General features: G+C 52.0%; 4 protein-coding genes, 1 long non-coding RNA gene and 1 pseudogene across 21 annotated transcripts; 2 read left to right on the top strand and 4 right to left on the bottom strand.

The window, feature by feature from the left end:
• Positions 1–5,925: 5,925 nt before the first annotated feature.
• Positions 5,926–57,236, bottom strand: ALPK1 (alpha kinase 1). 10 transcript variants are annotated; one of them, XM_036233374.1, is made up of 17 exons: positions 56,809–57,236; positions 55,277–55,407; positions 51,336–51,437; positions 34,765–34,938; positions 33,229–33,383; positions 24,918–25,116; positions 23,654–23,713; positions 21,848–21,934; positions 21,508–21,584; positions 20,620–20,715; positions 20,057–20,161; positions 18,333–19,489; positions 17,638–18,191; positions 15,838–15,991; positions 13,135–13,297; positions 11,810–11,996; positions 5,926–11,407 (listed from the first exon to the last, which is right to left on the bottom strand). In XM_036233374.1, the coding sequence occupies exons 1-17, from the start codon at positions 56,835–56,837 to the stop codon at positions 11,076–11,078; spliced, it is 3,762 nt and encodes a 1,253-aa protein (XP_036089267.1). In that variant the 5' UTR covers positions 56,838–57,236; the 3' UTR covers positions 5,926–11,075. The 10 variants fall into 10 exon arrangements, 7 of the variants coding, with proteins under 7 accessions (XP_036089267.1, XP_036089266.1, XP_036089268.1 ...); XM_036233373.1 differs by having other exon boundaries at positions 17,638–19,489; XM_036233375.1 differs by lacking the exon at positions 34,765–34,938 and having other exon boundaries at positions 17,638–19,489.
• A 72-nt stretch (positions 57,237–57,308) lies between these two features.
• Positions 57,309–62,878, top strand: TIFA (TRAF interacting protein with forkhead associated domain). Of its 3 annotated transcripts, none has more exons than XM_036233380.1 (2): positions 57,309–57,861; positions 59,799–62,878. In XM_036233380.1, exon 2 carries the CDS (start codon positions 59,818–59,820, stop codon positions 60,385–60,387), a length of 570 nt encoding a protein of 189 aa, XP_036089273.1. In that variant the 5' UTR covers positions 57,309–57,861; positions 59,799–59,817; the 3' UTR covers positions 60,388–62,878. The 3 variants fall into 3 exon arrangements, with proteins under 3 accessions (XP_036089273.1, XP_016000340.2, XP_016000339.2); XM_016144854.2 differs by having other exon boundaries at positions 57,738–57,865; XM_016144853.2 differs by lacking the exon at positions 57,309–57,861 and adding an exon at positions 57,939–58,338.
• A 1,705-nt stretch (positions 62,879–64,583) lies between these two features.
• On the bottom strand, positions 64,584–85,962 carry AP1AR (adaptor related protein complex 1 associated regulatory protein). Of its 6 annotated transcripts, none has more exons than XM_016144855.2 (10): positions 85,585–85,960; positions 77,576–77,624; positions 76,119–76,145; positions 75,376–75,401; positions 73,364–73,460; positions 72,308–72,406; positions 70,152–70,210; positions 69,432–69,505; positions 68,563–68,691; positions 64,584–66,472 (listed from the first exon to the last, which is right to left on the bottom strand). In XM_016144855.2, exons 1-10 carry the CDS (start codon positions 85,665–85,667, stop codon positions 66,180–66,182), a joined length of 936 nt encoding a protein of 311 aa, XP_016000341.1. In that variant the 5' UTR covers positions 85,668–85,960; the 3' UTR covers positions 64,584–66,179. The 6 variants fall into 6 exon arrangements, with proteins under 6 accessions (XP_016000341.1, XP_016000342.1, XP_016000343.1 ...); XM_016144856.2 differs by having other exon boundaries at positions 70,152–70,207; positions 85,585–85,959; XM_016144857.2 differs by having other exon boundaries at positions 64,584–66,445; positions 85,585–85,954.
• Positions 71,769–71,887, top strand: LOC118612571 (annotated as a pseudogene).
• A 5,628-nt stretch (positions 85,963–91,590) lies between the features above and the next one.
• On the bottom strand, positions 91,591–94,540 carry LOC118612400. The gene is made up of 2 exons (XR_004954809.1): positions 94,128–94,540; positions 91,591–93,991 (listed from the first exon to the last, which is right to left on the bottom strand). It is a non-coding gene; the product is annotated as an uncharacterized LOC118612400 (long non-coding RNA).
• Positions 94,541–98,441: 3,901 nt separating this feature from the next.
• On the bottom strand, positions 98,442–114,944 carry FAM241A (family with sequence similarity 241 member A). Its single transcript, XM_016144801.2, has 2 exons — positions 114,636–114,944; positions 98,442–101,035 (listed from the first exon to the last, which is right to left on the bottom strand). The coding sequence occupies exons 1-2, from the start codon at positions 114,792–114,794 to the stop codon at positions 100,790–100,792; spliced, it is 405 nt and encodes a 134-aa protein (XP_016000287.2). The 5' UTR covers positions 114,795–114,944; the 3' UTR covers positions 98,442–100,789.
• Between the last annotated feature and the right edge of the window lie 1,574 nt (positions 114,945–116,518).

The following is a 116,518-nucleotide window of genomic DNA, read 5'->3' as shown; positions in this document are numbered from 1 at the left end:
GAGCCCTGCAAGCTCATCACTGGAAGCTGATTTAGTATTAGCCATTCTAACGAGCTAGCTGGTTTGAAAAGCGAACTCCTGGAGAAAAAAAAATTCAATGAGCTGAAAGAATAGCTCAGCTTTCCAATCTTTGTGAAAATAATTACGTAGTCAAAACTCCTTCAGAGAGAAAGCAAAAACGGTTTCCTAATCTCCAAGATACTAACTGGAGACCTTGCACCTTCAGCTCCAAAGCAGAAATAAATGCCCTTTGACGGCCTTTGGCTAAAGATGACCAAGTGAAGGCTGGTCACATTTTAGGTTTAAGCTCCTGGGGCGGGGCGCGGGGGGAGGGGGGCGCGCGCGCGGGTGTCCATGACGACACAAGCTAAAGATAAATCACGGCAGGCAGCCGGGAAGAGTAGGTTGTTCACAGGCTCCCCGCCCTGTAACTTCATATCCGCTTCTGCTGTGGGGTAACGCCCTCCACTCCTGTGCGAGGCAACCTGCCGCGACACCTCTGTGAGCCGCCCTCTCTGTCCACGTGGAAAATTTTTAGTGTTTGATGTCTCAATAACTCCCTTTTTATCCGAGGAGGAGCCCGCCCAGCGTGCGCCGGTCCGCGGCTGGCGGTGAGGACGCTGGGAAGCCCCTCCTGACGTGCGGAGTGCGGCGCTCGGCCCGAGCGACGTTCCTCTCCTGTCCACACGCGTGTCGCTCGTGGCTACACAGCCAGGCGACAAGCGAGGCCGTCGCAGCAGCAGAGTTTTTAAAGGCACGGTTTTAATGCCAAACAGCTGTTCTCTCGGCGCCGCGGACGCTGGCGAGGACCCAGCGAACGCCTCCGGGAGGCGTTCAGGGCGCAGGTGCGGCGGCCGCCCTCAGGTGCAGCCACTCTCCGCGAACGCGCGGACGGGCCTGGCGAGGCGGGATGCCCGCAGCTTCTCCGGCACCGGGCCCAGCGGAGCTGGCAGGTAGGTCCCCGCGGGTCCCCTGGCGCAGCGGCGCGTCACACTCGGCGGGGTGCTCGCGCCGTCTGCGACCTGCGCTCGGGTGCATTTCGCGCTGAGCTGGCGCAGCCGTTTCTGCGGTGTTGGGGTGATGTTTCTGCGTCACGGCGCGCGGCTCCCCGCCGCCGCGAGGCTTGTGCGGCCCTGTCGCTGTCACTTCCCCTGTTACCGTCCCCAAGTCCCGCCGCTTCCCTTCGGGGCGTTTCCGACGAGGCCGCGGGGGCAGCCCCAGCGTCGTCCCGCTGACTTCCCGTCACCGGACCCGCAGTGGACCCACCTGTGGCGCCAGCGGAACGAGGCCAGGCGGGCTGCGCGGGCCGGGGCGTTGTCACCACGCGCGCGGGTCCGCGACAGAAGCGGTTAGACGCACAGGGCGCGCGCGGCGGAGGCGCCCACCTGGCGAGGTCGCCGTGTGTCAGATGACCCCGCCACGTCACTCCACAAAGCGGGCGTTTGCGCGCTCGGCGGGGTCCTGCCGCCGCCTTTCCTTCCGCGGTCCCACTGAACGTGCGGCGAGCGCCCCAAAGGGAGGCGACGCGAGGGCTCGGCCCGCCCCTGCCCGAGGTCGCGCGCCGGGGCCGTGGCGGAGCGGCGGTCCCCAGGTGTCCGCAGCCCCTGGTGCCCGGCCGGCAGCTCAGTGCCACGCTCGGTTTGCTCGTCGCAGGGCGACACTGGGTTTTCTTCATGTCGCGTTTCTCACAGACGCAGAAGGACTTGGGGTCCAGGGCCCTGCGGCAGGAGCACCGCGTCCGCTTCGCTAGGGCCGGACGCGGGCGGGGCGCGGGGGCGCGGGACCCGCGTGTCCGGTGGGCCCTGCGCGCTGGGCGGAGCATTCGGAACCGGGCCGGACGCGGGGGGGGGGGGGCGGGGTCGGCAGCTTCAACGCCGGTAGCCGCGCGCGTCTCGCCCGCCACCCTCTCCTGGTCTCTCCAGCTCTGGTGCCTGGGGCCCGGGCATCACACAGGGAGCAAAGGATGTGCACCTCGGAAGCTGAGACGTCCGCAGCCGTGACCTTGAGCACGTGCCAGCGCCGTCTTGTCCTGGCTGGGCCTCGCCCACGCAGGCGGCCATATTCCTGCGTGTTCAGGGGACACAGTCACACTGTTGCTGGCCGGGCACCCGCGCCGCCCTTATTCAAGGCCTGTGACTTCACTTCATGCCACCCGGCAGAACCTGCTGCTGCTGGGGACAGTCCTAGTCTCCCAGTGTGGGACGCTCCGGCCCTGCTGGGCCCTCCAGCTGGGGGCACGGCAGGTCTCCCCTGCCTCCTGGCCGGACCCAGCTGGGCTTCTGCATGACCATGCAAAGGGCAGTGCCCTCATGAGTCACCTAAACTCACGGTGGACGTTTCCTGAGGGAGGAAAAACTTGTGACTTAAAAGGCACTAAGATTTCATGATTGTCATGGCAGCGTGACATCTCGTGCTAATTCACGTGGCTGCGTGCTTCTTTGAGGACGATATAAACGCCTGGTAGCAGGGAAAAGGCATATAACTAACCAAAGCTTAGTTGTTCGCCCCCGAAAAGTTTGAAGACTCTGTTATAAAAGCCACTTTTATGTTTATTTTTGGCTGTGCTGTAAAGCTTTAATGCCTTGAAGTCCACAGCCATCCTAAAAACGACTTTAAAAAATCATCATAATCATTTTTACATTTACTGTTCAGTAAAGTATATTCACATTGTCAAGCGTTAGGTCTCTGGACTGTTTCCACACGGAACCTCTACACCCTTCTAGCACCTTCCATACCCCCCCCCCACCTCGCCTTCACCCCACTCCCTGCCCCCCACCCCCCAACCACTGTTCTGCTTTTTCCGTGAATTCTGCCTTACAGAGACCTGAACTGAGAAATGGTTTTATTTTCCGTAACGTCCTTGTCCCCATTTTCCTCTCATCTTAATAAACTTTACCTGTTTCTCTACACCGCGAACATAGCAGTAAGCGTGGACGAGTGTCTGATGCACCCCACAGCGCATCTGCGACATGGGGGACCTTAGGATGGGGGCCTGGGGGGGGCGGTCACCAGCACACTGTGTTCTTGCGAGACCCCCGCCGCCGGCCACCTCTGCCCTGTTCCATCCAGAACGTGGTCGGGGGCCCTGGGGGCTGGTTGGTCAGAAGGGTAGATGGATTCTTGGCACCCCCTGGATGACGTCACATGGTCTTGTCATGTCCGAGCTCTAGGGGACAGTGCGGTTAAAGTGTGCAGGCGACTGAGGCGCCGTGGTCCCCGCCATGGGCGGCCAGGGTCCAGGCGAGGGGCTGAGCTCGCGCTGCGAGGCCACGCTGGTGCCGAGCGGCCTTGCGACCGTGAGTGCCAGGCGCAGGCGAGGCTAGATATTACCTTCCAGAGCTGATTTTCAAAGTTTTTTATAAAATATGATCGTTTGCTTCAGAAACAGTTGGACAAACCCTGCCAGGCTTATGCATGCTTTCAGGAAGGCTGACTTTTAAAAGAGCTGTGTTGATTTTCAAAAATAGAGGGAAAACTACATTCTAAGTTGCCTTTTTAACTATGCCTTTAAAAATGGACACCGAGGGCTGGGGCAGGCCAGGACGGTCCCGCCAGCTGCCCTGGACGCTGAGGGCTCTGCCCGCCACGCCCTGGAATCCACGCCCGGCCTGTGCCCGACAGAAGAGCTAACCATTTGAGGTGGGGAAGAAGAGCAAACTTTTAAAAAAGATTTGTAGGACCTCTGCGGAAACGCTCTACGCCGTGCCCGGGCAGAGGGCGGCTTTTCCTTTCACTGGGTCTTGGGTCCCTCCATCTGCCTCCTTCCCCGCCAGCGACACAGGTGTCTCTGAGCGGGCGTCACCAGTCTGTACACAACACACGAGTAATTGAAAGTCGTTCTTCTGGGGGAAACAGATTAAGCCTCAGCCCCCCCCCCCACCCGTGAATAGCTCTGCTCTCGCCTTTTTAATAACGGAGAGTTGGACTGGACCGTTGCCGATGGCATATTTACCTTCATGAGCTAAGAAAAAGAAGAAGAAAGAAAAGAAAAAAGTTAATTACTGCTCGGAGCAAGTTAGCCTGGCTGTCCTGAGCTGTCTTTTATTAGTCGTCCCTTCATTAACTTCCCTCCCTGGATTTGCAGCTAATAGCTGCCTGCTCCCGGCCCCTCAAAGCCGCATCTGTGCCATCGAGCAGAAAAGCAGGAGCCTGGCCAAGGGGCCGGGGCCGGGGAGGGAGCCGCTCTTTACAAATCAACGCTTATTAACAGGACGGTCTGGTTTGCTGGGGCTGGGGGTGCGGGGAGCGGGCGTGGGGGCCCAGCCCGCGGGGCTTGCAGCAGGAGCGAGTGTCCGAACCAGCATCGGCTCAGAGCAGCACCTCTGTGCAGAGGCCCCCGAACCCCGCGAAGTGCACCCAGAGCTCCCACCTTGAAGGGAGCAGCCTCGGCTCTCCCCAGGCGCCGTGGGGACTCCGAGAGGCACGTCACGGGGACCTGCTTCCTTCAGCAGCTTACAGCTTGTCGTTAGACATCAGTTTCCTCAGAGACTTTTCACTCTCGTCCAGGCATGAACCGGGGGAGAGATGCCGCGCGCGCTCGGGGCCGCAGGGCCACCTTTGCTTCCCCCACGCTCCTCGGACGAGCGCGCCTCTTGCTGGCTTGCTCTGCTCACACTGCCCCTCCTGAGACGGCGGTCGGCGGTCCCAGCTTTGCTCCGCGTGGCTGGGAAGGGGCAAAGCGCCCGTCGTGTCTCGATAAACGAAGAACCAGGTTGCAGAACACTGTACATGCAATCGCCCGACTCCGATGAGAGCGTCGACATGTTCCGTCTGCATCCACACGCTCTGTGAGCCCGGGCACACGCCGAGTCGTGGTGGTGGCCGGTGGCACCCGGGATCAGCGGCCGGGGGTGGGGGGCTCTTCCGTTTGCTCCGCAGGAAGCACATCGAGCATGGCTGAGGTAACGCCTCTGGGGTCCCCTTGCGGTGGCGCCTGCCAGGTGGCGGGTGACACCCTCCTTTAAGCCAAGCCCCGTTTCACTTTCACAATAAACGAAGGTGGCGGCCTCAGGACAGCAAGGGCCTTGGAGACCAGCCGCGGAGGGACCTCGCCGCCGCTCAGTCCTGCCCTCTGCCTTCGGTCGAGTCCAGCCAGTCTCAGCCCCTTCCTTGAGGAATCGCCCCAAGTAGATCGAGACCGTCCGTGGGGTTTGTCCTTCACGTCGCCTCAGGGCCCCTGCTCGGGCAGGCGGGGCTGGCGGGGACAGCTGGCCAGGCGCCTCCGGGTCCCAGGGCCGGTGGCCTCTCTCCCTGGTAGCTGTGTTCAGCAGGGACCCGGCTCGATCGTTAGACAGATTCCTCAGAGGAACTTGCAGGCACTGCCTTCCACTTGTTGCTGTTGTGAATTTTTTTTCTTGCTGAGAAAGATGCACAGTGAGTGGGACTTGCCTGAGAATGGCTGCAATGTACCATTTCTTCTTTTCATGAAAAGGGGAAAAGCCACTAAGTACAGATCCAGCATTAGGAGGACTCTAGGCCTGTGAAGGGCGGTTGGACAGAAGGTCCGCCAGGAGAAGGGGGCACTCCTCGGAAACACCGGGTGCGCACAGACGCCCTGGGCAGCCAGGGTCTGAGAACAGAGCCGGCGCGTGTGCCGGAACGAAGCTCTAACAATGGCACTTTGCGGAGACAACAGGTAGGGGGAGGAGGAGGGAATCCTTGCAAGTTGACAAAAACTTCTATTTCTCAAAAACGTCAGTGGCTGCCGGAGACCGGCTTGCCTGCGCCGGCCGATGGCTCACGTTCGATCGCCAGATGTGCTCGGAGAAAGAGCAAGCGCTCGTGGCGGAACGCAGGGTCTGGCTCTGCGCAGCTCCGCGTGGGTCCTTCCCCTCCGGGAACTCTCCCCGGGCGGAGGGTAAGTGACCAGCGAGCTGACGCCTGACGCCGGCGTCGCCCGGTCCCACCCTCGTGGACCGGCCTCCGCCGGCTGCAGGCCTGCCTCCCGGGCCTCCTCGCCTCTCCTTCCAGCTCCTTCGGGACAATATCATTCGCTGCCTTTCAGCCCTGGGGTGTGGTAAAGAATGGTCCCATCTCTGAGGGGAGGAATTGGAGGCGGCAGCCCGCAGGGCGAGGGGGTCACTGCCGAGCATCGTGTCGGCCGAACCCTGCACACCTGCCAGCGTCAGACTGTTCTGACTTAGGAAACAGCGAGTTGGTTTAAACAGCGTCACGAGGTGACGCGGCGATGATCGAGTGTCAGCAATGACTGCGTGAAGGAGCCTGCGACCACCACTGTCACTCTGCGCTTCCCGGGCCCCACGCTGGTCAGACGCCGCCTCTGCCTGAGACCACGGCTGTTCCCTGTGTCTCAGCGGCCACACCCCTCAGCTCACGGGCGGGGTGTCCGAGCACAGACCAGCAAATTCGGCCTTCTCTAGCACTCAGGTTTAAAACACGTCATGATTTATCGGAAGCACATTACGTAACAATGCGCGCCACATCGTAAACAATCAGACTGCCACCACCTTTGGCCGCTTAGCGGCAGAGTCCTCCGGGACGTTCGCGCCTCGTCACTGGACCCTGAGAGCAGGTGGCGGCCCTTTCTCCAGAGTTCTCTGGTTTGCACATACAAAAAACAACGACACAAGTCGACCTTCGTAGAATACTAGGAACATGAGGGTTTCTTTTTTTTTTTTTACCAATTTTAACTTGTGTGCCACCGATAGTTTATTTTCTTAAATAAGCACGAAAGTAAAAAATCATGGAAAATAAGAGGTGACTGAGTCTCCCTACGCTTTGAAGCTCTCAAGCTTTTTTACCTTCTTTTTCCTCAGACCAAAAACAACAACAAAAAAAACAAGTAATAAACAAACACAAAGAACCCCGTCCCCCAGGAGCCAATCCATTTTCCACACTCATCATCACTCAGATGAGTCCTTTGTAAAACAAAGACCTGGGGGCGCTTTCTCCCTGTCTGCAGCCTACAAATAGATGACCCTGCGGACCTAATCAAGAGGCTTTTCACCTGCCACTGTCTATTCGTGGCTTGCAGACAGCCAAGGGACACTTCTGTGTGAAGGCAGGACTCCGAACACGTATCACGCCCAGCGTTACGCCACAGCGGGTCAGTCACAAAACTACACTCTGCTTGCTCTGGCGATTTCTAATGGTTTAATTCCTTCATTCCACGAGGCCTGATTAACAGCCACGGGCTGGGCTGGGCCCGGGGACTGGCAGGGTGAGCTCGGCCTCCGCTGTCACGTGCCTGCCATCTAACGGGGGCAGCGGACACGTGAACAAGGAGCTGGCGTGCAGGCGCGGTCCCGCCGCGGAGGTTTGCGCGGCGATTGCGCGTGTGCGTGCGTGTGTGTGCGCGCGGCGATTGTGCGTGTGCCTGGAGGGCACGGCGGGCTCACAGGGGGCGACGCGGGAGCCGAGTGCTGAGGGACACGAGGAGCCCCCAGGCGAGGCTGGGAGGGCGTGCGGCAGCCCGCAGGGCGAGGGGGTCACTGCCGAGCATCGTGTCGGCCGAACCCTACACACCTGCCAGCGTCAGACTGCTCTGACTTAGGAAACAGCGAGTTGGTTTAAACAGCGTCGCGAGGTGACGCGGCGATGATCGAGTGTCAGCAATGACTGCGTGAAGGAGCCTGCGACCACCGCTGTCACTCTGCGCTTCCCGGGCCCCACGCTGGTCAGACGCCGCCTCTGCCTGAGAGCACGGCTGTTCCCTGTGTCTGCAGAGACTCCGGCTTCCGGGCAGGTGCGTCGTCTGGGCCACGGGAGTTAGTGACAGTGGGGACGGGAAGACAATTCTCACGGCTCTGCCCTGGGGGACGAGCGTGGGTCATAACGGCAGTAGAGCGGGGACCACGAGGGATCATCTGAGCGGGGAAGACCCCTCCGCCCCCGGAGCCTCTAAAAACGTGCACAGCAGGGAGGTCGCGGCCCAGAAAACAGCGCTCTGAGCTGGGGCCCTCGAAGCCAGACGGCGCCCTGGCTCTGGCGTGGCTCTCCCGGTGGCCTCGCGACGCGCTCGGGGCCCCAGCACGGGGTCCCACCTGTTCCCCGAGCGGCCTGCTGGGGAACCGCCCCCCCCCCCGGCGTGTCTTTTTCTTTGTGTCGGTTTCTCCCGTCCCCCATGCCGAGATGGTGACGCGGGTGGCTGCTAGTTCACGCGGTGGACGCGGAACTCCAGGTAACGTTTCTAGCTGAGAGGCAGCCGTTCACCATCTGGATGTGTGATGTGTTTTCTCAAAAAAAAAAGAGTGTATTTCCTGAAAGGTCACGCTTTTGAACTTAGGCTTCGGTGCCTGTGGCTCTGCCTCCACCTGTCTGCACAGGAAGCGTGTGCTTTTGTTAGGGCCGAAAGAAGATCTCTCTAGGCTTCCTCTGCGGGGCCAGAGGGAAGCCAGCGGGCGGGGCGGCAAGCATCCTTAGCCCCGGGGCACAGCCCTCCGCAGACCGGCGGCTCGGCAGGCTCTCCTCACGCTCACACGGGCCCGCAGCCCGGAACCGCAAACCGCTTCCTCAAAACGGTATTCTCTCGACAGCGGGACTAATTTTTAAAAGTCACGAGACATTAGCTTGCTTCGAGCACCTTTTCAGGTGGCCTTCCGGGGTCCGAGGTCCTCCGGGGGCGGGGGCATCCTGCACGCTGTCACGGAGCCTTCCGCTGACACAACCCAGAACCCAGGTGGGCCAGCACTCAGTCCGCATTTAACGGTCGAAGTGATTGGCGACAAGGGCAGCTGCCCCGGTGACGCCCTGGGCAACTCGCAGCTACCTGGTCTCCTGATCAGCTGCTGCTAGGCGGCCACCAACCAACGAGAAGCCGCCAGTCTCCCCGGCTGTCCTCGCTGGCCCCTCGCCACAGAGAGTCCAACGTGACAGGAGCTGGGCCTGGCCGTGCAGTTTCGGAGACACGGAGTTTGATTCGCTTCGATTAGTGACTGTGTCGTCTCTAAGTGCTGGGGGATAATTTTCGCTGTTGTGTGTGTCCTTGCTCAGCTGGGACAGGGCAGAGGGCGCACTGCGCGGGCAGGGGCAGGGGAGCAGGAGGGGACGCGCCGTCCCGCTTGGCCGAGGCTGGGGGTCACGCTGGGGGCTCTCCCTGACATCTGGCTCGGTCCCAGGCCGTCTCCTTCGGGCTTGTCCGAGGCCCCTCCAGAACCCTGACATTTTAAATCGCCTCTGTCAGTACAGTTTATGGCTTTGAGTCTGTGCGTAAGGAGGGGTCCAGAGGCTCCCCGGCTCCTCCACATTTGACCTTTACCATAGCCAGTGCAGGGTCCCGCTGCCCTGAGCTGGTGCGGGCCAGGCAGCGGGCCAGGCGGCGGGCCAGGCGGCGGTTCCTCAGATGGTCTGGCCCTGCTGCTTACAATGCCCCTGAGGCTGGGGAAGGGGCAGCTGGCCAGAGGCTCTGGCCCATCCACCATCCTCTCTGATGCAGGTGGCTCAGTGACTGCCACCCAGCCCAGCGGACGCTGCCCATGACCCAGGTGCTCGGCTCGGACAGAACGTCCCCCATTGCGAACACACCAGGAACTCAGCACTCGAAAGCCAGTTGCTGTGGGTCCTTCCGTCATTTGGAAAAGACCATGTCAAATGTCTAAAAAAAGTGTTTCAACAGCCCTTTTTGGTGATTTGTGTAGGAAAAGAAGCAAAGTCATCAGGTGCGAGTCCTGAGCAGAGAAAACTGCGTGCCGTAGTCCGGCGCTGTCACTGCCTCTCACAGGACATCGCAGGACCTGCAGCCGGTCGGAGAGGAGCAGGGCCCGACACTCAGCCCGCAGTGGCAAAGTGGGGCATTCTTCGGTTCCCAGTCCCTGTGGCTAGCAAAACGCTCTGTGCTTAGGGAAGAAGTTGGCGTGACAAAGGCGTCCGAAATGTCAATGGGGGCCGAGCCGCCGACGGGAGCAGACCCAAGGGCAGCCACGGAACGCGCCTCCGTGGCCGGCATCACTCCGTGTGGAAGGGCTCAGTGGCGGAGCACGCGTTAAACTCTGAAATTACGTCAAGTCTAAAAACAGTTTTAGAGATAGGCTTTTCTCATATTAATTTTAATCCGTGCGCTTATCTGATATAAGATTAAACACGATGCCATTTATCTTTTTCTTCCTTTTGAAAATCACTTTTAAAAACAAGTGTAGCACAGTCACAGATTCGGTTATCCGAAACACGCTGTTTCCCGTAACGGGATGACGGCGAGCCCCGGCTGGCCCCCGGGCACCCCGTCCTGCACGAGGCCCTTCGCCCGTGGCCCCCCGGGGGAGCAGCTGCGGCCCTCGGGGCCGGGCGCCAGGCGGCTCGCGTACCCCGCGCGGCCCGAGCCGCTCCCCTCCGTGCCCTCCGCCTTCTGCAGGGGCCTGCTCTGCGAAGTGGCATTCTTTCTCTGTTTTCCTGTTAAATTCTCCGTTTTACCCCCGTCTAGTTGAGCCCCGCTTTTCAGCTCCCGGGACGCTCCCTCTGGCCGCGCGAGGGGGCTTTTGTCCGCCGGGAACGAGATAACAGACTTAATCTTCCCGGCGACACGTGAGCTGCCATGTATCATTTTAATCTGCAAAGCAGCGGGGCTGAGAGGTGTCACATGCCGATTTTGCTTTTGTCTGGGAGAGTGACTGCCGGCTCATGATGGATTGCTTGTTCTCCCCGAACAACAGTCAAGATGGTGACTGCCCCGGGGTGACGGCCCAGAGGGCCGCGGGAATGGGGCAAATCTGACTGCGGTTCAAGTTCACCTGACAAAGCCGAGCCTTCGGGAGAGGATTATTCGCAGGGCATTGTCGGGCATTGTCGCTCTGAGGGCGGTTTCCCAACACCGGCAGCTGCCGCGCCCCGCGCCGGAGGCCGAGGCACCAGCACAAAGGGGTCTGGCCTTGCTGGGTCCCTCTCGCCTCCTGCGCTGCACACCTAGCTTCCGTGGCAGAGGGCATCTGTGCGTCCGCCACAGAGGGCAAACGCCGCCTTCGGAGCTACGGCAGTGCGGGCGGCAGTGAGCGACCCAAGCCCGGCATTTCTGGTGCGCGAAGGGACAAAACTAAGTTTTTAAGTTGGACTCGACTCCCGAAACTTAGCTTTTTAAATGTTGTCATTTCACAACTCTACGTGCAAAAGATCGAAATAAACACCAATTATTTAGTTAAATCTAGAAAACTGAGCCCCAGCTGCGCCCGAGGGACCAGGCTGTGCCGGGCTCCGTGCCCGGAGGGGGAGGGCCCAGCGTGGGCGTCACGCGGCCCTGAGCTGTCATGTGGCCCTCCAGTCAGCCTGTGGCTTAGCTCCTCGCTCGAAGGTCTCGTCAAAGACAGACGACGGCATATTTCATTGCATTCCACATGCTGGTCATTAAAGAAGTAAAAAATCCCCCTTCTTCCAAAATTGGTGGTGGCATCTTTCCGATCGACAGAGTGAATCTGGGGATCTGTCAGGTAGAAGAGCCCGTTTCCGTCACCTGTCACCCAACCTGAGAGAGACACAAAGGCGTCTGAGAAGCAAGTCCCTGCGAACACCCGGGAGTGTGCAGGAACATGCAGACCGTCAGGGACACAGACACCCGGCGCCCCCCGCAGGGACAAGGGTACCCGGGCGCCCCCCGCGGGGACAAGGACACCCGGGTGCCCCCCGCGGGCTCAATGACAGACACCCGGGCGCCGTGGCTTATTTTTGCCAGGTTTCTGCTGAGGTGGTTGCTGGTGCATGGTCCAGCGATAGCGTTTGAGAAGAACTGAACACTGGATGGTTACGTTTGTGACAGGTGACACAAACTGGCCAGTTTTCAAGGGTTCAGAGCAGCAAGATGCTCTCTGTGCAATCCCGGGGTCACAGCCCTGAGAGGCGCCCGTTCACGGACCCCAGCCTCACACACCTTGTATATCTACCACGACTTCTCTGTGCCCGGAGAACTCGTACGAAAAGTGGCCGAAAGCCAAGCCGTACTCCGTGGCTCTGTATTCTGTTTTCGCCACTCTCGTGTTATTTGATAATTTGACAAATTCTCCTAGTATGTAAGGCTCCACGCTGATACACCCCTTTATTGTCCTGTCCTCTAAGATCTGAAAAATAGAAATGGGGCGCAGCGTAGCATGAGGGAAGGCTTGGGCTTCGGGCCAGCCGGTCTGCCTCCGGACCTCGGCTTTGCCAAGTAGGAGCTGCCAGTTTTCTAGATGTTAGTTTTTTTATTTGCAAAGCAAGTAGAACGGCTACTTAGAGGATTGTTAAAAGGATTGTGTGAGGAAATGAATGTAAAGTGCTTAATGTTGTATGGCATTATGATAGAAACTGAGCTTTTTATCATTCTTTTAGCAAAACCTCACATCAAACAGAGGCCATGACGTGACCCTCCCTCAGGTGGGTGGGCCAGGCGTGTGGGCGGAGCATCCGTCAAGCCCGTGGGCTGGAACCTCAGCCCTGGCATTTCTGTGTCTGATCTGCCTTGTAGAGTTCTCTCAAAGGGTTCAAGCTCATGTCAGTTAAGTACCTGGCATAATGCTTGACATAATGAAAGTGCAAAATAGATGATAAAAGTTGATATTCTAAGGAAAAAAATGTGGCTCTAAAAATGTCTCTGGCCAAAGGTAAAAAAAAAAAAATAAAGTTAAGTGTGAATGAGCTAAAGATCTCTGAGGAAGCAGGATATTCTGGATCCAGAGAAAAGTTGGTGGGATGGACGCCTTCAAACGTCTAACGGGGTGTCATGACAGGGCCGGTCGCAGAGGCCCCAGCAAACAGCCACAATTCAAAGGGAGAAGAAATCAGAGGAAGACAGATCCAGGCCAAATCTAAGAACTCGCTGCCGGTTAGGATTGTCTGAAAGTAAAAGCGTAGCCACTGTCTCTCACTGCAGGAGTCTCGGCTGCGGCTTGGCAATGGGTCTCAGGGTCTCGAGGTACGTGCAGTGGGGACGTCGCCCTGAGGGGACGAGTCGTCGTAGGTGCAGTCTTTAGGGTCCCCCCCCCCAGGACGGAGCACACTGACGTGCTGGCCTGACTCCGGCCTCCGGGCGGCCGCGTGGGGCTTGGCGCCTGCCATGCTCCTCGTGTGTCTGTCTAAGTAGGCGAAGGGGACGGAGTAGACGAGGCAGACGGAGACGGTGGCCGGGCGGCTGCCGGTTGGCGGGATGGGGGTGTAGGCTGGCAGCGGAAGCGGCCTCACGCGAGTCGCAGGCGTGTGTCCCCACAACCGAGCGCTTACCAGTAACACCGCGGAGGGCACGTAGAAGATCTGCGTCGGGATCTTCTGTTCGTAAAGCCTCTTGTTAAACTCCGCCACGTAGTGCTGGGCGGTCATCTGCCGCTCCACATCCGCGAAGTGCGGCCAGAGCGCCTTCTGCTCCCGGTACCCCTTCCCCACGTACCTGCGAGAGGGGAGAGGGCTCAGCAGACTCGGCAGGGCAAGGGGCAGCTCACCGGGGACGCACCCTGCTCCGCCGTGGATGCTCGGTGTCAGTCACCTCAGCTTAGCACTGACTCAGGTGGCTTTCTAAGCACCACCTGCACCTGGGCCAGAGCTCACGCCAGTGACCGGGAGGGCTGACTTTGCGTCTTCTTGCCCGGATGGCAGGGCCCCCAGGGATCCGGTCAGACAGTCCCCTGGGAGCTTCATGGACGTGTTCTCGGACGTGTTTAGCATTGGAATGGATAGACTGATAGAGCGCCTTGCCCTCCAATGTGGGTGGGCCTCGTCTGATCAGTGGAAGGACGAAATAGGCCCAAATGTCTGGCCCTCTGGCCTGACTTCCTGGCAGCTGGGGCCACAGTCACACCTGCCTCCGGCCTTGAACCGAGGCCCTGGCTCTTCCCGGGCCCCTGGCTCGCCAGCTGCCGACCTTGAGACTTGTCAGCCTGCATTACCCGCGAGCCAGTAGTCATTGCTGAGGATCTGCTTAGCCTATGCATACATCCATCCCGCTGGCTCTGTTTCTCGGGAGGACCCGGGCCAGCACGCTGACCCAGAAGACGCTGGCGGGAGGAGCCCCCCGGGGCCGGGCGTCCGGGCACCCGCGGCGCGGCCTCGTGCGGGCGCCTCCGGCTCATGTGGCCGCCGCCCTGCAGACACCCGCGCCAGGCCCGGCGCCCAGGGGCAGCGCGAGGCCCGCCGTGCCCGGCGAAGGCCGGTGCGCAGTGGGAGACGGAGGACACAGCACGGCCAACGGCCAAGCGCGGAGCAGAAACCGGCTCTGCGCCTCACCGGAGCCGCCGTGGGCCAGCGAGTCCCACGTGTCCAAAGCGGCCTCGAAAGAGCAACGGGATCGGCAGCGCTGCGGACCGAGGCGTCGCTCCAGGATGAGGACGAGCTGGATGCGGCCCCGGCCCCCGGCCCCGCGGCGCCCCCTCCCTGCCTCACACACACCTCCTCCAGGCTGGCGCCCAGGCCAGAACTCCGCGCGCGGCGCGGGCGCGTTTCCAGAACCTTCTGCCCGCTCTCCAGCCCGGGCTGCCGGGTTGTCAGTCCGGGACCAGAGCCTGGTCCTCGCACGTATTACACCACTTTTTTGGGGTCATTGCTGTCAGTAAAGGTTTGTTGGCGATAAATTCTCTTTTTAATTGGACTGCTTTTTAGATTGTTACTTTGTCCTGGGCATTGTGAAGTTTGACTACTGTGCCCCCAAGGGTGGCTTGGTGATTGTCTGCTTCCCCCCCCCCACTCCTCCTCCTCCCTCCTCCCCCTCCCTCTCCCTCCTCCCTCTCTCCCTCTCTTCCTTCCTGCTTCTTTCCTCCTTCTCTTTCTGTCCTACTTGCCAGATGCTCCTTGACTTACGAGGGGCTTTTGTCCCAATAAACCCATCATGACTAGGAAATGCACTTGCTACACTAACCTCCCGTCAGAGCTGGGCCTGGCTGGTTTCTACCGATGGTGCTTCACGTGGGAGGGCTCCAGACTTGTTCCCTTCCACGTGTAACTCTTGTCACTAGCTGCTTTGTCGTCCACCCCAGCGCACGCCTCCCGTGGGGCTATCCTAGGACCTGTTCTCACGACGGACCTGGGTTTGCTTTATCTCTGGCCTCAGAGGGTTTCCCTGCCTTTTCTGTAGGCTCGTTCATTTACGGCAAAGGGTGGCTCCTGTCATTTAAGTAGACGTTTTGCCGGCATTTTTGGCAAGCACGTTTAATGCTCTCTGTCCTGCCACGCAGCCAGGAACTCCATTTCTTATCTGTATGGCTGGGATAATGACCTTTCCTTAAAGGGCTGGACACTAGGTTTGCCGTGCAGAGTGGCTGGCCTGGTTTTGGTCAACATGTGGTAAGTGCTACTGACCAGCCAATGAGGAGGAGGAAGGGGCAGAAATCTGAAAACGTACATTCTGGCCAACCTTCTTGAGCCTTTTCAAAACCTCATGGAGGATCCGGTCGTCCCCCAGTATCTGCAGGGACGTATTCCAGGGCCCCAGTGGCACGGGTGGCACTGAACCCTGTGTTCACGGCGACTTCCTACACGTGCACCTACAGCGATTTATAAATTAGGCACTCTGAGAGATTAGCCGCAGTACCTAATGATAAAATAGGTCAATTATAACAACACGCCGTAATAAAAGGCACGCGGATGTGGCATTATCAAGTAAATAAGGGTGACTTGGATGCAGATACCTCGACAATCAGTCCGATAACTGAGTCGGCTACTGAGTGACCGACAGGTGGGCGGCACCTGCAGGGCGGACACGCCGGACACATGATCCGTGTCCTGGGCAGGATGGTGCGGGACAGTGTGAGATTTCATCATGCGGCTCAGAGTGCCGTGCACTTTAAAGCTTAGGAATTGCTTGTTTCTAGAATTTTCAGACTCCAGTTGACCAAGGGTAACTGAAACCGCAGAAGGAAAACTGGATGAGAGGAGAGGCCCTCCTGGGAGGGGGAGCCGGCCCATTTCGCAGGCCGGTGCTGACGCGTCTGAGCGCACCTCCCCAGGATCTCTTCCTGATGGAGATGGTGAACCCAGAAAACATTTCTTTGTCCGCCCGTCTTCTTCACTTCCAGGTGGTCCCCCAAATACACAGCAGTTTCCTGGGCCGTCCACAGTTCGGATTTCTTAGAATATTTCAACAAAAGAGCATCTGGAAAAAAGAGATGAAAATGAATCTTATTTTCAAAAGGATATCACAATACATGACTGAAGTTGACACAGGTCCTAAGCCAGCTTTTCTGAAATCTTCAACTTCTTTGAACATCCCTGAGATTTGAGCCTCTTCTAATAAAAAGTAAGTGCAATACAATGAGAAAGTAAAGCTTGACAAAATCCAACCTGCTTTCATGACGAAGACTCTCCACGACAGGGGCGTGGAGGAGGTGTACCTTGACGGTGACTGCGCGCAACAGGCCCACAGCCAACACGCTCGGCGGTGAAAGGCTGCAAGGGTCCCCCTCAGGGTGGGGACAAGACAAAGACACCCACTCTCACCGCGTCTACGCAACGCGGCACTGGGAGTCAGCGGTCAGGGAGGCAAAGCAAAGAGCGGGCATCGGAATTGCAAAGGAAGAAGTAAAATTGTCTCTATCTGCAGAAGACATTGTTTTATAGACAAGAAACCAGACAGGCTCAACCCAAAAACTGTTAGATCTAATAAACGAATTCAGCAGAGTTGTAGAATACAAAATGATATACAAAAATCAATAGCATTTCTATACACGAACATCTTTTGATAAAGAAATAAGGAAATCAATTTCATTTACCATAGCATCAAAAACAATGAAATACTTTGAAATAAGTTTAAGGAGGTGAACGATTTCTACTCTGAAACTAAGACATTGATGAAGGAAATCCGTGAAGACACAGATAAATGGAAAGGCATCTTGTGTTCATGGATTGGAAGAATTAATATTGTTAAAATCTCAATACTACCAAAGCTATCCACAGATTCAGTGCAATCCCTACCAAAATTTTTCAATTCTTAAAATTTACATGGAACCCTAAAAGATCCCTAGCAGCCAAAAAAAATTCTAAGAACAAAGCAGGAAGCATCACGCTTCCTGTTTCCAGCCATGTTACAAAGCTACAGTCATCAAAACAGCATGGTACTGGCACAAACACTGACAAATAGACCAATGGAACAGAACTGAGAGCCCAGAAACAAACCCAAGCATATACGGTCAACTAACATTTGACAAGGGAACCAAGAATATTCAATGGAGAAAAGACGGTCTCTTCAATAAATGGTGTTGGGGGCATTAGATATTTACATGCAAAAGAATGAAACTGGACCTATATGACAACAATTAAACTGGATTAAAGACTTCGGTGTAAAATGAGACTATTAAACTCCAGGAGGTATCTAATTAGGTCAGACTCCGCTCCCCAGCAGGAGGTGTCTGTTTAGGTCAAATCCCGGGCCTAGAAATCAAAGGAATTGGTCGTTCATGAGCATTAAGGAAGAAGCCGAGTGGATGTGGCTTCAGAGCTGGTTCCGAGCCTGACTGCGGGCAGCTTCCGAGTCGTCTGAGAGTCGTGTCTCCCTTGCTGCCTGTGTCTCGGCAAGTCCCCAATACAGGCGGCGGCCTGAGTGACCCCTCTTCTTTGCAACCCTTAGGGTCCATGACACAAAGAGTAACGGAGGCCCCGGAGCCCACACTTCTCCATTTGCTCACGGAGCACGGCAGGGCTCCGCGTCCTCCGGGAGCCTCAGGGACCTACACAGCACGAAGGGCCGGCGGCCGTGTGGGGCCGTCGCCCGAGGCTGCACCTGCCGCAGGCCCTGCTACTTACCGTAAGCCTGGTGGAGGCGGTGGGGCTTAAAAACGCCCGTGTTCTCCAGTCTCTGGGACAGCCAATCGTGTGTCACGCCTGCCAGAAGTTTCTCAACGTCCTCCGGCTGCAGGATGCGAGCCTCGAGGACGTCCTGCCGCGTCGCCCCTGGCAACGAGACAAAAGAACTCCCACTGGAGTTCAGAGAGGACCACGGGTCCTCGCCCTCGGAAGAACCGCGGGAAACCGCGGGAGGCCGCCGCCCGCAGCCGAGCCTGCCTCCAGCTCCATCCGCTTCCTCGGTGGTAGCACAGTCCTCGCAGGGGACAGCGGGGCGAACGCCGCCGCTTCCGGAGGAACTGGGGGTCGCACGACCGCGCCGCGGGCTAAGAGCACACGGCCGGGGGCGGCCACAGGTGCCGGCGGGCTGTGCGGCCGTGTCCAGGGGCAGCTGGTCCTCCGTGGAGGCGTCAGGGTCAATGTCCAGCTCTTGGATGGAGCCGCCGCCTTGTCCCGAGTCAGGTTCCCGAACAGGCCACAGGCACGTGGAAGAGCCGCGTGCCGCCACGGGGCCTCTGCGCAGGGAGCCGCCCGTGACTCCCCCGGGCGCGCCCTCCGCGCCGGCCGCTGTCCGCCCTGGGCGCACCCCGGAGGCGCCGTCCCTGGATGTCGGGCCGGGGCCTCCTTCGCGTCCCGCCCGCTCCTCGTCCCCACACCTGTCTTTGGCGTCAAAGCTCATCTCTGGAAACGCATCAATGATTTCAAAAGTCTCTTCATCTTGGAACGAGGGGCGTGCGGTCGTGTTCTCGGGGTGACCCGAAGTAGGGGCGCGAGGAGCCTCACCAAGTGAGGGCGCGGCGTGGGCAGGGGCGTCTGTGGGCTCCGTGTCCCCGGCCCCCTGCAGCGCGCCTCCCAGAGGCCCTGACCCCGAGGCCAAGCCCGTGCCACGACGGGGGTCGCGGGTGGAGGGCACACACTCGGGGGGCGGCCCCTCCACCTCCTCCCAGCTGGAGGAGGAGCTCGGAGCTGACAGCTTGCTCCAGGAGCCGCAGCTCTGGCTGTCACTCAGGGACTCACGCAGAGCGGCCTCCTGCCCCCTGCTGTGGCCTGCGGACTCAGTCTCCGCGTCCTCGTCCAGGGCGCCTTGAAAAGCGTCAGGAAGGGTCCAGTTGCTGCACCCGGTGTTCGCGGGGGTCCCCTGGCCGCCCTCGGGCGCGCGGGAGGGGGGTGCGCCCCGGCCTTTCGGGGCCGGCGGCCTGTGGTCAGCGCTCCCGGGACCCGCGCTTTCCGTCTCGGTTTTCAGCGCGGTGACGCAGACGGCCGGGGTTGCGTCCTGGGCACACTGGCCTCCGCAAGCGCCCGCGAACGCTGCGCACAGCGCCGCATGGCGCTGTGACGCCGCTTCGAGCACCTTCTGGAAAGCCGCGGGCGCGAGCGAGACGGGTGTGCGCGGCGCGCCCTCCGCCCCCGCCAGCGCGCAGGCCGCGTCGTCTGGGTCTGCGAGGCTCCGCACCTGGAGGAGGCCCTTCACCTGGTCCACCACGGACATGACCTCGCGGGAGAGGGCCTCTCTGTCGCCACCTGCGGCACAGGCGCCGAGCGCGTGCAGCGGGCCCAGCGCCGCGAGGCACAGGCGGCCGGCGGCGCGCACGGGCCGCGAGTCCCCGCACAGCCGGCGGCGCGCCGCGCGCAGCCCCAGCGCGGCCCGCAGCAGCCCGTGCAGCGCCTGCCTCCCGCGCGCCGGCGCGTGCGGCCTCTGCGCGCGGAGCCCCAGCTCGAAGGCCCGCGCGGCCGCGCGCAGGCTCGCAGCCCTGCTTCCCGGGGGACAGTCCTCAGAGTCGCCGTAGGACAGCAGGCACGTGCCGCGGATGTTCTGCGGGAGACACCGCACGCACAGTCAGGCGCGGGTCGGAAACCGCAGCCCCCACCGGAACCGCGGTAGAGAAGTTCCCGCCGTGTGACAACGAGCCTGCGCCAGACATTCACGCGCTCAAACGACTCGGGAACCGGGGTCCTCCCCGTGGACCCGGGGAGGGGCTGGCCAGAAGGGCCGGGGAGCCAGCCGTGACCGCCCTCCGCCGTGACCTGGACACTGGTCAGAGGGCACATCGGTCGCTGCCGCTTTAGCGGACACAGTGCGCGTGACAGAAGTTCCTCTGCCACAGGCAAGCGCACACCCCCCCGCCCCCCAAATAACAGGACGCCAGCAGCGGCCCCCAAGCCCCTGCGCACAGTACGGTTGCCTGGGCAGCATTTGAAAATTCCAGGAACCGGTCCGGGGACCAAGGGTAGAATGTGTCCTTTGAGGAGGCTCCTCGGGGTGCCCCACGGCGCGGGAACCGCGGCTGCAGAGCGGAGGACGTCGCCGCCTGCGGCCAGGCCGGCTCCGCGCGCGTGGCGAGTGCCGCGCGTCCCTCCCGCAGCCCCCCGCGCCGCTTACCATGGCCGTGAGCACGAAGAGGGGCGTGTAGGGACTGAAGGCTGCCGCCAGCTCGCAGGCCTCCGCGGCGGAGAGCAGATGGTGCCCCCACTGCTTCAGCAGGCCCTGCGGGAGAGTGGGGCCGGGCGGAGCAGACGCTTGTTCCTCCAGCAGCCAGGGACGCCGGGAGACCCTGGGCTCTCCCCCTCAGACCCCGCCGCACGTCCGGCCACCTCTGAGCAGCGCCGAGAGAGAGCGGGCCAGGCCGCGCAGCCCGCTGCCCCTGCGGCACCTCCGCCCCCCCCTACCCTGCACCCCCGCGCCCTCCACCCCACCCCCTATTCTTCGAAAGGAAGTAATTGGGGTGCACGGAACCTATCGCTCTGATGCTGCCCTTCCTCCCTTAGCCCTCGTCTGCTGAGGGCCCTCCCTGTGCTGGGCGCGGCACCGGTACAGCAAACGGGACACGCAGGAGCTGTCCCCACAGCTGCTGACACCGCTCGGGAGAGGACGCCCCGGGCAGCGAGGACGAGGCCGGCAGCCGCGCGGCCACTCTGCCCCGAGGTTCGGCAGGTGATGATTACCAAGTCCGTCTGCACGTTGCTTTTAAACTTCTCATAATCTTTCTTGCTCATGGAGATAAAGATGTCTGCCAGGATCCCGAGGGACATGGAGATGCCCTGGGCGTGAACACGAGAGACAGGCTGGATTCTCGGCCGGTCATCACCTCACCTCGCGTCTGACAGGCCACAACCAGCCCCCCCACAAAGCCCCGCTCTCATCACTGTCACGGCGACACTAGGGTCACCCCAGTAAATTGGATGCCACACGGCTCGAGAGACCATTGCCTCCCGAGGACACCGGCCTGGTGGAGACACACCGTCCCGTAGTGGCCTTGGTGGGAGTCCCCGCATTCCACCGCGGTCGTCCCGGCTTGCAGGCGGCGGTGCAGACACAGCCGGGGCTTCGGCCGCGGGGAGAGCCCATGCGGCCCCGGGGAGAGCCCACGCGGCCCCGGGGAGAGCCCACGCAGCCCCGGGGAGAGCCCACGCGGCCCCGGGATGGGAGCACCCAGCAGGACCACTGCCGCCGCCGCTCACTTTCCCAGGCACAAATTGGAGTCTGCTCACTTACCTCAAGGGAAAGGATCTTACAGGGGAGCAACCTGGCGCCCCGGCTTTGCCGTGGAATCACGCGAAGGCTACGCATGCAACCGAACAGGCGCTGGCTCGGCACAAGCGAGGATGCAGGTAGAAACTCAGAAACGAGGGCAGAAACCCGAAGCGCGCCAGGACCGCAGCCGTGAGCAGGCGGGGCAGGCGCGGGGGAGCCGTCGGATGTTCCCAGCCCTGTGCCCACGCGGGAGCAACGGAAGTAGCACCGGCAAAGCTGCCGAGCGGCAAACGGCATTGTGCCATGGGGACGGCCACCGAGACAAACGCGGGAAGGAAGGGAGGCGGCGCGACACCGACCTTTCTGTCCGGCTGAGGGAGCGTCAGATAGCCCACGACGGAGGCCCACACCAGCTCCGCGGCCTCGCTCCACAACCCTGGGAGAGAAGGGCGGGAGCGGTCGGCTTCGCTGCCAGAGGCAACCCCGGGAAGCCTGCGGTCAGCAGCCGCAATACACAGGGCTAAGTTTCTTTTACGAAACTCAACCAGAAAATGTCTGTTGGGACCTAAGTGTCATTCCCGTTTCAGTGTGCGCACAAACGGAAGTGGGCTTCACAGATTTAGCCGGATTCGGCCCGCAGGGCTGGGCGAGGACTCGCAGGCCACCTCCGGGGCTCGGGGGCAGGTGTGAGGGGCGCACCGAGCTTCTGCAGGATCTGCCCTCTGATCTGGACGCAGACTGACTGCACAAGGACCTTGTCACTCTCCCTTCTGTACGGCCAGGTCCCTGCGGCGAGAGATGGACGAGAAGCACTTTGGTCCTGAGCTGTCGCAGGAGCAGCTGCTGGACTAAAATGATGCTCACAGCTGCCTCTGAGAGCGCACGCCTCGCAGACACCGCCACACTCGTGAGGCCCAAGCCTCTGAGAGCGCACGCCTCACAGACACCGCCACACTCAGTGAGGCCCAAGCCTCTGAGAGTGCACGCCTCACAGACACCGCCACACTCGTGAGGCCCAAGCCCCTGAGAGCGCACGCCTCACAGACACCGCCACACTCGTGAGGCCCAAGCCCCTGGGAAGGGCCTGCCCGCTCCCTGCCCCGGCCCCCCGCGCCCCTTCTGCCAGTGGCCCGACCCCACGTGGCTTCTGCCCTGGAGGCCACCACCCTCCCCCTCACCCAAGTCTCAGCCTCGGCACCTCTGCCCGAGGCCTCCCAGGTTGGCGAGCCCATGGCATCCACGCCTCTGCCACCCGGCTGCCTCAAGAGGGTGGGAACCGGCCCGCCCCCACCCAGCCGGTCTCGGTGTCAGGACCTATGCGCACAACGCACCAGGGTCGGCAAGGCCCCTGCCCTGTGCTCACGGCCACGCCTTCTGCAGAGACCCCATGGGGGGGGGGTGGGCAAGAGTGTGGCGGAGGCAGTGCCAGAATCTGCCAGTGGTGGAGTCACTCACCGCCACACCCCCCGTCACTGTACGTGACCCTCTGTGTGCATGTTTGTGTGTGCACGTGTTTGTATGCATGCACGCATGCCTGTGCATGTTTGTGTGTGTGCATGTGTGTGTTCTGTGTGCATGTTTGTGTATGCATGTTTGTGTGCACGTGTTTGTATGTACGCACGCATGCCTGTGCATGTTTGTGTGTGTGCATGTGTGTGTTTTGTGTGCATGTTTGTGTGTGTGCATGTGTGTTCTGTGTGCATGTTTGTGTGTGTGCACGTGTTTATGTGTGCCTGTATGAGTGCGTATATGTTTTGTGTGTGTGCATGTATGTGCATGTGTGTGCATGCTTGTGTATGCATGTGTGCATGCGTGAGTAGGGTGTAGGAAACAGGAAGTGTGTGTGCTGTGTGTCCGTGAGGGTGGCCACAAACGAGGGTGTGTGGTCAGTGTTTGTATCCCACACAGCCTCCCGCCCCCGGCGACGTCCACAGGTGCCAAGGTGCATGGGCCCTCACCCAGCACCCTGAGCCCGAAGGTCTACTGGTAATGGAAGCCGAAATTTGGGAAACTTGGGTGTTCGAGTTAAATACCCGGAAATTCAGACAAGCTATCTGGAGGCTTCGGTCACTTACGACCTAACCGTTAGGAGCTGCTTCCTTTCACGTATGATTAAATGTCAAAAATCCTCTTTCGTTACAGTTCTTATGGAGCCAAACATATTTCCAAGCTGTTTGAACCCACGCGGCCTTGCGCTCACCCTCCCGAGTGCCTGGCTGCCCCGCCCGGCTCTCGGGGAGGCTGCTCCCGGGGCCTGTGACCTGCTCTCACATTGCGCGTTAATGACACTCCCCACGGGACGCAGTGGGTACAGGAAGGCTCGGCCGTTGCGTTTTGTTTCTAATCAGAGAAAATGGAGACATAAGGTCAGCAGCTTGGCCAAAGCCACGCCATCCGCCGGTGGCAGGCCTGTCCCCGTCCTGGGGACGTCCGGTGCCCGGTGGTTCTGGGTCACTGGCCGGCCATGGTGGGCCGGCGCTCCGGCAGGGTGGGGAGCTGGCTCACCTGTCGCTCCGCTGTTGCTGATCAGACGGCTCAGGATGTACTCGGCCTTCAGAAGTTTCCCTGAAAAGAAGCCGGCGAAGGCCACGCGCTCAGCTCTGGGCCCGAGCTCTGGGCAGCGGCGCCTGCTCCGCGGGCACCGCGGCCCCTCGTGGGGACGTTTAGGTAAGATCAACAGCTGCATCGTGTGTGACAGGGAGAGGAAGGGGCGGAGACACGGCCCGCGGGGCGAAGGCGGACCTCGGGGGCGACTGCAGTCCACGGGTGTTCAGGGCCCGCGGAGGCTCCTCCTGAGCCTCTTGCTCACGTTGGCTCCAACCGCTCGGGGGGCGGGGCTTCCGGCCTGCTTGTCCGTCAGGGGGGCGCAGTCGCCCGCCCCCTGCCCCTCCCCCGGGAGCCTCTAAGCCCCCCGCGGCCTGGGGGGGGGCGGGGCGCGCCCCGGCACCTCTTCGCTGGCATCCGCCCCTCACTCCTACGCCGTCCGCCTTGGTGACAGTGGCCTTGCTGTCACCTGCCGGGCCAGTCCCCCCTGAAGGCCTCTGTGCCTCGGGGCGCGCGGCTCACCCTGCACGGCCCCCCACGCCTTCAGAAGGACCACTGGTTGTGCGGTCGAGCATTATGAAGTGTCCCACATCCGGGACGTTTGACAGGAGACACTTTCCCACGTGTGACTCTGTCCCCACGGTTACGCAGGACAGGACACGGCGCAGCCGCCAGACCTCGAGGGGACGCGGCGGCTTCGGAAACGCCCGCTGCGGCCGGCGCGTCCAGTGCGGTCAGTGCTGCCCCTTTTCAAAGGAACGAGGTGAAGCTGTTCGAACCTCTCAAAGGGCCGGGTTAGCAAGACGACGACGACGGCCGAGACGGCCGGCCGCGCCGCGGCTCTGCCTGGGAAGGCGGCTTGCCGCCCCTCGGCCCCTCCGCCCTCCCTCCCGGGGCCGGGAGGCCGCGTCCTCGGTGAGCAGACGCGCGGTTCTGGGGCGGCCTCCCCGGTGCCGCTCCGGCCACCACGCCCTAGTTAGCCGCCAGCCTCCCTTCTCGTTTCATTCAAAGCGACAGGCACCGAGGACCGTTTAAGGCCCAGGCGGGCGCAGCCCAGTGTCGTGAGGGCGGCAGAGCCCGGGGTCACTGCAGGGGTCTGCCAGCTCTGTCGCTGGCACGGCCAGGCGGCCCCGCAGAAGGGGACGGGGCAGCCGAGGGACGGGGTTGGGGGGAGTCTGCTGGTGCCGGAAGGCCCCGGCCCCCACCGCCACGGGAGGGCGCCTACCTGCGTTGACGGCCACTCGGGCCTGGCGGATGACCACCTGCGGGGCCATCGGCACGTCCGGCCACAGCCTGTGCAGCCGCTTGGCCACCTGCAGGAGCTGGGCCGACAAGTCGAGCGCGTACAGGAGCCGGTCGCTCAGGAACACGATGGCGGCGGCGGTGGCGCGGTCCCCGGCCAGGATGGAGGCCTTCAGGGTCACCTGGAGGACAGCGCGCGCCTCCGTGAGCCCGGCAGAGGGGCCGGGGCCGGGGAGAAGGCGAGGCCCGCTCAGCCTGGGCCAAAGCCTGTCTTCCCTTCCTTTCCCCACCGTTTGGGAATGAAGCAGACACGCCCTTCCTGTCCTTAAACTCCGAGGACGCAGAGCGAGCGTGGACAGCGCCCCTCGGTGTCCGGGCTCCTGACCTTGCTGCCGCCTGCTGCCCCTTGCGCCCTTGCTGGGGGACCCCTCGCTGGCGACTTGGGCAGAGGAGGGCGGGCATGCCGGCCGGGCGGCCCGTCTGCCTCCCGTGACAGAGTCTGATGGACCCGGGCTCCTTGCTGCCCGGTGCGTCGTGTGTCTCACCTACGAAGCCGCCGCGGGAGGCGCTCTGACCGCTCGGGCGGGCCGCCAAGATCGGGCTGACGGGGCGGACCCCTGAGCTAGCACAAGGTCACGCCTTCCAGAATTAAAGGTAGCACTTAACCTCTTGTCCGGCTGAGGCTTGTTAAGTGACACTCGGTCCCCTCCAGAACTGAGGACGGAGACCGTTATTGGCTGGATCCTCGCAGCGCTCTGTGCAGTCCTGGCCTGACACCCGCACCGCGTGCCGGAGCAGGTGACGGGGCCGCCTCCTCTTCCAGGCTGCGCCACGGTCCCTCGCGTGGAGGAACCGCGGTCCCCTTGCGCGGACGCGTGGGCTGCTTCCACGCGGCTGCTGTGAGCGCACGTGAGTGTCAGTCCTGGACGAGCACTCGGCAGGGCTGCGCGCCACGGGGCGGTTCTCCTGCTGATCCTCTGAGGACCCGCCGTGCTGTTCTCCACAGAAGCCGCGCCGCTGCACACCCCGGCGGCCGTGGGGAGCCCCGAGTGCTCTGCACCCTCGGCCACGCCCGAGGGGCTTCCCTGTGGCCTGCCAGAGCCGGAAACGCTGTCGTCACAGGGTGCGGGGCGCAGTGCTGCGGGGCCGCCCACGGGAGACGGCTGAGGCCCACTCTGAAAGCTCGGAAGCGCCTTGCGAAGGGCTACAGAGCTTCCTGACCCGCCGGGGCAAGCTGCCCGGGCCCTCGGGCTGTCCGTGCCCCCGCCGGGGACTCGGGCTGGTGTCGCTGTGCGGTGCCATCTCAGGAGTGGGGGAAACGGGGTGACCGCTCGGCACGCGGCCCGGCCCACGGGGAGGACGGTGGGGGAATGGGAAGAGCCGGCCCACGCCCCCTCTCCGGGGCGCCAGAGTGGAGCGCGGGCACAGCCCCTGAACTACGCTGCCATCGCCGGGGAGAAGGGGAAGGACGCGGTGCGGCCTGCGCCGTTGCTGAGGCTCCGTCTGCCCTGTAAACGCGCCGCGCCTCCCTCCCCGGCTCCGGAGCGAGGGTGCGGGACACGGGCAGGATGGGGGGGGCTCCGTGGCAGCAGCGCAGGCGCCGTGGCGGGAGGCGGCGTCCCCCGTGTGCTGCGCGGCTCTCGGCTGCTCCCAGGCCCGGCCCCGGCCCCTGGGAGCCGCCACGCAGACACCTCCGCGCCCCGAGGCCCGCGTGGAGCCCCCGCATCTGGGCGAGGCCAGCGCCTGCTCCCCCGCCCCTCCCCCTCCCTCCTAACGTCAGCACAAAAGCCTGAGAGGGTGACCCGCCAGACAAAGGCCCTTTGAGTCCCTTGGAAAGTAGGCTGGGAGGAGGGTGGAAGGGCTCCAAGTGGCCCTATTATTCCCACTCGCACTAATTAGACATTTTTCTGTCAGCCATTGAGCGCGGCCGAGAGGCCAAACTCACTGAACTCATTTCCAAAGTGTTTACAGAAGTTTGCATCTGTTTGTGTGTCTTCAGGAGGAAAATAGCACTTCAATGGCACTGTGGGGCTCTGGAGGGGGCGCCCGTCCCGGGGCTCGCAGCTGCACGGCGCCTCCGCCCCGTCCAGCCCGGCCTGCGTCTCCGCCCGGCCCGGGGCGCCCGGCGCAGGGCAGCCCGCGCCGGGTACGCCTGTCCCCTCCCGTGCCGGGGACGCGGCACAGCGGCTCAGGGGGCTGCGCCCCGTTCCCACAGCCTCCGCAGCTGCCCAGTGGGGGGCGTGGCGTTCCTGGGAGCTGAGCCGAGCCCTCCACGGCCAGCGAATGTCCAGGCGGAGGGGCTCGGACTCCAGGACGGGGGTGATGGCGGTGACGACGCGAGGGGCGTCCCCACGGGGAGGACGTGCTGGCTATGCCGCCAGAGTCCCACGGACGAGCACCGACCCCCGAAGGGGCCGAGAACGAGCCCCGACGCCGGCCGTGGACTCGCGGGGATGGGGTGGGGGGCGGGGGGCGGCGCTCAGGGCTCTGCCCGGCCCGGTGTTGGCCCGCGACCCACCGGCCATCACAGAGGATTCAAAACGTGACCGTTTGAGACAGGGTCACTTTAGTGTTGAACCGACACTGAGTTACCGGAGATGAAAGGCAAACGGGAGCCCTCCGCCTCACCTCCCCTCGCGGCAGGCTCAGGGCGCTGGGCCGCGCGGCCCCAGGTAGCTCCCCGCGGGGGGTGCAGGACCTGAGGGACGGGCCGCGGTGGCCGCGCACCCAGGGACGGCGGGAATCGCACCCCGCGGGAAACGCTGCCGGCCCGCGAGGCCTCGGGCACAGCAGCCGGGGGCGCGTGCGCTGTTCCCGGGCCCCTCGCGTGGGCGCCGAGTCTGGGCCCCGCGCCAGCTCCAAGCCTGACGTGCTCACAGCCGTGACATGGCTGCTGCCCTGCACGGAGGGCACTCGGGGACTCGGAGCAGAAGCCACCTGGTCCTGCGGTCGGCGGGAGCCCGGCAAAGGGAAGTCGCTGCTGCCCAGCAAACCGGGGGGCTGATGGGGGGGTGTTGGCAGGACGAGCAGAAACGGGGGGGGGCTGCCGCGCGGGCTCGGGGGGCCGCCGGGGGGGGGGGGGCTGCCGCACGGGCTCGGGGGGCCGCCGGGGGGGGGAGTGGGGGGGGGCTGCCGCGCGGCCCTCCTGTCATCGCCCCGACGCCTTCACAGACGCACACGTGCCAGCCTCGGCACCGCTTCAAATTCACATCGTGACTTATTGTTATACGAGGCAGAAGTGAAAATAACAATGGATCAGTTTTTTTCAAGCAGTAAAATACCAAATAATTGAAGAGCGAAGCAGGCTAACTTGTTTTGCAAGTTAGCTTGCCCAAAAAATATAGACTCTTGTCATTGGGCATAAAGTTCGTAGTTTTACAAAAATACGTATTATTGATGCCAACATCATGGTTTGTGTTTTTACAAAAATACGTATTATTGATGCCAACGTCATGGTTTGTGTTTTTACAAAAATACGTATTATTGATGCCAATGTCATGCGCAGTAAAAAGGAAATCTTAGAGAAGCCTGAGAAATTGGGGTTCCTATTTCTTCTTTTGCACTGTGAAAAGGCCCACAAAACCACAGCGAAACTGTTTCCTAGAGGGTCTCCCCACAGGAAACAAAAACGGCATGAAAAGCAGGAGCCGGCTGGCGGCAGTCGGCAGTCGCTGGGATGCGGGGGGCCGAGGGCGGGGCCAGCCGAGGCGGAGCCCGTGAGCGCGGCCCTGAGCGGGGCTCGTGCCTGCGGCCCGGCCCGTGGACAGGGGAGCCGCAGCGCGACTTAGGGAGAAGAGCGTTCACTGCGCATCTGCTAGATGCTAGATGCCTCGGCAGACGCTGCGGATACGGCAGGGCATCTGGAGCGGTAAAGCGTGGGCCTGTTTGACAGGCTGCCTGCCGGTGTCGGCAGCCGACTCTGAGAACACATCGCCCCCCACCCCCCCCACCCCGTCTGCCGTCCTGCTAGCAAAATGCGGATGGCGGCTCGATTACTCTACTTGATCCTAGCGTCCGACTGTCCTGCCGCGTAGCTGTGACTATAGTGTTCCGTTGGGCTTACATCGTAACGGCAGCTGCCATGAGTCAAGCACCAGGCACCACCCTAAGCTTCCACGTCACCCACTCGACGATCCTCTGGTAACCTACGAAGTCGGGATGTGGTCCCTCGACAGAGGCAGGATAACGGAGCCAGCTGTTTAGGCGAGCTGTCCAGGACGACGCGGCCGACGCGGGACAGACGGACTCAGACCCAGGCAGAGCGGCCCCCGCGTCGGCTCCTGAACCTGCACCCACACTGTCTGAACTTGGTCAAGGTCGTCACTGTCACCAAAACCATGTACCAGAATAGCTGCCAACACACAGGACCAAAGGAACCGTGGGGACCCCGTTGTCCCCAGGGCCTTTCACGTATCCGCACAGCGATCCTGGTCACGGAGGATTAAGAGCTTAATGGTGCCTGCTGCGATTTCAACAGCCATGCACACTTAGCGGAGCCCTTGGGACTCCCTGGTCACTGCGATTCTCGTACCCCTGGAACCACATCCGCACAAGCAGAATGACGCCTAATCGACAGGGTTAGCCCTGCCGTGACAGTCTCGTAGAAAGCCCAGACAGGTAGACTGCAAAGTGCCAACTTAAGAAATGGGCTCACGTCCCAGCACGGCTGCGATGCGCTGTGATACCCCCGTGTCGCTCCGGGGGCCGCGTGGCTCCTGCCCCGGGGCTGCCCCGGGTCCACCCGTCCCGCCTGGCACTGAGGGGTGGCCCTGCTCCTTCCCTGGCCCCGGACAGGGCCCATCGCGGGCCGCACAGAGGCTCACAACCACGTGGGCCTGGCACCTGGCACTTCTAACCGGCTGCCGTTGGCTAAGGCGGGTCACGTGACCCAGCCTGTGGGGACTGGAAGAAGCTGTCACCGGCCGCGTGTCAGGCGGCCAGCGAAGGCCCCGACGCAGGCCTCTGACAGGCAGCAGGCCGAGGACACGGGCCGGGCCCGCCACTCCCCCTGTGCGGCTCTCTGCGTTACACATCGACACCCAGGAGAGCTCTGCTGAGCAGAGGCGTGAAGGCGCCGTTTGCATTCACTTTGCCTTTTGCATCCTGATGGAAAAGACCTAAGGGATCGAAACCTGAGAGCACACAGCCGACGGCGGAAACCTCGTCTGAGAAAATCCGCTGCTGCAGGATCACAATCCGGGGACACCGGCCGCGGCTCTCGTCCCCTGTCCTCAGCGTGACATCTGCAGCCTGCGGAAACGGCTTCTTCCGGAGTCCGAGGACGTCTCCTGGGCCAGGAGGACGCTCCCGAACCGCCGAGCGTCCCGCACTAGCTGGCCTTCGCTGCCCGTACTGCTCTCGCTGAGAATCGTAGCGGGCGTTTCTGAAACACGCGCCTGCAATCCCGGCATGACCAGCTCTGCATTTATGTTTGTGTTTTGATTCTTGACCCTTTAAGCAGCTCAGAAATGAAAACATCGGCGTGTTAAAGGCACCAAGGTTATCTGGAGAGACATATTAGAACAAGTTACTCTAAAGCCAGATTTATCAAACTATTCGTCCACAACGCTTTTTCACCCATGATAGCATAAGAAAGCAACTAAATATTTATATTTATTTATTTATTGGTCTCTCTTTAAATAACTACAAGGAAACACATTTTCCAAAAACGTGTGGAGAAAGGCTGCGTGGAGACCCACGTTTACGGTCGTGAGTTGAAAAGACAATGTCAAAGGCCCTCCCCTCCCCCCGGTCCCTCTGCGGCCAGCGACAGCAGCTGCCCTGAGTGTCCCTGTGGAGGACACAGAAACGGGCTGGGGCGTGGGGACCCCCGGTCGGCAGGGAGACCGCACCACGGGGCCTGGCACACAGCTCCCCCCGGCCTTGCGCTCAGCGCCCCCAGCCGCAGACAGCCGGCCCAGGCTCACCCTTTGTCTGTCTCCCTCTCTGAAGCTTTATTTTCATATTTTCTTTTAATTGCGTAGAAATTGTTCTTTCTAGAGAAGTGAGAGTTGCTGAACACAAAAGGGGGTGCCCGCACGGAGCCGGCCGGGGGCCCCCGGAGCCCGGGCAGCGAGGGGCTTTCCCGCGCGGGGCCTGAAATGCAGCCAACAGAAGCTAAATGCCTCCGACACTTTTGAAAAACCCATCAAAGCTTCTGCTGAATGATATTTATAAGAGCTTCACTGTTCTCTTTCAAAACCTGAAATGCCCTCCTCCGACACTTGAAGAGAACGCCCGGGCTTTTCATCTCTCCCTCTCAGAAGTAAACATTGTTCCGAGAGAAAGGACCCGAAGGAGAGCTGGCTTTCCCTTGAAATTTTATTTTTAAATAAGAGAAGGAGAAAATCCTTTTTCTGACTAATACTAATAATACAGGTCAAAGTGTCAGGCGATATACAATTAAACAGAAAACAAAAGAGGTTCCCCCCTTCCCCACGGCACAATGGCCCTGGAATATAAATCACCGCCGAGGACGAAACCCGCACTTCAAAGCCCGGGGGGCATTTCGGTGGCCGAGGAGCGGCGGCGAGGCTGGTAACCCCGGCCCGGAGGACGCCGCTGAATGGTCCGGGACTAGCGTGAGGTAGGGTGTGGGGTCCCTACGGCCTACAGCCCCACGATACGCTTTGTCCCACAGGGCAGCTGCAGCTATCAACAGATGTTTCGGCAACAAACACTCGGAGACGGCCGCCTACCTGGGGAGCGGGCACGGCACCGCACACGCGGCCTGCGCACCGCGGCCGCACCACCCTGCCGGGTCCCGGCTCCTCGGGGCCGGTCCACAGGCGTTTTTCCTGGGAGGGACGCTCCCGAGCCCGCGAGCTGGTGCAGACAGCGCGGGAGGCCGGCCGTGAATCCCGCGTGGCCACACAGCGATGGGGCCGTGAATCCCGCGTGGCCACACAGCGATGGGGCCGTGAATCCCGCGTGGCCACACAGCGATGGGGCCGTGAATCCCGCGTGGCCACACAGCGATGGGGCCGTGAATCCCGCGTGGCCACACAGCGATGGGGCCGTGAATCCCGCGTGGCCACACAGCGATGGGGCCGTGAATCCCGCGTGCCCACACAGCGATGGGGCCGTGAATCCCGCGTTCCCACACAGCGATGGGGCTCAGGGGCCAAGCTCCAAGCACATCGTTTTCCTCCAGCAGGTTCAGCCTGAGCGAGTGACATCGTACGTGGCCCCGAATTGCACCACCTCGGGCGCCATGAAAAATACTAGTTTATGCCTTGCCTTTTTCTTCAGTGTTCTACGCTTAACTTTAATCTATCATTTGTGGAATTAACTTAAAGACACGCTGTTTCCACTCTCAATGTAATGCTAATTTTAAATGTGGAGGGAAAACACTTTTATGGGAAGGATTCCTTTAAGAAAAAAAGTGAGGAAAACTTAGATTTATTAAAAAAAAACTGTAAAAAGAGACAAGGTAAGCGAGAGGACTCGGCAGTCTGAAACTATTTTTCAGGTGAAAACCGAATCTCACAACAATTGGTCCTTTCGGCTGGGCCATCCCGTGTCGGGCGGGTCTGGCTCTGACGCCGGCATGGGGCCCGCCGAGCGTGGAGTCCGCTCCGGTTACTGTGACACGCTCAGGTGCTAGAAGCAGAGCGCTCGCGGGGAGCTCGAGTTCTCAGTGTTTACCAGACAGACCCAGCGCCGTGCGGGGGCCTCGCTCGCAGGAAGGCGCCGGAGGCTCCGGGCTGTGGCTGCTGAGTCACGCCCGCTGGCCGGGTGGAGGGACCAGCTCCCAGCTGCCACCAGTGACCCTGAGACCTGGGCACAAGCGCTGTGACTTGGTTTCCCCAGTTGTGACCCCCGTGCACGGAAGGGCAGGAAACTGAACGGGACCCTCAGTCAGCCCAACAACCGTGAGCGCCACCTTCCACCAGCCCGCAAGCACGGCAAGGCCCAGTGAGCAGACGGGGACCCAGCTGCAGGTCACGCCGGTGAAACGGTGGCGAACTTTTTCTGAGAAAAGCTTTTAGAAAACAGCGTGTCAAAACACAAATGCTGTGCGACACGCCGAGGCCCGCCGACCAGGCGTGAGCGTCCCCGGCTCGACCCGGCCACCCTCGGCCTCCCCTCCTCACTGTCCTTGGTGCGGCCTTCACCACAGCTCCTCTGGCCTGCCACGCTCGTCTGAAAGCCAGACCCCGCATCAGTCACTGTGGCAGAGGCGACGGGAAGGGGCGTCTCATGCTTCAGGGAAATTTAATCTGTCAGACACTTGAGGCTGAGTGCCTGGCGGGGTCAGAGGGACGGCGGGGGGCGCGGGGGGCTCTTCCTACCAGAAGCTGCTGCAGCCGGGCGCCCACCAGGTCCTGCAGGTTCGTCTTGTCCTCTGGGCCCACGTCTTGTTTGTATTGCCACTTCTCAGGCACAAAAGGCCACTTCATTTCCTTTGCCTCCTGGACGAGGGTCCTCAGCTCGCTGGGGATGAGAGCTGAAAAGGTCAGAGTTCAGGTAAGGAAATTGCAGACAAAGAAAAGGCTGTCGAGTTGCCAACGACATGATGAAGCACCTTGGTGGCAAAAAAAGCTTTCCCGGGCCACCGGCGGGTCCGCGTGGGGGGCGGGGCCGGCTCCGGCTCCGGGGAGAAACCCAGAAGCTGCCCGGGCGGCCCTGGCCAGCTCCGCCCTAAGCCGAGCAGGGCAGTCGGGCAGGAAGGTGTGGCATCCGAGAGCAGGGGGCCCGGATGGCTGGAGTCCACCTCTGCACCCCCGTTCTCCTCCGGCTAGTGCATCCGCCTGGGAAAGAAAGGAAACGCACAGACCCCCGTGCGACACGGCTGGGCTCAGGACGTTTTATCTTGAAAGGGGCACAAACGACAGCTTATAAAAATTAAACTTCCGCAGACACCTGACAGTGCCCCTGTGGAAACGCTGGCGGCCACGGGGGGGGGGGGCGACCCGCGCGCACCGCCAGGGGACAGCGCACGTGGCGCGCGGGAGCCTTCGCTTTGCAGGGCATGCCTCCCCACCCCCCCTCCCCGTGACCAACCGTGACATTAAACGCACAGGAAACACGGAAAGGCGGGGAGCGCGCGCTGCCGCCACAGCGAGGTCTGGACCCGAGGGCGCCTCTCGGCGGCCGCTGACGAGGGGACAAGCGTGGCCGGACCCGTCGGGGCCCCGCGGCCGAAACTTCCCATGGACTCATCTAAACCGAGGCACGAGGGGGACGTGGGGGGACGCGGGGGGGACGTGGGCGCAAAGCCGAGCGCCCCAGCGCCGCGGCCGGTCCGAGCGCGTCCGTCCCGCTCGCGCGTGCGGCTGGCCGAGCCGCGGGGACGCCCCAGAGCGGGCGGACGGACGGACGGACGGACGCGGCGACGCGCTCACGGACACCACCGACGGCTGCGGGCGCGGGCGCGGCGCGAGGCGCAGTGCGAAAGGCCGCGGGCGCCTCGGGCCCTTGGTTCGTCCGGAACTGAACTGCCCCTCGCGGCTCCTGCTCTCTGGAGCCTAAAATCGGAACTGACAGCGATTCGCAGCGACGAGCGGGCTCCCTCCCCGGGCCCAGCAGCCCACCGGCCCCTCGGTGGTCATCTGCCGGGAGCAGCCACACGGGGCCGGGCCGAGGCGGCGCGGCCCGGCGGGGGCAGCGGGCGGGCGGCGGGGTGCGGACTGCGCCCCTGGGGTCCCCGCGCCTTCCCTGCGCTCCTGGGGTCCCCGCGCCTCCCCTGCGCCCCTGGGGTCCCCGCGCCTCCCCTGCGCCCCTGGGCGTCCCTGCGCCTCCCCTGCGCCCCTGGGGTCCCCGCGCCTCCCCTGCACCCTTGGGGTCCCCGCGCCTCCCCTGCGCCCCTGGGCGTCCCTGCGCCTCACCTGCGCAGCACGTGTCCGCGTCCGCGCGCCCCTCGGGGCCCGGCGCCTGCGCGGACAGCTGCTCCAGCGCCCGCTGGCAGTCCTGCAGGAGCGCCGCGACAGCGCTGTGGTCGTTCATGGTGACGCCCTTGCCCGCGATGAGTCCCGTGTCCCGGGTCCTCGGTGCTCGGCTACCTGGGTGAAGACATCGATCCTCAGGGAAAGAGGCCCTGGGAGCCGAGCACCTGGTGAGCAGAGAAGGGGAGAGATGATTAACCCAAGCCTTGTCGATTATCCGTGAGACCCTCGCAGAGAGGGCGAATACGGCAAGCGCGCGGAACCGCACGACGGCGCCGGGACGTCGTCAGGGGCTGTGTAGAGCGACCCGGGCCCCATCTCCGCCCGCAGCTCCTCGGGGCATGGGGGAGCACAGGCCGCGGGGGTCGGGGGCCGGTGCAAAACGCGGTCACCCACAGCGAAGTCGCTGGCGCGACATCGGGCGGGGACCGTCTCCCCCTGAGCACATGTCACGTCAGCGCCACACCTCGTGCCCCCTGGAGGCTGCAGGGAGCGTCCGGCCTCCATGCCCCGCCCCCGCAGAGAGCACAGGCGCCCGAGCTCGGCCTCCTGAGTCTGCCCCTGAGGCCTGGGGCATCGTGTAAGTCCAACGGAGACAGGCAGTGACGGGTGCCACATTTAAAGCTCTTCACCACCAAGTATGCTGCCAAAGAAAATATAAAGAGGTGCTATCTCAGAAAACCCAGTTTCCTAGATTTATCGCACGGGTGGGTGGACCTACTTCTATGGCAATTTGACCGCAGTGGAGTTCAGAGGGTTCTTATGTAAACACGAGTATATCCCAGTGTGCTATTACAGTCAAGTAAGCTCACGGACAAAATAACCTACTGACCGCACAAAATGCCTGACAAATGTGAAAAGTTATTTGATTAACACATCTTTTTGTCTGTCCTCTCTTTATTAAAGAAATCGTTCTCTGTCCGAGTTTGCGGGACTGAGCGGCTGCCGGGTCCAGACACCTTGCGGGGCACCTAGCGCCTCGTTACCAAAGCCAGAGACACAGTGCGACAACTGCGCCGGCCGGGCCCTGTGTCTAGGCTCGTCCAGCAACCACGTGACCCCGAGAGCATCAAAGCAGGGCCTTATCATGTCGGTGTTGGGGTAACCCGTGCTCTGCTGCCCCATAACCTCAGGTTAAGAAGTCGGTTTTCAGATCTAAACGAGAAAGCACGCATTTTTTTCCCGACCTTTTTTGTTAATCTATGACTTAACAGGAACAGAAAATGAAGGATGAACTAGCTGAACAATCTAAATTTTGCATTTTTCATTCTGACTCAGATGGTATACGTCATATGCTCTGTGTTTGAAAACACATGCGCGACGCACACACGCTTTGCACGGAACTGGCAAAGCAAAGTTGTAGGGTGCTGCAGGCCCATGCCATGGAGACGGTCACGTCCGTGCTGGTGAGGGGCGCCGCCGAGCTCCTGAACGCGATATTCTCGTTATGGAAAGAGCATCACGGGAGCGAGGCGAGAGGACCTGGGTGCCAGGGGCATTTGAGGACCTGGGTGCCGGGGGCATTTAGCGCAAGTGCGAATTGAGTCTCTTTTCCCTCGGGGTGCTCGCGCCTGGGTGGATTGTTGGACTGAATGGTTTTCAATGTCCTTTTAAGCTCAAGTGTTTCTGAGTCAGTGGTCATGGGCTGACCACTCCACATCTCAAGTAGGGTGTGAACGAGGGGGCTCAGGGCACACATACAGCACAAAGTAAGATAGTGGGAATAAATTTAAAGATCATATTTCCAATAATTGTAAATGAACTAAGTGCCACAGGAAAAAGACAAAATAGACTAGATTTTTAAAAGAACTTCATGGATTTAATTAAAGCAGAAGAACACAGAAAAGTTAAAAGTAGTAAAATAGGAAAAAATGTACTAGAGAAATGCTAACTGAAAGAAAGCTGCTGTAGCTATGCTAACATCAGGTAAAACAGACTTTAAGGCAAAAAGCGTTAGCAGAGATATAATCGACAACATCGCAGTAACTACGTATAGTGCCCGGGGGGAGGATCACTTTGTAAATTATGCATCTGTCTAATCGCTATGCTGTACACTTGAAACTAATAAAAATAGTTTCGAATGTCAACTCTAATTGAAAAATTTTAAATAATAGTACTAATTGCACATCTGACTTTTTGGTATTAAAAGCATACTTAAAAAAACCCCACTCACTTCACAATGACACGTGGTTCATTCAGTTCACCAAAAAGGCGCAGACTTCCACCCTGCGTGCATCTCCTCTGTAACTTCGGTTTGTGTGAAACGAGGGGTGCAGCGCAGGGTTTGGGGGCAGGTTGGTGGCTCGCAAGAGTGAGGAAGGGGAACCGAGCTAGAGACAGACTTGGGGGCGCAGACGCCCCTCTTGTGCCCAGGAGGAAGCGTGGGCTCTGGAAATAATCGCGGACACAGGCCGCTTGAACCATCAGTTCAGCAAACACTCGATTGCCGTGACGCCCAACTTCTCTTTCCTTCCCACTCACAAAGAAAACGGAGGGGCGTGCTGTGATATTTTTTAAAGGATTTTAGAAAATTCTGAGTGAAAATACAGTTCTCTGCTGTGGCAAGACTCCCCCGCCCGGCAGGCAACGCCTGTTGAACAGTGGGCTGGGCGGGTGGGGGCCAAGGTGTTCCGGGGCCCCTGCCTGGCGCCCCAGCCTCTGCCGCCGGGTCTGTTTGTCAGGCTTGGCTGCACAGGAGCGGCCCGGTCACGGCTGGGCTACCTGCGGGCCTCAGGAAGGGGCAGGGAGGGGGAGGCCCCATCGGTGCGGCCGGGCGCGGGCTTCCGTCACCCACCCCGGCAGCGGCGACACCTGACCCGCTGTGAGCCGGGCCCCGCGGCTGCAGGAGCGGCACCGCGGGTCAGGCTGGGTCAAGCCTGCCATCTGGTCCCGCTCGAGGCTCCCAATGCCATTTCCGGATGGTTTTCCTTGTACGCCTTGCCCTGAGTGACAGCCCTCGCGCGCACGGACGCGCACGTCCGGAGCCGCCGGGCGCAGGGGGAGCGCGAGGGCCACGGCACCGACCTTGAAGGGCCGTCGTCTGAAAGGCAGGCAGCCCCTGTCACCCGAGGGCGGCGAGGACGGGGACCCGCGAGGACGTGGCAAGGCAGCGGCTTCCGACTCGTCCTCGCCAGGCTCTCTGCTCGGGGGGGAGAGGCCACGGGTCTGCGCAGGGAGCAGCGCCCTTGACCTGGCCTTGACCTGTGGCCGTGACCCGCGCACGGGCCTGCGCCCTGGGAGCAAGCGGCTGAGGGGCTCTGAGGTCACAGGAGGAGGGAAGGGGCAGCGAAACCAAAGGGCACTTTACGGTGGGGTCAGCGGGGCCGGCGCGCCCCGCGGTCGCTGCTGGCTGGAGAGCCCCGGCCCAGTCCTTCCTTCTGCCTCCTCGTCGGTGGCGAAGGGACAGCGTAGGGACGAACCTCAGTCCTGCGCGCGTCGGTCAATGCGGGTAAAACACGAAGAACATTGCCTGCCACGTAGCGCTTCGCGGACGTCAGACCATGTCATCAGAAAAGTTCTCAAAAAATAAAGTTTCCGTTTTTAGGGCCACCCAATTCTTTCCTAGTTCATCCTATTTGGATTGGGCTTCCTCGCCGGTTTCACTAGCGTGCAAGGCTTTGGGAAGGGACGCTGCTCGGCCCTGCCGCCTTGACATCCTCGACTTTCGCCACCTAATGGCGGGACGGTCCCTGAATAACCCTCCAGACCCACTTGCGATTAATGAGTAGAACTTCTGTCGGAGAACTGGAACACTGGCCAGTTAGGCGTTTTCAAGAGGAAAGATGTGGCTTTTATCTGCCTTAAGAAGCAAAACCTCAGAGCCCGCGCACTCGGTGGACTAGGCGTGGGCGCCCTGCGGCGCGCAGTGGCCCCGGGGACGCGCCCGCAGGTCGGGCCCCCGCCCCGGCCTCGTGCAGCAGCATCAGCAGAGCGCGCTCAGGGGGCACAGAAGTCCACCGCAGCAGGTGCCGCATCGCCGGGGCTGAGGTCGCGGAGGTTAAGCAAGCCGCCAAGGCCACGCTTCGCAAGGGGATGCTCAGACGTCCCGGAAGACTCAATCCGTGGGTGTTTTTAGAACCGTTCACCTTCCAGCTGACTGACACGACCCTATTTCAAACTGTGCCGGCGCCTGTAGTGATGGGGCCGCTGGGAGCACCGTAGGTCCCTGGGAGCACCGTAGGTCCCCTGGGAGCACCGTAGGTCCCCTGGGAGCACTGTAGGTCCCTGGGAGCACTGTAGGTCCCTGGGAGCACTGTAGGTCCCCTGGGAGCACCGTAGGTCCCCTGGACCTGCAGTAACGTAGCCTGCGCACACACACACGCCGCCCACGCGCCCCCCCACTCCGCCTGGGAATCAGGCTCTCCGGCCTGGGCCAGAGAAAGCTAATCAAATTCCTTCATTCCCTCTAAACGTCCTGGGAGGAGACGGCCGCAGCCAGGGAGCCACTCCGCTGGGCGCCGCTCCGGCTTCCGGTCTGGGGAGCCCCTGGCTGACAGCTGCGTCTGCGGCGAGGGCGGCGGCCGCAGGCTGGCGGTCACCCCGCCGAGCCAGGGGAGCCCCGGCCCCTCGCACCATCGAAGACAGCGGCGCCCTTCGCTAGGCTTCCTCCCTTTCTCTTTGACCTCTTATGCAGGAAGGGACTTCAGTTTAAAGATTAGATGTTTTCCTCCTTTTTCTAAAGCCGGGCACACCAACTGCCACCGCCGTGTGAACACCCGGAGGAACCCGGGGCGCAGAGCCGCGGGGAAGGCGGGCGGCCCCGTCAGCACGCGGCCGCGTGAGAGGCCCTCTCAGCGCCCCTGGCTCGCGCGTGCGAATCGCAGGGGTTCATCGGCATAAGTCCCGGCTGCGACCTCCGAGGTAAACTGGATTTGCATTGCTTTCTGACAAGAATTAAATGAAGGCCTGTGGGTATATGAACAGCCTTCGAGGCGGCAACAGATGGGCGTGAATGTGCTTCTAGCAAAACCATCAGTGACATCTGTGTCCTCCAAATTCTGGTGGTCTCGGCCAATTAACGGGAAGAAAGAGCAGGGCTGGGCGGCTGGCGCACGGCCCGGCCAAACCCAGGCAGAAGCGCTTGTGTTCGGGGCCGGATCAGCCTGGCCTGCAGCCCCGGGGCTGGTGCGGCCTCCTCGTCCCTCGACAGGGAACGTGGCTCGCAGCCTGCTCCCCACGGCGAGCAGAGGGGATGTGGCCGAGCAGAGGCTCCTCGGCCGTGCTCAGGGCGACCTCTGTGAGAAGGGTGTTTACGTCTCTGCAAGGAGGCCCATGGGGCTGGGGTGGCCAGTGTACACCGTGCGTTCGCCTGTCACAAAGACTGTGAACTCTAAGACAGAACAGAGCCTTCTCCCCAAAATGGGCCTCCGCAAAGCCCACTTTCCTCCTCCCAAGTGGTATCGCAAGGGAGTTGAAGTCGAGGTTTCCTGGTTAAAACACGTCAGGAGAAACGATGCCGGAGACCTTTAATGAAGGGACGGGTCCCCTGAGGAGACGGCACGATGGACCGTGAACCCTACTGCCGCAGCCTCTCAGACTCGGCAGCCGGTGGCCGGTCCCCTGGGCAGGCAGGAGGGCTGCCGGGCGGCGCGGCCGGAGGCGTCCCTGCCCTCCCTCAGGCGCTCTCCCGTCCCGCGGGCTCTCACAACCCTCCTTGGATGGTGCAGAGCAAGCGGCCAGGACCGACCATGGAGCTGGAGGATGGGAGGGGAGGCGACAAGGCACGTTTGCTTGCTCAGCACCAAGGGGACGCAGGAGGGGACCCTCGGACGTGCCCCGGCCGCTGGCTCCTAGGCCCTGGCATTGACGATGGAGGCTTCAGACCAAAGTCCCTGCGTGTGGCCCTACCACGTCCCAGGGAGGGGGCACGCTACCTCACCTCTGTGCCCCGCAGGTCCTTGGTCTGTGAAACAAAGCTGATGTAGCTTCCACCTCTTGGGAGAACGGAATGACCCAACAGGTGGGAAGTGCCGCCGCCTGGCGTGAAGGCTGCTGCAACCCGCGTCACGGCGCGGGTGCTGAGGGTCTGCGGCAGCCCCGAGCTCTCAACTAGTTTTTCAGAATCAAAGACAGCATGCTCCATGAGTGTCCGGGGAGTCAGAAAACTGGCTTTTCAAAAGAAACAATTTAATTGCTTTTAGGAACCTAAGGTCATGCTTTAAAGTAACATATTTCCTATAATGTATATACTTTGAAATTGTGTCTTGTAATCATGAACTTGCTAGTTATCGAAAGCATCTGAATGCCTCTAAATTATAAAATAGTCTGTTAAGAGGCTAATAAAATAATACATTTACACGAAGAAGAAAAAGGAGGAGGAGGAGGAGGAGAACCACATTAGGATCCCTTTTCCTAGATGCAGCGATCAGCTTTCTGTCCTAAGTGGATGTTATTATACTTGGAATTTTAGGAGACAGAGGTTAACTGTGATAATCCGGACACAGACTAGCTACCCTTTGTCCTAAGTCTTTAAAATACAATTCCATGTAAAGTTGCCCAGAACAACCACACTGAGCCAGGCAGAGAGGGGCAGCGCAGAGCCTGCCTCTGTCTGGCGCTGTCGCGGAGCAGACTCCCGCACGTGGATTCTCAGGTCCCATTTTCTGCTCCCCGTGACTTCCCATGATCCAGTTACGAGAACTTCAGCAAGCTGAGCCTGGGCGCCATGTGACGAGCTTCCAGGGGACACTTGATCGCTGGTCAGCAATGGAGCCCCGGCTCTCTCCCCGCAGTGGACCCCTAGAGCCCCGGACTCGGAGGCAGAGGCGGGGTGGAAACAATTCAGGCACCAATTTTTTACCAGTTGTGGCTTTTTTTTTTAAAATCTCTATTAGGCTGCAACACCGATTATAGTCCTGCTCTGCCCTGTCTAACACCCTCCGCCAGCGCTCAGCAGCAGAGGCCTTTGTGCGCAGGGCCAGGAGGCGGGCCGCAAACAAAAGCACCTGTTGTGTTCCCTCTAATGGCCCCGGGAGGAGCGGTGGCTGCCTCTGCCCCCCAACCTTGGCCCCCCCAACCCTGCCGGCTCATGCATCGTGATTGGATGGTAAAAGGAGAATAATTGAGGAGAAGATCAATAAATTTAAAAGCTCTTTAAGGAAAGACATAATGAATTTGGTACAGCACATATTTTTAGATCAAAGATGCCTTTGAAGTGACAAAACCCTAATCCATAAACTACTGAAGCACTTCCTTTCTCTCCCAAACTGCTTATTGTCAAATAAAATGGAAGTTAAGGAAATTATCTTTATCTGAAAATGGCCAAAAGAAGCCATCACCTAATGACACCCTTGTCACGAGCGACAATTGGGGAACTTGAGGAAAAGGCAAGGCCTACCCAGCGGCGGAGGGGGCTGGCTGTTCGCGGTCCCCCGGCTGTAAAGCCCCCTGCGCCCCAGCACACCCTCCCGCACAAACCCCCTCCGCGCACACACACCCCGCCCCCCCACCCCGCGCGCGTGCGCACACCCCACCCCACCCCACCCCGGCCCCACCCCCCGCGGCCTGCTGAGAAACGCCGGCTTCGGGCTTTGTCCCCCGGGGCCTGGAGAGAGCCCCGCCGCATGAACATGCATGGCGCCCCTGGTCCCTGCACACGAGCCCTTCCAAACGGACGGGACACACACGCCGCGGCCAACAAAAGCGCGAGGCCCGAGCCGCGAAATGCTGGTTACAAGGCTGCGCGTGACTCCGCGCCCCGCGTGGGTCTGGGGGAGCTTCCGGTCAGGGGACGGGGTCCCCGCGGACCCCGAAACGCTCGGCTTGTTCGGCGGCTTCGCGCGCGCACGGGGCGGGCCCGGCGCCCCCGCTCCTCGTCCTCCCGCAGGGCCGGCCGGCGCCCCGCTGTGCGCGGCCAGGGCCGGGGTGCGGGGTGGGGGGGGGGCGTGCGCACGTGCGCTTCGTTAGCGTCGCCTCCCCGCCCCCCCAACTCCCCCCCGCGGACTCCGGACGCGCGAGGAGGAGACATCACGCTGACCGCGCGTCTTCCTAAGTGACTGTCCCAAGCTGTCCCACTAGGACTACAGCGAACGACGTCCGGGCATTTGGGACCTTCGACGAGCACCAGCTGCGCCCTGTGCCCCGCGGTTCCGTGCGGGGCTCGACCCGCGCGCAGGGGCCGGGGACTCGGCGGCGTCACAGGCCTTTTTCCTTTCCCGCATCACGGGAGACAGTAAACGCTCGCCCGCGCGGCTCCTGCAGACAGAAACGACCGCGGAGACAGACCCAGCTGCCAGCAGATGCACGATCCGGTATTCGATTTCGATAAAACACAGAAAACAGCACACGGTATACAACGGTGCAGAAAATAAATGCGACGTTTTTGTTAAAAACGAAGAGTGGCAAGACAAGTCCGTCTTCCTCCTGACGGTCCGCCCTTACTAACGCTCAGATTATTTTTAAAAGGAAAGTGCTATGCTATAAACAAAACCGATTTTATTTGTTTTTCGTATTTTATGATAATTAATTTGTAAAAAAATTGGTTTAACTTTGAAATAATAAATTATAATCTAAAAAATAATAATCAGAAAAATCACTGTGGAAGATGTCCATCGTACTGCTTGGTTACTTAAAGTCCTACATGGTAAATTCTCCTAAGATTAAAGCAGGAGACTCTGATTTGCACATCAACTGGATACTTCTCTTTTTATTAGATTATGGGGATCTAGACCTCCTCCTAGTGTCCCTTTTTGCCTTCACTCAAGGAAACCCAGAACCAGACCCCGTGATCTGTTCCAGCGTGTGCAGCCCACCTGACCCAGGCCCCTCTTCACAGGGTCATCGTTCTCCGCCCTGGCAGTGATGCTTCCAGACACATCCGTGTGTCTCATTATAATTCCACATATTGTCGACGGTGTGAGCAAGTTCAAGTGCGTTTCACAATAGTGTTCCTGACTTGATTCTGTCCACGAGCATATGTCAGAAAGGCCTTATGGAAGGTGCAATGGAAATTGGAGTCAAGCAGCCTCGACGTTGTCGCACCCCTCCTGCGTGGCCGGCATTAGTCGCCTGCCCTTCTCAGGCGACTATGCTGTGAGGCAGGTGGCCCCTCGTTTCTCCTGCCGTGGGTCACGTTGGCCACTTCGAACACCGGGAGGAAAGCGTGCCGAGTTTTCGCGCCGTCACCCTAATCCCGCTATGCCTAAGTGCACTCGGCCGGCGTCAGCACGCGCGTGCCCGCGGTGCGCCTTCTCCGAGCGCCTTTCCTGTTCTCCCCCACGCCTCTTCCCGGGTGTCTGGTCACTGTTACCTTTCTGCCGCGTGTCTAATTTAAGCGAGGTAGGGAGGGTGTAGAGAGTTGGGTAAATTTATAATTGTTCATGATATTTTTACTCAAAAATTGTCTTCTTAGGAAAAAAAAAACACTCAAATACTTAAGAATAAAATACATCCTAAAATTGCTTATTAATTTCAAAGAAGAAAACCTTCTCTTACTACCAAACATTTACAAAATGTAATGTTATAGTAGGCCCAAAAGAAACTTCACAAATCCCCCAAAGAAAAAAATTATTTGACCATAATCCATAAAAAAGCTCTAAATTATTAACAAAAAAATTAAAATTTATACTCGGCCCACTTGGAAATTTCGATAGCGCTCACAAGTCATTTTCCAACACATTTCTCAACTTAAGGGTGCAACCAAAACTACACTCAGAAGAAGATCCATAGATTATTAGTCTTTTATAATAACAACAAAAAAGTATAACCTGTACTTTCATCTTAAGAAGCGAAAAGGGAGCAACAAACTAACTCTTAGGGAAGCAGAAGGAATAAATAAGCATGCAATGTTTAAAAACAGTAATTTGTAAAATGGTAGTTATTTGAGAAGGCCAATGGATTTGCTTTCAGGAAAACCTAAGAGATAAAAGAAGAGAGAGCCCTTTCAGAATAAACACAGCTACAGCCGAGATTGTAGGAGCATAAGAGACCATTATGTACGAACCCACCTAAAAAATGTGAATGTTTGCATGGACTGTATATGTTCTAGTACAATTTTGATATACTATTAAAGATCAAATTAAGAAGTAAAAAAAGTTATCTATTTTTTCCAATTCATCCTCTCCAAAATCGTCTACACCTTTTATAAACAATAAAAAAGGCCAGCAGGATAAATTTAGGGCTGGTAACGTCTGACAACCAGCCCTCCAGGATCCGGGGTGTCGATTCCCGTGGCGTGGATGCTGCTGCCAGGGCTGTTTCAGGTGGTCAGCGTGAGGTCCCTGAGCGGGGGTCAGAAAGAAACACCTAGTCACGTGCCCACCACGCGAATGCATTAGGCGCGAATAACTTCAAAAGCACAGGTAATAGTAAAGTTTCATAAAATGAGTTTTATCTTCAAATAATTTATTAAAGTTTGTATATCTAATTTTTAATGATGGTTGTGTTTGACAAATGGCTCACGAAATTCCTGAAAATTTAATAATTGGCTCTAATGAATCAGTACAAGACACCCCTGTATACCACTGAAAGGGATATGAAAAATTTTTAATAGAAGAGAAACTTAAAAAAAAAAAAGCTTTAATAAGATTAGAATGATGGCAGGAAGTTTTTTTGCCTCTTTTCAACTTTTATGAATTCCATTCCAAAGTTTTTAAATGATCCCAACCATATCTTAGCCATTTCATTAGCATTCGTAAACACAAGTGATTTTTTTCTACTATTCTATTCACCACAGTGAACAAGTGGGCAAGGATACGGAGGAGCGGGGGCCTCATTCTCTGGTGGTGGGTGTGAAATGGTGCAGCCCCTTTGGGAAAACAGTTTGGCCATTTCTTAAAAAGTTAAACATACATTTACCATAAAAACCCATAATTCCACTCCTAGGTATTTGCCCAAGAGAAAAAAATATATATATGTCTACCCAAAGCCTTGCCCGTAAATGTTCTCTGCAGCATTATTTACAATAGCCAAAAAAGTAGAAACCACCCCAGTGTCTGTCAGCCGCCGAACAGAGGAGCAAAGTGTGGTCTCCCCGGCCAGGGGAGTGTGGTGCCAGAGAGAAAGGGGCTACAACGGGAACCTCACAAACGTGCTAAGTGAAAGGACCCAGTCACAGAAGACCACATCGTTTGCGATTCTATTTATAAGAAATTTTAAGAAAAGGCAAATCAAGAGGGCTAAAAAGTAGATTCAATGGGGATGTGAATGGGAACCAGGATTAAATGTAAATGCACGTAAGGGATCATATTTGGGTGACTAAATGTTCTAAAACTGGATTTTAGTGATACTTGCACAACTCAGTAAATTGACTAAAAAAATTAACTATGCACTTAGAATGAGTAAAGTCTATGGTATGTAAATTATTTCTCAATAAAGTTGTTAAACATTATATTGAGCTAAGTTTCATTTATTACGTTTCGGTCATCCCAACTTACAAAATAGGTGAATGAGACTCAAGGAGATTCAGTGGCTTTGGCGCAAAGCTTTTTTTCACACGTTAGCATTCGTCCTTCCGAAGGTAGCTCGGGCATGCCTGTCCGTCCTCCCCGATTCGGTGCTGAAGACGTCTGCCGGAACCCCATTTTACTTTCTGTTAATGACCCTATTTTCCACTTTCTGGGGTACTTCCTCATTTATCCCCACAGAATGTGCCTGCTCATCTGATTACTTTTCTGCTGGGGATGCTGTGTCTAAAAGGACCAAATAAAACCTGAATTTTTGATTCATTCGCCTATTCGCTCATTCAGTGAATATCTACTGAGTACCTACTATGTGCCAGACTATTCTAGGCACTACAGAAACAGCACTGAACCAAAGTAGACGCAACAGTTATGAGAGATGGAGTCAAGTCAAAGGCCTGGATTTGTTATTTGTCTGGTTTGATTTTACTTATTTATTTTTCCAAACTGCAAAGCTCAGGAAAGACTCACGGCAGAGGGAGGGCGGCTGGGTCACCCGGGGCCGTTGGGCTCGGGGCTCTCACAGCCCGCCCCGTCGGACGTCCCCCTAGCCGCTCCGGGAGCGCGGACTCCTTCCGATCCAAGGTCGCCACCTACAGGCCACAGAGTCCCGCCGGGTTCGGCACCGAAGCCAGCGCGCACCCCTGTGCGGGGGTGGGGGCGGGGAGGGGGGAGCTGGGCAGTCGGTGGCCGGCAGGGGTCGGCCCCACGGCGGGTGGCTGTGCGCCGTACCGCGGCCCATGAGGCTGTCACTGCCCCGCCTCTTCGCTAGTGAGTCAACTGTGGTTTTTACGATGTGTATCTTTCCCACGACAATAAAAACTCCAGCAGAGCAGGGAATGTGACTGTTTTGTTTTCCCAATAAGCCTGGAATATTCTGCACCTGGAATAATTCCTGGCACATATGAGGTACTTAAAAAGTATCCGTTGTTACGTATTTACAGGAGGAATCCGCTGGTTCCAGGCAACCCGTCTTAGTTGCTAAATCCTATGCATCGCTTAGTGTAATTAATAAGTTGCAAATATCCTTTTTATGTCAGGAATATCTGTGACGTTCAAAGATGAGATGCTTTTCACTGTCTCTGTAAACTAGTAAGTTCTTTGCCTCTCTTCTGGAAGTGGCACGACAGGCTTACTTTTAATTCCATTTCTAACCTTTTACCTCAAACTGATGGAAACTTCAGAAATCTCGGTGTCAGTCCTCATCCGTCTTAACAAAAATTTCCACAAATTTATCACCTTATTACATGATAAGGAAGTCATCAGGTTTCCTGAAAGTTCTGTGCGAATGTCACAGTCTCTGGCTCAGAAACGAACGCGGTAATTCAGACATCAGCCTGCGCCCTGCGCGGCACAGCCCTAACTGCGGTTCTGCGAAGGGCCGGTACGTCTGATCGTGTCTGGTGCTTCACTGCTGCCCCCTTCTGGTGACACATAGCAGCACAGGCATGAGAGGGAACACTTAACTAGATGCATATTTTTACTAATTTATGAAAAAAAGGTGGCACTCAACAGAACGAAAAATATATAAATAAATCACAAGACTTAGTAATGACCAAAGGAAATGGAAAACTTTTGTGAAATATCAAAATCGTGGTGCATATTATTTACCTGACCAATAATCTTCTTTGAACTCCAGTTCAGTAAAAACCCATTAATTCTTTTGGATTTCATGATAGAAGAATAATCACTAAGCTATTGCCTCAAAATCTGTGCTGTTTCAATACAGCAATGATAAAAACTACATTGGTACCATCGATGGAGAATGTTAGCATTGCAGTGCGTACTTAAACCACTTGGGGGAAAAAACTCTATTACGCTACTAGAATGTTTGAGAGCGACGGAAAGAGACACTGGGGACTCAGAGGGGCGCCGTCTGTCCCCGAAATGCTGCGGGGCCCTCCATCTGCCAACGGCGCCTCCGGGCTGCCGCCTCGGCTCGCGGCCTATCCTCTGCACATCCCGCGGTCGGCCCGGCCCACCCCACCGGCTTCCCGGGCAAACGTGGTTTCCGCGCCTCCATGTCTGCGTCGCTGCCTGTCCCAGGCGCCCTCCGGCCCACGTCCGACCCTCAGCCTCTCGAGACCCTTCCCTGCCCCTCGTCTCTTTCCCGGTCCCCGCACTGTACCCTTCACGTGCTGCCAGATGGCTTCTTAAAGGCAGCACCGTCCCTCTCCGTGTCCGCTGGGTCGCTGTCGCGGAGGGACGAGGCCAGGATCTGGACCCGGCCCGCGACCCGGCCCCGCGCGGAGCACAGGGCCCTTTCTTTGCGACCCGCGGTGCGGCTTGGCACGAGCTGACACGGTGACCTCCTGACACGCCTCCCCAGAGGCCGACTGCCGAGGGTGCGCAGCGTCTCGCTGCGGCTCTGAGACCTCCAGCGCGCAGCTCAGTGCGCGTTTGCGAACCCACGAATGGATTTTGAATGAATGAATCAATCAATCAACGAATGAATGCTGTGCTTCTCACCTTTTAGCTAATGAAATCCTGCTCTCAAGTCTTAACATCATCATGCCGCTTCTGTAACGTCTTTCTGGACGCTTAGCTGGCAGAATTCATTGCTGTCACAGCCTTCCTGCTCACGGCACAGTCGCTGTTCCTTCTCCCGTCTCCTGTGCTGCGTCCCCAGAGCCAAAGGCGCCCATCGCGCAGCGAGGGGCCGGAGCTGCGCCCGCAGACGACCTGCCCTTGCCTCCGCGCCTGCCCCTCGGTCCAGCGTCCCCGCGGCGGGGAGGGCGCGGCAGGGCTCCCTGGCTTGGTGTCTCTGCGTGGGGCTCACCCGCTTCCGCACAGGGACAATGCAGAGTTTAAACAAAGAAAGCGGAAGCTCAGGACACAGTCTGGACTCGCCCTAACCTGTGCTGTTTGCTCCCTAAAACCGCATCTAATTCACACCCGGTTCCGAGCATGGGAACTACAGAGACTTGGTGACGTTTGCTGAGCAGATAAATCAATTCCAGAGCTAGAGATGGTCAAAAGTAATGTAAGTATGTATCTTGCCAGTTTTAAAACGAATGCAATTGTCATTCCTTTCTATTCGGTGTATATACTGCATCCTAATACTCTGACATATCTTGAATCAAACCTTTCATTTTTATATTTGTGGTCACATCGTTTGGGGCATAAATGTTTTCTAATATTTCAATTATACATCCATTTTGTACATTTTCAGTTATGTAGTTATTCTAAAATACATTTATGAAGTTTTTGAATAAAAGAAGTAATGTTTATTTTTAATGGGATAAATACATTATAATGTTACGTAGGAAAAACCAGAACATAAAATTGTTCATACACTTTGATAGCAACTATGTAAAAGAAAGTCGTTGAAGACCAATGACCTTTTTCCCAGAAACAGAAAAAAAATCCATCCTTAAATTTATAGGATATCTCAAGAGATGCTAAACAGCCAAAACAATCTTTTAAAAGAACAAAATTAGAAATTTCACACATCCTGGTTTCAAAACTTACTACAAAGCTACAGTCATAAAGTCATAAAGTGCCAGCATAAAGTCAGACTCACAGACCGATGAGAGAGAACACAGGGCCCAGAAATGAGCCCTCGCATTTGCAGTCAAATGATTTTCGACAGGTGCCAAGGCCATTCAATGGGGAAATAAATGGTGCCATGAAAATTGGATATCCATGTGCAAAAGAATAAAGTTGAACCCTTACCTTATACCATAAACAAAAATTAACTCAAAAGCATATGAGCTAAAACTCTTAAATTTTTAGAAGAAAACATAGGAGGGAATATTCATGATATTGGATTTTGCAATGTTTTCTTGGATATGACACCAAAATCACAGGCAACAAAAGAACAGATAACTTGGACTACATCAAAATGATAAAGTTCTGTGTTTCAAAGGACACATTCAAGAATGAAAAAGAAACCCATGGAATGAGAAAAATATTTACAAATCATACAGCTAATAAAGAATTAATATCCAGAATCCCTTTCATGCAACGATAAAAATACAAACACCCCCATTAAAAAAAATAGTTATATATATATAATTATATATGTATAAATAGAGAAAAGGAAGGGAAGGAAACAATGTACCACCATAACACAATGACTACTTTTAGAATAGTCATGAATGTTTATCTACGCCAATTGTGAGCACAGCAGTAACTGACCCCGGCTGTGTCTGTCACCGAGCACTTCCTGAGCTAGCACTGTCCCAACCCCACCTCTTCCTATGGCTAGGCCATAATTCACTTCACCTTTCTCCTCTATTAGAATGCTTGCACTTCTTTGTTATTAAAAATATCTTTGTGGTGAACCTCTTTGTGAATTTCCCTCATGTTTAGAATCATTTCCTCCCTAGAGTAGATTCCCAAAAAGAAATGACCAATATGACCATTTTTAATGACTATTGGCAGATGTCGTGACACATTTATGGCCCTTGACCTAGATGCCGTTTAAGTCCTCACCCCACCCCCCCTTGGCCGCTGTTCAGAAACTCCTGTCTGAAACGGGCAGAACGGAGCTGTAATGTTCACTTGGGGATCTCCCACCTTCTCTGTGACTGTCATTCAAAGATACTCGCTACCTTCCGCGTCCCTCCGGTTTCGCCACGATTCACTAGGACACGCGAAGCACTGTGGCCTGAGGACAGTTTGATACAATGTTTCTTTATCTGTCAAATACTTCCTACATCTATAATTAGAAATCCAACAGATTGTATTATCGACTGAGCTCTGGAACCAAGGACTAGTGAAAGTCAAAGACACTGCACTGGCTCAGAAAATGCCCACCCCTCAAACACATGAGTGCGGTGTTTCCCAAACTTTAGCCATTTACATGTCACCATCACAATGTTTGCCACATCTGCATGTTACCTCTAATAGTATTTATTTAATCATTTATTTCTAATCAATAGTAAATTGGCTCACTTTCTTTTTACTTAACATCTTTCTGAGCCATAATACCCATGAAGTCATAGATTTTTATAAACTAATTATATTTTCAATTCACATTAAACTAAGCATATATCCCCAATTTTCAAAGTCCAGAATGTGCCACCTAAAATCCATAGTTTGCATATCATATACATTATGTCATCTTTTGTACCCCTGTCTACCATGTTTTGTCATTTAAAGGCTGATACTCACCTTTATCTTGAAGAGGAAAACACTCTGGAAAGTTCATTGTAGTGCAACCTCCCAGAAATGCACTGTTTCTCCTAAACGGGCTCGGTTTCAGGAAGTAGGAATCTGAAAGAAAAACGGCCAGTCTCAGACGGTTGTGCAATGCATGGAGACAGTCCGGGTGTTCCCAGAAGACACGCCTTCTAGGACCTGCTGGGAGAAAAGCATTGTGGGAGTTGATTCCTGCAGAAAATTCCCTCTCTTCAAGAAAGTGTAGTTAAACTCCTTATTTGGACTAAGTCAGAATGGAGAGTCAGTCCTGAGGAAAGACAATGTCAGTAAGAAACAACAGAGGGGACATTGTTTAACGTATTATCAGAAGAGAACTCATGTCAGGGGTCTGTTCAGTGCAAGAGAGCTTCTTGGCACAAGCGTACAGACAGTGCCAGGGGTATTTAAATTGAAAAGTGAAGTTAGTGTTTTTCTCGTGGAAGACCTCGCTAGGCCGGCTGGCTAGGCGAGGAGGACCGGCGTGGTGGGCCGGGGCCTTCAGGTGAATAATCCAGGCCTGCAGCTCCAAATCTCACCCCCCCCCCAAAGTCAAAAGCACCTGAGAAGACTTGTAAATGTCTGAGCACGTTTTACTGGACAAGTTATGGATGTCAACAGTAATTTTCTCAGGCGAAGGGGCAGAGGTTTTGTGTGGCCATTTGGTAAGTCTTGGGAAAGCCTGTTTGGTATGTTTCCCCAGGGCCGAAATTACTGGGTAACAAATCCTTTGGCTCATCGGAGGGGTTCCAACTCTGCTTCCCAACAACATCGAAAAAGGAAATACTCAAGTATCCATCTACCCAGTACTTATACTATTGCTAAAGTACTAAATGCGGTACTCAGCATTAGACCACATGGACTTTGAGAAAATCGTTTACTCTGTAATTCTTAACAGATGACCTTAGAAACTAGAACGACCAAAGGACATTGCTGTGACGAAACTCTGTCCATTTCCACTTCCTTCTGCGGAGTTTCTCTTTTCTGTGCGAGCCTGAGTGTGGACCGCCGTTTCATTCTGGCTACCGGTCACATGCACCCACGAAGGGACTTTTTAAACCCCCATAAATCTCATCGAGAAGTGTATTTTCCATAAAATTTTATTATGTTTAATAGTTAATCATAAAAATATATAATTTATTTTTTGTTTTCCTAACCAATTATGAATTCATGATACTTGTATAACTCAATATGTAAGAATTTAATATTTAGCGTCTATAGCCAGAGAAAATGAAAATGTTTAATTTCAATATCTTCACGTTTTTACTGTAAAGAAATATGAAAAAGAAAAACTTTCAAGCATATAAACTACTTAATATTAGGAGAAAATTCTACAGAGGAAGTAGAATTCAAGCGGAGGTTTAAGGAGGTAAAGGAATAATATAACATTTCCGATCGAGCAGGCACTGACTCGGCCCGTCCTCCCTGGGACACGCGGCTCGGAGGCGTCGCGACGCCTTTGGGGCCCGTCTGCTCTGACCAGGGGCCCCAGGAGCACCCACGGCCCTGGAAGCACGATGTTTGAGGGAGAACACTCGCGGCGGCCGGAAGGCTGGATTGGGAGGGACCGCGGTGGCGGACGCTGGAAGCCGAGGCCGAGTGAGGGGGGCGCGCGGGAGGGCCACCAGGGTGGTCCGGGCAGGGGCGCTAAAAAGGAAGGGGGAGCAGTACTTCGAGGCAGAGTCCCAGGCCTGCGTGGGAGGCGGGAGCGACAGAGGCAGCCGCAGAGACTCAGTGGCAGCCCGAGCGCGGGGGGCGGCGGAGCAAGGCCGTGCGCCCCGAGCGGGGGGCCTGGCACCCGCCAAGCCGCAGACGGTGCGCGCGGCGGCAGGGAAACCGGGACGAAGCTGCCCTCTGAGGCCAGGGCTGGCTCTTCTCCAAAAAGTATTAAAAATTTCAAGATAGTGACAGCGGAGCCGTGCGCGGAGCCCCGTGTCACGCCCTTGTGAACACGCCTTGCTGAAAGCCAGGCGCGGGGCGAGCGAGGCCGCGGGGCGCGCACAGGTGCGGCGCGGCCGAGCGCGGCCCGTGGCGGAAAGCAGAATTATGCTTCTCATGATCCCGGTGAGGTGAGTCGGGGGAGGGGGTCGGAGAACCCCGCCACATGACCCCCGGGGCGACAGAAACCGCGCGTCCTCGCCACCAGCTGTGTTTCTTCAGCGGCCCCGGTGTTGGCGCGAGCAGCTCTCGGCCACCAAACCCCTTGCGACGTAATTAATCACGTGCTCTGATCGAGGGACACACGCGGCAGAGAATGGGGATATTTCTCTGGGGATGATGGGCAGATGTCCTTCTGGAACTTTCTCTGAATCGGACGCCCAGTTGGCAGGCAGCAGGGCGCGGCAAACGCACGGGGACCCGGAGACGCAGGGTGGCCGGGGCTCGTGCCCCGCTCGGCGACCCCCAGGCGGTGTCTTCCGCCCCCGAGCAAGTGAAACCGAATCGCTGCTCCGAGTCAAACGTGCGGATCGTCTCACGCCTCGGTGGGGCGGACACGCTGCCTGCTCGGGCGCTAGTAACTCGCCGCTTTTAAAGGTGAACCGCGAACAAGTGAAATGGGAACCCTCACGCATAGCACTAAAGAAGGGCAGGTTTGGGGGTTTTTTCTTTTTTTTACCTGAAAATTACACTGATAAGGAGTACCACATGACAAAGTTTAAATTCGACAGGGAAAGACTAAGTCACTGGGTTTGGAGCGTGTGGCAGGTAGATGTGCTGCCCCCTCTCTGCTGGCTCTCCAGGGTCCACCTCACTCTGCCGACAAGACTCTCTAGCAGCGGCCTCTGGTCACAGCACGAATCACCACAAACTTAGCAGCATCAATTAAACAATCCGTTCTATGAATCATATGTAAGATATGTATGAAGAAGGTGCATTTAGGGTGTCTATAAATGCATCATGACTACAGGATGGACATTATGCAAGTATTTGAGAATTGAGGGGAGACAAGGATTGCATGCTACACAAAGCAAACAAAGCCGGCACCCCTTATTGTTACCAACAAAGAGCCTGGGCACTCAGAGCCGAGAGCACTGTGGGCCTCAGCCGGAGTTCGGGGTCCCTTTCCAGGCCCGTTCAGGCACAGGCAGAATGCACCTGCCGGACTCAGGTCCCGTTTCCTTCCTGGCTGTTGGCTGGGACACTCTCAGCCCCTACGTGCTGCCTGGAACTCTTTGCTGGGGTCTCTGGGGGCAGCTGTGGCCAGCAGGGCCTGTCTGACCTCTTAGAGGGCTCTGTCCCTTCCAAGGGTCCCGTGACTAGGGCTGGCCCAGTCTGTAGCCTCCCTTTGAATCAACTCAAAGACACGAATCAGGGACCTGGTCATGCTGTCGGATGCACAGGCTCCGTGCACACTCGGGAGCGCTTTACACGACTGCCACTGCGCGGGTGGTGGGGGACCCTGCCCAGCACAGAGCACATGGCCTCCTGTCCCCCCACCCTCCAGGCACCCGCCTTGGCCCGATGTCCCCTTCTTCGACCGCTCCCCCTAGAGCCTGGCCTTCCGTGCTGCCCTGCACAGAAGGAGCCCCGGGTGACACCTCTCTCTCTCAGACACTTCAGCTAGGCTCACCTTGTGTGCAACACAACGCAGGCCAAGGAGCCAAAATCTGAGCACATGGCAAACGCCCTCCCCCACCTGCGCCTCCCGCCTCCAAATTCTTTTCTGGCGTTAACCAGTATGACCGGCTCCATTCCTGGCTCTCCTCACAGACACAGACAGCTCAGGCCTCACAGGCCGCACACGGTGTCCCTCAGGGGTGTCCCTCAGCGGAGCTTCTTCCATAGGGACCTGACTCGCTTTAACCCGGCGCTCGACTCCGACTCCGGTGCAGAAGTGCCCCCAGCTTTCCCTCGTCCTGTTCCACGCTCTGGGCACCCCCTCCCCCGCCCCCTGCATGACAAAGGTCAGTCTTTACCTTGAGAGAGCATGGGAGGTAACACACTCTGAACGTCAGTGACCTCCAGAGTCCTGAGCACGCAGCCAGCTGCCCCAGGGTGCAGACCATCTCCACTGCTGCAGACATCGGTCACTGGCCTGCACCCCACACTGTAAAGGAAGGATGCGTCTCTCTGTTTCGCTTTTTATCCAGCCCCAGCGACCTCCCTGCTTTGCTTTCTCCTACTCCCCCACCCCGCCCGTAATCTACTCCCATCGAATTTCGTGGAAGGCCCCTGACGTCCCCCCTTTTTATCCTACTGCATAAAATAAGTAGCAAAACTAGCATTCTCTGGGGCATTTTCCTATTCCGTTGAGATTTTGCTTCCCAGCAATTGCTGTCTGTTTGGCTCAAATAAACTCACTGAAATTCTCTACAGGTTTAGACGTTTCTTATATCAACAACTAAGAATACCTAAAACCTCCCAGAAAGCAGTTAGCTTACTTCACATGCGCCAGCAACACTCACAGCATGTGGCTGTATCAGGTGAAGTTAACCAAGCTTAAAAGCCACCCAGAACCTTTGTTAAATTCACAGGAAAGTTTTACCACACTCTGATTTAAGATGTGTTGGCAGCCAATGGGCACTTCTGGGTGCAAGTAAAGTTTCTGCCACTTCTGGATCAAAGAATGTGTTTGTTAAATGATATGGCCACAATGAGACCAAAAAAAAAAAAGTTTTGTTCCTTTTAAAAAATGAAACTTTCAAATAAGAGGGCCTGAAACTTTGTTTTCAGCTTTGTGCTCATCAGCCGGTTTGTGACAGCCACGCATGCCACAAGCCACAATATTATTGACTGTTTACGGCGTAATTAAAGGCCTGCCCCGTTCCTTAACAGTAAAGACATTCAGATTATCAAAGAATGGTGTTCCTGGTTTTCCACAAATACTATCATTACTGTTTCGACTTTGACCTAGAAAAATAGGGCAAGTAAAATCCGTAGTAAAACTGCAAAATAATTTCATTTAAAAATGTTTTAGTGGTTTTACGCAAAAAGAAAACTAATGCAATAAAGCACATATTACAAATGACTTTGCCTGCGTTGGTTATTAGTGACTTAAAATTGCTTTTTAAAAAAATCTCTAGGTATCCTTAGAAAACTCAATAAATTGAAATTATAGAAAGAAATGAGCACCCTTCCTTTCGGCTCTGGCCCTTCCAAGCTTTTAGAAGTTTCCTGGGCCTTTTGTCACCTTCTAGGAAGTCGAGGACACCGGGGTGCAAGTGAGTTAAACAGGCAGGCAGGGCACCCTGGAGGGGCAGAGACTGCCCCAGGGTGCGCTCTGCGCTGTCGGCTCCCACGAGCCATTGTAGGGCCATTATTTTTAACCAGGTGTCAGAGGGAGAAAACCATTACTGAGATCTAGAATTCAGAATCCGGCTTACTAAAAGTCTCATTTTGGGTCATTTAGTAAATCAAGTAATGCATTGTAAGAGAAACAGAAAAAAACAGCACCGTGGATTCTAGCGACTGTTGCGTTTCCTCTATTATAGTTATTAGCACCACCTACCTAAACAGTCTTTGCAGTTTATAAAGCATCTTCACATCTCATTTCACCTTAAAGGTCGGAGATCAGAAGCCCCAGCTTTACTGCGCGAACTTGCCCGGTGCCTCGGGTTTCAGGTCCCGGCTCCTCTGGCGCAGCTGTCTGTGCTTCGGGAGGAAATAACAAACGCCAACGAGCCACTAACAAACAGCTGCGCCTCGCGGGCCTGTGATTCCTGATCGTGAGGGCTCGAAGCTTCACCGGAACCTCTTTACCAGGGGCAAAGGTCAACAGCGTTTTATTGCTAGTGAAACTGACCCCGAAAAGCCACTTCCCTGAAGTCAGGACAGAAGACAGACAAATGAGTGGCTTCCATCTGTCCTTGACCAGATTCGGTGGGCGGTGCCCCAGGCGGGCTGGGAAGTCGCCGCCCGCTCGGACCCCCGCCTCTCTGCCCCCCTCTCCTGCCGGCCGCTCCCGCCTCCAGGCCGCCCCGTCTCCGCGCGGCCCGCCTCCCCTGGGGGGGAACATCCCCGTGCTTTCGGCCGCTTCCCGCCGCGCCGCGCGCCACGCCGTTCCCGGCGACCCGGGGCGCTGCGTGTCCGGCGAGGACGCCCGCGGGTGCGGGGCGCAGAGCCGCGCTGCGGAGCGCGTCGCGGTCCCGCCTCTGCCCCCGCGCGCCCGCGCGGCGCCCTCCCGGCGCGTGCGGCCCTCGGTCAGGGGACGGGCCGTGCCCGCGACACGGGAGGCGGCGTCGGCGCCCCGCCTCGCGCGCCCGCGCCCCGGGCCGAGGTGTGCGCGCGGATCGCCTTTCCCGCCGAAGCGCTTCTGCTCGCTTTCCAGTCACGCCCTCCCGGAGGGGCCGCTGGTTCGCGGGCGCGCGGCGACCCGGCGACCCGGTGGCCGTCCCCGCCCCGAGCCCCGGGCGCGGGAAGCGGCGTCCGGGGGGCGGAGACAGCGGCGCGCGCCCGGCTGCGGAGGCCGCACGCACCGAGGCCCGGGGGGCGCGGCGAGGGCTCGCGGCTGCTCCGTGCTCCGGGCCCGGGGCCGCTCCCACGACCCGCGCGCCGGACCCGCGTGCGTAAGTGCTGCCCGCGGGTGGCCGGGGGGCGGGGGGAGCCCGCGCGGGAAACGGGCTCGCCCCCGGCACGGGCAAAGGCGACCCCCGTCTGCAGGGCGTCCGCGGGGCGGGGGCGCCGGGGTTGGGGGGAGCCAAACTTTTAGAGGGAGACGCGGAACCCGCTCCGTGTTTACAGTCGGCCTGGTTTCGAAAAGCAAGCTCTTAAAGCGGAGAAGCCACCCGGGCACGCATGGCCACCCTCGGGCCCAGGCTTTGTGCTAACCGCCGTGGACACCTGGCTCCGCTTAGCGAAGATCTCTTGTGCCCGCCACAGCCGGCGAGGGTGGCCTACGTCCTCAGTGGCTTCGCAGGGCTGGGGTGCGGGTGGGCGTGTTCTGGGGTGCACCTCCACCGTGACCACCCCTCTTCCCTTGAGAGGGGTCAGGAGCCCGCCCCCGAGTCTGACCCTCCCAACTAGCTCGGAGACCCCCCAGGTGAGTGTGCGCTGGCCGGTGCCGGCAGGAGGGGCCACCCACCTCTGACAGCGATCGGGCTGCCGGGCCCTGCGCCGCGTCTGTCCGCCGCAGTTCCTCTGTCACGCACGCGGCGTCAGGCTCCGCGGCAGCGCTTGGCTTCTCCGCAGACGTCAGTTTGCTCCATTAAAATCAGATGGCTTCCGATTTTGTAAATATTTGTGAGATATTTGATCCCATATAAAGTGCCGGCTGTTTAAGGTTCCAGAGGTACAGTGTGCCGTGAGGTCCCCTCGCCCAAGGTGGCCACAGTGAGCACTGGGGAAGCTCGTGGCTCTTGCTTCTCTGATGACTTATGTCCAACAGATTTGAAAAGGCCGCTTTTCGGCACCTGCACACTAGTGATTTTTTCAAAAAGACTCACCAACTTTAACCTTTAGTGTTTTGCCGGTGTCCTTTCTGTTTTCTGAAATGTCAGTGACTCGGGCCGCTCTGCGAAGGGACATTGCAGCTCTGCAAGTAGTAATAACTACTCAGGTGCCAGGCCCCGGTCCCCGTCCACACACCCAGGCTTGCAAGCGGACCCCGCAGTGCCCTGTGCTGCCCCTCAGGAGGCCGCAGTGTCTGTAACCCCCTCCCAGCACCCGACTCTAGGCCGGGGTCTTGCTGGTTCCCACACACGCCTCCACCCTCTGTAGGTGACTGCCATAGTTTGCGGAGAAGCTGGTGGCAGGGAGTCATGTGTGCAGCGGGTAAGACGGGGCAGTGACCGTTTGTCCAGTCGTCAGGAGCCACTGACAGGAAATAAGTAATTCCAGGGAGAGGACAGACTAAGATACTGAGAACTGCCTCAAGGAGATTTTTTTTAAGTATGTAATATCTACATTTTAAGATTATAGAATAAAATAACCTTTTAAAGCATTTGCTATTTTTTTTTTGCAACTTACCTACTAGAAATCTAAGGAGGACCTAAAGGTAAATGTTGCCATTACTTATGATTTTTTAATTTTTTAAATCAGGTCTCAGAATTCATAACACATCTAACTATAATACAGTTAAAAAGCTGTAGGTTTTCTTTCCGTGTATACTCTCCCAGGGCATTCAAACCAAAGGGCCACTTTACTCCTGCTTTTCCTTTTTAAAGTACAGCTGTCCCCCAGTCTCCGGGCCCAGGTCGGCCTCTCTCCGTGAGAAGGGGCCTGGGGCTCGTTCGGCTCCCAGCAGTCATGCCTGTCGTTGTCCGGATCATATGGTCTCAGCGTCCAACTGGGAGTGAAACCCGGGGAGTTGAGGAAAGGCGATGCCCCAGCTCTACCGGGGCGAGCTGTCAGGTTTCACACGGAGCTGAAAGTAGTCTGAGTATTGCTTTCTTAACTTAAAATCCAAATAAATCAGCTACCACAAGACTTCCCCAGAATGTCAGAATCTCAGGTCTCAAGGCCCGGCAGGCGCGTGAGCTCACCTGTGGTTTCTCATTGCAGGCGGGTCAGAACCTGCGGCATGTCCAGCTTTGAAGAGGCTGACACCGAGGAGACCGTCACTTGTCTCCAGATCACTGCGTTCCACCCTGGCCCGCGGCAAAGCGGGCCCTTCCAGTCCATAAAGCTCGGAATGCGAGAGAAGCTCCCCTCCAGCGAGGTGGTGAAGTTTGGCCGGAACTCCAGCATCTGTCATTACACTTTTCAGGACAAGCAGGTGTCCCGAGTTCAGTTTTCTCTGCAACTGTTTAAGATGTTCAATAGCTCAGTTCTCTCCTTCGAGATTAAAAACATGAGTAAGAAGACGAGTCTGATCGTGGGCGACATGGAGCTGGGCTACCTGAACAAGACGGACCTGCCAGCCAGGAGCATGGTCCGCTTCGGCGACTACCAGCTTCTGATGGAAAAGGAGGACGGAGAGTCACTGGACTGGTTCGAGACTCAATTTATTTTGTCTCCAAGATCACTCGTGCAAGAAAACAACTGGCCGCCACAGAGGCCCATCCCCGAGAGTGGCTGTTACTTGCCCTATTCCACCCAAAACACATCTCCTACTGAAATAGATGAAAACGAGTCGTGGATAGAGGGCTGAGGGGGATCGTGGGTGCGGGGCCCCGTGGACGCTGTGTAGAGACACCACTGACTGAGTACTTTCTCGTCATCTGTCATGTCAAATTCGGGATCCGCAGTCCGTGAGCTGCCAGTCGTCCACTCAGTCCCCTGTCACGTTCCCGGATGTACTGAGAATTGTTTCCAGGGCCCATTCTTGAGGCTCGTGTCCACGCAGCACCCTTCGTGGCGGAGCGTCCTGCAGCAGCTCCCGTGTCTTCTTCTCACGCGTGACTTTAGTCCTGTTTCGTTTTGTTTCATTTTTTTTCCCTAAGAACTGCCTCTTGGTTTGGTCATATCATTTCACAGCAGCCATTTGTTTTCAAGGTCAAGGCCATGGGTACGTTGTCACTGGGGTTGCAGACGATGGGTATGTACAGTACCAGAGCCCTGACAGCACATTCTGGGGCTGCATCTGCATGTCCTTGTGGCTTTGATATGGGAACTTACGCGAGCACCGATCCCTTGATTTTCTAAGATTTTCTTTGGGTAGAATTACAGTGTTTATTCCCAAGAATAAAGTCTTCCTTCTCTATATTCAGCATCTAAAACCAGTATCTTGAACATTTTAATGAACCATTGTTAAATTTTCTCACCAAATTTTAAATTGATTGATTTTTACGCACTACAAATTTTTAACTTCCATGAAATCACTCCGCAGCATCCGTGTGCGTGATAAAGTGGAACTCTCATTGGCTCTGTGTCCCCTGTGCTCTGCTCGCATCCCCGTGACTGGTAACTGCCACTCGTACTTTGGAACCCTGCCCCCTTTTCACTCAGCCCCTCGACCCCCCCTCCCATCTGGCAACGCTCAGTTTGTCCTCTGTATCTATGAGTCTATTTCTATTTTATTTTGTTCTTTTGATTCCACACATAAGTTAAATCCTATGACATTTGTCTTTCTCTTGGAACTTTCGACACGGCCGTGAAGGACTCATCCGTCCTAGGGAATTCATTTTTCTTGGGCTCTTTAAGCAGAGGGCGTCTTGGTTGCTGCTGGAGTCAGTCACAGCACTTCAACTTCATGATGAGCTGGTGCTTTCCACTGGCAACATCTCATGTGCTGTGGGATTACATATCCGCACTCTAGAAGATTCTGTCTCTACTATTGAATGTGCTGACTGGCGCGAAACAGCATAACTTTTAGGTGCTAACATGAGTGGTAATATTGGTTTCAATAATCCTTGTAGAAAAATTAGCTGTAATCTTGCTGTCAGGAGATTACCACTGTTAGTGTTGTATGTGTTTATGTAGTTCTTTCTTTCTTTCTTTTTTACTTTCTCAGTTCTCTAACATTTGTTTAATTCCTCATGGTGGTTACTATCTGTTAAAATAACAGGCATGGTTACTGTTTTACTAACTGGGCCCTGACTGCAACCATCAGAGTTTCCATTTCAGGTAGTGGCTGAGGATGAGCACTATGGAAAACGGCGCCGGACGATACCAGGCTTCTCGTTGGTGCCAGTCGTCCCCAAGTCCCATCACTCATCATTCTGCTCTTCAACCTCCAAGGAAATATTTATCTGGCCTCGTACCTCTGAAGCGATGACTTCAGGGCCAGGGACACTGGCGACGGAAATGGAAGAGAGCGGCTCCAACACTCAGTCTTCGGTGGAAGGCTGCCAAGGGACGAGCGTCCGTCGGCCCAGCGCTGCCCACCGCCATCTTCACAGACGAGAGGGCAGTAGCAGGGGACGGAGTCGCTCTTAGTACTGGTAGTCCAAAGAAATTGCTGCTCAAAAGCCAAAACCAAGGCACAGAAAACTTCCGTGGCAAGATGGTGGAGCTTCGCCTGAGGTCAAAGCGCCTCTTGCGACATTGCTTTTGATATCTTAAAACAGTTTTTCAGTCATCGATAGTTAAGACTGACTTTCCAACAGCTAAGCAAAACAAAGCAAACAAACAAAAACCTCAAAAACAAGCCTGATCTGGCGTCCCTGGGAAGGAGGCATGCACAGGCGATTCGTCATGCTGCTCGGGTCTGCCCACCGTTTCCTGTTTAACTTGTCATGGACTCTGAGCTTCAGTTCCCTCTTCTGAAAACAGGGGCTCACACAGGGATGGAAAGAGCCCTCCCTCGCCGTCAGCCGAGGCGAGGTGCGCAGCGTCCTCAGGGCAGCGTTAACGTGCTGCGCGGCACCGCGAGCAACGCGGGGCACAGGAGGGCCCGCGTTCGACGTCACGTGTGCGAGGCGACTGAACCACAGAGGACGTTACTGTGATCCGGGTGCCAGGAAAAAGCTCCTTTAACTAATCTGCAATAGCGATAAAAAATACTCATGACATTTTAATATTTTCCTAATTTAACTTCTTTTTCACCTTTAGTATTTCTTTTTCACCTTTAGTATTTCCTAAGAATCTGCAGTTTTCACTGAATTTTTTTGTGATCTCCTTTACTGACAGATAATTAAGCAAAGGTATCAAGTAAATGAAGATGGAAAGGTATTTGATATAAAACCTTTTAAAAATGTGTTCTTAAATTATGTTTAGAACATCTTTACGTAGTTAAAAAAATGAAAACTCTGGCCTCTACTAGAAAAATGTATTTCTCCAATGGAAGAAAAAAGGCAGACATCATTCCAAATTATTCCATTTCACAAGTCTGAGCATCTTAAAAAAACCCTCGCCTGACGCCCCGGCCCCAGCTACCCCGTTTCCGTGCTCTGACGGCGACTGTCCACACGGTGGCGCTGCCACTCTCCATCCCCCGCCGGGCTCGCGTCAGTGTCCCGCCCTCAGGTGCACGGACTCCGCGCGGCCCCTCGCCCGGCTGGCGCTCCTGCCCGCTCTCCCTGTGACCCCGCGCCCGGTCCCCTACACTCCCCCGGTACCCGCTGCTCTTGACCTTTCTCTACCCAACCTGAGTCTGCGCTCAGCTGGGCTTCTCCGCCGGCAGCCTCCCCAGGGTGACCTCAGCCAGGATGTACCCAGCAATGACTCTGAACGCACCTGGACCTCGTCCCTGAGCCGCAGACATCACCTACTCGACATCTTCACTCGACTTTCTCATAAGCACCACAAATTCAATTTCCCAAAACAACCAATTTCCTCCACTTTCCCAAACCTGTTCCCTCGACACGGATTAATAACGTCAGAAACCAAGAGGTGACTGCCGGGCACAGCTGCCTCGCTGGGTCCGCGGTCGCACCTGCTCAGTGGCGCAGGGAGACCACGGCCCCAGACGCGGGGCGCAGGAGCGGGGCCGCCGTGGGTGCCCCCTGGCCGGGGCCGGGGTCTGGGCCGGCAACGCGCCCCGCGGCAGCTCGCAGGGCTGCAGGGAGAGGCGCCGGCGTTTCCGTCCAGACGGGCCGCCGCGTCCCTGTCCCCGTGCGCGCGCGCCGCGGCCAGCCCGGCCTCCGCCCCTCCCCGCCCCTCGCCCCTCAGGAAAACGTGCTGGTCCCACCGCCCGCTCCGCGGTCCCACCGCCGGCGTCGCCCGCGCCACGGCGCGGGGCACCACGTCCCCTCGCACGCCCCGTTCTCCACACGCGAGCTCCGGGGGCTGCTCCCGGGTGCGCGCGAGCGCACTGCACCCTGCGGCTCGCAGGGGGGCTCGCCAGCACACGCCAGGTGACGAGCACCCGGCCCGCGGCCGCAGGGGCTCGCCCACCGCCCTGACCGCCCCTCGGTGTCCCCGCGCACCGCTCCGCCCCCGCTCGCGACGCCTCCGCATACGCGGCCTTGTCCCACGCAGAACGCGCGGAGCCGGGTCGCACCGACTCCTACTTGCCGCTCCAGGCGCTTCCCCAGCTGCTTCCTGCGCGACGAAGTCTCAGCTCAAACTCACGTTCTCAGGGGCGACTCCCCTGACCTCCCGAAAGCAGCCCCCGGCCCCCGCGGCCCTGTCCCATGATCCTGGACATCTCCTAACTGTGACCTGAGGCTTTCTCATCTACGTGCACCTCTCCCTCCAGAACCGAAGCAGGAGACCAGCGTCTTCTCGCTGCGTCTCCAGCACCCGCCGGTCGCAGTAAGGTTCTCCAGTGTTTGCTGAATATTTCTAGTGTGCTTTATAAACATATAAAGGAAATCAATGTTCTTTTCTTAGCAGTTAAAACACAAATAATTTGAAGTTTAGTTTCAGCCTGCTTTCCTAATTCAGTCCTTTTTGTCTTCATAGGTTTAATAAAATAATTTTGTCAGGAGTCTGAATTATTACATGCTTATGGAGTAAAACAAATTAGTTTGTTAATGTAAAAATGTGTTTATTCACAATCCTTAAGAAGTTACCATTCCTTCAAAAAATTCTTTATGAACAAAATGCCCCAAAAATTACAATTTTAGCTTATGCCAAACCAAAAATAGACATCTGATGTATACAAACTTTAAAAAGCGTAACACAGGCAACGTGAACGTAGATTACCTTTAAAATATTTCCAATGACATAACTACAACTTAAATTATAAGACAGACATGAATAATAGCATTACCTAATATGTCTACATATTTAAAGTATCGTTTTTATTTCTGTGCGATAAAAGAGATTAAACTATAGATATTACTGCCTCGCTGTTCAAATATTGAAAGGACCACATGATTTTTCTTTTTAAAGTACAGCAAGAACTTTAAGTTACTATTTATATCTGGGCCTTCCTATATTTTTGAGAACATGCACTGTCATTGTTGCAAGAAAAAGAAAAGATGAAAACACTAAGGAAAAATCAAGAGTCTGCTTACTAAAATCATTTTCCTCAGCAAAATCAAGACAAGCAATGAGGGAGTGTCTTATATCCTTGGCCTTTCAGGTGGATACGTAAACTTTAGAGAAAAGAAGACTTCATTGTATATCACAAAGTGTAGTTTTATATATTGATATGCTTAGTTCTAAACCATGAATGCACCTTGTATTACAAGGCAAAGGAAAGCTTAATAAAATCAACAGATCCTTTCATACCAGAAAGGATATTACTTACTTTAAAAGGATTTTATTTACCCGTATTACCTTTTTAGGTTTTCCTTTCTTACTAAAGCATGCACAGAGAATATGTTCTGTGTAAAATCTTTCTAAGTCCAGTCATTGGAAATACAAATTTAAAAAAAGATGACACCTAGAAATTTAATACACCAATTAACTTAAAGTCGATATGCATTAATAGTAGCATGTAAAAGGAAGTGAAAAACCTAAGTATATTTACTTTCTTCAATATTACTTTTGATTACCAAATTTAAGTGTCCAAACTTTGAAAGCTTATTCTATTATGATATCCTTTGTTTCACACTGAATCAACATGATTATACTAGGATATACCGTAAGTGTAGAAAGAAAATGATACTTCGGCACGTCTGTAGGGTCATGTACGCAAACTCACTGTGCTTACTATCAGATACCAGAATTTAAGTCCCAGGAACAAAGGGCGCTGGGATGGAGGCCCCGTGCTAACGCTGAACCTGGCAGCCCCTCCTGCTGCCCTCCCATCTGCTGAGCAGGAACACAAAGCGCCTCAACAGTTTCATAGTTACCTCCTGAAATAAGCTTAGGAAAACGTAAAAGTAAAACTAACAACTATTTTTAAAAGTGAAAGTCTATGAATAGTAAACAGGAATGATATAAGGAAAAGTTAAAATAAACCTAATTGATAACATGACAGAACCATTAAATTGTGTTTGAGAAGCAGAAGGCAGATGAGAAAATTGCACTTAACTCTGAAGCAAGCCGGATAGCGCCTGCGGGTCCCGCCCCTCCCCTCCCCCGCACAGAGGGCTCGGCCCGGCCGCCGCACCCCCTGCTCGGCTGCGACACTGGCCGTGGCCGCCGCGCAGGGTCCCGGCCTTCCCCCTATCGGTTCTGCTGGTCGGCGCCGCACTGCCTCGTGCCGGGGCCCGAGAGTTCCAGCACGGGGTTCACGAACCCGGCGTACTCGGAATTGCCGTTGTCGTCTGCCTCGGCCCTCACGAAGTCGCTCTCCCACTCCAGGCCGCTGGAATCGTCCGAAGCGGACGCGGCCTGACTCCCCGTCTTCCTGCTGCCGCCCTTGAGCGCCGCCCGCAGAATGTCCTCCTCGGTTCGGGAACGCTCTCTCATGGGGAGCATTCGATGCATTCCTAGTATTGGGGCACAGGTAGTAAAAGCTTCGGTGAAGGTCAAAAAGCTATCTTAAAACACTCGCCAGGTTAACGGTCTCGCCGGTGAAGTAAGCGGCAGGGCGGCCGTCCGCAGGCCCCCCGCGGTACCCCGCCCCCAGCGACCGCAGGGGTCTGACCCTAGAGGGCCGCTCCGCTGCCACGCTGGCCATCCAATCGGGGGGCATTTCTCAAGAGCCGTGAGTAGAACAGAATGGATGGAGGGCCTCGATCGCCGTTGGTCCTACCTGGCCGAATCGGGGTACCTGCCAACCCCGCCCGCCCCGGCGCCGGTCCTGATGACCGTGAGCACGGGACGCGCTCCTCCGGCACATCCCGGGCTCCAGTCACTGTTCTCTGCGCGCCCTGCGCATCGACTGACTGAACGAGCCGCGTATCACCCGCCACCGCGCGGTTGGGGAACCGGGTGGGGCGGGCGCAGCACGTGCCCTACAAGAGCAGGTGGCGAGGGCCGGAACCCAGCCAGCCTGGCTCCCAGGCCTGTGCCCTCTCTACCCTGACTCAGCACGACAGAGCAGGGCCGCCGCAAGGGCGCCCTGCCCTGGATCTAGTTCTGAACAGAAAGGAAGTGGTCAGTGACCTGAAAGTGTCAAAGTCTTGGAAGAAAAAAATGTCATTTTAGTGGCAGGAGGGAAGGAGGATAGAAATTGAATTTGTAAGTGTACAGTCAACATTAGTAACAGAATTAAAAGTCGAGGACTAGATTATAAGAACAGAGATTATAAGAGAATACTTAGGGAAATATTCAATAATTTTGCTTTCTGACCTTAATGAACCAAATCCTTCAGTCATAAAAGAATACTTAAGTCTGTCTCGCTGTTGTCTGTCACTCCTGAAAAATCACAAAGACTCAACTCAGCAGAGCAAGTTATTCTGATAGACAAAAATACAAGTCGGCTGCTAATATAGTTCTGTGGGTTTGCATTTGATTGGACTGTACACCCGACCCACAGGCAGGCTTCTAGCAGACTCTGCCCTCGATCCAGCTGGTTAATAATTCTGATAACGCCTTGAATAACGACCTGGAACGTCATTATCCACAATCTGATCACCATATGGCCTGGAAGACAGGACCAGGAATTAAAAGACATGAAAGGCTTAAGATCAAATTGAACAAGAGGATAAAAAATAAATAAGCTAAAGCCCGCTGACTGGAATCCAAAACTGTAATAACGGCAAGCACAGGGTAGAGAAGCAGTGTTTGGGAAGAAGACTTCAGTGAGCTAACGCAACCATAGGATTGTTCAAGGCCCCTACGTATGTCTCTTCATTGATAAAACAAATGGCTAGACCAGAGGATACCCAAGGTCCATTCTATCTCAAAATTCTATGAAAAATTTAATGCGTATTGTTTTTCTTAAAGTGCTATATTCTATAACTGGTTCTTCCTTTTTGGATTATCTATTTCTTAAAATGAAAATGAAAACTGAGCCTTACTCAGTGAAAAAGGTTTTTTTTTTTAAAAATCCACATTTTAGCTGTAACTTTGAGCACTGATGATGTGCGATACCCAGGTGTTTTCAGAACTTTTATTTAATCCTCACAACGTTTATGCATTTGTGTGTTCAAATATGTATTAACTGCCTAGTATGTGCCAGGCGCTGAGGACACACCAGTCACAAGACCATCCTTTAAACTAGTTTTATTATTCCCTTTTTATGTGGACAAACTGTGTCTCAGAGAGGTTAAGAACCCTATCTACAGTACTGTAGCCAGGAAGTCAGGCGGCTAATTCCAACTCGAGTCTGTGGACAGCTTTCGTACTACCCAACACTAACGAACTGCTAACTTATAATGAACATGTGGCCTTACTGGGGACAGTAATTCCTATTAATATCAGGATCAATGGGCTGGATTACAAAAACCTTAAAATGAGAAATTTATTTTCTATATCTTCAGAAATGTTAAAAATTAAGCAACTTTCTTATTTATCAACAAATGATCACTAATACAATAAGAATCTAAAAAATTTTTATACTGATTTTTCAAAGCCTTGCATCCATTTCAAAATACCAAGTTGATTTCTATAAATTAACACAGACCAAACTCTGTCAGGTAAAATTGTGAATATAAAATACCTTCTTCATCTTCCCACTCTAGATCCAAGGATGTGCTGTCATCGTTTCCACTAGTCGACTTAGTTTTGGTCATTAAATCACAACTGCTCTCTGTATTTGGCGTCAAAACGGTGGCATCTGACGAGAGTCCTGGAATGCAGACCAAACACAGTTACACAGCTCGTCCTGCCCCTGACCAGACGTTCGTTTTGCAGTGATCATCTCCCCGTTATTGCTACTTCTTTTACTGTCACAGAAAATAATAAAATCATTACATTGGTAAGTTCGTAAAGAATAGATAAAAGGATTCTCCCTTCTTTTGATAATTTTGACACCTAGCAACACAGTAAACATGCACATTTAAATGAATTATAAACTTTCCAAATTTGATGAACTCTAGGAAATATTTTTAAAGGTCAATTGCAAAGGGAGGCTAAAAAATTGAAAAGGTAAAAATGATAAAACGAATGAAAGCCGTCACGTTTCATGAGGAGCCACTACTGGACTGGCAAGTGCGGGAGTTTCCACTTTTGAAACACAGGGAAAAGCATGTTAACCTTATAGATCAATTTGTAATCATTAAAAGCAGCACACTTTCACACTGCTTCCTCCCACTTTCCCTTCCTCCCTCTGGGGGTGCGGGGGGAGGGATTATGGTCAGAGCAGAAACAAGAGTCCTGACTCGCTCTCTGTGAATCTACAGAAACGCTGACTCTTCTTTGCTCTGCCCCTTTAGACAGGAAAGATGCTACTGCATGGTGGGAGGCTCTCCACTGACAGTACCACCAGGGGCAGGCCCTCCAGATCCAGGGCCAGGATCTCCAGCAATCACCCACCCGACGTGGTACAAAGGAAACGCAAACGTACACACAGCATTTTAAAAGACTTACTACTACTTCGGAAAACATCATACTGTGACTTTATATTTCTCAAACAAGACTCAGAGTCGTCTTCTGGTCCTGAACTGTAATAAAAGTGAAATTGTTTTTTTATATATTCATAGACATAACATAGTGCACACTTTAATGATGGCATTTTCACCTGAAGGTCTATCTCACACGAATTCATAATTACTGTACAACTACAATAACCAAATGAAAAGATATCTTAATTTTCTTAATGTTAGCAACAAACTGAAAATAAGATTTGGTTAAACCTGATGTCAAACCTGCAAAGCTTTAAGGATTAACAATGATGTGGCAGGGACAGGGTTCTTGGCACGAGTGGGAAACAGTCACGGAAATGTGACATTGAAATGTGTTTTCCAAAAATGACCACACGTGAACGTTATTGTAAGAAAAGAGAGGGGCCGAGGAAAACACGAACGACCGCGGCATACACGATCCGTCCGAAGGCATGTGGTGTGCTACTGGATCGCTTTCTGTACAGAAGATGTGACCACTCTTAAAATGCAATAAATTCTACTTAAGTTAACGAAGATCGCTTTCCAACATAGAGGGAGCAAGTGTTCTAAGTGTTCTCACAAGACAGTGTCTTTGAGAAGCAACGGTGTTAGGGAACGCACAAATGTGACTACATACACAACATGCAGAATGGAGCCGTGCTCTGTGGGGACCACTCGTCACCAAGGGCAGCCGCCCCCTACTCACCTCTGACACTCCCCATCCCTGGAGGGGTGGCACGGCCGCACAGCCCTCTGCCTGCCCTGCTTTGGAAAGAGAGCGACACGAAATCACTCCGTGACACAACTGTACTCCTTATTGTCATCCGTGCAATGCCAGAATGTATTTTTTTCTAGTTTCTAAAGAAAAACTTAAGTTACTCTATTGGAAGTCTTTTTTCTGAAAGTCGGCACTGTTCACTTCTACATTTTCTTGTTCATGGGTAGAATTTCTCTCAATTTATCAGTATAGAATCCTTGACTAGTCAGAATATTCAGAATATAACATCAAAAACAGAGCTATGTATATATGTACATCCTCAGCATCCTTACTCCAGCTGAGGTTTTAGTACCTGCAAGGGTGAGGGGCAGGAATGGAATAGTTCAAACAGCATGTGAAGTTCTGTTCTGGGTGAAGCAAGCAGCATAGATCTCAAAGGCCTGGCAGAGTGGACTCAGAAATAATAAAAGCAAAGGATTTAGAGGGCCTGGCAGAGCTACAACTCTGGGAGTTATGAGCCGTGTGTCCCTGGCATGTCCTTTACTTTGTTTCGTCATCTGTAAATATAGAGGCGGTAACACTGCCCGAGCAGACTCACAGGGCTATTGTGAGAATCAAATGAATTTCCATGTATCTATATATCTTCTGTATTGGTATATGTTGTATAGACCATACACGCTCCTGTCTCGATATTTAGTCAGGGAAGAAAAAACCCAGAAAACCCAAAGATGCTACATATGCAATGCTTTCGGTCGCTAAAAGGCAAGCCGTAGAGAATTAACACAGTAAAATGAGTTGTCTAAGTTAAAACCAGAAAAATACTTTTATTTCTTAGTAGAAGGTGACTTAATTTTTTAACTTTCCCACTATTTAGAATTTTACTAAATAAAGATCCTTTCCATATAGTCTAACTGTTGTGTTGAAATACACACACACACACACCACACACACACATGTGAGAGAGATAAAAGACACAGGTCACACAGAAAATCACACAGCAATATGACAGGTAAGATTTTTATGTTTCTCTAAGTCGCAGTAGCTGCATGTGACATGATCTCTGTGCCACCTCACCTCAGCTAACAGGACAGCAGAGCTCGCCCAGGCAGAACGTGGAGGAAGACACTGAGGACACCGGCTGGGCACCGCGGAGCCAGACCGCTGGCCCTGCCATTTATCAGCTGTGGAATCCCAAGCAGGTACTTAACTGGTCTGTCCCTCGGCCTCATCTACCACACAGAGGCTGAACACGCCCCCCCCTCCCAGGACTGTCACGAGGGTTAAACAAGGTAAAACACCTGCTCCGCTCAGAACAGTCCCCGACCTAGCCAGGGCTCCTCAGCGCCTGCTGTCCGCCGCCGCCTGCTTTGTGGTGATGCCACGTCACCCTAGCACACAGTGAGAGAGGGGAACTGCCACCTTCTCTGCTAACACGCCAAAGGTTCCTTGAGACCCAAACTCCTGCCCTCCCAAAGACACAAGAATGAATATGTGAATGTACAATATCCCTGTGGAGCAGACGGTCCGGCTCACCCGATTCCAGGAAGTAAGAGAATGCCAACGATTCAAGAAACTTTTTTTAAAAACTCACAAAAATAAACCATAGTCTACAGCCACGCCACCCTGAACACGCCCAATCCCATCTGATCTCAGAAGCTAAGCAGGGTCGGGCGTGGTGAGTACCTGGATGGGAGACCACCTAGAAAGACCAGGTGCTGTAGGCATAAAAAATAAAAAAATAAAAAAAATAAAATAAGGGATCGTAAACTGACAAGGTCCTTGCAACCTGTGAGGTCAACCAAATAACCAAAAAGGCTACCCTTGTACTGCTTCTGTCCAAGAGTATATTTATTTTTCCAAAAGAACAGTAGATTTTAGAAAACTAAAATTGATCTTTGGGATAAACAAGAGTTGGCTTCTGCTTCCCTAAAGCGAAACAGCATTCAGTATCATGCATGGAATTTGATGTTATTCTCTCTGTTAGAAAGGCAACTAATTTGCCTTCAAATTCCTAAAAGCACAGGCATGAAGACCCTCGCTGGTACACAAGCAGCCCCTGAGCCTCGGGGGAAGAGTCCCAGCTACGGTCTGTCAGAGAGACGGGGAGAAAGCAGCCTGCGTGCGCCGGGGTCTGCCCCCCTCACCTCCGCGAGCTTTCGCTGCTTGGCTGCCCTGGCTGCTTCACGCTGTGCAGCGTATGAAGCTTCTTCTTCTAGTCTTAACTTCTCTTCTTGTAAGGCTAACTGTACATGAACAAAACAATAAGGGTTAACCAAAATCAGAACCTGTCTACCTGCTCTAAAAATGCTTCTACTTATAAAATAAAAAAATCAATTATTAAAAACCGATCTCCACAAAGCATAACAGAAGTGAGGGAGCAGCATCTAAGTTACGTAACTACAACACGGTTTCCCTAGGCCGTGCAGTGATCTGAACTCTCCGCGGGTGGTGCGGCGCCTGTCGCCTGGCCCCGTTTACTGGTTTTGTTCCTCCTAAGTCCAAAATCTTTTAACGCTGAGGCCAATCGCAGCAGCACCACCTACTGAGGCGAAGCAAGCTTTCACAAAGTTCATGTCTCACTGATCCCTGTCTCTTGAATTTTATTACCATCACATTGTTCAAAAATTACTTTCGAATTTAGGCTCTTACCATAATAGCTTATCATTCATGTTACTTTAGGGTTAATTTATTTCATTTCAAATAAAATTTAAGCATCAAATTTCAACATAAAGTTTTATCTCTAGCCTAATGTTATCTATTATAAATTATGTATTGTAATTATAACTCATTCTGTTAATTAAAATAAATATAACATTTACAACTGTTCAAAGTACTTGGTTCACTTACTAAGAACAAATAAATCTGAGACAAACAAAAAGACTTAAAAAAAAACCCACTTATTGTCAAATAGTGATTTTTTTAAAGTTGGCTTTAAACACAAAGGTGCACATACCCTGCTTGTGACTTAAGATATTATTTTTAGGAGAATGTATTATGTTCTTTTTTGGAAGCATATGATTTCTGATAAATTAAACCAAACTAAACAAACTATAGTTTTTAAACTTTTAACTAATTTTCATCTGTATACACCTAAACATAAGCCCAGCGACTCTATGCAGCATATTAGTTCATCACCACTTCGTCCTAGAAACAGACGCTGTGTGATTACATGTGTGTAAGCAACATACAGGACTATTTACCTCCATTTGAATTTTCATATCAAGATCTTTCTGTTTTTCAGCAATTGAATCATAATGCCTCTCTCTTAGGTCAACAATTTCTTCCTCAGTAAGAGGCCTACAGAGAAAAATGAGCGAGAAAAGAAAGGAAAAAACTTCTGATGAGTCTGAGTCCAAATGAAACATTCACAAAACCAATGATTCTGAAATTTTACTATAAAAAACGTATTAAAGCAATTTGATGCTATAACTGCACTAGAGTAAAAAGCACATTCTAACACTTGCTGGTCACTGGGTAGAAAGTTGAGTACGAGTGTTTTAGCACCACAACCACTTTTTGAGAAGCGAGAGCTTCACTCACCTTCGCTCTGGCTGTGCCTTGGCCATCGGATGACACCCCAAATGCGCACCCTAAGGTCAGCCAGCCCCCTGGCCCCGACCGCGCCCTGGCCTGCCCCCCCCCCCCCCCCCCCCGTGCACCCGGTGTGGACACCGGGGCGGATCTGGGCTATTTTCTCGCCGGCGGATCTGGACTATTTTCTCGCCGGCGGACGTACCTTCTCACACTGCCACCGTCAGCCCCGCTCACCCAGTTTCCTCGGTGCCCAAGGACCACGCTGGGAGCTGCTGGAGAAACTCCGGCACCCACTTGGCCCTCGGCCCCAGCAACAACGCTTCACTTACACGTGGTGAACTGCCTCGCGCATCCTACCCTGGCCTCCGAATTCATACACTCCTTAAGTTCTTTATTCACACTCCTTTCTCTTAAAAGTCAATTTTGCCCCAGTATGAGAAACGGAGTATCAACCATCCATCCCTTCGAACCCCAGCCACCCCTCCTCTTACTTAGGACTCTGCTCTAAAGAGGTGGCATTCCTTAACCTGCTGCCGGTCGCCTGCCACACCTCACTCCAGATTCATTTGCCACTGCGGCCCCCACTCCGGAGAGCTCTGCACCCATCAGCGCATCCCTTTCCTCCTCGGCCTACTTTTTTTGTCTTCACCTCTCTTCCACGTGAACGGAGGATGAGGGAGGGGGGCGGTCAGAAAGAAGGAAAGAAGGAAACCCTTCCTCTGACCAGCATCTGTGTCCAGGTACGCCCCCCCCTCTCTCAGGAGTATGTCAGCCAAAACCGCAGAAACGGAACGGACGGCACCCGGAGCGCACCCCGCGCTCACGGGGCGCGGGCGCTCTCCGTGCTGCACGCGCACTGACCGCCTGGCATCCTCACACGACCTTAAAGTGGACACGGAGACCACACGCGAGGGGCACGAGGGGGACAGACTCAGGGAATGCCCAAGTCGGGCACGCGCCCCGCGGCAGAGCCGGTCTGAGCCCTGCGCCCGCACCCCCCGCGCGCTCACCGCTCAGCGCAGCGCAGCGCAGTCCGTCCGTCCGTCCGTCCGTCCGTCCGTCCGCCCGGAGAGTCGGCGGCCTCTGCGCACCCAACGCAACGCGGCGTTAAGCCCCGTCCCTTCGTTCGGGCCCCCTGCGGGCCGTGCCCAGCCGCCCCTTCCCGCGCCCGCCTTTCAGCCCTCCGCCCACCACCCGCCGCGCGCTCCCCAGGCGCCCCCGCCGCAGGCACGGGGTGCGAGAGCCGCGTGCTTTCAACCCGCCATGGCTGACGCAGCTGCTCCTCCAGGCCTCCCTTCTGTTTAGTTGTTTTTTTTATTTTTGAAGTACAACTTACATAAAATAAAATACAAATGTTGCGTGTTCAGCTGGTGAAGTTTTGACGCATTCAGAAGCGAGATGTGGGCCGTGCGCTTTCCAGGCCTTCGCCCGCGGCACTCACTGCTTTTCCTCGTCTGGAGGCCCCTCCCTCTGACGCCCCACGACCCAGCCCTGCGAGGGCCCACCAGCTGTCATCTCCTTAAAACAGTCTACCTGGGCACAGCCCCGGGACACAGAGTGGGCACAGCACGTTTGTGACCTCCGTCTATCCACCTGACAGGTAAAATGCCTCAAAGCAAACAAATGGCAGAGTCTGGATTCTTAGCACCTGCAGTTCAAACAGAGAAAAACACCTTACCTATGACTGCTTCCTGGGCTTTCCCCCTGTATGAAAAAATTAATTAATTAAAATTTTTCATTAGCTGAATTCCATTTCAGGCAAGCCAATAAAAATTCTATTTCATCAAAAACAGTTTCTATTTATTTTAATCACAGTAAACAATTTCCATTATTAAAAGTGTTAAAACTAAAAGCAAAGGCAAAATTTAGCTGAACCCCCAGCTTGATTAACAGTGAGCTGCTGGACACCCTCAATTCCCTAACGAACACTTCCGGGGCCAGGGTGGCATCCGACATGCCAGCCGCGCCCTCCCCACTCACACCGGTGTAAGTTCCACTCAGAGAAGTCCAGGAAACCTGTGTCACAGAATGGGTCCGCTCCGAATTGCCGAGGCGTTTCACCTGCCTGACGGCAAGAGGTGGGAGAGACCCCTTTCTAAAGGTCCTGTGTTCTGAAGAGTGCTTTAAAAACCCGCTTCGCATATCTGGTACGTATGTTATACTTAACCAATGCTTATACATGAATCAAGCTACATATACAGCATTGTATGTTCCACATTAGAAAATTTCTGAATTATTTGTTAAGATAAACTAGTAAAATAAGGAATTAAGGGACTAAAAAGTAAAAATAAAAACCAAAATATAAAAATTCTAAAATAAAAGAAAATGAAGTTAATGTTATTTTAAAAATAATTAATTGTTGCGCTAATTAGAGGAGTAATGAGAACAATGTGGATTTTGCACTACTATGGAGATACTTACTTCATCACTTTCTACTAGATTCTCGAACTGAAAGAATAAGAAAGGAAGTGTTAGGAGAGATCTGTCTAAGGTACATATCCCACAAAAAAAGTCACTGTTTTCATCACAAAAATAATGTACTTTGTATCTGTAAGACACTTAAGCCTTTTCATACATCATTTCATCTGAGACATTCAACGAGATGGTCAAGAGAAGGTACCTTTTCGATTTATAACTTCCCATGAAAAAAATTTATGGCAATTATCTACATAAATCATAAACTTATCAAGAAAACTTTTACCTGAATTGAGTATTTCATACAAATGTATGAACCCACACTGCCAGAATCTTCTACTTGAATTCACAATAAATACTTTATGTCATAAGAAGGAAAATTACTCAAAAAACAGGGACTAAAGATACCCAAACAAGAATTTCTCTTATAATGTTTATATTTATTTATCTATCCATTCGTGTAACTGTCAGCTGAACCTATACTGGGTGGCAGTCACTACTCCCAGCAGGATGTCCTTCCAGAGACAGGAACGTAAATCACTTAATGAAAGCCATTACTATAAATTATACCATTAAAATATTTTTAAGTATAGTTTGACAAATAACCATTTGAAAGAAAAATTGTTTTCTTGTTAATGTTATTTTGTTGTCTAAAGATCAAAAAGCAAATAATTCAAAAGGTTTAGAGAATATGGAATCTAAAGGGATTACATAAAACTTTCAAATTATTATCTTGAACTTATTTTTCTGTACTGGTTCATGATTTTTTAAAAAACAAATTTCTGGTTTATTTGCTTCTTTATTTAATAAAACAGGCAGTAAAGTGCAGTGTTCCAGCTTTGCAGCCAGGTGGTTGTGGCTAGGCATCGAAACTGTGCCACTTACAGGCGGTGTGATACGGCCTGACCTCTTCACCTGCCTGAGCCCCTGATTCTCATCCATAAAATGGGGGGACTGCCACCCATTCAGTAAGAGCACAGTAAGAATTGTGCAAAGACATTCATAAACTACTCGGTGGAGCAGCTGGCACACAGCGGGGACTGAGTAAACGGAGACTCCATTTCTATGTTTTACATACACAGTGACCCAGGTGGCCCTACGGCGAGCCTAAACCAACCTGTTGCCTCTGCTGTTACCTCTCACTAGGGTGGGCGCCCACCTGTCTCTAGACTCACTGTTACCGACAGAACCACCTGTCCCCAAGTTGTACAGGGCGGGTGACATGAAACAACCACTTCTTAAGAGCAGCAGCAGCAATTCTATTGTAACAGGCCCTCGGCCTTCTGCAAACCGCTCCCTGCTCACCCCTCCCACCACCCACTTCTTTCCCTCTCCACTGGCATCAATGATAGGGAAAGGCAAAGAGCCCAAAAGGAATTTAGGTCCAGCTCCCCCTTTAATAATACTAAAAAATGTTCCTCCTTAAGGCCCTTTTATCCAATCAAACTGAAGAGTCCACTTACCTCTATAGTTAAGTGCTCACCTCTTGAGCATGTTCTAAAATACTTAGATCTGGGAAGAAAAAGAGAAAAACAATTTTAAAATCACATTTAATCTTAAAAGTGAATTAATCGGATAAAAATATTTCCTCGAGAGCAACTTTAAATTCTGTAACATATAAGTGCCTTATGTTTATAAAAAGAATCACCAAATTTGTCTAAGAATAGTCCAGATTTTTAAACTTAGTTTAGTCCACAAATATTTTTCTATTTGTACTAATATTTACTAACTTGAATAATTTGTTATATTTGCTACATAAAACAGAATATGAGTAAATTTTAAAATCTTATTTTTACTGTATCAAGAAAAATACTCTGTTAAAATACTAACGTGTGATTTATAAGAGTATCTTCCCAATTCCGTTAAACATATGCAAACCACCAAAACCTCTGAAAGGGGCTCTGCCAATACACTAACAGCAGTTACCTCTGGACGAGGGGGGGGTGCTGACACAAAGCTCGGCGCTTCTTACTGTCGCCCTGAGCCCACACAGATACAGCAGTAATGCACATACACGACGCCATAACCCATTCATTTTCCCAACCTTTCTCTTCAAAACGCATACTATCTCAACTCACCATGATATACGCTTCGAATATCTTAGAATTGTGTCAATCATCTCTCAAGAAAGCTGATACTTTAAAAAATTAACCCCCCTCTTCCGCTCCTGCTAGTAACACACACACAGCCGCGCAGGCGGTGTGCGTTGTGCCTGCTCTGCGGGGCCACGCACACTCGTGGTGAGCGTGGAGGCGGGCGCAGGGCGCAGCCACCCACCCTCCTTGACTCGGGAAGGGCCGGTCTACGACTTTCACTTATAACAGGGTTCCCGCTACAGCTGGCAGCGCTGGGGGGGACAGGACTCCCCGCCCCCCGCGCGCCGTGGCGTGGCTGCGGCGCCCGGCGACCCCGCGGCCTGACCCGGGCAGCCCTCGCCCGGCCCCCGGGGACGCGCAGCGCTGTCGCGACCCCTCCCGAGTCCTCCAGCGCCGCCGAGCCTCGGCCGCCTCCGGTGTCGTGGCTTCGTCCCCATCTGAACTGACGACCCAGCCGAGGTCAGCAGCCTCGTTAACGACGTCGTCGTCTTTGCCGAAGCTGTGTATTCCTTTTGGGCGAGTTCTCATGGCCTTTGTCTTCTCGGTGACCAAATACAGTCCTGCTTCACTTCCTTCGCCCCATGAGACGCCGTTTCAAATCACCGCTGCTTCCTGACAGTACGAAGGTGTCATCTGCAGGTAAGTTAATGACGTTTCTTCCACCTGAGAGTTTGCAATGTCAGGGAATCCTGGACAGAAAGCGTCCCTTTAAGAGACGGGAAGACCCCTGGGGTTGCGACAGTTAAGTACCTTTTGTATTACGTGTACATGCGTGTGGAGGGGCAGATGTGTTCAGTCAAAAGGGATGCCGTGTTATCATGACAAAACTGTTATCATCATGAAGAATAAAAAGAGCGATGACATTATAGGTGCTATTTTTCCTGGAAAAACTTTAGTTGCTAACAGATGCAAAGCAGTTTGACTGCCCATTAGAGATCGCTGGTAAAAGACGATTTGGTGTTACCATTCCAGACAGAAGACATCACGGAACGTGTCCAATACAAACACAGTACCTGACCCTAAGCAGCGAGTGCCCCATTCTCCCGTCTTCCCGTCAAACACGAGCAGAAGCGAGCCGAGCCTTCCGGGAGCATGGTGCTCTGACGTGAGGATGCACACTTCAAGTGCCACTGCCTCCTCTCCCCCTGAATGACAGGCCTGTCCCCTCCGGGCTTACTGAGTGATCTAACTGAATCATGAACTAGAGTGCAGCACTAGTAAGTGTCCCGGTCGAGGCTGGCAGTGTGACTTCACTGTTCCGTCACTTACGCCTCCCGCTGACGGCGAGCCCCAGAAGCAGCCCCGGTGCCGTCTGCACAAATGTCTCCCTTTGCTATCCCTGCCCTGCACATCCAACTCAAGTAAGATCTAAATGCCTGGGGCGGAAAGAGGCTGGAAGAGCCCACTAAGAACACTGGAGCATCACATAAACTAAAGCTGAGCTGCGAAGAGGATGGTTAAAGTCAGAGCAGAGGTACATTTCGCTTCCATGAATTCAGCCATATGCCCGGGAGGGGAGGGGAGGGGAGGGGAGGGGAGGGGAGGGGAGGGGAGGGGAAAAACCAGGTGGGCAACAACCTGCCAGTCCCTGCAAGAACATGTGTGTATACTCAGGTATATTGATTACGACAGAAACTGAAACCGAGAGGCTGCAAGAGCAATGAATTATAAAAACAGAAGTCTATCCTCCCTCTTTCTTAGTTTAGAGTTCCCCAAAGTCATCCCTCAACATTCCTTTATACACAACCCTTGTGTCCCTTAAGGCCGTCTCCAAACGAGGTAGAGCAAGTTTACGTGTCCACACTCTGCTGCGGCTGAAGATGTGGAAGCAGAGACTCAGACGTGTAAGGACGCTGGAGGCAGGAAGGACAGGCTCACACTTGGAGTGGCGGTTGGCACGGAAAGGCATTCGGAAGAGTGTGACAGTGATGTGGAACAGAGCGATTCTTGCACGTGTGCTTATGTAGCAAGGCAGATGTCAGCACCACCTTTTACCAAGGATAAACCCAGTCCTGACAAGAATAGACTGAAAATGCAGGTTTTTATGCTTCTGCGTGTTATTCTGCACAGCAGCTATTACTCTTTTACACTCAAGTGACTTAAGTAAAAGATAACTGAAAAATCCTCACAAATGCTATACTGGTACTGTTCCTTTTATTTTCTTACATAATGTCCGAAAAAAAAAAATAGGAAAGCCTTTCCCTATATTTTCTGTTCGACATTACAAATAAATGATGAATAACCATACTAAATTGTTCCTAAGCCTATTAAAAATTAAAAGCTTCCCAAGACTCTTTTTTCCTAACGAAAGATTGGAAAGGTTACAAATCAGATTCCTGGCAAAAACTATTACAATAAAAATGACGTATACTTCATTTTTCAATTAGTATCAAATACTTCAATGAAGGTTTCATCATTCAAATCTCGATGGGTGGCCCTTCAAGTTTCAGGTAGGGACAGCATCGACATAGGCAGTAAATTAAGTAATGATATTACCGCAAATTTAGGAAGAATGGACGTTCAGAAGTGTCTGTTTCGCCTTGGAAGAGAAAGATCTTCCTCTTAAACACGCTGAAGACAGAAAACACGGGTTAAAGAAAAAGCCAGTGCCCTCGCGCAGAGGACAGGCGCGCGGCCGCCTGGCAGTGCCCCTCATGCGTCCTCCGCACCTGTGAGCAGCGCCTGCTGCTGCTGGCCACCCTCTCCTCTTAGAAACTGTTGTCACTTACACGTGTGGGATACTGAACCTTCTAATTCTTCTAACTTCCCCGGGTTACTGAATGAGAGACACAGCTACATATTTGAAATACAAAAATGAATAAATTTTGACCCACGCACCCAAGAGGCTTACAGTCTAACAGAGTTGACACAGAGGTGAATTAATAACCGGATATGTTCAAATGAGAGTCATTAAAAATCAGCCCGAGGAGGAGGAAATTAGCCAGGCCCCCAAGCAGTGAAAAGGAATGTTTCAAGGAACAGCAGATACCAAAGGCAAGGGAAAGTGAAAAGATCAAGATATATTTAAGAAACCGTACTCACTAATTCTGCCAACAAGTATTTACTGAACATCTTTTATGTACTAGGCACATATCTTGAAGCTGGATATTCAATAGCAAGCAAAACTAGGCATGAATTCCTTCCTTCACATTGAGAAGACAGGCATTAACCAAATAATCACACTATCTGGTATAACTGAACCTCAGAAGTGCTCAGAAGAAAAGGAAGATAGTTCCAGGATGGCGGGAGGACTTACCCTGCATAGATGGTTTGGGAAGACTTCTGTAGGAAATAACCCTTGATCTGGCATCCTAAAGATGAGTGAATAGGAGCCATCTACGTAAAAACAGATTCAAGGAAGAGTGTGACACAGATGAGGGGTAAAGGTGGGCATGGAATAGACAACGTAAGGCCTTGAAAGCTATATTAAATATTTCACTCTTTACCCTGTAAGTATCTATAAGTACAGCCTATGCACTCGGCCATAAATACTTAACGAGTACAATTGTGTGGCAAGCCCTGTTGGTGTGCTGGGCACACATGGATAGCCGAAACAACGTCCCTGACCTCATGGAACTGAGATGCTGTTACAAGGGTACAGACAACGGACAAATTAACACACACTCAGTCTGCGAAGAATACAACGGTAAGTGTCACAAAGGAAAACAACGTCAGAGGCTGAGGAGAAAGAGTGCTGCTCTAACACTGTTCAAGGGAATGCACGATCCGGTGTGGGCGCAGAAAGCCGAACTCCGGTGACGGGAAGGGAAGGCGCACTCAAGTGTGCGAGTTACAACAGGGAAAACCGGAGGGAAGTTGCGCCCAGCATCTGAAAGACAATGTCTGAAGCAGAAGCAGAGGGTAAGGAAACAGGCTCAGTATGTACCAAGGAGAAATTAAACAGCTGATCAGAGAGGCAGGGGACTGAAGTCTGTAGCTTAGAGGGCTGTGACAGAAGCTGTTGCAGGAACTGGGGAGCACCTGGAGCAGAGGGAGGAGGAACGTGGGGGGAAGGGAATGCACTGTTTTAGACATGCACTAGGACTCAGATATCAGACATTTTAGGCAGATTGACTTTGGGGGCCTTGGTGCACCCAAGCATCTCTCTTCAGTAGGCAACTGAAAATACAGTGCCAAACCTTTGAAAATACATCTGCTCAGAAGACATGAGATCGTGAAATGGTGTTGGTTGAAACACCATAGCCATAGATGAAATTCCTTCAGGAGGAGGGAACTAAACAAAGAAAAGACAGAAAAATTCCAAATTTAATAGGCAGATAGGATAAGAATGTCCAGACAGAAACAAGAGGATAAAAGTGATGTTGCAGAGATCAACTGCACAGTTTCATGAAAAGTACAGCTTATCACAGAGAATAAAGAGCCAAGTTGTTGACATATATGCATAAAATCCTCCAGTGACAAAGTACAAGATAATACACTGAGAGATGATAGCAACCAAATAAACATCTGCAGAATAAAGGGCCCAATTAGTGGTTCTGAATTCAGAGTGACCTGGGCTGTAGTCCCAGCTCTGCTATCTTGGGCAAAGTAAATTTCTTAAGCTTCAGTTCTCAACCTATAATGTATTTAATAGTACCTTCCTTCCTCATAGGATCATAATGAGGAATAAATGAAAGAAAGTACTTAGAACATTGCTTAGCACGTTAGAAGTAATCGAATGTTGGCAATTATTAAAATCATTTTTACCATTGTAAACTATGGCCCAAAGGCAACTTTGTTCCTAGAGCCAAAAAGGCTGATAAATATTAAACATCAAGGATACAAAACATGATCATACCTATATAAAACTATAGAACGTCTGAAACAACTGTGTGGAATTACATGGAAAGATTAAACCTGGGATTAAAATCAAATAAAACAAAACATGTCTTGGTCTTTAGTTGGGGAAAGAAAAAACTAAGCAAAGAACACACAGTTAAGTGTCCATACACAAGACTCCTAGTGCCGCCCACGGGACCGCAGCATTGGCCGGCAGATGGCGCCCTCGGGCATGTGTAGAGAGGCAAAACTCCCCACAGTAAAAGATGATGACTCATTAAGATACCTAAATTTCACTCTTTAACGACATCTACCTCCCTCTGCTTAGCTACCAAATAACTGTTAGTTGTAAGGTCACTGACCAACCTCAGCACTGACATTGATATTCTGACTAGTTGATATTCTACAATATACCATAATTCTCTAATATTTTATTAAAATAGTAATAAATCAGGTTTTGAAATTGGATAGTGAAAACTGAGTGATCTGACTTTGGGATACCCCGGGGAAATCTACAAGGCTAAGAGGCCGGGACCTAGATCACAAAGCGCCCTTGTGATGTCCAGCTGTAATTTGCCTAATCAGGCCCAGGTTCCTCTACCTACAGTCACTACCTGCATAAAGATATCAAGTTTTTGTGATGACTCCTAAATTTTTTGTCCCTTACGGAAACTATTAATTAATCATCTAGATCTAGAGATGAGAGAAAATCAAAAGTACCAGGTGAAACTAAAAAGCAACTAAAATGAGAGGTCAAGCTTAACTTTATTCTGTAAATAACAATTAACTATATCTACCTGTCTCTGCACGTTTACCAAGAGCTCCTAAAATATTAAAAGTTATGTAAAACAAGTTAATCATAAGATTCAAGTAAGGGAACTGTCCAAATTTATGTTTATGGACTGAAACAGTATCAATATCACTATTCTATGATTTTAGAGGACAATGTCCACAATCTACACTCTCAATGACTCAACAGGACTTGTTTGTTCAAGGAATTTTGCCCACAGGCAGAAAAGTACAGATCCAACTATTAACTTTCTGTGGCACATCTACAATTCACACACACCGATTCATAGATCTCACCCCCCACCCCCGCCCCTTCCCTATGCTGCCAAGCTCATGTGCTCAGAGAGCAAAATCTACAATTTTAATGCTATATTCCAAAGAAAGCAACTTGTAAAATCAACATGAGAGCACAAAAGTCACAGGTATGACACAATGTAGTCCAACGTAAAATGTGATTTTTAAGTTTAAGGCCCTATTTTTATTTAGAATTTAACGCCCTACAACAGATAAAATATTAACAAAGCCAAAAATTTTGTGGTATCTGGTCCTTAGGCAAGCCCATTTAAGCAGCTTGACTATATGGATGCATCTGCACACAAAAATTAGGAGTAAGTTAAGTGACTCTGGCTGTGAAGATAAAGTAGCTGCCATGTTCCCCTGTAACAGAAATAGCTATTAAGTCAAGAAATCCAAAATAATAAACTAGGCACAAAATTTTCCAGTCCTTACTTTTCCATTTGAAGGACACACTGTACAACGTCAGCTCCTTTGTATTAGAAAGTTGACACAAACCCTGATGAACGAAGGAGTGAATCATGTCTAAGACTTTATCACCAAAAGATCCAAATTATAGATGGCTTGGCTTCAACTTGTCTATGCTGAGCCCCATATTACCTAACAATGTTGGTTAAATGGGACACATCCTGAAAATTTAGCAATCTGTTCCAGAAAGTGCAAAATAGTCTTATTTCTTACACAAAGTGGCTTGGTTTGGTTCAGCTTTTCGATTCTAAGTTTGAATTCCTGGGATATATTTACTTCACAGCAAAGCTAACTTCAGGGGGCTTTGTTCTAATCTTTTCAATGCCCTATAAAACAAAACACACACAAATGAAATAATCAAGAAATCATCAAATCTATTATTTGATGACGTGAGTAGAAAAACTTATGCATATCCAAGTTTTAATCAAGAGAAGTCAAGTTCAGAACAGCTGTGATTTCGCTGGTGTCACAGAGCTTGAGGGTAGCAATCCGGGTATGGCATTCCCCTTGAAATTTCAAAAAATTAATATGAAAGAGCTACACATTGACCCTTGTCATCAGCATCAAGAATCCCACTGGCCACCAAGTCGGCAAGTCTTTGCGCCCGGCAGTGTTTCGCGGCCTGGAACCTTGTTTTACTCCAGCATCCACGTGACGTCTAGGAAAAACCCCTGGGAGGCATCCACTTTGTGGAGCCAGACTGTCACCTGCCTGTCAGAGCCGAAGAGGACGAAGTCGACGCTGCTTCCTCCGTCGGGAGCGAGCCCCACGCAGGGGGTCCAGGCGGCCGCGGGGCCGGTTCTCCCGCTCACGCGGGGCAGACCTGCTCCCTGCAGACCCAACCCCGGCCCGCGCGCTCGGCGGCAGCGACCCCTGCCCCCGCGCCTCCCCGGAGGCCCTCCCGACGCGGCCCGCTACCGCCGCCCGCCGACGCCCGCCATGCCGCGGGCAGCGGGTCCCGGGCCCCGGCCCCCTCCAGCCACTGGCGGCAGCGAGGGTCCCGCCGGGGCCGACGGGCGCACGAGGGCGCCGCCCCCCGGGCTTACCCTCCGCCGCCCGCGCCGCGCTGCAGCCGCCCCGCTTCCCTGCGGAGGCGCCCGAAGCACTGCGTCCAGCAGCAGTTCCCCATCGCATGCCGCCCGGCGCCGCAGCTCCTCCGCCTCCCCCCGGTCGAGGCCCAGGCCCAGGCCCAGGCGGGGCAGCGGCATCGGCGCCGCGCGAGCAGAGAGGCGCCGGGGACCCACGGCGCGCTGGCCGGAGAGGGCGGCGTGAGGGGCGGTGCCCGGAACAAAGGGAGGGCGGCTCGGGAGGCGTCCAGCCGCCGCCGCGCGGGGAGGGAGTGAAGGGCTGCAGGCTCCGGGCCCCGGGCGTCGGAGCGGGACCCGCTCCGCCTCACGCCCGAGCTCTGCGCGAGGGGCCACCCCCGCCGCCTGAGCAGGCCAGGCCCCGCCCCCGGCGCGCCGAGCCCCGCCCCGCGCGCTCCGGCCACGCCCCTGGGCGCGCGGGCCCGTCGCCTCGCCGCCGACGCCGCCACGCCCACCGCCTGCCCCGGGCCCCGATTGGGCGCGCTCCTGCGGCGGCCCCGCCTTATCCGGTCGGGCCTTGGGTCACTTCCGGCAGCGCCGGGGCGGGCGTCCGCTGCCGCGCCTTCGCCGAGTTCCTGGGCGTGGACGTTTGTTCTGTCGGACCTCTCCGCCCCCACTAGGATCTCTTTTTCCTCTGGTTTCCCGCCCCGGGTCCCGAGCTTCTCGGGTGTGACATGGTCAAGGCGCAGCCTTCGAGCTGCCACCTAGCGCCCCAGGCCGGGAGTCGGCGGCCGTGAAGGGGCACTCCTGCGGGATGGGCTGAGGGTTCGTCACTGCCGGCCCGTGAGTGAGTCAGGGGACTGGCCGTGCCCAGAATTTGCTTCTGATGGTCCCTAGTTTGTGCTTCAGTCTCCATACTGCCACTGTAGGGGCTCTTATTAATGGTGCATTACTGGCCTTATTTTGTTTTCATGTCGGATCTTCAGATAATTTTGGATGGGGCAGTTGGGGTCTGTCCGAAACAAGTTGGCAGGCTAGTGTTTTCCGAGACACCAGCGTTGTCGATCCGAGCGTGCCGCCCCGGAGCTGGCAGCCGGGAACAGGCGGCTGCTCTGATGCAGACTGGTCCTCAGGTGTAGTTGGCCTTGAAATGAGATATAACGCGTGGCTGAGTGTGAACTCCCACTCCAGTGGATGGGATGCTTCTATTTACAAACTAACGTCAGTTTTTAGCCTGTCTTAATTTATCCTAGGAAAATTGTTACATTTTAGAAAATTGTCATTTTAAGATGTTCTTTGCTCTTTTATTTTCTTGCTTCCTGAAATTAGCACTAATCTGGGTTTTAATCTTAGCACTGCAACCTAATTACTTTCGACCATATTTAGGTCTTAGTCTTTTTTTGTAATCAAGTGCGTAGTGACATGTTGGCCCAAAAGTCTTCCATCAGCGAATGTTGGTGGAATGACTGAATGAGTTCCTGAATAATGATTATATTTTCTTCCTTCCTTCAACCCCTAAAATCAGGCAAATACATTTGCGAAATAGTCTTTAAAATATAGCTCACTTACTGTGAATGGAGCTTGCCAAACTGTAAGTTGCTCTGGGGCCTTGGACGTGACTAAACAACTGTAATATTTTCTGTGGTAATATTTTGGCACATAATTCCTGGCATGATATGAAATGGCAGCTGGAATGACATAAGTAGTGTGCTTTCTACGTCAGATGTACTGTTTGAGGTGTAAGTGAGGATGGTTTGAATAAGTCCATAAATTTATTAGAAATGTGGCCCCAAGCCGTGGACAAAGATCAAGACACTAGACACACTAGAATCAAGAAACGGGGTGAGCAGCAGATGAAGTCAACAAAAGAACTGGTGCACATGGAAGAGAGGCTGTGTGGTGTGAAGGTAAAAGCATCAGGCACAGTGCCTGGCACAAGCGGTGTACCCTACATGTGACAGACACTGAGAGGGTACTGGCAGTAACACTGGGGTGATGCACAGGGAAGGGAGCCAGCGACAGAGACTTAAGAAATGGGACAATCTTTTAATTAAGCGCTGGAATGTTTCATAAAATGTCTTCATCATTGGGATCCTTTCTTCTAGGACTGATATATCTACACCAGTATCCACAATAGCGGGCAATAAAAAGACTCAAAGTTCATTGGACAAGAAAATTATCTTCTGTACAATGATTAAAGTTAACATTGGCAAACAAGAAGATTGCTAAATGCAGAGGTCATGGGATGGAAATGCAACAATCACAGCTTATGAGTTAATTATTAGGCCAAATTCCTCATCACTGTTTCAGATATTCTGCTTTCAGAGGTGAAATCCTTTATAAATACAATTTATCAAAAGCTGTTCTATTTTAGAATAAAAATCATGAAGCAACTTCTAGAATACTAAGCCTAATCTCTAAAGTGTTTCAATCTTCAGGGAGTTGTTGGAAAAATTTTTTATTATGGAAAAATTTCAAACATATACAGGGTTAGAAAAAGAAAATGAATCTTCATCCCCCACCACTATTTAACGATACCAGCATTTTGCCAGTCTCGGTTCATCTGTCTCCCAGTACATCTCCCCCACCCCAACAAAGAAAAAGCCAGGTACAGAATCAACATGTACAATAGGTTGGACCTTTGGCAGAGCACAGAAGGAAGAGGTGGCTGCCGTGAAAGCAGGAAAAAGAACAGCGAAAATTTTAACAAACCCATAAAGGCTGAGGGTGGGCCACCTGGCAGCTTAGGCTTCAGGATGCCCGAGTCCTCACTCATTTGTTGATTGTTCTCCGTTGTCCTGAAAGAAGGAGTACAGGAGGGGCGATCTGCCGGCATGCCCCTTGGTGGTACACAGACGTGAAAATCTGTCCACTTTTCTAGATTTTTGTCATACAAAGCAAAAGCTACAAACCTCTGAGGGAGGGGCAGGAAACCTTTGTCCCCAGGGCCCAGGTAGAGATCTAGTTAGTGCCTCACAGGCGGTCAGATGCAGAAACCACCTGCGGCTGGAGGAGGGCGAGCAGCCCACCGCACACCAGGCACGGGCAGGGCGCTGCCGAGGGAGGGGTAGAAGCAGAAGCCCGACGCGCGGAGAGCGCGGGAAACCCCTCTGCACTGAGCTAGCAAAGGGCAGCGGGCCACCGGAGGGGGTGCAGAAAGCCCCCCGCAGCCCGCGACTCCCGAGAGCGGTTCCTGGACCCGGGAGGGGCAGGCACCGGGGACAGCGCACACCCGAACCCTGGCGCCGCTCCTGCCTAAGGCTCAGGGTGGGCAAAGGGAAACGAGAGCCCCTTCCCCACCGCGAGCTCACGTCAGGGAACGCAAGGACGGCCTGGTGCTGCGGGAAGAGGAAACAGATGCCGAGTGTGGACTTCAATTCGACCATAAATAAATAATGCTTGATAGCAGATTGGGACGGCAGGCATTGCTAGACTGCATATAAAAACAAGACCCAACTATATTTTGCCTTAAAGAAGCCCACGTTAAACTTGAAGACATAGACCAACTAAAAGAAAAAGGCGGCACAGAGATCAACCACACAGACACCAGAATTAACGCATGTAATTGTAGCCTTCCAATATACCTACCTTTCTGATACTTATTGAAAGATATATGCATCCCTGAAGAAAACAATACACAGTGGTCTTTGTTAACATTTTAAATATAATGAGTATAGTGCTGTGCCATCCGCCCAGTGCTGGCATTCCCTGATCTGGCCTAGAGTACACTGAAGAGTTGTGACGGTTCAAAACCTGCAAAACCACAAAACAAAGCAAAACGAGACACAGCTCCAAGAAGTTCAAGAAGTAACTGATAATTGCTTTTGGGAGGAATATACATATATTTGCTATCTTTCTGCTATTATGCTCCCTGGATAATTGTTTTTATTTTTCCCAGAATTATAGCTACTTTGAAAAATTCCTACTTTAGTATTACGTGGAGAAGTGACTGGAATACAATTTTAGCCTTTTTTTTTTTTTTTTTTTTTTTTTGAAATGAGAGCCTAGGTCCAGTTCTCAGGACAGCCCACCCCAGCTGGTACTGGAACACTGGAACGTGCCCCTTACATAGGTAGCAGGAGCTGCCACCTGCTGGCCAAACAAAATTGAGTCAACGGGCCTTTTTTCCTTTTTGAATGGGATTGAATTCATTATCAGTACCTGTTTTTCTTCATTTAAAATGATGTGGCACCTTCTGACTCCCACTGATTTACTAGTTTTTCTGGCTTTTCCTTTGTTAGTTTTTCTAATTCCCAATTCTTTCACTTGTTCTTTTGAGCAACATCCTCCTCTTCATCTCCTTTATTCAAACTCCCCTCTATTGCAGCAAAAATCACATGTGACAAGATTTCTAAAAGATAACGGTTGGATACAAGAATTTTATTTTAGATTATTTAGTATGTAAGTAGCCCTAGGTTTTGTCACATGTAAAACCGTATTTACCTTAGATTTCAGTCTCCAAAGATTAGGAATACATTTACTTAACTAATTTTTTTCCTTCTTTCTTCCTTGAATTATTTTTTAAGTCTTACATTCAGCTTTAAGAAGTATCAGTTTAGAGCGAATTTACACATAAGATCTTTTACCATTTCTTTCCATCTCTGGGTTTTTCCAAGACTGAACTGCCATTATTAATGTTTCCTCAAAGTTCGTTGGTACAAGAGGCTATTTTCCTTTCGGTTTACAATTACATCATAGGAAAGTGGGATTCAGTATGAGGCTTTATTGACTGGATTTAAATATTCTTCCAAAAATCTGCTTTTAAGGTTTTTTATGTTTGTTTACTTTGTTTCATTTTTACTTCTACAGTATTTTAACAAGTTGTGCACAAGTTCACATGGAAGAAAACAAGGAAAGGAATGATGATGCTTGATGGAGAGACAGCTGCAAATCACTTGCGAGCTGGCCGAATTATCTTGTCAGCCCCTACACCTCAGCTCCAGGCTATCCAGAACGCAGCGAAGCCTTACCGAGCAGGTCCGCAAACTCCAGGTTACCACAGAGGAATAGATTCAAACTTGAGAATTAAGAGTTTCAGATCTGCTATGAATTCAATTAGTTAGAATAAAGTAGGCATTATTGCTGACCTGAGGACTGAACAGGGCTGCTCTAGTGGGGGACAGTCAAAGGCTTGACTCAGCCTTGGTTTGGGGTTATTCCTCTGCTTCCTGGCCTTCTGTGGTGCCAAGGTGGAAGAGTAGCATTAGTCACAGTGGCCAGGACATGGAAGCAACTGAAGTGTCCTGTGATAAAGGATTGGGTAAAGAAGTTGTGATATATATATACAATGGAATATTACTCAGCCATAAGAAGAGATGAAATACTGCCATTTGCAACAACATGGATGGACCTTGAAATAATCATACTAAGCAAAATAAGCCAAACAGAAAAGGTTGAAAATTACATGATCTCACATATGTGGGATATAAAACTAAAAGCAACAAATGAACAGGACAAACAAACAGACTTATGGACATGGACAATGGACTAGTGGTTACCAGAGGGGAGGGGGGAGGGGGAAAATAAAAAAATAAAATGTTTAAAAAAATTATGTATATATAGTATGAAAAAAATAATAAACTGGCATTTAAAAAAATAAAAAATAAAATAGATGTCACCGTTGTGACCGACCTTCCCTGACATTAAGCTCTTGTCCCTGAGCCAGTTAGACATTGGAGGACGCCGAGCCCCCACGGAGCCCTGCTCCCGAGCCTTAGTCTTTCTTTCCTTTTGTCATGTGCACCTCACCAGGCTTTCCCATCCGCGTTCAGGCCCAGCCCCTCACGGAGGTTTTATGGTGGCAACTGAAAATGCTCTGGAAATTTCCATCTCGAGGGCCAACACCTCATGGAAAACTTTGCAACATGTTTTAATTATTAATAGAACTCAGTTATCAATTTTCTTAGTATGTATTTTTGCAGCATCTTTTCTATTTAATTAAATAGATAATCCTTTTTAAAAAAACCACTTTTCTGCTAGGCAGAGAACAGGCAGAAGATAGAAAAATTTAACGCACCGATGTATAAATTAACAGATTAAAAACAATAACGTTTTATTATTAGTGTACATGTACTGCATTGTAGAAAATAAATTAAGCAAAAATACTCAAATAAAAATATGTCACCACTCAGAGAGCTCCACCATTAATGGCTTACTGTATCTCCTGGAAATTATACAAAAAGACATAAATATAATACATACACTTAATAAGTAAATATAACCACATTAATTAAAATTGAACATCATCAGAGTCAAGATGTCTCTTAAACCTCATCTGGTCACGCGTCACCTCTCCCAGAGTTAGTTCAAACTGACCTTTACAAACAGGGAGGCCAAGGACGGTGGGGCCCGGGAGGGCGAGGGGCAGGGCGGACTGCGGACCGGATTCTTTCCTGTCTGTTCTGTCACCCGCTCCATGGAGTTATTCTCCGTGGTCGTCACTGGGCAGTCGGAGCAGCCACCGTTCAGGAAAACGAGAGAGCAAATACGAGGAGAAAAGTTTTCACATTCTCATAAACCAGAGGACCTGTCAGCACGAAGGAAGCTGGTGTCGCTGCCAGCAGCAGCTCTCGAAGCTCTGAAAGCCTTTGCTCCAGAGGGTGCCAGGCACCAGTCACTCCTCTCAGGAGGCCTCTGGCCACACACAGGTGGGAGGTGGCCCGTGGTGGCACGGTGTGACTGGAAGCTGCAGGACCCACTCCTGCACATCAATATTGACTCAGAAAGCCGTCCTGTAAAGACTTTGAAAGGCATTTCCAGCCTAGAAACCTCTCATGGGTGGACTGCATCCGAAGCCAAGACCGCTCTTTGGGCAGCGGGGGTCGGGGGCTAGTGGTGTCCTGGTTTGGTGTGTCCCGACAGAACACATAGCAGCCCTGGGCATTTCGGGACCTGCAAGCCGGCACAGTGCGCCCACCTCCAGGGTGCTCTGCAGCCATACCTGCAGGGACCTCCAGAAGTCCAGGCATCCGTGTGACACCCCAAGACCTCCTGCGTGTGAGCTAACCGCTGTGCATCAGGACATTTAGATTCTTATTCTTTCCCCGTCCCTTGGAAAATGACTAAACAGTAATCAAAGACTTACATTGAAAGTTACGGGTCAATAATTTGTCAAAAAAGAGTGAGTTTCTGCAAACTTTGTATGGCTGCTATAAAATAATTACAAGAAAGTAGGGCTAGACAAAGAAGCATCAGAAACTCACATGGTCTGACAGCACAAATCACTACACTTACAGTAAAGGGGATAATATTTAGTTACTGACGTAAGGGTTCTGGTGGAATTTGTTTAATTACTTGAGAAAATAAATTTTAGCTGTGGAATAGTTTCAGATTTGTGGACAAGCTGCGGGGATTGCACCGAGTTCTGGGCCAGGGTCTCCTATCGACGTCTCACTTACCTGCACTGTCATGGTGCAGGACAGGTGCACAACCAAGGAACGGCACTGACGCATTTTTATTAAAGTCCACATTTTACGCGGAATTCCTCAGGTTTCCCTAATGCCGTCCGCTGTTCCAGAACCCTCTCTGTGGCCACGTGTCACTTGCTCGCCATGTCTCCTCAGCCTCCTGTCTGGGAAAGTCTCTCAGACTCGCCTTGTTTTTGATCACTGTGGCTGTTCCGAGGAGTACCAGTTTTATGTTCAACTCAACTTGGGCTTGTCCGACATTTCCCCCATGATCAGCCTGGGGTTATGGCTCCTTGAGAGGAAGACCACGGATGTAAAGTGACATCGTCACCCTATCCTGTCGAGGGTGCGTGCTGTCAACATGACCTACGCCTAACGACGGTGGCCTTGATCACCTGGCTGAACCAGTGCTTGCCTGGCTTTCCCACCGCGCAGGGGCTTCCCTGGCCTCGTCCACACGGGTCTCTTTGGAGAGAAGAAGCCCACTCACGGGGCGGGGAGCCACCTCCCCCGTCCTGAGGGGCAGCACCGTGCACAGTGTTTGGAGCTCTTCTCTGCAGGATTTGTCTATTCTCCTCTGTTAATTTATGGAATCATTTGTTTATATTGGGATAAACGCATGGATGTTTATTTTATACTTTGAGTTACAATCCAATACTACTTTACATGTCCTCTTGCTCGAGTTGTTCCTGCTTGGGTCTCCGGGAGCTTCCAGTGGCTCTTATATCGTGTGTGTGTGTGTGTGTGTGTGTGTGTCTGTGTGTGTGTGTGTGTGTGTTGTGTGATTTCAGCACTTCTTTCTTACCAGCGCTACGCGATGTCCTGCACTCATCCTGAGGGTTCCATGTCCAGCCCTAGGATCGGCCATTTCTCCAGGGAGCCTGCATCCCCCTGCTTACAGAATGGCCTGCCCTTACCGCTGGGCATCGCTGCTTCCAGATTTTCTCACCTTGGAAATGAGGAGTGTATACTGGGAGGGAAGAAATATCTTCCCTCTGCTCTTCCAGTCTCCACAGCTAGGCCTGTGAAATACACTTGTAATAGATTAAGAGGAAAGATGGTATGCACATTCATCAAAATGTAATATTACATGCACTGGAGCACCGCAGGAAAAAAGCGAATACCCTCCCCCCAAATCGGTGGGGTCTGAGTACTTACTTCCATACCACCCTAACGGGGCCAGGGGGTGGCGAGCAGGCAATCTGGGCGACTGCACCACTGTTAGGAGAGATGAACGGGCTCTCAGAAGGGCAGATGGGAGGCGTGAAGACTCGGGTCGGTCTGTCTGGGTGCGGCATCGACTTCTTGTCTCCTGGCCTGTGGTGAGAGTCCACGTCCCAGTCGATGAGCGTCCCAGGGAAGGGACTTGTGTCCACCGAGTTCCTTCCGGAGGGTCCGTCCCCGGGCACATGAGACGAGTCCCCAGAAGGCCTCTCCCCTGCGTTTGCCGTTTCACACGGGCTAACAGCCGAAAGGAAATCGGATCGACGCACAGACCCACGGACGCGGCGCACCTGGGGGCGGCGTGCCCGAGCCCCGGGGCGCACACGCGTCCGGACGTGCTTCAGCAGCTTCTCACCTGCGGCCCGGCAAGGCGCCCCTGAGCTCGCGCTCACGGTCCTTGCGCTGCGTTCGCATTACGAAGTCGGCAGCAGCCGGTCCGGTCCGGTCCGCTGTTCCGCTGCAGTCTGGCTATGTCAGGTCTCGGAGAGCCCCGCCCAGCCCCCCCCCCCCACGCGGCTCTCCCGGGACGAGGCCCTGGGGGCCCCCGGAGAGCAGGGACGTCCGGGGACCGGGGGGCGGGGAGGGGGGGGCGGCCACGCGGCCACGGCGACACCGAGACGCAGCCCGCAGCCCGGCTGTGCTCTGCCGACTCCCAGCGCCGTCTCTCCGGCGGGGACGTTTCCGGCGGTCGCCGATGGAGAGCGGCGACTCCCCTGGTCCACGGCCAGCGTGAGTGGCAGTCTGTCCTACCGTGGCGGAGACGAAGCAGCAGCACCTCGCACTTGTAAGTGGCATCGGTAAAGCACGTGTAATTTAAAACGAGTGTTACAGTTTAGGTCTCTGCGTCTAGATCTTTCTGCGTTGCAAACATGACGTCTGCTTTGTCAGCCTGGTGGGAGAAAGCCTGCGTCATCGACTCGGGTGTCAGGGACACGGTGGCGGAGGGCGGTCGCAGGGCATGTCTGTCACGATGGGGCCAGCTGTGACTGGCAGCCAGGCCGCCGGGTCCGGCGCTCTTAAGAAATGGGTCTCACAGGGTGCAAAAGGGAGAAATGCCTGAGGAGAGCTGGTTTTGCCAACACCAGCTCTACCCGGGCATCTTATAAAAACATCTGAATGCAAAACTGACAGTAAAGGAAAATGTGGGAGAACCAGTTTTGAAATGCACTAGGAGATGGCACTAAAGATACGGCAGGCTAGCCTATTATACCACGTTCGTACTGTAAACATCTGATTTGAGAAACTTTCACTTTTCAGGTAGAGAGAATGACTTGAAAGAGAAGGAATATGAAAGAGGGCCCCAGGATGGAGCAGTGTAATTGAAGACTCGCTATAATAAAGATTAACTAAGATCATAATACGTTTTGGCATGTTTTCACAGATTTTTTAATCTGTAAGACTTTATGAAGATATTAATAATATTCTTTTAAACACTACACATTGATGATCTTTACTGGCTTGTGGAATCTTCCTGTATGCAGAGCGCATCCATGTGTACTAGCATGTGGGGGGAGAGCAGTGGTGAACAACTGTATTTATTTTGGCGTAACAGTCTCAGTACGTGTTGAAAACATAACATCACATAACATAAACCAACAGATTAGTCTGAAATTTTACTCTGGAGTCAAAGCAAGATACTGTTTGTGATTCTACACACATAACATATACTCTTGGCCTGTACGATGGAGTAAAACTCAGAAAAGTATTTTCAGAATCAATTTCACTTTGCAAATTGCTCAAATCCAGAGCAGAACTGTGCATACGCTGGCGAGCAAGGCTCTGCACCTGTCGGCCAAGGGGAAGGAGTGCCAGGATGCACGGCCCCGTGGCCACAGGCGTCCCAGGACAGCGGCCCTTCTGCACGCCGTGGCTGCACAGAGCACGTTCCTGTGCAGCTTGTTAGGTCCTTTGTTCCTTGTTTTTATGATCATTCTGATGCACGAAGCACTAATAGATGAAATTAATGAGACTTCACAAAGATTTCGATCAAGGAATTTGGAATCACAGCATCATAATTGAATTTTCTTGTATTTATCTTTTGGCAACAAGGAAATAATCGTATATTTTATGGCTCTCGATGTATGGGCTTCCCATGGATCGGGAAGAATGTCCTCTTATGTGTGACTGTTTATACTTAATAATAACAACTAGCATTTATTGAAAGCTTGCTACGTGTAAGGCACTGAAGAAACACATGCAACAATATGCTCGGGCCTAACGATGACCCGACTTTAGAGATGAGGGTCTAGGGTATGAGTTACACAAATTGTATGGTAAGTAAATGGCAGAACCAAGTCTTAAATTGAGATCTGACATAAAGAGATTATTTAATCTGAAAATTTGTTTATACATTGTTAATATTTTCCTGTAACCAAAGGGAGAAATCACACCACATACCGTTCTAGTTTTAGTGTGTAATGGGCTCGGGGCCATTGTTTTGCTTGATCACGCCCACTCCTAATGTTCCAGAGATACAGTAGCAGCCTAAAATGCCTCTTCAGGGCCTCCGAATGTCCTGGAGACTGGAGAAAACCCTTTGCAGGGGCCTACTGAGTCACCAAATCTGGCTGCTTGTTCTTTTGTGCTAAAGGCAAACAAGGAAGTCATAACCAGTGCCAAATCTCCAAGCCATAAGTCAGTTGCTCTAGCGTGTCGGGGGGTGGAGAGGGAGTAAGGATTTTTTTCCAAACGAGTTCTGCTCTGTCATTGAAGTCGTTTTTTTAAACATGCTCCAAAAGTCTGAAAGTTCAAACTGATTTGGAACTAGGGGAATGGGGCAGAAAGCACAGACTTGACTACCTCCAAGCTTGGACCTATCCAGCCCCCAAGACACTCCCAAGACGGTCTGTCCTGATGTCTGCTGAGGCCCTGAGGGACTCATTCATTCAGGACGGCCTCATAAGCCCTATGAAGGAGTAAGGATATTATTGTAATGGCATCAGGAAGCCACCAAAAAAATTTAGGCCAAGGTTGGAGTCATGATTTAGAAAGATTATTCTGACTATAAAGTGGAAAAATGAAGGGAGAGAGACCAATCAGTCTGAGAGGAGGCTGGCGGGGACGAAGTTAGCAAGGCTGTGAGTGCGGAGACTGGGAAGGGTAAAGACAGGACCTGGTGATCAGGTACATGTGGGCAGGACAGGACAGGACTGGGTCATCTGCCGAGATCGGACACCTAAGGAGGTTTGGGGGAAGGGTGCGCTGTCCTTTCTGTGGACACACTGGATTTCAGGGGCTGGGGAAAAGCATGCACACATGCTGGGCAAGCAGTGGGATGTGCGGACCTGGTGTCCTGGTCAGTGCCGGGCTGGAGAAGCAGCCTGCGGCGTGGCTCGTGCGGAAGGCCACTAAAGCCATGGCAGTGGTGACACTGCACGGTGATGTGCTGTGATGAGATCGGGCCGTCGGAAGGAACCCCAGGAACACCAACAGCTACGGGCTGGGCACCCTGAACCCGGCAATAATCTCAAAACCATAATTTGTACACTGGTCTCCTTGGCCAATATTAACGGGTTAAAGTCTGATTTCTCTCCTCTTCCCTCACCTTGTTAAGCCATAAATTGGCAATGAACACATTTTAAAGAGCCAGAAATCCATCAACACTTGTCAAATAGGTTAAAGTATAACTCTAAGCTGCCCACACAGCCCTGCCTGCTCAGTGCCCAGCTGTGCCTGCGCCGAGCTAGCTTAGCCCTCTCCCCCAGCTCTGCAGCTGTCTCCTTTCCTCGGACATCTGGACTGTCTTTACTGGGTTTGCAGCTCAGTGACAGCTCAGAGAGCTTTGCTCTGATTAAACATGTGTTTTAACAGAGAGGTTGGTCAGAAAACAATCCTGGTCTACCACTGTCACTTGGAGACCCACACCCAGTTTTGGGCAGGTCGATGGGGATTTGCCTCAGCATTTCCTCTTACATTGGAGGAGCAGAATTGGGGTTGTGGCCTCTACAGAGGCCAATCAGTGATGAGTGGATATATGTAACTGGCTTGCCAGGAAAAAGGAGCTCGGATTTGCTGTGTTTGCCAATTTTTATAGGGCAAACACTCCCTTCAAGACAATTGCAAGGTACTGACTTGATGTCACCAAGGGCAAGGTGGAGGCAACATGTCCACAGTTGGCTCAGGCAGGCCAGCACGAGCACACTGCTGGACCCGGAGTGATCTGACTGGTGGCCAGGCATGGGACAATGCCTTCTATATGACAGCTTAAGACACGAGAGGACTGAATTCTACAATATAGTGAGCTTTTACTTTAAGGAAAATGGATTTATTCATCTGTAGTCAGTTCATTCATAGATCTTGACCTTTTTTGTTTTTAGCTGATGGCTGCTGGTATGAGTGATATTTACATTAAGAATCTAATAACATAGTTTGTAACTTTTATATCTTTATTTATAAGCAGTAAGTTCTAAAATTGGTTTGTATCTGAGAATGAAATGATTGAGAATCATTTTAAATCTAATTTCTTACAATATAAACCAATGAAGTTACCAGTTTCTTTTTGTTTTAGGGTAGAGCAGCATACTCTGCATTCTAATATATTTCACGAAAGAAAACATTTCACTTCCATCAAATAAGCAAAGTTTTTTTTCCAATCAAAGGAAATGATTTGATGGTATGCTGCTCTAACCAATAATACATAATGAAAGAATAACGGCAGATGTCTCCTCTCCCTATACGATTTAGCATGCACCCTATCAGCAGTGCAGGCGCACGGTGCGACAGAGTGCTAAACGGTCACTATTAAAACTTACTTTTAAAATATTTTCAACATTATGCACTATTGGAACCAGAGCTGTTATTATGCACATTATATCTTTTTTTACTTTCTAAAGGAAAATTAAAATTCCCAGTAGCATTAGGAAGGGATGTACTTTGAACTATTTAATGCAGATGTACAAAATCTCATGACTTCTATTAAAACCTTGAAAATCTACTGTGCACAAATGAAGACACCTTTTGAAATGACATGCACTTATGCCGAGATCATAAAGGTTACTATAAAAATATTGCAAACCCAATAAAAACACACTGATATGGTACAAAGTCTTTTTTTAAGTAAAACTTTAAACAATACTTTTCAGTGCCCTCTGACTGGCATTTTTGTTCAGGATTAACTGATTTTAGAAATCTAAACTGAACATGTTACATTTTTTAAAAATCAGTTTTCAGCTTCAGAACGGAAGACACTGACAACTTATAGAATAACACATTTTTAAAACAGGATTGGGTAAAAACTTTACAAAGTGGAACAGTAAACACTTTATGAGCTTTAGTTACCGCCCTGCCAAAGATAAAAAGTGCCCCATTTTCTTCCGATTTAACTTGACTTTCTAGATAATTGTCTCAACTACCTCTCCTTTGTCTATATAGAAAGTTTTTGAGACGCCAAGTGTAAAGATTTTAAGTTCTCTAACAAAATTCAAAATATCAGTAAGCACTTTTCCATATTCAAAGTGTATTTAAAGAAATGCTTATTTCCATATAAAACCCCAAAAGTGCTGAATCAAGACACATTAATAACATGGCTGCCCAATTACTGTCCTGGCTTCAGCTGTAGAGGGTTACTATCATGACCAGCTATTAAGTCCAACACGTGAGCATTTGCCTTTCTGCTGCCATAGTGTGCTTTCTAATACAGAGATCAAAGAAAATGCGCTCACTTATTTTTCTTAAAAGAAGCGTAAAGTATTACAGGTAAAACACAAATCAAGTTTCTTGGGGAAAAAAATTATGCCAAGATAAGAAATGGATTTTTTAAATCTTAGAATAATTGCTATAAAAGAACTATAAAATTTAAATTTCTGGAAAAAAATACACTTAAAATGTCTCTCTAGGAAAAAAATATGCAACTTATTAGATACAAAAAAATATTGCTTTGCCAAGGGGGTCAGCCAACTATGGACCTGGCCACAGAAAGTAATCAGCACCCAAATTGTCTAAAACTTCAAACGATATACTAAAGTGATTCCAGGCCCAAGCCACATCATAAAAGTTACATTTCACTTGAGAAGTTTCTCCGATGATAAATAAATCCCTTTTAATCTTCAGATGTGCTTGATGTTCTGATTTCCACCAAAATATTTACATAGTGTACAGTAATTATCATTTACATTGGCTAGGGCTGAGCAGGGCTGATAGAAATCCAAATAATTTCCCAAATTTGGTGCGGGTGGGTGAGGAGCAATTCTCCAATTAAAATTCATTTTTGGCTCCCTGTTTCATCCTTTTTCTTCTAAAATGTTACATTGGGGCTCTTTATAAGACCTATATTGCCTGATTTGAATTCCATGTCCTGTTATTTTCCCTGCTCACTTTTTGATGGTAGTACTTAAGATCTGGCATGGGAATAGGGGTGTTAAAAGTGGGCACAGATCGCAGTAGTAAAACAAGTTTTGAATAAACTACAAAATGTGTATTCAACCCTGTTATGATCAAGAGTTGAGTTCAATTTTAAACATCCATTTATAAATTTTATTACAAAATAGCACACAATTTGAAAAAAGGCAAACTTTTCAGCTTTCATGTAGTGAAATATGTAACTTCGCCGATTACATATATGGCTACCAAATACCAACCAACAGCTCATGGGCCACATTTCACTGTTGCACATAAATAATGACAAGGCAAAGGACGGCTACTAGTCCGAAGGCTTGCAGGCCAAGAAACCACAGCATAAGCCAGAAGAAAATGACTATCACGGGCTCCACAGTTCGTTCTCCAAAATACATCCTCGTGAAGCCGATGTTGATGAGGCTTTTGTTCAGTTCACCAAAAAGTGTTCCCATCTTTTTGTAGTCATCTCCGAGAGTTTCGCCAGTGTGGCTTTGTGATTCTTCAACATCCTTAAAAAAAAAGAAGAAGAAGAAGAAGAAGAAGAAGAAGAAGAAGAGGAGGAGGAGGAGGAGGAGGAGGAGGAGGAGGAGGAGGAGGAGGAGGAGGAGGAGGAGGAGGAGGAGGAGGAGGAGAAGAAGAAGAAGAAGAAGAAGAAGAGAGAAAGAAAGAAAGAAAGAAATAATATAGACATAAACATAAATTGAGAAATAGGTGAAGGTCTTTAAGAAAAACAGCTATCTCATAGTTCTGTATATTTCAGGGACAGTTCTTTATACCATATCATCTCTGTTAAAATAATTGGTTTAGTTCCTCTCTCCGCATTAGGCCCTAATCCTTTAGGAGTCATGATTCAAACAGTAATTATGTATTGGACATCTTGCTCGTAGTAGATGCAAGAAGGAAAATTACCCATATGTAAAAAAAGAGAAGAGCTTTAGGTGTGAGGTTTCACATAATAACAAATATTAAGTACCCTTAAGTATGCAGTCTAGGCCAAAGTTAATTAGCTTAAAAAGAAAAAAAAAAAAAAACATCTTCCACAAAGAGCTAAGGGTTTGAGGCACCCTTTCAACACATGGATCACACTTAGACCCCTTAGCAGAAACCAAGTCCCGATCATTTCAGTCATCAATAAACAACCGAACATATTTTCCTTTTAAAAATGTCTTATTTTCTATTCTACGTATATAGTTCAAAATCCATATTTAAGGAACGAGTGAAAAACATCTAGTTTTTACTTGTAATAGTCAGACAAAATGATTTTCAAGATGACTTTAAGGTGGTTTTCCCCCATACAACAGTAATTTACATAGAGCATGGGGTATCATTGGTGAGCAGTGGAAAATGAGATTCAACGGGGCATCACTGTCAAGTAAGTGTAAACTAGAATCGTATATATATATAAATTTTTGGATTTTCATTTCTTCGGAAAAAAAAAAGGGGATAGAAAAACAAAATGCTGTGGGGAATCTAGGGAGTCAAATCCAGGCGCCAACGTTCAGATCAAGCGACCTTGAGCAAATCATTTCACTTTCCTGAGCTCGGTTTTCTACTCCATAAAATAGACTTACACAATGTCTTCTGACACGGATAATTTCCTCTTAAATTATCATTTACTTGTTAACATTCCTCATTTTTGTATTTTAATTTCTAAATTACTTTTCCTTCACTGATATGCTGTGATTGAGTCAGTTTTGTTTTTCAGCCTCTCAGACTTTTATGTATGCGGTGACAATATATTGCATGAAAACAGCACGACGATGCCCTGTTCTCTCCTGAGGGGAGCCTGTCTTTTCTTCAGGGCAGAACTGGAAGGTCCCCTGACCTAGGGCCCTCCTGCCCCTGAACCCTGCTGCCCCTCCAGTGTCTGCAGCTGGCACGGTTTCTGGACTCGCTTCTTCAATTTTTTACTTAAGTTTTATGTTATTTTTTACACTCTTTCCAATTTTTAAAAAATCTATACACATATTGTACTTTGGAGTTTTCTGTTATCAAATCTTTTTAAGACTTTTTTCTAGTATTTTTGTGGTTTTGCTACAAAGAAAGTACCCTAATCTGCATGGTTTTCTCTGAAGATGTATTTCAAATTTTTCTACAAACTGCTTGTGGGTTTTTCAGGGGAAGAAGTAGGTGTTGCAACACAAGTCAAAATAGGAAATCAGTTAACTCGTAGAGGCCAGGTAGGGGGCCCCAGTGAAAGCTGGTCTGGGCGGGCTGTGGCTGCTGACACCGCTGCTTCTGTCTCCGCCACTGTGGCCAAGGTCCGGCCCAGCAGCTGTGAAGAGGCCCCGCCCGGGCGTGGCGCTGAGGCGCCCTTTTGTCGCATGGACTAGTGCATGATCACGAGTTCTTTTAAATTTACGAGCTTTTAAAGCTTTTTTTTAAATTGACAAATCACTGCAATATATTGAAAGTAGGAAAACTTTTACGAAAGAAGTATAGCGCCACTTGAGTAGTGGACATCAGTGGAATGAAAAGCATGTCATGCGACGAGACCACGAGTCGCTGCGTTTGGCGGTCCTCGGCCGCCGCGTGCGAGCAAGAGGCGCCCCTGCCGGCGCCCGCGCTGCAGGCACAGCCGCGCCGGCGTCACGGCGCCATCGTCACGGCGCCGGTGTCACGGTGACATCTTCACGGCATCGTCGTCACGGCGCCGTCGTCACGGTGACATAGTCACGGCGCCGTCGTCACGGTGACATAGTCACGGCGCCGGTGTCATGGCGCCGTCGTCACGGCGCCGACGTCACCGCCGTCATCACGGCGCCGTCACCGCCATTGTCACCGCCGTCGTCACGGCGTCGTCACCACCATCGTCACCGCCGTCGTCACCTCTGTCATCACCGCCGTCGTCACCGCCGTCGTCACGGCGTCGGCACCGCCGTCGGCACCGCCATCGGCACCGCCATCGGCACGGCCATCGTCCCCGCCGTCGTCACGGCCATGGGCGCGGGCGGCAGAGCCCAGCGTCGGACCAGGGGCCCTGACACACCGCTCTCCGGCTCGGCACCGTCCTCTTCGTTTCACCTGCTAAGCATTTCCATCCACCGCCGTAAGCCCAGGACCATCTGTCTCTTGCCTCGGCTGTCCCGGTCGTTTCCTAATTGTTCCCGGACCCGCCCCTTAGCTCCCCAGAAGCTCTTGACCACACGGCAGCCACAATGACCTCCCAAATGACCAGTCCAATCACTCCTCCTCCACCGTGCTTTTAGGATCAAGGCCAGTTTGTAACGCCATCTAGGAGATGCTGCTCGGTCTGGCTTGTAACCGGGTCCCTCATCCTGTCAGCGGCCTCCCTGCCTGTTTCAGCCACAGGTCGTCAGCTTCGTGGACAGGCCGGCCCCACGCGTCTTCCCGCCACATATCTGCACGTGCTGTCTTCTCTGCCTAGTACACCTTCCTCCCTCCTTTGCTCTTCTCCGCCTGCTCTTTTAGTCTCGGTTTAAGCACGTCCTGTACCAAGCTCATAATCATCTGACCTAAATTTGGTCTTCTTCCAGGGTCCCCTTTGTCAGGGAATGGCACACCCCAGAAGTGCAAGCAAGGAGCCTGCTCCTCACTCCACGTGTGCCCATCCCCCATCCTCCTGGGTCGCTCATGCGGAATCACTGCCTTGTGCGCTGGAAGCCCAGGCCGCCTCTCCTTCCTCTGCAGTCTCTGCTCGCGTGGTTTACATGCTGAAGACTCTCACCTTCTAAATCACACTCCGGCCAAGACAATATCATTAGGGAAACATTTTTAACTTCTTCAGAGAGAAAAATCCCTGTTGTTTTGATTTTCTGCATTTTAAAATAGAATCCCCCATCTTTACTTGCTTATTAGCTATTTGTTCAATAAACCTATTAAACACTCTTTCCAAACATCTGCTCCTCACAAAATGCCATAAGGTGGGTAAGATTAGACTCTAGGGGTCAAGTGGCTTCCCCAGAATCAGACGACCAGGCAGAATCTGAACGCAGAATCTTCTGCCTATAAAATCTGAACTCTTTCCAATGAACTGTGCTGAAAATCTCTAAATATCTTAGAATTACTCTGTAGCAAATTTTAGAAATTTTTTTATTACTATAAGGAAATTAAGAATAAGCAAAAAAAAAGATGGGGTAATTCTTTGGAAAATGAAACTTGGTTTAGAATATTGTATAGCCTTCAAGGCTTTTGAGCTATTTCATAGGTCTGTAAATTACAGATAACTGGTAGCAATGCAAAATATTTCTTAGCTATAGACATGCACACATTCTGGTCCAGTGGAGGTTCAACTATGCCCTCCCCTTGACTGTGGAAAAAGCCAGTTCGTTTCATGTTCATTTGTAGGTTAATTTCACACATCTGTTCTCCATATTCATTTTTATTTCTTTCATTTCTCCTTTGAATCGGTTTTAACATTTGCCTGGTTCTCTCATTGACGATGAGTTAAGTAAAATCCTTAATAAATATAAAATGGGTTCATTTTATATTTAATGAGTGCTATAATTTTGCCTCTTTTTGAAAATTATCCTTTAACATTGCCGTTATTGAAATGGCTGATCTGAATTTCAATGTATGTTAGCTCTGGGTTTCATTTACTAGGTTTCCTATGTTCAGCTCAAAAGAAATAAAAAACAAAATTGCAAATTTAGACCAATTACATTCTAAGCAATTTAAGTTAGTATTCTATGATACTATGTTTGTTAGTCTTTCACTTTCTTGATATTGTGGTGGTTTTGAAATGCACCATATAAAGGAATACGCTCCTTGCCCAAATTCTTACAAAAGTCTTACAGGGCTCTTTAGCTTAACATACCACTACCACCACTAGCTCCTCTGTGGTTGCTTCTGAAAATTGAGTATGTTCCTATGAAACACAAGGTCCTCTGTCTTCAAAAGTAATTTTTGTCATGATAGTTTACCCCGGGAAGCCACACTGCTTCAGCAAAACATCAATCGAGTTTTTACCAGTAGTGTTGTTTTGGATACAAGTTTTTACATACTCTATCTACATGACCTTGGAGATGCCAAAATGAGTGCCTGAAGCATTTGCCATATAATGTCATAATGTCATCTCTGCTATCACAGAGATTATGGTTTAGTGTGAGTGTGTGAAGGGAAGAGTGGGAAGTTGCAAAGAATAAACACGTTAACGGATAAATACGGTAATTGCAAATAGCGCAAGAGCTATGAGAAAAACATAACAGAGCGGTGGGAGAAAGGAAGATGGGGTGGGTTGGAGGCTCCTTCTGCGGAGCAGGCAGAGCTGGGAGCTGGGACAGGTGACGGGTGACGACAGGAAGCTCTGCCAAGGCAGGAGTGGGGAAGAGTCCAGGCAGAGCTGGCTGGGCTCGTGCAATGATCCTGACCGTGGTCCACAATAAGAGATGTGTTTCTTGACCCAGAACATGTAAAGTTCTGTGAACTGACATTCACAACAGTGTGTGATGCACTCTGTTTCTACCCCATCCTCTTTTATCCCGATCACATTCCACTAAATTGATTTTATCGCTCAACACCAGCTCGGTGGTTAAGAGTGAGCTCTACCTTTAAGCATGAGTTTGAATCTCAATTCTGCAGTTTACTAACTGTGAGACTTTCCTTCCATGTTACTTAACCTCCCTTTGCTGTAGTTTTCAAATCGCTAAAGCGGGGGCAGTAATAGTATTTACTCATGAGGTCCGACACCCTGTCTCTCTCCTTGGTTTATACTAACTTTAGTGTACCCTTCTCTCATACACTGTCCACACTATGCATCTCCTTAGTCTTTAACGATTTGATAGTTGAAAAATCATTCCTGACAGTTTTAATTGGTATTTCTTTTACTTCTCGAGAGGCTGGCTGGGTATGTTCCCCTGCTCATTGGATACTCAATGGAGCTGCAGTTTCATTTCCTATAAAATGTACAAAATATGTTAAATATAAAAATTTACTAACTGGAGAAAGCTTCACCTAACTTTAGCGTTATAGATTATATGATTTATTTATTTTTATGCTTATATGTGATCTATAATTAAAAGCAAAGTCGCAGTACCCACGCATACTTATCTTCCACTAAAATGCACTGAACAAATAAAAGGTAAAATATTTTTGAGGAGGAAAAAAAATCAGTGAGAATATCAGCTAGTTCTTAAACTAACCTTTGAAATTAAACTGAAAAATACTAAAAATTGTATTCATTTCCATTTGAACCAATAGGATTTGATGTTTAAAACCATATTTGCTAACAAATATTCAAACAGATAAGTATTCAAAAATATATACCATTTCAGCCATATCTTTCAAAAACATTAAAAGAGTTGTCTATTTTAGTGGAAGAGAATAGTCTGTCATGAGAAAATTATTAAGTAAGAGAAGGGTTGTACAATGGATTAATGATGAATAGTACTAGGTCATGAAGCAAAGAATGTGATTAAATCAAGCTGCAGGTTAAAAAATTTCTACATTTTTTACTTTCCCTAAAATCTACATTTTTTTAAATGAAGTATTTAGTGACATTACTGATAACATTATATATGTACGGCAGTATGCTTTCACAAGATGGAATAGCTTGTCTGTGGAAAGTAGGCACAATCAAACAACCATCGTTAAAAATGACTTTCTTCCTCACGTCTCAACTTGGCAGTGACAATAGTTTCTGGTGTATGTTATCACCTCTGAAACCCATGGATAAGGAATTCTTAAATCAATTAGACTCATGAAATCTGTGGGTCATGAGAAATTGAACTTAAATCTCTGCCTCTGTAGATGGTCTGCACATGTCCAAGTAAAATTTCGATCAAGAGGACAAAAAATTTTTAAAAATCAGTTTTCTCTAATTGATAGGAAGAGAGAACCAAAAGAAATCTCAAACACAGATGTTAAAAAACATTACACATAAAAAAAAAATACCAAAAATCACAAGTGGAAATCTAATTTTTCTAACTCTGTGTTTAGTGTTAAATGTTAAGTTTTCTTTTGTTTTCCATATGTTGAGAACATTTGCAACACGTTCTCGCTGAACTGATAAGCTGTAGCTGTTGCCATAGGAAACAGCCAATCATTTCCTCTTCCTATGCCAAGGAAAGGCACAGCTGCCAATGAGGTTAAATGGGGGGAAAATACGAGATACGGGTGGAAAAATTAGGTCAGAAGGTAGAAGGAATCTTTGTAATCAAGTTAATTAGAAATTCAGTTTCTCTGCTCAAATAAAACTACTCTTTGATTGTCATGTCAACTCCCTTCAGCGCACACGCGCGTGCGCACGCACGCACGCGAACACATCGCCCACCAAATGAACCGAAGCGTGACTACTAGGGGCTCTTCAGGGTTTGCAGATCTGTGGCTGTTCCTGCAGGATAAGACGGCATCCCAGAGCAGAAGGCAGAAACTGAAGGCAGAGTGGCGGACGCCTCGGGGCGCCTGCTCGGGCCTCCAGGGGCTCGGCCCGTGTCACAGCACCTTTCGTTTCCCCTCCCTATCACGTTACCACTGCTCTAGACCAGGACGCCGCATAGCTGCGCAGAGCAGGGTGGCCCTCCTCAATCCTACCAAGGGTCATCATCCCACAGTGACAACAACAGCAAACCCACGGTGACTGACACAAAAAGCAACAAGGCTTAGGTCTGTGGGTGTTTTTTTTAGAGAAACATAATTAGGAAGTCTTAATACTTTATTCAGTAAGTAAGTAATATTTAGTGTAGCGATCTGAAACTTACATGCACTAAAAATACAGTTCTGTGATGTGGTTAGTTGAGAAGAGTAAGAAGGGAAACAGGAGAAAATTGGAGGAAGGTGCGGGAGAAACGGCGCCAACATTCACCGAGAGCCCACGGCATGGCACGCGTTTCGTAAAGAAAACGTCGCTGAATCCTTGCAAAGACTTTAAGAAGTGGGGAGCGTTATACCCATTACGATGAGTAAATTGGGTCTCTGAGGGAGTAAATACTTAGGATGAGGAGACTAATAAAGCAGAAAAGCCAGTTTTCAAACTGAAGCGTCATACTCCAAAACCTTTTCCATTGATCTTTAATGCTCGGCGTTTGCAGAGAAGAGGAGATGGGGGGAATGGAAGACAGATGGAGAAAGAGCAAGGCACCGAGACGGGTGGGGAAGAATGAGAGACAACGTGAGAACGAGACACTCCTCAGGGAGAGAGAAAGAGGCTGGCTAGCGGGGAGAAAGAGCAAGTGAGAATGCCGAGCAGAACGGAGCAGGTGCCCTGGAGAGCTGCTGGGAGAGACGCGAGAGGTCAGCTGAGAGACTGTCCTGAACACAGGTTCCGAGAAAAAAGGCAATGTTTAGCCATCCACTGGACGATATCAGCAGAGAATCATTCTTGACAACGCAAAACTCTGGAACCTTTACACATTTGAGCAGGGTTTCTGAATTTCAGCACTCGTGACATTTTGTGCTAGATAATGCTTTGTTGTAGGGTGCTGTTCTGTGCATCACAGGAAGCTTAGCAGCATCCCTGGACTGTTTCTATTAATGCCAGGGGCACCCCCTAATCTTAACAATCAAGATGTTTCCAGGCATTGCAAAACTGTGCCCCCCCCCCAAAGAACCACTGATGTATAATAAGTTCCACTGTGAATAAGTTAAAAAAAAAAAAAAAGAACGAAAGATGCCTTTTATATACAAAATTATTCCCTGCATTGCTCCAGTGACTGACGGGACATTCTTGGGAATTAAGATGAGATCGAGTTCACGTCTGACTTCATTTAGACTCACAGCACTTGGTACAGCATTGCTCGTAAACTGCTTTTTAAAGATGTGAACGGAAGTGGGTAAAAACGAATATCTAGCTTTGAACTACAGAATCTGAAGGAGGCCAGCAGCTTTGTCGGAGGCTGTTTTCTGTCATGTGGGAGGGCTCTTTGTATACATGAAAAAACAACGGCTCTGGAGTCAGGACACCTGGGTTCCGGTCTGCTCTAGTTCTAGTTAGTCGTAGGAACTAGTGCAAATCTCTTGGCCTGGGAAACAGCTGTCGGCTTCTCTCATCTTACCAGAAGTTCAAGGATACCCTTCTAGGAGAACAGGTAAATAACTTCCACATATACAACTACCATTTCATATGTATATGTATACATATACACACGTGATATATATATTTATGATAAATGATATTCATTTTTATCAAGTATGGTGAATACTACAGACTGGCTTATTTATCCTCTACCCCCTTGCCACTCAGAGTGTGGCCCACAGGCACAGACGGCATCAGCTTCACGTGCAAGCTTATTGGAGATGCAAGATCTCAGGCCTCACCCCAGACCGTTCAACAAGAGACGGTAGGCATGTGCCCTAAACGAAGCTGAGCAGCACAGCTTGCCCCACTCTCCTCCGGGCCGGCTGTCTCACTGCAAAGTCTGGAAAACCTAAGAAAGACATTTCTCAGATTACTTTTCAGTTAGGGTTCTGCTTGGAAATTAGGCCCCAAAGCTAACACTTACATGCTAATCATAAGCACTTATGTACATTATTGACTCATGCAATCTAATAATCCTATGAGGTCGATTCCCTTTATACAGATGAAGAAACTGAAGCCTGAGAGGGTAACTAATGCCTCAAGTTACAGTGAGTAAGTAGTAGAGTTAGAATTCAAACCCGCATATTCTAGATGTAGAAACTATACTGTTAATCAGATGTTTAATGCTAGATCAAAGAGGAAGCATAAGACCTTCTTCCACTGCCATTTTTTAAAACAGATAATCCTGTGGGACACATTTTAGTTAATGCTGTTTACAGAGGTTCCTCTATTAAATATATTTACCTAAATATCTATACTGGCATTGATCTGAAAGTTCCAGGTGCTGTAGAAGGCAAGAAATAGAAATGAAGCATTACCATTTGAAAGGAAGCAGAATCAACCTCCTATATAGACTGGATGATTATATGAAAAATGCAAAAGAATCCAATCTAAGAAATACTGGCATTTATTAGCATTAATAAAAGAACTCAGAAAGGTAGTAAATTAAAAATTAAATATATAAAACCAATAGCTAGAAACCAACAGCAAAAACATGTGGGAAAAAAAAATCCCTTCACAATACCAACAATAATATAAAAGTTTAATAAAGCCGTTATTATTTATAACTACTACAAAAGGTTGTAAAGCCAGAAGGAAAGTAGTAGATGATTAGGGAGAAAAAGATTAGCTCTGTAACTCACATAATAGTCTTTCTAAAGAGATTAGACACATAGGGTGAAAATAAATAAACCCATAAACACATATTGAAAATATTGGTAGCTATTTTACTGACCGTAGGATCAGAAAGAAAGTTGTAAACAAAAATATAGAGGTGTGTGTGTGTGTGTGTGTGTGTGTGTGTGCGCGCTGGGAGTATAAAATTACCAAAACAATTCCTTTGGCTTATAAAAATTTAAGTATTTCTAAATCAAAAACATCATAAACAAACCTGTAAAGTAAATAGCAAGCAGGGAAAATATCCATAACCAACGTGAAAGAGGGATAAATATCTGATAATAATGTCAGAAAAAATGGTCAAAGGCTGTGATGTGAAAAGCAGTACGAATGTCCAATACATGTATGAATGACTTAGGAAACCACTCCAGCATTTTCGTACATCGATAGGGTAATTTTTCCTTACTAAACTGACAAAGATTAATCTATAACTGATCCTGTTCATTGCAGGTATGACGGTTTCAAATGGCACCCTTACACACCCATGCTGGACGTGCACACTGGTGCGCCCTTTCTCGAATGCAATTCTTGAAGATGTTTCAAGAGATTTCAAAGAGTTTGACGCATTGACCTAGTTTTTTTACTTCTAGGAATCTGTTCCAAGGCAGAACTGTGAAGATTTGTAGGCAAAGATTTTCATTACAGCATTACTTATAAAAGAAAGTTTAAAGCAACTTAAATGTGCTATATTAGAGGAATGGACTATGAGGCTGCCCTATAAATAATTTTCACAAAGAATTTTTGATAACTTGGGAAACGACATCACATGTTAAATAGATAAAACAAGATATAAAATTCAAATATTACATTGAAACATGTTAAAATACATGTGTGTATATATGTTAAAATACATCTGCCTCATATAATACACATATGTAGATATATGAACATAGTACTAACAAGGGTTTGATATTTTTAAACAACACATTACTTGAAGTGGGATTCCAAATGCATTTGTTTTATTTAGACCTTTCTATATTGCTACATCTTCCAAAGTACACATCACCTTTATAATCATAAAGAAAGACCTTAAAGCTGAAGATAATGATTCTGAAGTCAGTCCAAGGATAACGGGACCTCTGCATGCTCTTGGTAAGCAGGGCCGTCTCAGGACTGCTGCATCTAGGTGGAGGCCACCCACATACAGACAGGTGACAAAAGGCTAGAGCTGTTAAGGCCAGCTCTGCAGCAGGGCAGACTCTCTTACGGCAGGCCGCCCGGCGTTCAGGCACGAGCATAACTGACTCACACATAGGGGAGCGGCCTCTCCGTTCCTTAGGCTTTTGCCCTTTTCCCCTTGCTTGTTTCTCTTACAGGCCCGACTCCTACTTCAAACTTGACACAGCCCCTTCATCTGGAGGACTTGGTCTATTCCTTCCAGTCCTCCCTTCTTAGGGCACTTGATTTTAACTGCACTCCTTTGTCAATCGATCTAACTGGAAAGACTCAGGCCAAAAGGTCAGAGGAACCTTAGTTTTCTCTCAGCAGAGTAGCATCTAAGGACAAGTTGTAAAATTAGATGCTTCCACATGGTGAGCAATCCTAATGTAGATAATCTCTCTTATTAAGAAAACAACTGTATAAATACCAGTGTTTCAGTATTGCGTAAAATAAATACCAAAATACAGACACTTTGATCTGGTATCACTATAACAATGAGCCAAAGACAGGTTCTGTACAGTCAGAGCTGATGTAAGAAGAGCCTTTCAGGCTGAGGGAAGGGCATGAGCCTGTCAGACAGGAGTGGAAAGAAACATGAGTGAAGGAAAGGGGGCACATGGAGGAGCCTTTAGCCTGGGGAAGAAACCCTCATCACAGTATCAGGTAAGGGCAAAACTCTGTGTAGGAACTACAAACAGAAAGGGATTTAATACAGAATAGTAGTGGTCACTACCACTGACAAAAATCAATGGAGCCAAAGTCGGGTGCCTGCGGAGCTACTGCATGCAAAGGAGCCCGTGTGGTCCTGGCCACTAAGTCTCTCTGAGGCCTTAGACTCTGGAAGGCCAAGAGAGTATGCTGAATACACTGGACGGCAGGAAGATGGCCTCTGCCTCATTATCAGTTAATTACTTTTGTTTCTCTTTGTTTATATCATTGTTTCTACTGAAAAGTTCACTTTAAGCTTTTAATAACTAGTTTACAAGCCAAGTTTTCAAAAATATTCCAATTTTAATTTGGAGTCTGTGGGTCCTTAAGACAACAAAACACACGACATCCCCCTAGAGAAAAATGAAATAAAACAATTTCTTAGGATATGTTTTATAGTTGTAATTTCATTTACCTCTCCCTCAACTATCTTTACATCTGTATTAATCTCTAACATCATTGTAAGGCAGTGCATAAAAAATTTTAATTTCATTTTTAGGGCTTGGAAAAAAGCTGGAAAACAAGAAATTGTGATGATGATACTGCCAAGAAATGACTTACACAAAAGCTTGCTTCTTACACCAATGGGTTGGGTCGCACCTATTTTTTGTTTATTTTTGGTTTCTTGATAAAAAGTTCTTCTTTAGTGCTGATGTGTATTTCTTTAGTGCTGATGTGTATCAGCACTAAAGAAATGCATATCTCAGGTGTAATTTTCAATTATTGTGTATGTAAGAAAATGTGATAAAAGTATTTTCACAGGAGTATAGGAAAATGAATTTCCACGACATGCAATGAAAGGAGCAGATATGTAAAGTGCATCTGTTTTAGAAGATAAATGTTTCATTCTTTTTTCCATTTCCTCCTGTTTCTTTATACCATAAGCAATTTTGTTAAAGCCAGAACTACTGATGATGTAAAATCTCCAGAAGCTCGAAGGAAGTACATAATATGCTCTTCTACAATTACATGAAATCTCTGGAACCTCAAACTCAACCCCCACTCCCCATGGCCAAGGAAGTTCCTGTTGCCTGTTTTCTTCACTTTTGTAGTTAACGACTAAAGAGGAAACTCAGCCTTTGGCTACTGAGCCGTGATATGGTTAACTGGAAAAAACCTCCAGGAAGCAAATCAGGAAACTATCCTACCTCCTAGCGATTCCCTTGTCACGATCTCTTATACTGTCACAAGGATGAAAAATTACACTTGACATGGTGAGCAAACCTAATGCCAAGGTATAATTTTTGTGTGTCACACATTGTTGTTTCCTAGATAAAATGTTGAAATACTAAAAGTGTTTACCATAGCTATTAGTGTCTTTACTGATGATATTGGAGTCTGTGAAATGTGACAAAAAGCACAGACGTTGGATAATGAGAGGAGCTAGGTATCAAGTGACTGTCCCAACAGTACAGTCTGCGGTAAAGGCAAATAATCATTGAATTCCCGTTTCCTGATGTGACTCTGAAGGTTGGCTTATCTTGGGTATTTATGAAGGCCTAATAACTATTTGCGGATGAAAATTCATCCCACAAATAATTAAATTTCTTGCCTAATCTTGAAGATATTCGATGTGTTATTATAATGACTATATCACACTTCAGTGAGAACAAATTCGGAGAGTTTCAGAAATCATTAGACTTCTCTTTCCCTTATCACTGCTGCCTTTGACACTTTACCTTTGGTACGAACTGAAAGCAATTTCCTTGCTTTTCACTTTTAAACCGAAATTTAGATCTCATTGTGTTCCTACGAAGACCGAGCTCTGGGAGAGTCCCTGTCACGACACCACTGGAGCCCGCACCCCACACACGGTTCAGACGCGGTCGCCGCCCAGGGAGACCCACCTGTGGGACGCCGGGTGGGCTCGGAGGGGCCCCGGGAGCGAGCAGCTGCCCCAAACTCAGCGCCGGGGCGGCCCGGGCGCCGGACACGAGGGTCTACGCGGAAGACGCGGCGACCGGGACCGTTGAGACGGCACTTCCGCAGGACGCGGGCGCCGGCCCACGAACGCTCCGCCGGGCAGCCCGGGAGGCGCCGTGCGCACCCCGCTGCCGGGCCGCTCCCGGGCGGACCCCCACCCCGCTCACCTGCTCGCGCGGCTCCTGCGACCGCCGCACGCGCCGCCGCGGACTCGCCCCGGGCTCCAGCTCGGTCCCCGCCGCCGCGCGCTCCGCCAGCGCGTCCCCCTCCTCGTCGCGCACCCCGCCGCCGCCGCCGTCGCCGCGCAGCTCCCGGGCCGAGCACATCCCGCCGCCCGGACAGCCGCCAGAGGAAGCACGTCGCGACGCGCGAGGCAGCGCCGCCTGAGGGCCGCCCAGGACCGACCCCACTCGCCCCGGACCGCAGCCTCAGGAATGCGCGGTGGGCCAGCGCCCGGGAGTGCCCGCCCGCCAGCCCTTCGCGCCGCGCCGGCCCCGCCCCCGCCGCGCCGGCCCCGCCCCCGAAACACAGGCCACGCCCCCGCCGCGCCGGCCCCGCCCCGAAGCCAGGCCACGCCCCTCTGTGCCCGGCCTCCACCCCTCTCCCGACCCCTGGCCAGGCTCCGCCACCTTACAGGTCACACCCCGACGCCCCGGGCCCCGCCCCCGCCCCCGGCTCAGCCCCTCTCTGCTCCCAGCGCGCTCGACCCCGGACAAGCCGCCCTGGCCCGCCTGGCCACGCCACCGCCTTCCGGGCCGGGCCTCTCCCCCTCCCAGGCCCCGCCTCCCGGCCCGGCCCCGCCCCAGCCCACCCCTGGTCCCTCCCCTCGCCTCGGGGCGGAGCCACGGCGGCGACGGAGCCACGGCGGGGGCGTGCGTGTGCGCGTGCGTGCGTCTGCACATAGCATGCTGAGCCGGCGGACGAGACTATGTTTAAGAGGGACCGTTTAAGAGGGAGAGCTCATGGGTGTGGGAGTTACTCTCCCGTGCGGTTCCTCTGTTATTGCACGACGCTGGGCTGTGCCTGTGTGTGCTGCTGGCTGCCTGTCCACAGTGGCAGTCACACCCTGGCGGGTCAGGCTTAGTTTTGTCTTGCTCCTTTTGTCTCCTTGCTAATGTTTCTCTGTTTAGTGCGTCCTTGCTGTATGTTGCTTGTTGGAGCCTTGGGAGCATTTGGTGGTGTGTCAGCCTTTGAGTATATTTCTATAAGTGAGTAAGAATAGGTCTCCGTGGGTGTTAAGGAGGACACATCTAATTTATCATTCATTTTTTTGACTTGTGAGTGTGATTTTATAATAAATATATATTTGGTCTTCATTCCTCATCTTGGCACAGAGTTCCTAAACCCTTGGGATTTCCTAAGTGAATGAGGTAACTTAGAAAGCTCCTCCGGCTGGGACTGGTTGCCAGGGTAACCAACCATGTGACTGGAGGAGTGGAACTTCCCACCTCTGGAAGGAGTAAGGGGTTGGACATAGAATCAATCAGTCACCAATGGCCCGGGCTCCTATCGGACGGAAGCCTCCACCGATACCCAATGGGAAGCTTCTGAGAGCTTCCAGGTTGAGGACACGTGAAGACGTGGGAAGAGTGGCCTGTCTGGAGAGGGCACGCAAGGCCTGCACCCCTCCCTTTACCCCTTGTCCAGTGCGCCTCTTCACCTGGCCAGTCATCTATGTCCTTTATAATAGAGGGGTCAAAGTAAATACATGTTTCTCTGAGTTCTGTGAGCCTTTCTAGCAAATTATAGTTGAGCCTGAGCAGGGGGCCATGGGATCCTCCAATGTATAGCTAGTCGCTCAGAAGCACAGGTGACAACCTGGACGTGTGATGGCATCTGAAGTGTAGGAGGCAGGCAGAAGTCCAGTGGCACTGAGCCCTTAGCCCATGAGATCCATGATCTCCCTTCGGCAGGTGGCATTGGAATTGAGTTAATCACTTGGCAGTGCTGGAAAAAGGCATCGGACTCCCCCAGCATTATGTTTAAAGGAAGTTGGGGCATTTCAATAAAATATCAAATTTTGTGTATCTCTTCTCCGAACGAATAATCT

Source organism: Rousettus aegyptiacus, unplaced genomic scaffold (assembly GCF_014176215.1).
Source record: "Rousettus aegyptiacus isolate mRouAeg1 unplaced genomic scaffold, mRouAeg1.p scaffold_m13_p_16, whole genome shotgun sequence".
Taxonomy (NCBI): Eukaryota; Metazoa; Chordata; class Mammalia; order Chiroptera; family Pteropodidae; genus Rousettus; species Rousettus aegyptiacus.
Note: the sequence above shows the minus strand (reverse complement) of the source record. Positions and strands in the feature narration are given on the sequence as shown.

What these genes read in the sequence shown, in the direction of transcription:
- ALPK1 (XM_036233373.1), bottom strand. Translation starts at nt 56,837, where the DNA reads ATGCTTTATAAACTGCAAAGACTGTTTAG. An exon ending in AAACTGCAAAGACTGTTTAG is followed by an intron (nt 55,408 to 56,808) that starts GTAGGTGGTGCT and finishes CTTCCTTTACAG; the next exon opens with TGTGGGGTGCAGGCCAGTGA. An exon ending in AGTCGTGGTAGATATACAAG is followed by an intron (nt 11,408 to 11,809) that starts GTGTGTGAGGCT and finishes TGTCTCTCTCAG; the next exon opens with GTTGGGTGACAGGTGACGGA.
- TIFA (XM_036233380.1), top strand. Translation starts at nt 59,818, where the DNA reads ATGTCCAGCTTTGAAGAGGCTGACACCGAGGAGACCGTCACTTGTCTC.
- AP1AR (XM_016144855.2), bottom strand. Translation starts at nt 85,667, where the DNA reads ATGGGGAACTGCTGCTGGACGCAGTGCTTCGGGCGCCTCCGCAGGGAA. An exon ending in ATCTAGTAGAAAGTGATGAA is followed by an intron (nt 75,402 to 76,118) that starts GTAAGTATCTCC and finishes TTTTTCATACAG; the next exon opens with GGGGAAAGCCCAGGAAGCAG. An exon ending in AGCCCAGGAAGCAGTCATAG is followed by an intron (nt 73,461 to 75,375) that starts GTAAGGTGTTTT and finishes TTTTCTCTGTAG; the next exon opens with GCCTCTTACTGAGGAAGAAA.
- FAM241A (XM_016144801.2), bottom strand. Translation starts at nt 114,794, where the DNA reads ATGTGCTCGGCCCGGGAGCTGCGCGGCGACGGCGGCGGCGGCGGGGTG. An exon ending in CGCAGGAGCCGCGCGAGCAG is followed by an intron (nt 101,036 to 114,635) that starts GTGAGCGGGGTG and finishes TTTTTTTTTAAG; the next exon opens with GATGTTGAAGAATCACAAAG.